The following is a 121989-nucleotide window of genomic DNA, read 5'->3' on the forward strand; positions in this document are numbered from 1 at the left end:
CCAGTCCTGTCCAGTCCAGTCCTTCCACGACAGGAGATATGTGATCTTACACATATCGGTATCGGTTGATATTGATTGAATCGGAAATTGAGAGCATATATCGGCATACTGTTATTGCCAAAAAAGCCAATATCGAACATCCCTAATTATAATATATTTTTGTAGCTGTTCATTGAGGCTTAAGTAAATCAGTTTATATAATAAACATTTTATATCTTGTATTGATATCATGCATGTTTTACATTAGTCATTCATTTTACACAATACACATAATTTGGTAATACTTTAAGATAACAACAAAATCTGAGGAGCCACTTGGGAACCGAAAGATCCGGCCTTTTTTAGTGATTCGAGCCAAAGTACCGGCTCTCTAAAAAGAGCCGACGTTTCCATCATTCATTTAAGCACATACCTGAGGTATAGCACTCCCTGCTGGTCATTTGATTACTGAGGCTCTCTTTTAAGCCATCCAGCCATCTTGATAGTTAATAGCATTCACTGGTTTGTCAAATTAATGTTTTTTTAAATATGTTCTTTACTAACTGGTTGCGGAGAAAACCTGCAGCTTTTTCCCCCAAAAAAGGGAATTCTCCTTTGTTTAAAAACAGCACAAAATGTCATTAGATTATTGAAATGTTCCACTAATCCTTTTAAATAATTTTTCATTACTTTGTCATGTCTTTTGTAATCTGAAGACACACATTCTTGAGAACTGCAATTACAATTCTTTGACATTATCAGCTTTTTACAGGTATTTATAGTACTGCACTCCAGGAGATGTCTGAGTGCTGACCGGTGTCGGCGAGTGACATTAATTACATAAATGAGCTCAACAACCAACCCCCAACCACAGGGTCAACAAGCAGGATCAGAGTCTGCAGGGGTTAAGTAAGACTGTCATCAAATCAGCAAGCAGTAGTCTCGGTCATGCTCGACCTCAAACACGCTTGGGTCTCGGGCCTTGAGTCTGGTATTGGGTTACCACGCAGGTATGTTTAAGTAAGCAAAACTAGTCCCACATTATGCTCGATTTACACGCTGAACGGTGAATGCACAAAGTAAAAGACACTACACAATGATCCTAACTGCTGTGCAAGGTTCACACAATGTTTGATTTACACATCATCACCCATCACATCCCGTACTTAGCTTTGCTGCTTAGTAAGCTTTAAACACAGACCATGAAGAAAAGTAAATAGGACAAGAGAGGAGAAATAGAAAATAAATCACCCATGAAGATACAGATACAGTACTTCATACCAAATGTACTAATTAACGGAGATGCTAATTCACACACAAAAAATAACCATCCTTAATTGCTAGACTTCTACTACTATAGTGCTCTACAAGACGCCTGGAATGATATGAATAAACCCAAAATATGTCACGATTGCCCCACATTAATTTAAGTCCACATTACAACACACAATTACAGTATATTATGTCTGACGGAGATGTGCAACTGTTCAAGCCGTTTCAACATTCATCCAGGAGAGGTCGCCGTTGAACACGTAAATAGCTGTTGCTTTAAAAGCTCACCTTCAAATAATCAAATTTAGTGGCGATGGTGTTGTCATGTGTTTACAGAAGGACGGACTTTTAAGATGCTCCCTCTATTCACAGTGTATGTATAATCAGGAACACTAATATATTTGACCTTGCAATGTGCCTCAATCCTCTTGTTAAAAACGTTGATGTTGACGTAGACTTCGAGTAAAAGTGTGCATGCCATTAATTCAAATGTTCAAAGTAGAGTGAAATACCAATGTCTCATGTGGGATTGAAAGTTTTATTAACTGTCATTAAGGATTCTCAACAATCAATTTGCTACAGAAACCACCAAAACATGTTGCAGAGGGGAAAACAGCAGGCGGGATTGCTGACTGATTTTACATCACAAAACAAGTGACTTTCATTTCTCTGCAAGCAACAAAAAAGCGGCGATGTTTGGGGCTTGTGATGTAAAACAAAGTAACGGCTGATAGACGCGGGGGGGGTAAAAAGGTGGCCATACTACAAATAATGTGGCTTCCTGCAGAGAGGAAAGGGGAAACGTGTGGTAAAAGTGTGAATAAAGTGTGAATGTCTTTATTTGTTATAGAAAACATATCTCCCAGTTTAACCTGACAACCACACGAGTCCAGCACAAGGTTTTTTTGTCAAATGATATTTATTTATTAAAAAAAAAGAAAAAAAAGAATCATGATTTCCTTTTGAGGATAAGCGGCATAGAAGATGGATGGATTTCCTTTTGGTCACATTATGATTTTTCTGTCAGTATTATAATTATTGAATTATATAAAATGTATAGTACACATTCTTATTGTGTGACTTCCTGTGCACTTAAAATGCATTGGTATGGTCCTTGATGGTGTCTGAGTCATTGATTGTGTAGGTGGGGGAGTCACATGATTTTTTTGGGCTCCATAAATGTCACATCCCTATTATAGTCATAACAGTCAGACACACGCGTGTGCGCACACCAGGGAAAATAAGTATTTGATCTCCTGCTGATTTTTGTAAGTTTGCGACCTTACAAAGATAATGGTTTTATTTTAACCACAGATATGAACAGTCCATAACTGTAGGTTTATTTTTTACAGAATTTAAAAACAATCCATAAAAAAACATTACACAATGGTTCTAAATTTGTATTTGTCTGGGGGAAAATCAGTATTTGATCCACTATCAACCAGCAAGCTGGTTGTATGCCCATGAAGCACACAAACGAGTCCTGTTCTTTATTCCTAAACTCAAGTCTTTATGTGCTAAAAAAAACACAAGTCACAGAAATGTATTCCAGTCAAACCTCTCCACCACCACAGGTATGACAAAAGAGCTCTCTAAGGACCTCAGGGACAAAATTGTAGACCTACACAAGACAGGCATCGGCTGCAAGACCATCAGCAAGAAGCTTGGCAAGAAAGAGACCACTCATTACACAATAATTCATAATAGGAAGCAATAAAAGACATTTATTTATTCATTTTAAAATGTAAAAAATACATGATAACATAGATAACAGTACAAGATAAAACCTAAAAGCCCTCCATGCAAGATTTCACCTGGTGGGGTGAGGATGACTGTGAGGAAGCTGAGAGACCAGCCCAGAACAAGGGAGGAACTTGTTAATGAACTCAAGGGAGTTGAGATCGCAGTCAAGAATAAAACCATTAGTAACATACTTCGCTGGAATGGATTGAGATCCTGCAGTGCCAGCAATGTCAACCCTATTCAAGAAAGTACATGTACAGGCTACAGGGGTGTATTTAATCTTTTGGGGCCCAAGGCTAATTCAATCATTGGGGACCTTCACATCTTTGTACTGCACTGACAAAAAAGATAAAGTCCTTAAAATCCTCCTGGGGGATTATTATTACTTACCAAGTGAATCACCTCACTGCTTGCTGTAATTTATAAGAAGATTAAGCAATATGTAATATAGTTTACCGCTTTAATACTCACTCACTCTCACTGCGTCACTCTCAGCTTCATCTTTAAAACTACTGCATTCTCCTCGGCTGTGCTGCTGTCATTAGCGCCTAGATGGACTTGTGTGTCTACGTTTGCTGTGACTGTGAAAAGGTTGACACCTTCGGTAGTTTTGATAGAAACTGTTTTCCTGTCACCTTGTCCTCTTCTCCCCTCCACTCCACTGGGGTAACGTTGCTTCATTTTTCTCCAAACCGCACCAACAAGTTTGTTTTGCTCCCATTTCCGGAATCAATCTACACATGCGCAATAGCATGGAATAGTCCACTGCATGATAAGGGAGGGAGTAATTTTAAGCACGTGAATTAAGACAAAACAGTAATATGTACTTTAAATCGAAGACTAAAGTCAATAATCAATTTTAATGAGTTTGGGAGCCCCTGGAAATTGCCTGTGTTTGCCTAATGGTAAGTCCACCCCTGACAGGCTGATCTGCCAATGAACACCTGAATGACGCAGGCGAGGCTTGGAAGAATGTGATGCGGTCATATGTGACCAAAATTGAGCTCACTGGACTTGACGTGTTTGAAGGCAGACAAATGCTGAAAACCATCCCAGCTGTCAAACATGGAGGTGGAAACATTCTGCTTTGGGACTGTTTCTGTCATCCATCCAACTTCTGTGCTTGCCAACACTGGTATCAAATGCTTATTTCCCTCAACCAAATAAAAATGTATTTATAATCTTGTTTAATGTTATTTTTCCAGACCTTTTTATGGTTCATACGTTTGTAAGGGGGTACAAAATCAGCAGGGGATCAAAGACTTATTTTCTCCATTGTATATATCGACACACATACACACACACACACACATATAAAAACCCGAATAAAAACATAAAAAATCATTTAGGACTCCTGGCTCAGGTCTTGGAGGGCATTGTGCTTTCAACATACGTCTAACAGCAGGTACAAATATTACCTATTAGAATGGAGAACTAACCAGTTAAGTTTTCAATGCGGTAGTGTACCTGATACTACTGTCTTATTGGGAAGCAAAACAGCTCCCCGTCTGTTAAACCTGCACATAAAACCACAAAGGTAGTTTTTATTCCCATTTGTGAGGCCACTAGTTTCACATCAAGAGGAACCGTCACCCTTTGTATGAAGGTAACCGGACAACTGTCTTTTTTGCACCCACCGGTCTTTATGTCAGTAAAAAAAATGGCTGACCAAATCAGTCAAGAGACATACAGTATCTCACAAAAGTGTGTACACCCCTCACATTTCAGAAACCATTTTCATTACAGCGTATCTTCTCACGTTCTATTGTGCGCACTCGGATATATTTTAGAATAGTACAGATCGTAAAGCAGTATAGATTTACTGTACACTGAAAATGGTTCAACACACAGCCGTTATTGTCTAAATAGCTGGCAAAACTACCAAGATATTGTGCCTTGCCTACAGCCAGGCACAGAGGTGGTTGTTGTGTCGTGGACTCGGGTTGTGTGAATGCTGCCGGCACTGCGACTGTGACTACACAACTATCGTTGCGCTTGTGGAAATGTAAGGGGTGTACTAACTTATGTGAGATGTTGTATAATATCATAGTTCGTCACTCATGACATTTTCTTTAGCTGCTTGTTCCATCCACCTTGATGAATAAAAACAAATTTGAGAATAAAGTTTTGCTAGGCGACGTTACCAACACATTCGTGAGTAAAAGACGAAATTGAAATGCATGGATGTGGGCAAGCACAGTGTGTCCGACTTGATATTCTCCAATTGTTTGATAGTGCAAGTACAGTTTACAGTATGCTCCGTATAATACAGTAGATCAGGTGTGAATAATAAAGTCAGTTCAAATGAACATCTTCATTTATGAATCTATGAGGAAAGAATGTCATGACTTCATCAAACATACAAGTAGCATTTTTGCTTCAGTACTGTCAAAACAAACGTCTGCGGTGGACAGACTATGAATCCAACGAACATCACGCGGGTGGGATACATTTTATAATCACAGATGTTAAAAAGCACATTTACTTTGTGTAATTTACTAGTTTTTCCAAGGAAATCTATCTAGATTAGTATTTTATTACAATGATTTTTGTCCTTAGCAATAACACATTCATTCAAACAATGTGTTATCACTATGTTGTTGTTGGTGACCTTACTTCCTGTGCACCTGTGGTAGTATTTCCTGTCACAGTGGGCCTTGGGCCCCGTCAGTGACCCCCGCCCAACTCTCAAACCGCAACCTTCACACTAGCACAAATATACTTGTTAAAAAAAAGATTACGTTACGTTAGACAGGCACAGCAATGTATAGGTGTATATATAGCTGAACGTGACATGCATGTGATATTGGTTGTGCTTTACATGTGTCACTCCTGAATAAGTGAGGATCTCTGGGGGGAAAGAGTGTTTATAGCTGATGTGTTCAGTTCCTGGATGTGTTCATAAGTCTGCGGGTAGTGGCCATTGCTCTGCTGGTAATAGTTCACCAATTTTCTGGCAAACACTGGCTCCACCTAAAATGAAATGATGTCGATGTGTCAACATGTCGGGTACAGTAGTTTGAAATGATGCTTACAGAGGAAGGGACTTTTAAAGAAGTTTGACATGCCGTAATATATATATATATATATATATATATATATATATATATATATATATATATATATATATATATATATAATATACTTCACAGGTAAGGTTGTCAATTTTTAATGGTGTGCAAAAACAAAGGTTGTTTTATGAAGGTAAATAATGGAAGTTTTTCAAGTTTGTAGGTCAGATGGATTAATATGGATGACATTCAGTACACTACAGAGGAAACTTTACTATCAAAGGTCTCATGCTGCTTTCACTTACCTGGATTTGATTTTGTTCCTTTTAAATAGCTATGGACACAAACTCATTTAAAAAAAACAAAACAAATGCAACTACTAATGTAATATTTCCATAAACCACCCATACATAAAAGTGTTTGAGCTAAAGCTCTGTCACATGTGAGTACCTGTGCTGTGATCATTTTTCTTGGACGCTGTGGGTTGGGATACTCATCTCCAAAGCATAGAACCACTTGGTGTTTGGGTAGATGTCGTCCATTGTGGGCAAAATCTTGAAGCTCTGAGTGACAGGACACAAAAGGTTACAATTATTATTATAAATGTAAAGTTTAAAAAAAGCTTACAGTGTCCTACAATAAATATAAAGTTTCCCCTCGTGACATTTTCCTTGTCAAGACATTTTAGCTGGAAGCTGCTGCTGAGCTTGGTGGAAATGTGGGCCGTGAAATGGCACAGAAAACACCATCTAGTCATATTTGTGGTTGACCACAGGAGGTGGGTGGGGGCTCCACACAATGTGGGCCCCCTGATGAGAACGTGTGAGCAGCCTAAACACTGATAGGGACTTACCAAGCTTCGACACCTTTAGTAGGCCTTCACCATTATTATCATCCCCAGTATCTACACTGCCAGTAAGTAGTTCTCGCCACCAAATTACCAGCAGATACACCTTCGAATGACAAACGGCCTACATTCAAATGAAGTGAATTCACTTCACATGAAACAACTCCAGTGCAGTCAAATTATCTTTTGTACAAAAAGAATGGAAGAGTGCAGTATTGATAAATACACTGACTAATAACTGTTAACATGGCGAAACATTTGGCGCCAATTTTTTTAACGAACATTATCGATATAAACAATGGAAAATATTTGGTTTAAAATATAAACAAAAAGTTTGCCGGAGATGGGAAATTCAAACATTTGTAATGTTTGTACACGCCTGCGTCATCACTTTCAAGCCAGCAGTTTTTAAATTCTTCCTAAGGCTGCTCGGGCCTTTATTTTCTTTTTAACTTTTGTTTTTGCTCATGTAGCTTGCATATATTGTACTTAAATGTATCCACGTGTGTATATGCTGTGTGAATATGCTTCCGTGCATCTTTTTCCTTACCAATTAGAAACTGCTGGGTGTCAAACAGTTTACATGGCTGCTCCTTCTCCAGCTTATTGGGTTTATCCATATGGGGAGCAAGGGGTCCCTCCCAGAAAACACGTCCTTGGCAAAGGCGCCGAGCGTACAAGCCGTCTGACGTCATCCACAGAAGCACTCCTCTCTCCAAGATATCAGGAAGCCTCTCTGCACCCTGTCTTTGAGACTCGGGGAATGGGGATGGAAAGAGAACAACATCCTCCCCACTGTGAAACTTGTCTTGCAGGCATGATGGAGAGGAGGAGGGTGAAGGAGGGGTGATCCGACAACCTTCCGGGCTGGTGGTGGTCACCTCCTTGACTAAAGACTCTCTGTAGAATAGGGACACGTGCAGGCTGAAATCTGGAGCAAAGAGACATCATTTTTAAATTATGGCTGCCAATGGCTTGTAGGAGTCACTGTTATGTTTGTGGACCTGTAATGACATTGCTGTGGTCCACAGTATACAAAGGAGGTTGTGCCTCTGACAGATAGGGGTGGAAGGAGAACTGAAAACCTGTGACTTGAAACAGAAAGGCTACATTGACTTTCTACTATTCACTATTACGTATTAATTCACATGGCTGCATCTTACCACTTTCTGACTGAGACTCAGGCCATGGCCGGCTGATTGATGAAGGGTAGTACTGCAGCTCTCCATGTGGTCCACGGTGATGTACAGGAGGAATATGTTGCTGTTCTGGTAGTTTGTAATCCCTCCAGTCCCTTCTCTCCTGGGACACCATATAGGTTTGTACCTGGGGATGGAGGAAAAAATAAAAATAAATAAATTCATATACTGTATATATAGCTGTGTGTGTGCCTGTGTGTGTGTTTGTTTTTTACAATGGTTGTATGAGAATGTTCTTACTTGGCTGTGCAGAGATGAGTACGGAGGAATAAAACCAAAGGAATGTGATGCATCCTCAACACTGCTCATCTTCATTCCTGCTACTGTACCTGTATTAGATCCAATCATACAAATATATCTCACGTTTATTTAAAGTGCTCCTATTTTGCAAAACTGACTTTTTAAATGGATGTTCTAACAGTAATATGTGTCCCTTGAGCCTGTTTATGAGCACCAAATATTAGAAAAACCTATCATCTCCTTCACTTCGTTTGCGCCATCGGTTTCATGTCCTGGGTTTTTATGAAAAAATCTCCTACCTCCTAATACCGCCTCTGGCCCATCCCTAACTGGATGAGACCACCCTGTGTATACAGAGGACAGCTTTGTTAAAAAAAAAAAGAGGCTTCGCTACATGTTGTAAAATAAAGCCTGGAGCTTGGCCAACTATCCATCAGTGACCTAAAGACATGGGAGCTGAAAGGTCATTTTGTTTTACTTCAGCGAGTAGGCTAACCTACCACGATGTCACTGTTAAAACGTGATTGTAACTCACATAGCTATGCTAGTGAGTGTTGCTAACGTTTGTGTCCGTCCTCACGTCCCACTTTTTAATGTTACATTGTTGTATGTGATATGTGACATCTATTACGTTGGACAAGTGCAGTGTTACAGTGTATTGCTGGGTTTCACGTGATGTTACGTCTGGTTGTCGTCGGGCCCGCCTCAAAGAGATGGGGGGCAAACAAGCTTATTCCTACCTCGAAGTCGTATGAAATCAGAGCAAAAATGCATTCAACATTCTCGCATGTGGAAACTGGAAAAAGCAATTACTAAAATAATCCATCATAATGGGAAAAAAGTTCAAGAAACAACCAAAAAAACGCAGAGCTCTTGTGGAGTGATTGGTACTGATTTAGTGTAAGAACACAACATGTTAGAAACATTATTTTCATTATGTCTGACGCTGAAGACAAGCTTTTGCTGCCTTTTGATTGTCTTGTTTTCAACTATTTTGTCGTCATGCATCACACCATGTACACTCACACAATTGGTGCAAATAATTTCAAAGACATGCAATGTTATTCGCTTTAATTTGGTAAATTATTAATTTTAATTATTAAATTAAATTAAATTAAACCTCACGGTGCTCTAGTGGTTAGCATGTTGGCCAACACAGTAACTGTCTGGAGATCGGGAAGACCTGGGTTTGATTCTCCTTTGGGCATTTAATGTGTGGAGTTTGCATGTTCTCTCCGTGCGTGCGTGGGTTTTCTCCGGGTACTCCGGTTTCCTCCCACATTCCAAAAACATGCATGTTAGGTTAATTGGTGACTCTAAATTGTCCATAGGTATGAATGTGAGAGTGAATGATTGTTTGTCTATACTGTATGTGCCCTGCAATTGGCTGGCGACCAGTCCAGGGTGTGCCCCGCCTGTCGCCCAAAGTCAGCTGGGATAGGCTCCAGCATGCCCCCGCGACCCTAAAGAGGAGAAGCGATATAGAAAATGGATGGATGGAAATTAAATTATTAAATTAATTAATGATTATATTAATTATTACGTTATTATTATAACATACTGAGCGTGTATGTGACGTAGCTTATGCTTGTTGCCCATCTGCTCACTGGAAGTGATGCAAACTGCCTCTAGGTCATAAGGTTGAAAACCATCAATGTGTAAAAAGTGGATAAAGTGCACAATAGCGCTTCTTGGAGCCCCACACTGTCAGAGACAGGCGTGGACAAACACAGCTCATTAGCGTTAAAGCTACAGAAGCAAAAAAACGACATGTTCCCAGTAAGGCTTATACAGATTTTGGTTGACACACTTCCACTACACTATCGTGGGACCTCTGAGATGTATTTAAATTTGTTGAAAAATGATAGAATGTGGCACGTTTAACAAATAAGCCACTTCAGTCAGAGCTGTTATATTTTGCCTGTAATGTAGCTATATGTAGCTAAGAACACTCATCATTACGATGCAATGCAATCCTACACCAGTGAAAACTACAACAGTGCACATATTGTTGCACATGACGCTCAGCAAAGGTGTTTTTTTGTTTGTTTGTTTTTTTACCATTGTAACAGAAGAGTGCCTACGACTATACGAGATGGTACAGAATTATTTATGCATGACTGGCGGTGGCCTGCTTGACTGTGCTCTTGGTAAATGAACCGTCTCTCTAAAAAAAAAAAAAAACAGTATGGTTCTTTTTGGTACAGACTTCCTTTCTGCTTCCTGCTTGTTCAGAATTGACTACAGTACTGCATAAACAAAGATGTCCCAATAGCGTTACCTCTTTTGACTCCCTCTGGAATGATCCTGTAGACTTTGTAAGGCTCCGAGATGTCTAGTTGGCTTCTTTCTGTCAGCTCGTCAAAGTCATTACTTTTATTGAGAGCACAGCGTAGTCTTGTTTTCCATGTTGGAGGGTCTGGCTTGTCTACACCTTCCTTGTATTTCCCTTTGAACAGAGCCCACGCCTGAAACAATCATGGAATAAAACCACTCATGTGGCCTTTTTTTTCTTTTTTTCTTTTTACCAAAACGGAAGGTGCAAATAAGATGTATTCAGAGGTCTGACCTTGAAGAGTGCAGCATCCTCCTCTCTGTTGTAGTCCTGCTTGCCTGCATGTTTCCACGGAATCCTGAAGATGGTCTTCTCCATGTTCTCCCAAACTAGACCTGAATATCTCTTGCTGTCAATCTGATCAATTAGCCATTGCCTCAGTTTGCCGTTGCAACATCCAACTGCTTGGCCATTGTCTTCTTCTAAGTTCATGTCTGTGGGAAGGAAAGGCAGGGTGCATTATTATTACCATTAAAAAAGGTCACACGTATGTTTTCATCACATTTTATACAAGGAACAATTAACATTTTGGTGCATATTTAAGATTACTTGCATACGTTTGTTAACCTTGCAAAAATATGTGTAATTTCTCAACAGATAATACAAATATCGATGGCAAAATATTGTACCTGTTGTGAGATCATTCAAACAAGATATGCTGGAGTTGCATGGGTATTTATAATGTGGATAGTTTGGCCTTGATGGAGGTCATTATTAATAAGCCAGACTGGATGTACTATACATTTCTTTTGCTATTTCACTCAATGTAATATGTCCAGTACTAGTCAAAAGTTTGAAGACGTTCAAAAGCATGAAAAAGTGTCTCCAATCTTTTGACTGGTGCTGTCAACAATAGTCATACTTTTATCAGAGGCTGTCATTTCTCTATATGAGAGCACCACACACTACACCATTTATCCTCAAGATACAAAAAAAAGGTACCAATTTCAGTCACAGAATTGAAATGCTTGTTTCAAATAAGACAGTGGCTTACCTTTTGACCAGAGGAGTTCCTTCACTCTGCATGGACTCTCCTCTGTGTCTTATTCTTAAATCTTACCACTTGACTTGCAGGGGGAGGGGCCTGACATCACATTTGCTGCTGAGAACTGTTCATATAAAAGATGCTCAGCAGTCAGGTGCTACGCGAGAGCATACAGTGGGGATTCCCTCCAGTGGACGCTGAAGAACCATCATGCATCTCTAATTTTGCCCCAAAATGAATAATTATATGATTTTTCTACGTTTACTGCCCCCAAGCGGCAAGCCATGTCAATGTTGCTTATTTATAGCCATTTTGAAGATATGTACCGCAGTCTGATGAAAAAACAGTCTTGATGTTTTTGTTGATTGTCATGCATCACCTCCCTTCCACATGAGAAAACAGGAATAAGGGCTACCACTTTATCGGCACACAGCACTTTAGTCTTACCAGTATTAAAACTCACAAACGTTTTTCAATATATCCAAATTTGAATTCAGAGTGCCACAGTATTTAACAACACACACAGTGCACACAATGTATAAGTTAGGCCAACAGTGCACCAGAAATGTCAATCAATTCATTGCAAAAAACCATGAATGCGTCATATGGCTCTTAACATGGATGTGTTCTTGGTCATGACAAAAGTCCAGACTTGATTGGTGGTTTCACAGTGTAGCAAGATGGTGGCAGCCCTTCCAAATGATCTTAGAGGGCTTCCTGTGGGGTTGATTCCTGGTTTTCCGCCTTCTCGTCGATGACTTTCGAGGCTCTGGCAAGCAGCTCCCGTATATCAGCCTCATCGTTAAAAGCGTCCTTATATTCCTTATGAAGCCACTCTCTCAACTGTAAGAAGTGACAACAATCATTAAAAAAAACAATGTAAAGCAATGCAAAAATGAAAATCAAAAGATTTTAAACCATCTGTTGCAAGATTGTTTATATATTAGAAAATGTTTATTAAAAGTTTCGGCCAAGGCTATCCAAATGGCTTATTTTTTATTGGCTCTCTGTCCTCTAAAAATACAATTATGAGACAGAAAACTAAAAAAAAAAAAAAGAACAGCAAAAATGGACAAAAGTGGAAATGTTGATACTAATAATAAAATATGTCGCCTATAACACAAAAGATACAAGCTGTTTTTTCTTTAAATATTCTATATTAGTGCTTCATAAATAGGGCGCGAGACCCCCTTGGGGGGGCGCTGTGAGGTGTTGGGGGGACATGAGAGGGAGTAGTAAACTCATAAAATGTTTTCAAAATTGGCACGTCTGTTAGTGTCTTTATTCATGCTTGAATGATGCTGGTGGCAGCGACTCATACAGTGGTTTGTACAGATAATTAAATACTACAGGTTCACAATAGAATTTCAAATCAGGGGAACGTGAAAACATTTCTGCCCCCTGGGGCGGCATGACAGAAAATAATTGAGAATCACTAGTGTATATAGACGGTACAGTGGAACACGCTGATGTCGTCTTTATGTTGAACATCTCATCAAGTCCCAGTCTACTGTGTTAATATTACGAAAAAGCACACGCTTAAGTCCACATTGCCATACAAGGTCGACCGCTTTTGTCAACATAAAATATGACACCCAAAAGGGTCATTTCTATGAAAATTGTTCTGTTTATGTCGAAATGTATTGAAGTGTAATGAAGTAATGTCAACTTTGTCATTATCTCTAAGCAGCAAGAACCAGCAATGTACTGTAACTACCGTCTCGTTACATTAAAACGTCTTACACAGCATTCAAATCTTTTTTAGATTGTCACCACCGGGAGAGAGATTTGCACATGTATGAAAGCTTTATTGTCGTTGCAGTAACAACATGTAATTGATAAATGTATAAAATATTATACAGTAAAGGCAGAGGTATGACGATGAGGCAGGATGACTGTGCACAAATCAGCCTTTTACAAAACAGTGCGATATACTGTACCTTACAGCAAGACGCATTCTTCACCTCTCATGGTCTCTCATACTCTAACTAGCAGGCAAACGCCACTCCCCCCCGACTCCTCAACCCTTGAATCACAGCTCAGAACCATTCACAATACTTGCTACAATATCATATAAAAATAAAAGCAGCAAAATAAAAAAAATGAGCACAAATGGCGGAAAATGATGACAACAAACTGCCGTAAACCTCTTCACTTTATTGAGTAATAAAGAGCCGTAATAAGTCCAATGTAAGCTCTTTCTTTAAACATTAACTGTCACACAAGTGTAAATAGAAGTAAACCACTGTAATATAATTGTTAAAACAATAAAACACTCCTGAGTCCTAACTCTAATGACAAATGAAAAGGCTGTAATAAGTAATATATATGCACTCCCAGTCAAAAGTTTGGACACACTTACTCCTTCAAACCATAAAACCGTTTAAATGATGATCTAATAAGTCGCAGAATTACCTCATACATCTCATTACATCAACTGTCATAAAGTGTAAAAAGAAGTTAACTAACTTCATCAACTTGAGTTGCCTCAAACTCTTGCAGCTGGTGCTGGAAGCCCAGATTTGGACCAGCAGAGGGACGGACCACCCTCACGGCGGCCAAAGCCTCCTTCCAGCCCAGACTCGTCACTGTCATAATGTAGGCCACCACCAGGGTGACGCTGCGGGACACACCTGCCAGACTGTACCAGGGAAGGGATACACAGTAGGAGGACGCATGATGACATTGCATACAAGAGTTGTTATACTGTATCAAAGTGTTATCGTCTGCTAATGAAGATGACAGGAATATGCAACAGAACTGTCCCACAAACCTATTTTATTAGGTACACTTCCAAATACTCACACTACTTGATCACTGTCCGAGAGCTGTTAATACTGTTTGTTTATCTTGGTTATAGTTGTAGAACAACACTATATATAATATGATATGATATATACGTGAATATATAAATAAAATTGAATATAATAAAATGAAACATTTGTGAGGCCGCACGGTGGTCTAGTGGTTAGCACGTTGGCCAATACAGGAACAGCCTGGAGATCGGGAAGACCTGGGTTCGATTCTCCCCTGGGCATTTCTGTGTGCGCGTGGGTTTTCTCCGGGCACTCCGGCTTCCTCCCACATTCCAAAAACATGCAGGTGAGGTTAATTGGCGACTCTAAATTGTCCATAGGTATGACTGTGAGTGTGAATGGTTGTTTGTCTATATGTGACCAGTCCAGGGTGTACCCCGCCTGTCGCCCGAAGTCAGCTGGGATAGGCTCCAGCATGCCCCCGTGACCCTAATGAGGATGAAGCGGTATAGAAAATGGATGGATGGATGGAAACATTTGTGATTGGTGAGTGTGCACATCGTACTTTCTCTGTATGAAAATGTACAGCATTAGACATACCAGCACTAGTCTTATGCAATACATACAATTATTTTCTTATTTGATTAATCAGAAGATGGCTATTTCAATTAAGTGAGTAATCGGTTAGGCCCTAAACAAACCAAATCAACACAAACCAAACACTTAGTGGTTTGGTCCTCAACATATCAGAAAAGAGGCAAAAATGGTGATCACTGTTTTCTAAAAATAAAGCTGATGTGCGTGAATATGTTTTACCTCAAACACAAAGATAATAGGTCTGCTTTCAAGTATGACTAAGGAAATGAAAAAAAAGCCAATTTGAGAGGCTAAAATCAGTGGATATTTACATTTTTACATAAAAAAAAAACAATTAATGGAATACCAAAATAGTTATCAATTAATTTGATTATTTGCCGCAGCTCTAGAGTGCAAATAACAAATCAAACACCATTAGTGGCAACTTAGACCAGCTTCACTATAAGGCATTAACTCAGTTTAATTACATTTACACAACATCACACTGACAGATGTCTGACACATTTTTCATATTTGTATTACCAACTGTAAATGCTCCTATTATGTCTAGATTCAACTAGTCATTAATTTATAATTAGCGGCATGTCAAAAAACGGTGGCATTAACAGCTGTGTCTGAAAAATATAATGCAAATCCAATTAAAAACCCATTTTATCAATAATAATTAATAATAATTTGAATGGACTGCCCTCTCTGTACATCTCGGACCTCATCCAAATCTACACTCCAGCGTGCACATTGAGGTCCGAAGGCCAGCTCCACCTGGTGGTGCATAAGACCAGACCAGGGGAGACCGGGCCTTTTCTGTAGTTGGTCCAAAGCTGTGGAACACTCTCCCCCCTCATGTAAAAACGGCCCCCACAATTGAAACCTTTAAGACTCGTCTTAAAACCCACTTTTATTCTCTGGCTTTTAACTCAGCGTGAGTCGCGTGGTCCACTGTGTCTTTTATTATTTTTTACTTTTAATTGTTTTACTTATTTTAGTTTTTAAATTTAATTTACTTATTTATTTTTTACCTACTTCTTGGAATTTTTTGCTTTTATTGTTTCTACTTCCTGTTTAAATATTTTACTTTTGTACGTTTCTTTGTTTTTATTTATTGGATTTTTTTAGTTTTTACTGTAGTGATTTTTATTTATTATTTACATTTACATTTACATTACCTTATTTACTTATTATTTGTGGGTTTTGCTAGTCTGTGCAGCACTTTGGAAACAGTGTTTATAAAATGTGCTATATAAATAAAGTGGATTGGATTGGAATTAGAGTTTTACATGCAGAAACCAATGCAAAATACTATGACAAACGAAATGGATAAATTAACATTTATCAGGACTTTTACCTTTACTGAAGACTTGATGGTAAATACAGCAGTGAGTGGAGGAAGGAGGGCAGGGGACAGAAGAACCGCGGGGCCACAGTTTCACTCTAGTCTGTTATAAATGTAACTTTAAAGAGTGGACGGTAAGAGCTGTGTACTACAGCCATACTCAATAACAACACTAACACTTAGAAACATGCAGTGTGCTTGGATGCCTCATGAGCACAGAGTGCACAAAGTTATTCATTGTTCTGTGCGCGTTCTATGAGCAAATAAACCACACACACACACACACACAAACACAATAAAGATGATTTAAGGATTCCCTGGTTGGAATCTGTCTATAGTGCCCCAGCTCTAAAGGGGCTATCCACACTGAAATGTTTTCAGGTCAAAACAGAAAATATTTTATCGTTTCAGCCTGGGATAATTTATCGTTTCAGAGTGGGATAATCTGAAAACACCTTCTTGTCGTTTTCATGTAGACAAGCAACCCTTCAACTTCTTTTTGAAAACAATGACGTCACTGACCCGTTGCCGTCACGTGACCAGAAGTGAGCTCTGCCGACACACCAATATAATAGCTGAATATTTCGATTAGCATGACTCACCCCAGTTGACGGTCTCCTTATATTTTCTTGTCTTAAACGCCATAATGACTCGCAGATGTAATTCCACTTCTCATATGTCTAGATGAGCCTTGGAAAGCGGAAGACAACCGACTTACACGCGTGCGTTCTTTCTCCTTTGATGGTTTGGTGTGTCACGTGGTTCCATCTACGTGTGTGTTCACAGGGCCACACAGAGGTGTGCCTTGTGTATTACATCGTTTTCACTCAGCGATGCGTTCCAGTATGGATACAACTATTTAGTAATCTGGCACAGTGTGGACGCAAATTTTTTTCAACCCGCCAAAAAAAGAATCTCCATAGCAGAACCACTTAATCTATTTTATTTTATACAGCCACCAACACATGGATGATTTGTTTGGGCACTCGATTCCACTGAGTAGTTTGTTAGGTGCATTCTTTGGCTGTATGATAACCAGGACAGTTTACGAAAACCAAGACATATTTTTGGCAATAATTTCCATCCAAAAATATACCAGGGGGTACAAAAACCGAGGTATCGCTGTAAAATGACAAGTTTGGAAATAACAGTCTCTCTCAAATTTCCACCTCCTTCCAATTAACGCCCCGTTTTTTTGTAAATAAACGTATTCGTCCAATGAACAGATGTCTGACAGTGTCATCTTTGTAAAGGCAGACTTTTGTCCAACCTCTTGCAGCTAACAGCTCCCTCATAATAATACCGCATAAGCACAATGCCGTCTACTAGTTACTGTGCTGTTCTGGGAAGTTCAAAAATAGGCTTTTGTTTATCATTTCAATCTTCACTATGCATCACTGGCACATCCTGAGTACTCAGTAGCTGCATTAAATGAAGAACATATTTATATTTGAACATAGTGATAGAGGAAATCCAGTACAGCAGCAGTGTCTATCTTTCTCTTACCAGTGAACCAGGCAGCCTTCTCCTTTCAGTCGGGACTCATGCATGAACATGATACTTTTTTTAAAGTGCTGAGTCCTGTGGAGGATAAGAAAAAAATGTTTTTTAGCTTGTTGGTCACGTTCTGCCGCACTGTTGTGCAAATGTAATAATAATAATACATAACAATAATACATAATGTTCCATAATGAAAATTATTCATCATTTCTGAAACAAATAAACTACCTGTATATAATACCATAGTGTTTTACTGTATGTTGCGGTGGCTGCTGTATATGTTTTGCACCTGACTTTTCAAACCCGGAGGAACTAGGATGAGGGTGTAGTCATATTTCACATTTCAAACACAGCTCTAACTCTGTAGACAAATTGGACAGTAAGGGGTGTGTGTAGATCCATGACCACATGCATGGGTATGTGAAGTGGGTGCATATAAATAGCTCCAACTATTATGCTAAGGTGTGCAGAGACTTTCTTCTTACAGCTGAAAGCCGAATCAAACACCATTGTTGATGCCTTTGCATGCATCATTAAACGCCAAATGCGAAGTGAGCTTGTGGAGGCATATCATTTACACGCTTGCATGAAGAAACAGAACCTCACGCCCACATTGCTGCACGGCACACGGACATGAAGCAGTCCTCTGTCTTTTCTTGTTCTGCTACACAATTCTGTTACTTACAGGTTTTGTGTGGGCAGGTCGGCCGCTGAAATGCAGAGATAGGTCATCTCCTGTGGGACAGAGCCAGAGTTACCTGATTAACGTAATGAGCGGAGCCTGAATTATGATCCAACAGAACATGCTAATGATCCACTGGCCTCAGCTGCAGCCTCCACCTACATGAAAACTCACACTAGCACACACAAGCTATGACAACCATTTTTAGCCTGAAGAATCACATTTAGTCCAATGTCTCTTATGGATAAACTTCCTGAACAACCTGACAGGCTGGTACGTTCACTCGGGTCATGCATGTAGAGTAGAAGGCTCTGCCTAAATAACAATATGGTGGCCAGCAAGGTGACATTACCTGGAGGATGGGTGCTGCACTGTCATGAATGGACAGGATGTGGGTGATGTTGTTCTTGGCTAACTGTTCTCGGTCTCTTGCATCTAGCATAAACAAATCACACTGTAAACCAAAGATAGACTGGAAGAATAAACCTTATCGCCGTACCTCTGAAATTCCCCAAATATAAGTCAGGCAGGACCTACAGGGGGAGAAGAGACTCTGAAGCCATCAATGTTGTGGTCGGGGCTACAACAGCTGAGTGGACAGCTGCCAAATAGCAGATAACTTACTACTTACATAATAGTTCTTTTAATAATTTTTAATAATAACACTTTAAAAAAACACCAAGTTACTATCTTTTTAAAAAAATGATTAAAGTTATGTTATGTATTCAATCAAAAATTATTGTGCTAACAAAACGACATTATTACTTCATTAACTTACCTTATTGATTCCATTGCCCATGTCGACAGATAAAGGCAATAAACCCGGCAGGACACAAATTCGCTTGCGGAAAATGTTTCTTGACGCTTGACGGGGTCTCAAAATTCAACGTAGTTATGTTAGATATTCGCCGTGTGTGTCAAGTGAGCAAGTCGACCAAGAATGCAGCTCTTCTGCTGACGGTGCATCATGGGAGTTGTAGTGTTAAACAGAATTAGGAGCCCATTGAGGGAACAAGAACACTTCCCGATTCATTCTATTTCCACCTATTCCGTTACTCGCGTTACTTTAATTGGGCTTTTAAAAAAATATTTGTACCCTTTTTTTTCTTTACAGTAATGCATTACGTTACATTTACATCATATCCTTCATTGGATAGAAAACTATAGAAAGGAAAATAAATTCAATGGGGTTACAGTACTTCATTAAAGAACACGAGCAAGACACGAGCAAGACTTACAGTACACAGCAGACCAACCTTAAAAGTTACTTTTTTCCTTGTACTTTTTTGTAACTTTTTAGACCTGTATTTTACTAGTGCTTGAGTCAAATTTCAGCAGCGTAAACATTTTAAATTTTTTCTATTTTGCCATACAAGCTTCTATCAGGTACTATTATTAAATATTACAAATACTTTGACACATATATTCACAGTGTCCCTCCCATTTTTAACATTTTTCTATCCTTAATTAAACTAATTATATCCCTTATACATTTTCATGAAAGTTTTTAAATAAAGTGTAATCGTGCATCAAAAGTGTCATGAAATGTGTAATAATAATACCTGAAACTTTTATCATATCAATAGGTGAAGTAAAACTATGGTATGGAGAGAGGAAAAAACTCCAGTAATATCAGCAAGTTTAGGAAACAATACAAACATATGGAAGTGAAGAAACAGAAATAACATTAGCAAACTAAGGCTGTCTCAATTGGCACACTTCCATATTTACAAATAGCATTTGGAATGCATAAGTTAGTTCACAGTATGAAGTACAGTATGTCAAAAAGCAGTTCACTGTCAGGGTCAAGATGTTGCACTCAGAACGCTGAAAATGGGGAGTGTGCAGCGATGGACACTTCCGGCCCTCAGTTGTTGCCATCTTGGCTACGTATAACAGAACGGGGAGGAAATAACTTGAGAGAAAAAATGAGAGAAGAAGAAGAGGAAGTCGGGAAATATTGCGATCATCAGCACTATACGCTGTGTCTCAGGAACTAAGTACACAGTGTACATATAGCATCCTTATTTAAGTGTAATTACAGAAAAGTGCGCAATTTGAAACACAGCATAAATCAGGGGAGTCCAAACTTTTTCCACCAAGGGCCGCATAATGAAAATTCAAAAGATGCAGGCACTACTTGGATATTTTACATTTTGTAAACCAATCCATATAGACCTGTTAAGAAGTTATACTGTACACTGTACACTAAAAAAAAGCCAGCATCTCAGCCTCGTGTTATAGCTGAAAAGTGTTTAGTGTGGAATTGTTCCCCTAAAATTTGTCTTTTTGCTCACTTTTCCAATATTGTGGTATTTTGTTATTTACAAATAATTAAACTTTATTATCATATTTTTTCTTGCAATAGTCAAACTTTCCCATAATTGTAATATTTTTGTAACATTACAATTTTTCCCCAAACTCTTATTCCAAATATTGTAACTTTATTCTTTGTTTTGTTTAGTTCTCAAAATATTATGACTTATAAAAAAAATCTTATAAGATGACAACTTGTTTGTCTTAATATTACAATATTATTCTCCTTATAGTTCAACTTTATTCTGGTGAATTTATTGCTTTTCCCCCATTATTGCTGCTGGTTTTTTGTCTTGATTAATTGTATTTTAGTGCTGAGGGCCAATAAAAAACAGGTAAAAGCCACAAATAGCCCCTGGGTTGCACTTTGCTTATTTATTGTGATCACACTACGACCAATAGAGGGACACATTATCACTTGTAAAATAAAACCCGGAGGAACACAAACTCTGATGGAGGAAGTGCAATGAGAAACCAAACCCTGTCATCATGCTGTTGTGTTTACATGGTAAGGTAGCAAAGTGCATAAATTTGATGATAAGCAAACATAAAAAACATACACACTCATCGCCTGGTCTTGTAAAAACCCTATCTAACAATTGAAAGCATTTGCAGTGAGAAATACCGTTTTATGCAGACGTGCCATCATTCTCTGTCCTGCTCTGTTATCGACTTGTAGGACTGGTTGTAGTTTGTAGCCTCTTTTTTTCTACCTTCAAACGTCATTTCAGCGAATCCAGGAACTAGCTGGAATACAGAAAGCATCGCACAGAAGTTTTGAGCAGCTTTCCCGGTAAGTTTTTCAAGCTACGTTTAAATGTTTATGAGCAAAGGTGGTTGATAAACCTGACAGAAACTAGCTAACAATGATGTTAGCATTGAATCTTACAGTAGAAGCAACTGTTGCTCGTCAACAGCGTTCTGCTACTCCCCCTACCCCCAACCTACTTTGTTAATAATACTGTATTAATCTACTTTAAGGTGTGTTTTTTTTTACGGAGGAACGTCTACTCCGGGTCATGGCCACCGCGCCGCCGTCTTCGCTCCAGCTGAGAGCGAGCGATGTGATCCGAAAAGAGCACCTGGACGACGGAGGTTTCGGAGAGGTTTACTTGTGCTACCACGCCACCCTGGGACATGTAGTGATGAAGACCATGTATACTGGTCCTCTTCGAAATGAGTACGTTTTTTTTGTTTCTACTGGCTGGGTAATCCCCTATCTGGGATTTGGATCATGTGCCATTCAGGGTGTCTCGGGACTTCCACATAAATGTAACCTAATAGGCTTTTTTTTTAACCGTGTTTATTGTGTCGGTGATTGAGGAAGAATGTTATGTCTTCCCTGAAACTTCCCTCTTGCATCCAAATGAAAAACGAAACACATCTACACATCCTTCCTGTCCTAAATACTGTAATTATTAATGCAACTATTTGTCCTTCATATTGCACACATATTGATTCAACAATCAGGAAGTGGTCTAACTTGTGGATTAAGGTGACTTGAAAGTTAATTTTTTTTTTTTTAGTGTGGCACCAATAAGCAGACTAAGCTCTATCTAGTGATTATGAATCAGATGTCAATCGATAACATTTGCCTTCATTAGGGTCACGGATGAGCCTATGCCAGCGGTGTTTGAATTGCAGCCCCCTGCTAGTTTTTTATTGTCCCTCAGCACTTTCTAAAATACATCCATCCATCCATTTTCTATGCCACTTTTCCTCATTAGGGTCGCGGGGTATGCTGGAGCCTATCCCAGCTGACTTCGGGCAACAGGCAGGGTACACCCTGGACTAGTCGCCAGCCAATACACAAACAATCATTCACACTCACATTCATACCTATGGACAATTTAGAGTCTCCAATTAACCTAACATGCATGTTTTTGGAATGTGGGAGGAAACCGGAGTACCCGGAGAAAACCCACGCACGCACGGGGAGAACATGCAAACCGAACCCAGGTCTTCCCAATCTCCTGACTGTGACTGTGTGGCCAACATGCTAACCACTAGCCACTGTGCGGCCCTTTCTAAAATACAATTACACAAGAAAACAGCAAAAAAGAAAAAGTGCAAAATGAATGTAACATGAATAAATTATAACGTTGATACCAGTAACACTGATAATAATATGCTTTGCCATTGATAACAGCAGTCCAGCCCGGCTTGCGTTTCTGCAAACCTCTCGCAAGGCCGGAGTTTGTTTTCCAGCAAAAACATGACAAAAATGTGGTTTAATATGTGTGGATGACTGGCGCAGCATTATTTTTATTTTATTTTATTTTTAACATCCCCAGCAAGAAAGCTTGTTAACGTCATTTGTCTTTTTTTAGGCAACTTTTGGCAGGTAGGAAACGCAATGTGATGTCACAGTAAAATAAGTGTGTTATTTTTCAAAGAAATAGTCTTATTTCCAAAATTGATTTAAATTTGACATAGTACTACAGTCAAACCTGTCTTAGCGGCCACCTTTATAGAACGGCCACCTGCCTATAGCAGCCACTGAAAAATCCCCCGCAGCAAATTTACATGTTATAGACCCTGTGTATAGCAGTCACCTGTCCAACGCGGCCAGCGGCCACCCATTTTGTCTCCCTTGGTCAATATCTGACTGCATATAGCGGCCAAATTACCAACTCAAGTAGAAGCTTCATGCACGAAAAAGTTTAGTTTTTCAATCAATGAAGCCGTCGTGTGTAGACTTTAATTACTGAGTCCTAGCTCAGTCACAATCATTCACAAGATCCACACAAACTATCAGTTGTTCCACATAAAAAAGCCGTCTTCTTTTGAGTTTGCTATTTCCTGGTCAAACATGTAACTTTAAGAGCATTTGCACCAAAACATTACCGCAAATTAGGCTGGGAACAGGGCGTGCTCCCAGCGACGCTACAATAAAAAAAAAAAAAAACATACGCTAGCATGCATGCGGCAGCGGGAGCAAAACTGAGTTCGGTTGTACTTAATTGAAGTATTTTAGAATGTACTCACGTTATTTTTCATCAATCCTCATCCACAAATCCATCAAAGTCCTCATCTTCTGTATTTGACACAAACAAAGCCGTCTTCTTTTCCGTTCGCTACTAGTCTGTTAACTTGTCAGTGTTATTCAGCTCCGAAGCAAAGAAGGAAACTTCCCCCTTTGCTTCTGCCAACTTTATTTATTGAACGCGGCCACCAGACAGCAGCTCAGAACACACACACATCTCTCAGCATCGTCTCTCCTTCCTGCTTGCCCACAAGGCAAAGGTTAAACAAGCCCCACTACATAGCTGTCCAGCCAATGCCTGTAACAAGTGACACCGTTTATTTCCTGGTGTGCACTGGTCAATACTGTAATGCCGCTTGTTGTGGGGAAGGAGAGACTCACATCACCGATGCACTTTAATGGCTTTATTAACAGCGGAGAACACTGCAGGACTTTACATCCACGCCAACATAAACACACTTCCCAACTCTCTCGAAACTCACAGCTAGCACTGAGCCTAGCTCTCCTGCTCGGGACGCCCACCGTCACTTCCCGATGAACTAAAGCTGTAATGAGACTCTGCCGTATAAAAAGTAAAATATTAAAAACAAGCGTAAGACATTACTAGCACAGCTTCGTTCTGTGGGTCGTGGATATATTCTATCAGTTATTATTAAGCCTCGAGCTTCCTTTTAGTAAGTAAAAACCTTGGCTATGATTGCACTACATTGTCATGTAGACCTACAAAGTACACTTGGAAGAACAAGAGGTGAATAAATGTATTGCAACGGATGTGAAACTGATGAGGGGTAGGATTAAATAAGCTTTGCTTCTTCCTACTCCTTTTTGGACATGCAAAATTGTGAATTGTACTATGTGATGTGCTACTGTTTGACTCATGCATGTTCAGGATTAAAACCATGAACCATGATAATAACAAGCCTAGTAGTGCTGTACAACTTTTATCCGCAGTCCGCAGTGCCCTCTACTGGTCAACATGATTATTATTATTATTTTTTCCCCTTTTTTTTCTTTTTTTTCCTCTACTGGTCAACATTCAAACTGGACACCAACCTGTCTATAGAGGCCACCTGTCTATAGCAGCCACTTTTGCAGACTCCCTCTAGTGGCCGCTATAGACAAGTTTGACTGTATTTTTTAAAATGTATTTATATATATATATATACATATACATATACTCTCAACAAAAATATAAACGCAACACTTTTGTTTTTGCTGCCATTTTTTATGAGATGAACTCAAAGATCTAAAAATATTTCCACATACTCAATATCACCATTTCTCTGAAATATTGTTCACAAATTCTGTCTAAATCTGTGATAGTGAGCACCTCACAGGTGTGCCATATCAAGATGCTGATAAGACACAATGGTGTATGTGTATGTATATATATATATATATACAGATATATAACTATATAACTGTATATAACTATATAAATAACTAAAATATCAACATGGAAATGGCACCCACATCCTTTTCAGTATGCAGCCTTCGGTGGAAAAAGTTTGGACACCCCTACCACGGACTAGTTGCCAGTCAGTGACAGGGCACATATAGGAAAACGCTCACATTAACACCGATGGACAATTTTTCAGACGTGGTAGGGAACTGAAGTATCTGGAGAAAACTCACAAGCACGGGGAGAACATCGATCTGTCTTGTCTTGACTTGAGAGTTGACTTGGACTTGCACATCTTTACTGGAAACATGGAATTAATGACTTACTTGAGACTTGCAAAACACTTTGTCCAACCTCCTACCATAACTCCACACAAAAATGCTCCAACAGACATGGCTAGACCCTGCTATCGTAAACCTAAAAAGTCATAAATTAAAACAGAATCACTGAGCACACTACTCAAAGATCCTCTACATAACAGGAGTGCTTTGCTGATTTTAGAAATCAGCTACAAAAACCCTAGTCAAAGATCCTCAATATAACATGACAGTTTTACTGTTTTGAAGGCATTACAGTACTGTAAAATTCTAGTCAAAGATCCTCTATTGTATATGACATGAACACTGCTTTTTTTTTTTTAAAGAATCTACAGCAAAAACATTAGTCAGTGATGTCCACTTTTTTTCTACACAGGGAGAGCAAAAGGTCCCTGCTGGAGGAAGGGAGCATCATGGCGAGCCTGAACCATGAGCGAGTGGTCAGGTTGCTGGGTGTCATCATGGAGGACCGAGGCTGCTCTCTCGTCATGGAGCTGATGCCCCGGGGCAACTTGTTGTCCATGCTGGAGAAGGTCAGTACATCCGGTTGCTTTTTCCATGGAAATAATGGAAAGTGAATTCATCTGTTCCAGTGTCAAACCTTTACTAACGGCACAGGTAATGTTTAAAGTAACATTGTAACATATTTGTAACTGTCATATACTGTAAGTGTTTGACAGAAGTGGAATCAACAATGAATTGGATGGTAGAGCTTCAATGTCAATAGGTAGAGTAAGAATACCATAAATGTTCTAATTCTAGAACTAAGAGGACAGTACGTGAATTGGAAGCAGGCAATAATTGGAGAGACTGGTATGTCCGAAATATAAAACCCCATTATATGTAAAAACTTATTTTTTTACTTTAATGATTTGGAGTGCTTGAGAAAGTCCATCCATCCATCCATACATCATCTTCCGCTTATCCAAGGTCGGGTCGCTGGGGCAGCAGCCAAAGCATTCCTTCATACCGACCGCTGTCAGGCTCTACAACACCTGCACCACCTGAACCATGTTGTAGTCACTATGCATTCTTTACACTGTACTCTTTACATGCGTATCTTGATTGCTTGCTGCTGTAACAAGTAAATTTCCCCGCTGTGGGATAAATAAAGTACATACAATACAATACAATACAAAGCAGGGAAGCCCAGATTTCTCTCTCCCCAGCTACTTCATCCAGCTCCTCCCGGCCCAAGGTGTTCCCAGGCCAGTTGAGAGACATAGTCCCCCCAACGTGTCCTGGGTCTTCCCCGAGGCCTCCTACCGGTTGGACGTGCCCTGAACGCCTCCCCTGACCAGATGCCCAAGCCAGCTCATCTGGCTCCTCTCAGTGCGGAGGAGCAGCAGTTCTACTCCGAGCTTCTCACCTTATCTCTAGGGGAGAGAGAACCCAGCCACCCTAACCCAGCTGCGAACCGATCCAGTGTGAGTTGAAGGTCGTGGCTTGATGAAGCCAGCAGGACCACATCATCTGCAAAAAGCAGAGACCCAATCCTGCAGCCACCAAACCGGAACCCCTCAACACCCTGGCTCCGCCTAGAAATTCTGTCCATAAAACTATTGAACAGAATCGGTGAAAAATGGCAGCCCTGGTGGAGTCCAACACTCACTGGAAATGGGTCCGACCTATTGCCAGCAATGTGAACCAAACTCTGACCACACATCATACAAGGAACGAACCGCCTGAATTAAGTGGTCTGGTACCCCATATTCCCAGTGTACTCCCCACAGAATTCCTCAAGGAACACGATCGAATGCCCTCTCCATGGGCCAAAAAGGCCCGATAGGACTCCTCCTTCAGCTTGATAACATCACTCACCACTGGTGTCTACCAGTGGGTTCTGGGATTACCGCCACGACTGGCACCAACCACCTTACGGCCACAGCTCCGATCAGCCGCCTCGACAATGGAGGCACGGAACATGGCTCACTCGGACTCAATGTCCGCCGTCTCCCTCAATAATGGAAGCTCTCCTGGAGGTGGGAGTTGAAACTCCTTCTGACAGGGGACTCTGCCAGACGATCCTAGCAGACCCTCACAATACGTTTAGGCCTGCCCACCATTGGAGCCAACTCACCACCAGGTGGTGATTGGTTGACAGCTCCGCCCCTCTCTTCACCTGAGTGTACAAAACATGTGGCCGCAAGTTCGACAACACAACCACAAAGTCGATCGAACTGCGGCCCAGGGTGTCTTGGTGCCAGGTGCACATATTAACAAATGCTTGAACATGGTGTTCGTTATGGACAATCAGAAGTCCAATAACAGAACACCGCTCAGGTTCAGATCAGAGGGGCCATTCCTGCCAATCACGCCTCTCCAGGTCTCACTGTCGCAGCCAACGTGAGCGTTGAAGTCCCCCAGCGGAATGAGAGAATCCTTCGCGGGAGCGCTCTCCAGCACTCCCTCTAAGGACTCCAAAAAGGGCGGGTATTCCAAACTGCTGTTTGCTGCATAAGCACAAACAACAGTCAGGACCCATCCCCCCACCCAAAGGGGAAGGGAAACTACCGTCTGGTTCACCAGGTTCACCGGAGACTCCAAATTGTATGACTTGTAGTTTCCTCTGTAGTTTATAGCCTTTTGTATGTACTATATGAAGTTCTTATCCATTCTTTCCCCTATCTAGGTCACTGTGCCCGTATCAATCAAAGGGAGAATTATCGTAGAGATTTTGGAAGGGCTGGTGTACCTCACCAACAGAAAAGTCATCCACAAGGACATCAAGCCAGAAAACATTTTAATTGACAAAGATTTTCACATAAAGGTATTTTGAATTCACATTCAAGTCTTATAATTCAGTATGTAGTGAGATAATGACAGGTTGTTTTCGTGTTTACTAGATTGCGGACCTTGGCCTTGCCACCTGCAAGACATGGAGTAAACTCTCCAAGGAGGAGTCATACAAAAAGAGTCGAATGGGCTTGTCAAGCAGGACTAGGGCCGCAGGTACGCTCAGCTACATGGCCCCTGAGCACCTGGAGAGCATCCACGCCATCTCTACAGAGAAATCGGACGTTTACAGCTTTGCTATTGTGGTTTGGGTCATCATCACAGGCAAAGAGCCGTATGCGAGTGAGTTGTTTGTCATTAAATTAAATTGGTGTTTTATTGTTGTAAGATTTAATATTAGCTGTGGTTGACTTATTTTTTTACTATTACATCAGTTAAAATGTTACCTGTCAGTAAGTAAGTAAATGAAGTTTCTGATTAGTTTTAAGGACAGTTTGTCCCTGTAACTGATTATACTGTTATTTGCAACAACAAAAATTGGTATTCAAGTGTAAATGTTTAAAACCAATAGGAATGATGTGTTTATGTGCAGATGCCAGGAATGAGGATCAAATCAGCCAGTGTGTCCGCAATGGCGACCGTCCGGCAATGGACCTTATTCCTGCCAACACGCCTGCAGAAATCATTCAGCTCATGGAGAGGTGCTGGATTCACAACCCACTGCAAAGACCTACATTTCAAGGTATGATACTACAAAACTACCATATAAGCCTGGAATGTTCATCGTTACAGATCTGTTGCTGTTCAGTATGCGTTTGTCAAAAGTGGTCAATAGAACATGTATTTAGATTTCAGCTGATAAGGACTCAAAACATGCTTTCCTTGCAGAGGGCTACAACCTTTTTCATGTTTTCTACATCGCAAAGCTTAAACCGTACGTGGAGACAGATTTAATTCAACTACGGGTAAATAAATGTTTGCACACATCTGAAGAAACTACGACCTTTAAGTAAAGCACAAGTCTGTGTGTCTGTTGTTTCGATGCAGACTACATATGAAGGCCCGGATGAACTTGTGGACAAGATGAAGTCTTTATCAATAACTGATGAATTGTTTTCAACAGGTAAGCATAATTGATTATCTTGAAAGTCATTTCACATTAAAATGTTACTTTTTCTAGGGAAAAGAGAGGAACCTGAGGCTTGACCTTTAAATGTACATACCGACTGTAACAAAATACATGAACTCCAGCCTGCTCATTCCTGTTGAGAAACATGAAAAAAACCTGCTCTAAAGCTTTTCCCGCCATTCACTTTCCACAATATGTGTTGCAGACACACACAAGTTGTATTTTTTTCTACCTCTAACTATTCGCCCTTCCTGTTCACTTCCTGTTTAAAAGTCTCCAAAAGCTTGTTCAGTCAGCCAATCAGTTGCTCCCCCTGCTGGATGCAGCCAAGTAGTGAACAACATAACCCACATTTTACAGTAAATGATCAAAATCTCAAAATATGAATGAATCATATCTTTCCCTAGACCAGTGGTTCTCAATTATTTCCTGTCATGCCCCAATTGGGGGACAGATATGTTTTCGGACCCCTCCCTCCGATTTAAAATACGACTGAGAATGCAACAAAATGGAGAGCAGTGAAGCATACAAGTGTATGTACTGTAAGAGTGAAGTTGCATGCTGAGTACGGCAAATTCATACTTGTTGGCTAGTCTACACTAATATTGAAAGTCCTCCCTGCCACTCACGCCCCCTGACAGCTCACGCCCCCAGGGGGACCCATCATACTATTTGAGAAGCACTGCCCTAGACTGACACAAGATCAAAAATACTTTTGTCAACCTACAGATTGTCCAGCATTTTTGGAGAGCACAGACAGAAGTGCTTCTGGACCGGTTGAAGCAAGTATTGAGGACATTCATGGTATTCCATCCGAGCCTAATGTGGAGTCTGTGGAGCCTTGCATTGAGACTGATGCAGAGGCGTTTAGAGGTTCCTCCTTGGAGGACAAACTGCAACAGGAGTTAGACTACCACAGACATGGCAGCTACAACTGTGGGAACCATCCAGACTCTGTCAACAGCCAGCAACAACACAACTCTGATAATCTCCTACATCATACTGTCCGCCAGCCGGAACAAAACACACCTTTTGTGTCCTCTGTCCATTCCTGGACAAAAGTGGAACCTGTGCAACCAAGCAGCCAGAATGATGCCCGATATCATCCCGCTCGTCTCAATGAGTCGATGACCGCTTCCACACAGAGGTCATCCCCCTCGCCAATATCTGCCAGCATCCCTTCTCTACCGCAGCTTAATCAGCAACATCCAGATTCCCACTATTTACGACAACAGTCCTGGCCTGCTTCCTCATTGGCCCAAACTACTTACCCGGACTACACTTCTGGGTTCACCAACAACTTTAAGGGTGGTGCTGCTTCAGATTCAGGTACATACAGTAAACTAGTATTTCAAATGATCTTAAAAAAACACTAATGGCTGCCTTATCTTGTAGGACCTCTTTACATTTGCAACGCCAGGGGTATCCAGATCGGCAACTATAACAGCCTCAATATCCACAACCATGACTGCCCTCAAAGTGTTATATCTCTTCCTGGTAACAACATGTGGACCAGTTCTCAGCTCAAAGAAGGAATCCTGAAATATGGTAAAAGTTGCTTTTAATTTTGATTAGTGTCATTCAAGTCACTTAAAAATGAATACAGTCAAGTCTAAGGCGTACTCACACGTTTTGGACTTGGGCTTAATGCAATCACAGCAGTGTTTCTCACAGGACTGCATTGTATTTGTGGCAGTGGAGGACATAATGACATAATCTTTTTTTCCCCCAATGTCACAAAGAAGCCTGTGAGTGCTGTTAGACGGAGAAGCTGGACGCAGCTGGACTTTCGCCTCGTGGAGAAGAGCGATACGTGCTTTCATGTCAGTCTAAAAAAAGGCTCTTCACTAGATTTGTAGTAGGCGCTTTCTTGAAATAGAGTATCTACTGTAGAAAAAGTCGCTAAGTTTGCGAGACTGATCCCTCTTGCTCCGTCGTCTTATTCTCGGTCAGACCAGCTGCGTTATAATGTGTTTATGAGCGAGGGCGAACAAATAGCTCCAAATCCACATTTTTTCACTTCCAGGAAAGATTCAATAATACAGCATTATTGTGTCATGAAGTGATGGCTGACATGGGCTGCAGCCAGAATACTGTATGGCAGTGTGAGTGCGGGTCAGAGGGGTACAGAGGAGGGTCCAGTGTGAGGACACCCATAGACTCTTTGCAGATCCTTAAGAATAAAGCAAATGTTTAAGATTTACATTGTTTTTTTTATTTTGAAGAGGTTATCATGGCTATTGTAAAATCCATAATCAAGTGCCCAGCACAGTATCGCAGACATTTTAAGGACATCACGTGACATCTAGCATTAGATATATCGTTTTGCTGGTATACTGTGGTCACCAATCACTGTTAAGCTGTAATAATTACTGTATTTTCTTGCAGAGGACCACCCCGTGACAGTAGAGCACTTGGATGTACTGAAGAAACACATTGGTGCCAAATGGAAGTGTTACGCACGCCGCCTGGGTTTGAGCGATGTGGAAATAGAGACCATTGAACACGACTTCTTCCTGGATGGCCTGCCCGAGATGGTGCATCAGACACTGCAGCACTGGAAAATGAAGGAAGGGAGTATCGGCTGCACGGTCGGGAAGCTCTGTCGCGCTCTCGAAGGCGTCATCGATGTTCACGTCATTCAGAAAATACTGAACATATGTGGTTCCAGTTGCTAGATTGAATGGAACTCTCTTTCAGTGAAGAACTCGCCTAAGATTTGTCTCTTTTTAATGATTGCTTTTCTGAAATCTAAATGTTTGTCATACTCAACATCAACTCTTATTTGTTTGCAGCGGCGTAGAAAACTGATGGGCCAGTGTCAAAATTAAACATTGAATTTTAGTCAGTCAAATCCATTCAAATTTACATGTGTACATGTAATACTTGCTCGTAAAACTGCATGTATGTATGAAGAAGAAATCATGGCCAGAATTTACAGGGAAAAAAAAAAAAGTTTGCACTACTCCCACCCTTTATACCCATCTTTGTTATTTCAACTGCTGAGTTTTTTTTTAATCATCATGCTGCTTTTTAAATTAAAGTTTTAAATGAAAGTTTATGAAGAATATTATTGCTTCAACACCTTCAAATTTGCATAGATGAATCAGTTATACACGAACTGGAGCCTTGGGTGTGCACAGGTTAATCTTTTGCACACCTACAGTATATCTCTTTCTCCCGCAGATGTGGTGTTCCCCAGGGTCTGGCTCTCAGTACCTTGTAATTCTCAATCTAGATGCTAATATTCAGAGGGGATATACACAATCAAATTGTGTAATTATTATTATAAGGGACCAAGTTTGATCAAATTATGTGAGATATGCTCTAATTGTTTTTAAAACTCTTTTACTGCCATTGACGTCATGACAAACCAATAAAGTCCATATCCTGTATGTAGATTTTAGCACTTATCTGTTGTAAACTTCATCAAACTAAACCAACAAAGGCTTGCTGTGTGTTGAATACATGACAACCCCTTGACAACAGTAATCATTATCATGAAACAACACTGCTGGGAATGCCCGATAAAGCCAAGAGCTTCAATAATAAAATATAAGGCCAAGATTGCATGATTAACAGTAAATGGATAATCCCAGGTCGATAATTAGCGTTTATTATAATGACAGATTAACTCACAACAATAAATTACAGACGACAATTGCTACATTTGTGTGTCTTCTACACGGTACATAGATACAGTACAGTATATAGGTAAATATGATGCTGACGTTGATGATACTAGAAATGACAATCATTTTATACTGTTTTTTAACGACAACTTCTCAACAACTTCGTGATTCCACATGAACTCAACAACTAAGTTGACCTCTGTCACAGCGCCTTCGATGGCTGTATTTGTGTGAGTACGGACAAAGGGCTAAAAGACTGACTTAAATGTCGGCGAGGAAGGGAATGTCAGCACAGGATGTACAAGAGAGACACAAGTGAAGACCCAGTTGCCTCCTGTGGTGCAACTGTGCTATTTACTGGTGGGCTTTAGTTTTAAAGACCTGACTTTGCCAACTACAGGATGTGTTCCACCGATGTTGCTCGAGTGTGGCCAAGTACACCGGAAGCTGTGCTGCTCCGACAATAACGGACAGGATTTTTTTTTTTTCATCAACGTTAAAATATGGCAAACTGTTAAAATGGGAGTGCACCGGTAAAGAGGGCACCGATCAATTTTAGAGCGGACTCTAACCCCACACTGGCTACACAAACGTACTGTTTATATTGAATTGAATATTTAAGTAAAGAGCTTCAGGAGTTTATTGTACATTCCTGAACAATATTGTATGCATCGGTATATACATTATACATCAGCCTGCAAAATCAGTCCATATGTTTTGGTAAACAGACTAAAGAGAAAACTCAAGGCCAAGCCACTTTAGCTTTGCCTGGAACCATCTCTAAATCAATATGAAGACTATCTGCAGTCCTTTTTGCACACATTTGGCACAGCAGGGACCTCATGTGGCTCACGCTTTGGAGTTTTTCTTTGTCTGGTCGGAGAACGTCCCTATCCTTGAACGATTCGCTGTAAGCTGCGGGGTTAGTGACACCGTACACTTGAGGACAGAGCGTGGAGCATTCAAACGCATCCTTGTGACCTTTAAACACTACCATAGGAGGCTGAGTCGAGGAGTCAGGCAAAGACGGTTGGTCTGTCCGTTTTGGGACTAAGCCAAGTCTCACCCTGATTTTCGGCCGGCAGCAGCAGCATGTTCCTGTGCTCCGGGACCAGAAGCAGCTCTTCAGAGCGCCCAGGTCCTTGCATATTACCTTGCGGAAGTTGGGTCTCAGCATGAGGTAGATGATGGGGTTGTAGATGGTAGATGATTTGGCGAACATGGCCGGCATGGCGAATGCCAGAGGAGGAATGTTCTCGATGTTCCCGAACGCAGCCCACATAGACATCAGAGCGTATGGACTCCAGGCCATGAAGAAACCGATGCAGACGGCGACGCTTAGCTTCCAGGACACAGAGCACAGGAGAGTGTAGTTGACGTTAAACTGACTGTTTTGGTTCCCCTTCAGCTCCAGTTCAAATGGGTCTACTCAGAGATCCAGAGCCGTAGCAGCAGGTCCGGCATTTAGGTGCCTTTTCATTTTTCATTGAATCCGGCAAATGCGGGATATTGCTGTAACTGTGTGTAATTTTACACACTTGAGACGGATTCCTACTATTCCAATGTGTATCTGGTGTGATGTATAAGGTACTTACTTACTCGACAGTTACTTTTTCAACACAACAGGGCTGTAGAATTGAGTGTCACTTCACACCCCAGTCCCGCCATCCCTGCGTCACCTTCCATGCCCATGCCTTTTATACAGTGAAAAGGACCCAGTATTTTTAAGATGTGTAGCAAAGCCTTTTTTTTTTTTTGCTGTCCTCCATGAATCAGGAGGCGTATTCATGAGGCGGGCTCATCTAGCTCGGCAGGTCCGAGGCGCTATCTATCATGTCCATGAGGAAAGAGGTTTTTTCTTCATGATGTAATGAAAACCCCAAACTTAAAAAGGGACCTCTTTTCTCAAAAGTGAAGCAAACAAAGGGAGATAAGATTTTTTGATTGAAGGGACACATGTTACAGTTATACGCAACATGTACATTTTGCATAATAGGAGAATTGCATGGTTGTAGACAACCACAATGTATCCCAACCATATTTTTCTCATATATTCTAGTATGCAAGCACACAAATGTGTGCAAAACTAAATAGACTATACTGTATCTCATTCAGATACAATTACAATAGCAATATTTGGAAGTATATGATATATTGACACTACATATGAAGAGGAGTACTTGGTATGTGTACTGTGTGTTCTTCTCATGAATTTATCAGCACAAGAAGCCCGATGACCTTAGCAAACTCTTGCTAAGCTGACGATCTATTGGTTCTCGTCTCTAAGGAGGCACGTTCAGATCACATCACCTGACCTGATTGTTTGGTCACAGAGTGAGACTTTTACCTTGACAATGATGACCTGGATGCTGCTCATGTGCTTCTGTCTGGAGGCGTGCCGCTCCATGGTTTTGTGCGATGCGTGCACTGTGGCCAGAATCCCCATGTAGGACGCCAGGATGACGCAGAACGGGAGGATGTAGCAGAAGAAGAAAAGCGCCACCGTGTAGGAGCGTGCCGCCGGGAGCTGATTGGATAGGCGCCAGTCAATACAGCAGGCCGTACCGTAGGGTTCAGGGCCGTATTCTCCCCAGTGGACCAGCGGGCAGCAGGCAAACAAGAGTGCGAAGAACCAAGCAAAGGCGATGAGAAGGCGACCATGAATTCGGTTGAATCTGTTTCCTATGATTGGGTTCAAATAGCATCAGAGATGACAATATTAATGATGGATTACATTTGTGGCGCCCCCTAATGGTTGTGCTCCAAATGGTTTTAGAGACTTGCTAGCATAGCATGCACTCAAGACAGGCATGCTCGCGACAGCCTCACCTGATCAGGAAATGTGCAAATTCAGTGATTTTTACTTAAGAAAATATTAAAAAATGATTGGACTCGTACAGAAAAATACATTTAGAATACAGTTCAATGGACAAATATTAATATTGATTTTATCCTTATTTGTTTTATTTTAATTTTTCATCATGACTGGCGGCTCTGCCTCACCTGCCTCCCCTGACTGTACGTCAACGCTCCTATTCAATGTCTGTTTCCACATAAGATGAATAATGCTGCACAAGAAAGAACGTTTTTGCTTTTTAGACTGCCGACTAGTTGAAATTAAAACTTGGAAGTCAACCAGCATCACGAAAGGAAGGGATTGTGTTAGTTGTGTCCCTCTATCCCTAAAGTGGCACCTCAGTCCACTAGGTGGTGTAATATCCAGTTTCACTGTTAAACTCCATCCATCCATCTTCTCCCACTTATCCGAGGTTGGGTCGCAGGGTCAGCAGTCTAAGCAGGGAAGCCCAGACTTCCCTCTCCCCGGCCACTTCGTTCAGCTCCTCCCAGCAGATCCCGAGGTGTTCCCTGGTCAGGTAGGAGACAAGTCTCTCCGTGTCCTTCCCTGAGGCCTCCTACCGGTCGGACATGCCCTGAACACCTCCCCAGGCAGGAGTCCTGACCAGATGCCCGAGCCACCCCATCTAACTCCTCTCAATGCGGAGGAGCAACGGTTCTACTCTGAGTTTCTCCCTGATGACAGCACTTCTCACCTTATCTCTAAAGGACAGCCCAGCCACCCTACGGAGAAAACTCATTTCGGCCGCTTGTACCCGCAATCTTTCAGTCTTTTCAGTCACTACTCAAAGCTCATGACCACAGGCGAGGGTAGGAACGTAGATCAACCGGTAAATTGAGAGCTTTGCCTTTCGGCAAACTGTTAAGCTGAACCATTCAACAGGGTTGTTAAAATGGTAAAAAGGCTTCATTTCTACTTTGTGGAATTCAGTACAGTATATTGTTGGCGAGCGTGTAAGGGTGAATAGAGAGTTGGACCAATAGCAACACAGCCTTTCTTCAGATTAGTTTTTGTATTTGTGTAGTCTGCGGACCCATACAAAGCCAAGCCTTGGACACTGAGGTTGATTACATATTAATGGTGCTTCACGTCTACTAAATTAAAACCTCCAGCTGGGAAAACACCATTTCTCAGGGTCAAACAGAGGGCCCCCATCGCACGGCATTAACCAACATCACAAGCCATCGAGTGTACCCGGCGGACTCGCGGGTCATCAAAGAGAGGTTTAATGCACAGCTCTCGGTAGAGGGATTAGGAATAAATCAGCAAATCAGCCCACTTAGATGACGCAGCGGTTAATCTCTCAGTGGCCTTTTTGAAGATTTACCATAGTGGGGATAACACACTTTGACAAAGCACACCATGCTGAGCAGGGTGAGGGTTGTCAGGCTGCAGATGCCAAACAGCATGCCGCAGAAGGCGTAGACGGAGCACGCCGTCCTTCCGTACAGCCACCTGTGTGGGAGGGGCGGGATATGGGAAAGACCAAACAACAGGAAAACAGAGGCGTCAACTGGGAGCGAAGAATCCGCATGACTCACACACAAACTTTCGGGAATCATAGTGAAATCCAGCAATAAAACAGTCAAATATATAAATAAAACACATGTTCAACACAAGCTGTTTTCCCATCGGATATTAAAGAATTTGGCATAATTTGTTTCAGGGTCAAACTGTCAACACCAGAAAATGTTTAACTATACAATACAAGTCGTCACTCGTTTATCGTGGTTAATTAGTTCCAGACGCGACCAATAAGTGAATTTCTGTGAAGTAGGATTCAATATTAATAAACGGAATATTTTCGTAGTTAGAGGATAGAAAACCTGCTCTGACTTTCTAAATAGTTTTTTTTTAACCATTATTAGAGCCCTGTAGACAGGAAATAACACCCCTATAGTCACCTTTACACTCCTATTATTCTTTTGTTTACACCACATTGCACAACACTGATGTGCATGCTATGAGATCACTGCAGGGATATAAGAGATGGCCGCCGCTTTTAGCATATAGCAAGCAAGCCTCCAATTTATTTTTTCTAAACTTAAGACAGTGTTTCAAATGGGGTTGGGAAGAAAGACAAAATAAGAAGCCAAAAACATACCACTTCTACATGGAAAGGGAGGAGAACTTTTTTTCATTGTACAGTTATGGAAAAAATTGTTAGACCACCCTTGTTTCTTCAGTTTATTGATCAATTTTAATGCCTGCTACAACTAAAGGTACATTTGTTTAGACAAATATAATGATGATAACAAATATAGCTCATACAAGTTGAATTTAAGAGCTGATATCTAGCAACTTCCATGGTTTTCTTGATAATAACCAAAATCACTTAAGTTCCTACATGAATAGCTATAGCATTGTACTGCCAAAAAATGTTATTCTTATGAGCTATTTTTGTTGTCATTGTTATATTTGTCCAAACAAAGGTACCTTTAGTTGTAGCAGGCATTAAAATGAATAAGGAACTGAAGAAACAAGGGTGGTCTAATCATTTTTTCCATGACTGTATCATGTCAGACATGCCATGGCTGACTACATTCATTGTTAAGGTAATGTAATCTAAGGTAATGTCTCATCAATGGAGCATTACTGACACCTAGTGACCAGAATACTACATATAACTTGTCTTTCGATATTTTTTGACTAATAATAGACCATAGTCAACCACAAAACAGCGATCATTAATGATCATTAATTAATTTTCTGTAAAACCGCAATAGACCGAAGGAGCGATGTTCGAACTGCGATGTAATGAGGGACGACTGTAGATAAAAATGAGTGAGCGACAAGGAAGGCACCACTGCTGCCTGTGCTTGGGAAGTGTGTCTCATGACACTAAGCAGCTTTTTGCCTTGTACGTTCTTTGTATGTTTTATTATTGGTGTTTAGCCATATTGTGCTGAGCAGCCAGACATGTGCCCCACTTTCCCAAGTTGCAATACATAGCCTACATTTTTGACTACTGGGGTCATCACTGTCACTGTTCTCACAAACAAACCACAAAATAACCAAATAATATGTATAGTATTGCATATTTTTCCCAGAAATCCGGTCCTGATTATGTTAGGCAATAGTACCTGTGGTAGAAGCTGGAAGATATGGCCATCGGGTAGAGAGACAGAGTCAGGCCCAGGTCGCTGACAGCCAAGTTGATGATGAAGTATTCAGCTGGCTTCAGGACCTCCTTTTTCTTGTAAGACACATACAGCAAGGTGCTGTTGCCAAACAGTGAACATACTCCTGCAGAGAAACAAAAGAAGAACCAAATCAGTAATAGGATCCAATACATGAAACACCTCTGATGATGACTACAACTGCAAATGCATGGCTGTAGACAACCACCACGCATGCATTGTAGTTATTCTACCGTAAATCACGGTGTATAAACCGCACCTTTTTTCCACCGGTAAGAAGCAAAAAATGGGGGTGCGGTTTATACACGATGACAGGTCTGTGACCAGACTCGGACTGAAAAATAATATCAGACAACGCTTCTACAACGCTTCAGCGGAAGATCACTCGTACTACAAGCCCGCCTGAACTTTGCTGTGGCGTTCCTGGAGCAGTGAAAAAAATTCATCGCCGCTTGTAACCGTTCACCACCGTTTAACAGAAGTTGCCCCCTGTTAAGGCAACGGGCGTATCCGCTCGGCCACCGCTGATGGTCCCTTCTACCGCTCCGAAAGTTTTGAGCTGCACAAAATGTTGCGGTGAGGAGGGGCCAATTTTCCGCCAAGGCAAAGTTCATCACCGCTCCAACAACGCCCAGTCAAAGTTTGGCGCCGCTAGACACGAGTTCGTAGGCGCTTGGGTCCGCTAGGCCAGAATTTGGCTATAATTAGGGGAGAAATTGACCAGAAGTCCATTTGGGAATAGCCGTCTGTGGGTCACACAGTTGCTTTGACTTTAGCGCCCTCTTCTGTACAGCTGCTGAAAATGCTTGTGTATGCAATTTTATACAGTATATATTAATCTGTGCTTAGCCATAATATTAAAGATCTAGATGCCGAAGTTCGGCATGAGTGTTACGTGTGAGTGTTACTTTGGTGTGTATATGTGTGTGTATGATTGGCAGGTTGTGTCGGAAATAAACTTTTCTTACATGAATTCCATTGCAGATGAATTGATGGACGGCAGATTTCTCCTTTCTTCTTCTTTTTGAAATTGCTTAGTACCTTTACGCATGTTGATTTGAGATGAAAGAGGTAGCAAGCATTTATGAACTACATTCCCCCCCCCCCGCCGTGAGCCTGAAAATGGGGGTGCGGTTAATACACGGGTGCGGTTTATACACCGTGATTTACTGGGGAAATTGGTAGATTACAGTTCGAAAGTTTGAAATATCATCACGTACATCACGTTCGTACCGGGTGTCACAATTGTTTGATTGGGTTAAAGCACTCATGTTCTTCCACACCAAACTCCCCCAAGCATGACTTAATGGACGTTGCTTTGTGCACTGGAATGTGTTTCCTCAATGCACTGTTGTGCTAATTAAAATCCATTATACATGCAGCCCCTGCTGTCTTTATAACCCTTTATAGTAACAACACACATATGAACAGTTTAAGATTATACAATGATGTTGCAAAGATCGAGCATGGACATTCCTTGCAAGGCTCAACAGTAGGATTTGTATTTTTAGATATATTATTTGTTAGGCAAGGATGAGGACACACAGGCGCACAGTATTGGTGCATTTACTCGTATAAACAGCAACCAGACACAAGTGGCACCTACGGTAGTATATCCACATGTATTTTCCCAGAATGTGACAGGAAACATGACAAATAAATAACTTTTTTAAATTGCAGTAGACCTGACTCACCAAAGACTGAATAGACCACAGCCACAGTTATGTCCAAAGGTACAGGGATGCTTGACTGGAATGTAATGTCTTTATCAAACAACCCCATCTGGAAAAAAAACAAAAAACAGAGGAGATATGCTGTCTCATTAGATGTTGTATTGGATGTAGTATCGTCCTTTCTTTTCTTTGTTTTCATTCCGCTTCGGTGGGCAAAGTCAGGAGGAAAGCGGCACAGACAATATTCTGTATGTGGATCAATATATGATATAAGGGGGGATAAACAGGGCGGGGGGGTCAATGGCTGGCAATAGAGAGATGCATGAGATTTCAAGTCTAATTTTCACTGAAAAACAAATGGACTTTTCAACATTTCTTGATAAATAAACATAATATATGCATGTATAGAGTTCTCAGAAACATCTACAGCAGCGCTTCTCAAATAGTGGGGCTGGCCCTGAGGTGTGTGGTTTGGGGGGGGGGGCATCAGAGGCAGGTGGGACTAAAATGTCTTCCAAGGTTGGCAGGGCTGTTAGTGCCTTTAGTCATGCTTCAACGATGCTGGTGCCAGCAACTGATACAGTGGTTTGTACAGATGAATATATACTATTACAGGTTTTCAATGGCATTTCAAATCGGGGCGTGAAAATTTTTTTAAGTTGAATGATTTAACCAAGATACATATTGAAACTTGCAAGAATCAAAGTAACAGTACAGTTTTCTTACTTCCTACAGTTTCATGAAAATAGGTCGCCAAAAATGTACTTTTCAACATTTTTATCGCGACAACATAGCTGTTTTTTTTTTTTTTTTTTTGCACGGCAGCGTCTAAACAGTAGAAGTGGGGCTCTTATGATTTCTCCAAACAGCTTAAATGCATGTATGGAGTTTTTGCAACATCATTTTTTACATTTAAATAAAGTAAACAAGATACATATGGAAATTGGTATAATTATGTTTACCGTCCTTGCCTTCGTTATAATTACTAAGCATTAATAATGTGACATGGGAGTCATATCGAGGACATGCTGCTCAGTTTAGAACATTATGTCACAATAAGGTAGAATTTAGAACCTCGAAGTCAAGTGTAAAGTCATCCAACTACATATACGTGTATTTAAATGGTGGTGCTAGCAATGACGAGGCTTACCTTACCTTATCACGAGCTAAGCACGCCTCCCTCTAATTGGATCCAATTAAGTGAAGAGTTAACGTTCCAAGATTTTTTTTTTGTCCCGCTAGGTTACGTTTCGGTGCTAAAAGATGCTGTGAAACATCACTTGTGGCTGTGATGAAGGTGTCTTGCCACTCTGGAGGTTGGTCTCTGTCCTGACTGAGCTCCTCATTTTACTCCCTACAAGCTGATGACGTCACCGGCAGCCTTCATTCTTTCACACCGGACTTCAAAACATTTGATTTTAAAGCCAGTTGAGCTTTTTCATAATTGAAGTACATTTAATTAAAATCAATTTTGTAATAAAAAGTAATTTATTGGAAATATTATTTAAAATATAAAAAATAACAATGTAATGTCAGTACAAATACATAAAGAACACACTAGAGAGGCCCAGTACAGTTGCAGTGCTAACAAAATCAATAAGTCTTCAGAATCGGTGACAAAGGGAAGCGCTGGCGGAGTCCAACCCTAACTGGAAACGGGTCCGACTTATTGCCGGCCATGTGAACCAAACTCTGACACTGATCATACAGGGAACAAACAGCCTGAATTAGATGGTCCGATACCCAATACCCCCGGAGTACTTCCCACAGAATTCCTCGAGGAAAACAGTCGAATGCCTTCTCCAAGTCCACAAAACTCATGCTGGGCAAACTCCCATGCAGCCTCAAGGACCCTGCCGAGACTGTAGAGTTGGTCCACAGTTCCACGACCAGGGCGAAAACACGCTGCTCGTCCTGAATCCGAGATTCAACTATCTGGCAGATCCTCCTCTCCAGAACCCCTGAATAGACCTTACCAGGAAACCTAAGGAGTGTGATCCGACGATTGTTGGAACAAACCCTCTGGTCCCCCTCTTAAAAAGGGCCCCCCCCCGTCTGCCAATCTAGAGGCATGTCCACCATGTCCAATGTCCACACGATGCTACAGAGTCGTGTCAAACAAGACACGTTCACAGCATCCAGGGCCTTAAGGAACTCCAGGCGGGTCTCATTCACCCCCGGAGCTTTTTGACAACCTCACCAACCTCAGCCCCAGAGATAGGAGATCCCACCACGGAGTCCCCAGGCACTGCTCCATCGTTGGAAGACGTGTCAGTGGGACTGAGGAGGTCTTCGAAGTATTCCTTCCACCGATCCACAACATCTCGAGTCGAGGTCAGCAACATACCATCCCCACCATACACGGTATTGACTGGGCACTGTTTCCTATGGTCATGAGTAGTGACTGAAAGGACAAGATCGCGGGTACAAGCGGCCAAAATGAGTTTTCTCCGTAGGGTGGCTGGGCTGTCCCTTAGAGATAAGGTGAGAAGCACTGTCATCTGGGAGAAACTCGGAGTACCGCTGCTCCTTGGCATTGAAAGGAGCCAGATGAGGTGGCTCAGGCATCTGGTCAAGATGCCTCCTGGACGCCTACCTTGGGAGGCGTTCATGACATGTCCGACCCGTATGATACCTCAGGGAAGACCCAGGACACCTTGAGGAGACTATGTCTCTCAACTGGCCTGGGAACACCTCAGAATCCGCCGGGAGGAGCTGGATGAAGTAGAGGGAAGTCTGGGCTTCCCTGCTTCGGCTGCTGCCCCCGCAACCCAACCTCAAATAAGCGGAAGATGATGGATGGATGGATGGTATTTTGTCTTTTAGATCACATAGTGTATGTAATTGCTTTTTTTAGATCACATCTGTAACATTTTTTTTTAAATTTCAGGTCAGTGCTGTAACTATTTTTCAAACATGTTCTGTATTTACTTTATTTTTCAGATCACACATGTAGTTGCTCCTTTTAGATCACATCTCTAAAGCCTTTTTTAATTTAATTTTACAGCCATATCATTTGTTGTTTTGTTTTACAATTTCCAGATTACATCTCCAAGTTTTTTTGTTTTTTTTTACAGTTTAGGTCAAATTTGTGTTTGTGTGTATTTTTATTTCTTAGGTAACAGTCGCATCTTTTTCTCCCCAAGATGTAAGAACTAATAGTGCATAGATGACGACGGCTAACCATATACAGTACATAGCATTCATTGAGGGCTGGTAACATGGCGTAGTCAAGAAGATGGCTGATATATCCGTCATGTGTCAGTGATACAGTGGGATCCCACAGTTCCAACACGCTTGTGGCTAACATGCTGCTGGCATGAAACAAGGGCGAAACAAGAACAACAAGCAGTTAAGAAACAAACATCCAAATCGCTCATCTCTCCACACGAAAGAATAATTGAATCAGGCCTCCGAAGAAGAGGCACAGAGATCATCTTTAATCTATATGTAAATGAGCAGTACATTCGTGTAGTCTCATGAAGGAAACACGAAGGAGTGTGTTATAAACATGTTGAAGATGTGATGTGAAGGAAATCCCATTAGCATTCATCGCACACTTCCGTGTAAACACAATCGTGTGTGTGCAAAATATTAACAATGACATTAAGTATGGCAAAGTCGTGCAAAGTAAAATCGAACAGTGACCATGACCTCCAAGCTAACTGACTTAAGGCCACCAAGGCATGAGGTCACATCAGATTTGGCGCAGATCCTTGAAGGTCTAACACAAGATAGCCAGGTTAGCGGAGGTCAGATGTCAAATCGTGGTCATTGTCAGGTTTCCAGCCATCTTCTTTTCATTTTAAAGAAGCTAAGGTCAAAGGTTAGATTGCTATGTGCATGTTTTAAAGCAGTGGTCCCCAACCCCCGGGCTGTGGGCCGCACAGAAAGAAAAAATAATTTCCATTATTTCATTTTTTTGTTTTATTTTGAAAAGTGGCCGGATTCTCTCTGTTACATCCGTCTCACTTGACGCATGTCCATTGTGCATGTGCTAACTTTATCTCATGCCGCACAGATATAAAGGTAAGTTTGGATGACTTATTGAGTGCTAATGTGCACAAGCTAATGTGTCTCAAGTTAATTCATGCTAGCATACTGCCTTTTACCACACACGTCAAACAGCGACGTAATAAATAATCTCTCCGGAAACACTTGGCTGGAACTTGAACTGGTGGATGGTGGGTCGGCATTCATTTTGTGCTTTTAATTTCATGTTATTCATGTCTTAGTTTTACACAATACATAATAAATAACATAAATTAGATCGCTATAATGTACGACCCCCCCCGGTCCGCAGGAGATTTGTGGGAACACAAGCCGGTCCGTGGGTCAAAAAAGGTTGGGGACCACTGTTCTAAAATGTTAAGGTGTTCTTATCATTCATATAAGCCAATGGACACTTTCTACTCGCAGCTCATTTTTCATTGGTGATTGGCAAAGTCTAAAAATGAAATTAATGAATTATTTATGAGATATATTATTAGATATACTCCTGACCAAAATTTTAAAAAATCGCAAGAACTTACATTTTGCACTGTTGGATCTCAAGGAGGTTCTAAGAAGAGCTTCAAAATACCAAAAGAAGAAGTGGGAGTCTGACAAAAACATTTTTGAATAAGAAATTTATTCCAAACAACCATTAAACTGAAATAGTCTGTTCATCAGCTTATCAAAAATTTAAGATCATCGCTCGAATAAACCCGAAAATGCACTGAAATAGAAATAAAATGTCCTAAACGGTCCCATTAAGTAATTAGTAGCTAATCACCTCAAAAATTGGTCTGGGCATGCTTGATGCCAGTGTTTCCAGGAAGCTACTGGGAATGTTGCTCCAGGTGGTGAAGATGACTTCACGGAGGGCATCCATCCACTGTCTGGAACTGATGTCCATTTTTCTAATCTTCTCTTGACATCCATTCTCAATTGGATTTAGATCAGGGGAACCTGCTGGATGGTCAAAAAGAGTGACGTTATTCCTCTTGAAGAGTCTTTTGTCAGGCAGGCATACAAAGATGCCCATGTCTCTTTGACAGATGCCGTCTCTTTTCGTACAAAGACCCCGCTCATTACTGCACGTAATGGGACACACCTATGCCGCCTACAAAGATCGCTATTAAACCACCTCCAAAAACCTCCAACAAGGTTTTATGGTTTTATATACATGCTGTGACCATGCCATAGCAGGTACATTCATGACAACATGTAATACTTGCCGTATTTTGGTGCTTTTAAGCATTACTGCTGCTGCGCTGTGGGTGAGTGTGTGGAGAAGCAGGTAGCTAGCCGGTGTGGTGTGCCAAGGTATCAAAACGCCAGTAGCGTATCTCGATCGGCAGAACAATGTTAAAAATAATAATGTCGCTGTAGCTTGGTTAATACGCACGTCACATCATACTGTATCGAAATGGAGCCTTGTCGGTGGTTTTTGGAGGATTTTTTTCCACAAGGCTTTATAGGTTGGATAAGTGTTTTTCATTACTTCAGTAATGCGCTGTCTCTTCTTATCTGATTTTCTATCTTTAGAACGCACAGAAAAGAGTAAGACGATGACGATGTCTCACATATGGATTGTGGATGATGAGCAAAACTCCAAAAAAAAGTGCAGATCTTTAAGCCTTTTACTATTTTTAAACCTTTATAATGGTCTTTGAAACAGTTCTCTGGCATAAGTAGGCCAAAGCAAGTGCAAACAATCAAACTTCATATTCATGCAGGCATTGAGGTGGTTGTTTTTACGTTGCTGATGACTTATTGATACTTGGGGTACTCTGCTTTATATCACTTAAATCTGAAGTTGGGCGGAGTTAATGGACCTGAAATGATGAGGTTCCTTTGGTGTGGTGTCCTACGTGCTCTGTGAGCTATTTCTTATACAGACATTCTTTCTCATTCGTCTGCATACAAATTCAAGCAAATCAACATCTTTACAGTGTCAATCTTGTGTCAGTGTGAAAAGAGAACGCATAGAAAAACCGCTGATGGAAAACAAATAGACGTGACATGAATTGGGGCCTATTTCCAGGAAGTATGCTCAAATTGTCCACTAATTTTGGTCCACCGACTACCATTATAACCACCTATTTCTGATATGCAGAAATCCCTTGTTTATCACCGTTAATTGGTTCCCAACCTGACCATGATAAGTAATAAATAAATAATAATAAATAAATCTCAGCTAAGTACGATGCCTTATTTATAAATAGAATATTTCCGTAGTTAGAGCATAAAAAACCTGTTGAAAACCTTCTAAATACAATTTTTAACGTTATTAGAGCCCTCTATACATGAAATAACACCCCTTTACCCTCATATTACCCAATATAATAGACATAATCAGAGTTCAGTTTTAGCTTGGCATGGTTTACAGTAGCCCGTGTTATAATGATTATTATTATTATTGTGCCTACTGAGAGTATGACTTTGGACTCGACCTCACAATTTCATCAACGACTTACAACTCAACTTGGACTTTGACATCAGCGACTTGGGACTTGGCTCGGACTATAGTGTGATGACTTGAGAATATTTTCAGTGAGAGTGTTGAGTAAAATGTGTCCCCATTCAAGGGACTCAACTAATGTCGTCGTCATTATATAATTTCCAGTTAGACAACAAATTCTTCCCACAGAATCTGTCTCACTGAATGCCTCTATTAACGTCCAATCAGGTTTAAGAACAAAAAACAAATGTGTTGATTGCATTTCTGCGTACTGAATAAATCCTAAATCTCGCACTCTTTTTCTGTGACTGTCTTGTTGCACTGGTGTCATTAAAAAATAAAAATAAAAATGCACTCACTGTATTTGTCACATTTAATGGATTGTTACATTGTTAAAATTGCATTTTATTTGCTGAAGACTAAAGAGTGCTTATGACTTGGGACTTGACTCGACCTGTCTTGTCTTCCCTTGAGACTTCACTTGGCCTTGCACATCTTTATTTGAGACTTCACTTGAGATTAAAGACTTGAGACTTGCACAACATTGACATTCTCCCACCTCAGCTACATTTGCAATTTGGATGCATCTTCTTAATGCCTTGCATTTGTATTGCAGTTCATTTTGCATTTTTTTATGCTTGAAAATGATTCATTTTAACAAAACAATGTATAAAATTTGCATAAACATGTATTTTTTGTGTATATTAAACCACAAAAGGGAAATTATTTATCAATTTATTTTCGAAAAACTGTGATAAAGTGATGCCGCAAAATGGCGAAGGACGACTGTACAGTAATCCTGACATTTTGATCAGGAGAGTGCCCTCTTCTATAGATGCATGGGATGGCATGTTTATGCACGTGCATGTCAAAGCTGTGCAAGAATAGTTTGTGCTTGCAGTTTACATAAAAAAGTAATTAAATTAATTAATGACATTTAAGACACTTTTATTTGAAAGATGCAGAGAAAGTGAAGAAAAAAGTAAACATTTTTGCATTAGACTTAGGAGTGTAACCCGCAGGAAACGCACACACGAGAGAACACGCAAAATCCACACAGAGATTCGAACCCTCGATCTCCTGACTGTGTGGCCAGCATGCTAACCACTAATCAACCGTGCGACTCTACAAAAAGACCATAAATACATAAAAATATTTAAAAAATAAAAATAAATCATGACTACGGTTCAAAGTGTGTGTGTGTGTGTGTGTAAGCGACAAAAATGTAGGCTGCATATGGTTATTAGACTTTTATGGGGGACTGTTTTGGGACCTAAGGGTAAAAACATCAAGGGTTAAGCCGCAAACCATTACCACCCTATTGAAAAAAAATAACACAAACTCTGTCCCAGACACTTCTAGCATCTTGCCGGGATAGCATTTTTCCTGGAAAAGACAAAAAAATAACTATAAGCCTGATCTACTAATGTAGGTGGATAAAAGCACTTGCAAAATTGACAGCGCACGCAAAGCTGATCGACTATAAGGGTGCACTGAGGATTGTCAAATGAGCAAAACAGCACACGCCTTCCATTTTGTGTGCTGGCCTTCATGACTATACAGAATAAATACAGATTATCAGAACGTGCAAAATACTGGGAGGAGGAGATGCAAATGTGATCATTTAGCACTTACAATGTCATTCATCAAACCTGAAACTGTTTGAGGTTGGTACAAACTAATGTGTAGATAACGCGATATAAATATATATTTTCCGCATGTTCACATGAATATCATATCAAAATACACTGCAAATTTTGTTGTTTAATGGTTTACAGCCACTGTTCTCTCCCAAACGCTCCTTGGTGACTGACGGTAGCACACGCAAAATCCTCATTTAGGTACCACTTTTGCACCTGTTAAAAATTGCACATGCAATCATAGTACATCACCCGCAAAACACCCACAAATAGCAGATTCTACTTTTTTAGTGTGCAATTCAGCGATCTTAGTAGATCAGGCCCTATGTATTCTAAAAATATATTGTTCGTAGAATAACCCGTGGGATGATAAAAAACAAACTGCGGGCCAATACTGGCTCCCCGGGCCATGCTTTGGGACACCCCGAGACTACATGTTTTGTTTTGCTTGTAATGAATCTGTGCCGTCTTTCAAGTGAAGCCTTTTAAAATGAGCCCTCTGATGTGTTCAAATCTGTGATGGCCGCCACAGGATGTGTAAAGATGCATCAGCAGATAGATAGCAGAGAACTGAAAACAAGATTGTTGTATCAAGTGTGACCCCTTTGACACACCATGTCAATGATTCACTTCTTGAGTGTGTGTCATTAAAATACCAGCATGCGCCTGGCTGTAAATAACATGCTTTTCACCTGCAGCATCACTAACACAAGTGCTTTTTCATGTTGGACATGGCAGAGAGATCTCTGCGTCTTCTGGCGCTTTACCTGTTGTGTGGCACCACACTGTGCATGGTGAGACAGGAGCTTGTCTATCTATATCATTTGGAATTCAATGTAAAAAAAAATGTGTTTGTCTTGAAATGCTTCTTCTCTTTGGTTTAGCCCACAGACATACTACAAGGTAGGTAGGTGAGAGCCATGTGATGCTATAAAGTACATGCTGACTTTTATTCAAAGAGTTTTCATTTGGCAGACTTTGACGTCGACGATGGACGAGATCGGGACATTTTTGAGATCAATGAAGGCATGCAGGAAAATAAATTATTAATCTTGAATTGTGCTGGATTTTTAATGATTCGTTATTCTTGGTCCCTACAGAGGCAGGGTTAAATCTGGTGGAAGGCGACATTGTGCTCGACGAGGCAAGTTGTGCTCTTTTAATCTAAATATTATGTGTTATTTACAGTATGTACATTTTTGCCATTATTTTAATGCACAGAAACAATCTAGAAACTCCATCATTGGTGATGAGTACAGGTGGCCTACAACCATTCCGTACTACATGGAGGACGACCTCGGTGAGAAAAAGACGCATGCACATTAGGTACATCTGCATCAATCTACCAAAACATATACTTTTACTAATGTAATAATGCTCAGTTTGATAAGTATTAATTTAACAAGATGTTTATTATGGTGGTGCACATCCACAACACTCATTATTCACACTCCTACCGTCAGGCAGACGCTACAGGAGTTTGAAGTCCAGGACCACAAGGCTGGCAAACAGCTTTTACCCACAGGCCATCAGGCTCCTCAACGAAGCACTCGCACATGCCGCACGCAACACACGCACACACTCATAGCACTTTATTTATTTATTTATTTGTATTATTTACTTGTATTAATGTCTCTTCTGTTGTTGTTGCTTAATTTATTGGTATATATGTTTATGTGTTTATGTTTCTTATGTTCTTATTCTTTCATTTGTTTTCTTTCTTTTCTTGGGAGAATGAACAGAATAAGATTTTCATTGCATAGTAGAACTGCTGTTTTACTGTGCACATGACAATAAAACTCTCTTGATTTGTTAATGTTGGTTTATCATCTAGCTCAAAATAAGATAACCCTAACTTTAGAAACAGCTCTCGGTATAATGCACCACAGTTAAAATAATAGTGTCAAAACAGAGCATTATATCTTTATAAAGACCGCATTTTTGATACAGTTCTTATAATGCACGGTGCAGGTGTACCTAATGTATACATGATGTACTATAATGAATTCAACTTTCATGTAGTTTTACACTTTTTTCTCCATTATTATCATTTTTCTCTGCAGAGATTAATGCAAAAGGTGTAATCCTGAAGGCCTTTGAGCAGTACCGCCTCAAGACCTGCATTGACTTCAAGCCTTGGACAGGCGAATCAAACTACATCTCCATCTTTAAAGGCAGCGGGTAAACCTATACACTTGTAATACTCTAGTATGTACTGTAACACTAATACTCCGTCCAATATAAAAGGTGCTTCTCCTCTGTGGGCAACCGGCGAGTCGGCAAGCAGCGATTGTCAATAGGCAAAAACTGTGACCGCATCGCTACCATTGAACATGAGTTTCTCCATGCTTTGGGTTTCTGGCACGAGCAGTCCAGGGCGGACCGAGACGACTACGTCATCATTATGTGGGACCGCATCTCAGAGGGTATTTTATGAGCAGCTGAGGATAATTACATGCATACATGCATAATCATCATTGCAGTATATTGTGATTTCAATACAAATATGCTTTTACACAAATAATAATGCTTACTTTTGAGTGACACTGCGAGAGAGTACTAATTTAACAATGTTTGCTTTTTTGGCCGCACAAAGAAGGACACTAAAAATAACAAAATGTATTCAAAATGTATTCAAATATTTATATCTCAGTGTGACATACAGTCAACAAAGAAATATTAATTTACCAATGTCTTACTTTGTTGTGCTTCAATTAGGAGTGCACAGCTTCATATTGAGATATGTTACTCTACAAAAACCCCTAAAATACCTTTAAAAATGAATATTTACAAAGATATATTTATAAAAATATAGATAAAATGCTGTCAGTATAATGCAATGGGGCCATAGTGATTAATTGAACAATAATCCAACAATGTTTATTTTGTTGTTTTGAATGGCAAGTGCAATGTATGATAGTGAAAAAACTAAACCAAAAATATACATTTCAAACTATGCCAATACATGTACATATAAGCCTGTTTGTCTATCTTATCTGTATGTATAATCAGTGCAGTCTTTCTTACTCTTAAAATACTAAAATTATTGGACAAATATGGAACACACCTCTGTGTTAGTGCTTAGGTGATAAAAGTGTTGTTCTGTGATAAGCATTATCAGTGTGTCATATCTGCACCGGCCCATCCTCATCCAATCATCAATAGCTGCCATTAAAGTGCAGCAGAAACTTTGATATGTCATTAATTGTGCTAACCAGCTATAAAAGTCAGCATGATAGTCTATTATTGTATATAAAAAATGACCTTTGGTGTTAATTTGTCATATCAAGGCAGAGATCACAACTTTAAGACGTACAACGACACCACTTCGAGCTCGCTGGGTGTCCCTTACGACTACGGCTCCATGATGCACTACAGCAAGACGGCCTTCAGCAATGGTTCCGAGCCCACCATCGTCACCAAGATCGCTGCCTTCAGCGACGTCATTGGCCAGAGGATGGAGTTCAGCGACAACGACTTGCTTAAGCTCAGCCGCCTTTACAACTGCAGTGAGAAACTGTTTTATTGCCATGTTATTCAGCTGTTATTACTAGAAAATGGCACCATAAGCATAAACACTCACCATGCTGCATATAAAAAAACACTTTATAGCCGTTTAAAGGTTGCATGTCTTCCAGCTCAAGGATCCACTTTTCTGGACTCATGTGATTTTGAACGTGAGAACATCTGCGGGATGATCCAAGGACCAGGGGACTCGGCCGACTGGAACAGGGTGGCCACAGCGGCAGGCGGGCCCGACACAGATTACTCTAACATGGGCAAATGCACTGGTGAGAGGCAAGATCAGTGATTATAAACACACTGGACACTTGAATGGGTACACATGCACAGTCAAATGAGGGCTAATACAAGACCAGTTTCAACTATTCTGCCTTTACAAAGATGACAATGCAATTAATATAAGGTATAAATGTAACTATGTGCAGTGTTTCCCACAGGACTGCAACCTATTTGTGGTGCTTTGCATAATTGGCATGTGCGTGTGAGACAAATAGTGACCAAAAGACATGAAAACAAAACAAATGTGTACAAAAATAGAAAACAAGCAAGATGGAGCAACCTGTGAGTGCTTTGAGAGGGAGGGGAGCGGCACAAAAGAGCGATACGCGGCCGAGTAAAACCAGAGAAAGTTGCTACATTTGCCAAATACACTAAGTCCCCAACTAACGAACACAATTGGTTCCAGACAACCGTTCTTAAGTCGGATCGTTCTTAAGTAGGGGAAAAGGTAATATTACCAATGATATAGGTACTACATGTACGTGTATACATATACATATATGCGTATGTATGTAAATATGAGTTTGGATGCAGTAGTAATATTAAACGAGGATAATTAATGAAAAAAACAATAATAAAAATGATATAATAATATGTAATGATAAATGTTATTTACCTTTGAAGAGCAGTGGTCGAGCATACATCGTTGGTGGTAGTGGTGGAGCGGGAGGAGGAATTATTGAAGAAAGGACAAATCTTCATCGTCGTTAGACTCCTCTTTGTAATGATAGTGGATGCCATTGGTACAGAAGTCTTCACATGTTCCATAATTCGAACCTTGCCTTTGTAAATTGTTCCTATGGTTGAGCGATTCACTTCATAAGCACGCGCTACATTAGCCAGTTTCTCGCCACCGTCCAACTTCCTGATGATGGCCACCTTCGTTTCCATAGAAATTGCTTGACGTTTCCTGCCAATGTTTCCTACAAACGGCGTGCTCCAAGATGTTATCAGCGACAAGTGCAGACGAACTGAGAAAGATTGCGCGAGAGGGATGCTGCCACCCACCATTCGTAGCGGCGGAATGGTGCGCAATACAAAAATAGCGCCTTTGTATTTCAAAAAAATGTAAATGACAAAATATGGCAATTTTAGAAAAAAATCATGAAAAAAATAGACCAGTCTTCTTGTGTTCGTATCTACGAGTGTTCGCACTTCGGATGTTCGTTAGTAGGGGACTTAGTGTATAGCAATAAATATTGGTAGAAGTTGGTAACACTGATCCCTCGTGTGACGTTTTGTTATTCTCTGGCGGACCAGGTGCGTATGAGGTGTGTCGAGAAGCAGAGTAACAATGCCAACTACTGTACGAAGTTGGAACAACAAGCTCCACTAACATATCCATCCATCCATTCATCCATTTTCTATGCCGCTTCCCCTCATTAGGGTTGTGGGGGTACGCTGGAGCCTATCCCAGCTGACTTTGGGCTGGTCGCCAGCCAATCGCAGGGCACATATAGACAAACAACCATTCACACTGACATTCACACCTATGGACAATTTTAGAGTCGCCAATTAACCTAACATGCATGTTTTTGGAATGTGGGAGGAAAACAGTGGGATAAAACCCACACACGCACGGGGAGAACATGCAAACTTGTAGCAGTCCAAATTTATTTGTGGCGAGTTTCCACAAATAAATTTGAATTTATGGGAACCACTTATGTTTGTTATTGTGGTTATAGTAATATGTGAAATGTTTATAGTATTTTGGTTACAAAAAATGCATTTCGTAATAAGCAAAGGTGGGACCAAGTCAGTGCTTTGCATGTCTAAAGTCTCGAGTCAAGTCTCAAGTCAAGACAAGAAAGGTCGAATCAAGTCCAAAGTCATAGACTTGACATTTTCACGTCCTTACAAGAAATAAGCACTGTTTAGTGCCTCCAAAATAAAATGCCATTTTACCAATGTAACAATCTATTAAATTTGACAAATACAATGAATGCATTTTGAATTGTTTTGAAGTCTTTTAGTCACAGAAAAAAAATGAGTCCTGACATAGCATTCAGGATTTAGTCAGTGCACAGAAATGTAATCTGCACAATCGTTGTTTGTTCTTAAACAAACGATTGGATGTTAAAAGATGCATTCAATGAGGCAGATTCAAAGGGAAAATGACAAGGAACGATCAACGATTCAACTATCACGTTAGCTGAATACACTGAATGGGGACACATTTTACTTAACACATTCACTTAAAACCTCAAGTATTTTCAAGTCCCAATTGATTGATGTCAAAGTCTGAGTCGTCAAGTCAAAGTCCACACCTGTGGTAACGAGGATGTACAGTTCCAAACAACCACAATAACAAACGTTAAAATTAGCTCTTTATTGGAGAAGGAAGCATTATTGGTTATGTGACAGTAAAAAGCGTGTGTTTTTAGGCTCCGGCTATTTCATGCACTTCAACACAAGCGCATCTAACATTGGAGACACGGCCCACCTTGAGAGCAGAATGCTGTACCCCAAAAGAGGTTACCAATGTCTGCAGTTCTTCTTCTACAACAGTGGCGGCCCCGAGGACAAGCTGAACATCTCTGTTCGAGAGTATGATAGCGCCAACCCTGCCGGGAAACTGCGCTTCATCACCACCATTGATGGTCGGTATCACTCAGTGTTACATGTGCATAACATGTGTCCACATGCTTAGCAACAAAGTGTGTTATGTGATGGAACAGGACCCCCTCAGAACCTGTGGCAGCTGCACCACATCAGCCTGGACGTCACAAAGAAATTCCGTGTAGTCTTTCAGGGCACCAAAGAAGGCACAGGCCCATCATCAGGTGGACTCTCTCTGGATGACATCAACATCTCAGAGACAAAATGTCCAGAGTTCGTATGGCGCGTAAAGAACTTCAGCCACGTCATGGACAACACCCCCATTAACAAGGCCATCTTCAGCCCGCCTTTCACCTCCAAGGAGGGCTACACCTTCCAGATGAAACTCTATCCCAGCGGTAAAACCGACTACACGGGGCAGCTGTCAGCCTACGCTAATCTGGTGGCCCGGGCAGGGGACATCGGGCAGACCTGGCCTTGCCCCTGGAAACAAATCACCATGATGCTCATGGACCAGCACCCGCACATCCAGAAGCGCATGTCCAACCAGCGCAGCGTCACCACAGATCCCAAGAAGACCACAGGTTCCCATTGCTTACATATTGAACCAATCTATTGGTTCTATATTGGTGACTTCATTCATTCACCCTGTCCATCAGGCTCCAACAAGCTCTTCTGGGACGACCCTCGCAAGGTGGGCGTTGAGGTGACAGATACAGATGGGTCCAAGTATTTCCGTGGACCCGGCTCTGGTACTGCGGTGTACCTCACCCACCTGAGAGCAAAGAGCAGGGATTTTATCAAGGGAGGGGACGCCATCTTTCTCCTCAGCATGGAGGGTAAAAGCACCAATTTACACAGTTATAGTAATATACACTGTATGGACACAGTATTGGGACAACTGGGCCTGGGAACTGGGAACAAAAAAAAGAGCCTTCCCCAAACCGTTCCCACAAAGTTGGAAAGTAATATACACTGTATGGACACAGTATTGGGACAACTGGGCCTGGGAACTGGGAACAAAAAAAAGAGCCTTCCCCAAACCGTTCCCACAAAGTTGGAAGAATACAGGTGCTCCTCGATTTACGCTGTTAAGATAATAATATTCGACTTGCATTGTAGGATCGTAGGAATGGAACTTCGTAACCCGATGACCAGCTGTAGTTGGACATTTGCCGGGGAATATGTATACCGGAATTAATTATTGCCTATAGGGGTATACATATTATTTATTCTGAATTTATTACTATGTTATTATAATAAAGCTTAACACAAAAAATATGCTAACATATTGTGTATAAAATGTAAATATTATAATACTATATCCTATATCAGGAGTCACCAACGTGGTGCCCGCGGGCACCAGCTAGCCCCCCACGACCACATGAGGTGCCTGCAAGCCTGCTTTTCATTCAGGTTTTCAGTTAATAATGAAAAAACAGTAGAAAGAAATGCATTCTGAAATACAAAATGTGAGTTGTGGACACCAGCATTTTGTTAATGTTCTGGTAAAACAAGCATATTCGCTTAGTTTAGGTTTAAAATAAGCTCTGAAAATAAATGTTACAAAAATGAGTAGCTCTTGGCCATTTTCATTTTGTAAAAGTAGCTCTCACAAGGAAAAACGTTGGTGACCCCTGTCCTATATTATTATAATACTATGCTATATAGCACACATCAATTTGTTAACTTAAGATAGCTTGGCAGGTTTTAAAAATATGCTTTACTTACATTTTTCTCAAGATGCTGTGCCTCCTAGGAGAGCCCCGCTTTACGGTCGTAAGATGAAGAATAACAGCCCACGGCCAACTGATTGAGAATTGATTAAAAATGTGCATCTCAGTATGTTTATCCATACAGTTTAAGGCCATTATCGACTCATATGAGTACTAGTATCATTCCATATTAGTATTCCTCCAGCCTCTCACTTATAGATGTTTGCCTCATCCACACCAATGATTCATCAATCTTTCATCACATGACATCTGACATCTTTTTATGAAATTATTTCTTCATTTGAATCCCATTGAAAAACATCCTCTTTCTCTTTAGATGTGTCTCATCTGACAGTCAGCCAACCTCTGCCAACTGCAATCCCAACCCCTTCATCCACAACCACCACCACCGATGTGTGTACAGATGTGACGTGTCTGAATGACGGTTTGTGCGTGCTGGACCAAGGAAAAGCTGTTTGCAGGTGAGGGAATTAAGCCTAATTTGATAACTCAGACAAGTGACAAATGACTTGACCCCATCCATGCACAGTAGGCCTCATCTTCGAAATTGTGCTAAAGCAATAATTAACAAACATTCCTAGCCATATAACAGGTAATTTTGACAACTCAAATAACTCAAATAAAAGTATTGTTAATTGATTGATTTAACAATACTTTGATTTGCATTCACTAGAGGTGAAATGCTATCATTGTATGCCATGTGGATAATCTCCAACCTTCATTCTTGTGTGTTCACTCATCTCAGGTGTGCTGTGGGGGCTGACTGGTGGTTCTATGGGGACAGCTGCGAGCACAAAGGTTCTCTCAAGGACAACAGCACCCTGGCTCTGGCCTCCTCTCTGTCTGTACTGGCCGCCATGCTGGTCATTACCACAGTCACTGCCGTGTGTCTGAAGAAGAAGTACAAGAAGCGCAGTAATCAGAATAGTGTCATCATGGCGAACATGAACACGACGGGCAAACCCTGAACTTGACTTTGTCAAAAATGTAATCATCCTGAAGCTATTCCAGTAACAGCAGATTTCCCCCTCCTGGTCGTTCAATGTAAATACACACACGCATGTGAGTATTAAAATTGGTATGGAAAAAAAAAGTCATATATTTAAAATTATATTCACAAATTTAAAATTTATTATACCAAAGACAGGAACATCTGTGTTGTCTCTTTTCCATGTGGATATATTTTTGTTTGTATTACTGAACTCGACACAGTCATGCCGGTGGTAACTGTCGGAGGGCTCTGGGATGATATCATGTGTTCATGTATGTGTGTGTGCAAAAATCAGTCTATTAATGTTCATAAGATACAGTGATGACTACAGGGCATCAAAATCAATCAAAGAGGGGATTAAAAATCAGTGTTTCTGTATGTTGATTGTATGTGTTGTGAGTCTAAAGGGTATAAAAGAGGATGGAGGGAAGTGGGGGGCATGTTCAACCACCATAACAGCAAACTCCTAGTTAAAACCTTCACCGGCATGTTGGTACGCAGTTCCTTTAAAAGCATCAGTATACAACATTTGTCTTATTTACAATCATTGGAAAAAATCACCATTTCTCTCAGAGAAGATTAGTAAAAGTGACTGAGTCACCATATAGAGTATGCAACTCCTAGGAGTTAGTATTCAGAGTTTCTACAAAAAAAAAAAGTCTATGCCATTTTACAGGCTAAGAGCCACAACTTACTGAAGAAATACAGTATCTTTAAGTGCCCAATCTACAACGGTTACGTGTGGTATTACTGGTGCACCATTCCACATAGTAAAAAGATTATGTGTGTCGCTTTTAAAAAGGTTCTGTCAGCAACTGCTTTCACATTAAAAGATATGGTGAGTTCTTAGAAAACAAACAAAGCGTAGGATGGTATTAACACATGTGATGCTATTGCAAAGAGACTAGTATCGGTTACACATTTGAGGGTGTCTACGGAAAGAAAAAAAAATCAATGTTCTGTGGGTCCAGTTTCTTTAAAGGGCTCATCTGCGTGTTTTTCCAGTGCAGAGCTGCAGGAAAAACACGCACAGGAACAAGAAGGCAGTTTGGGGAAAAAAAACAAGTCTGGAGATTTTTCTTCGTCAGTGGTGCATGTAGTCAGGGTGATGGGGGCAACAGGGGAAGGGGGGTTCTGTGCATGCTGCAGCAGGATGAGAGATGAGACTGTAGCTGGTCTTCTAGAGCGGGGTGTCAAAGTAGTCAGCAGGCTGATCTGGCCCAGGCGGCTTCTGTTGTTTCTGCTGATGTTGCTTCATGATTTCCTTCACCTCCTCCTCCAGCTCCGGGGGGATGATGAACTGGTCATCAGGATCAGGCTGGGCCGGAGCGGTGAAATACCCGCCAGACTTCTTAGAGGGTGCCTCAGCAGCCACTTCGATGAGGTTGTGACTCTTCTCCTGGCGGGCCACAGAACCGTTAACCCTCCTCTTTCCAGATCCCGCCTTTGATGTGTCACCTGCCCCTTGCCAAGACTCATCCCTCTCCAGCCCGTTCTCAACGCCCCCGATGCTCATGTCCACCCCTTCTTCCAGGGGCTCAGGGGTGCATGGCGGCGGAGGTGGTGGTGGCAGAGAACGAAGGCCGCGCTCCTGACTGGCTTGTGGCATTAGGGAGCACTCTTGCTTGAGGCAATGAACATCCGCCTCCACCTCTACACGGCTACCGTTGGAGAAAACGCCTGCGATGGGCTCCTCGTCCTCGCTGTCCAGCCCGTTGTCTGAGAGGGCGCTGGAGAAGGTGGCGCTCGACAGCTGGCGTTGGAAGGAGCTTGCCAAGCAGGCCGGGTGGAGCGTGCAGCAGTTGCGTGCTGAAGGCAGGTCGGGGCCAGTGAACAGATACTGACAGGGCTGTGCGACGGTATGGGCCTGCTGCTGGTGCTGCAGGGTCATAGGGTGGGCCTGATGGTGCATGTGAAGGTGAGGATGGTGGGGCTGGTCGTGCAGCAGCACCAGGGAGCTCTGTGGGGGCTCATCAGACGAGGCGGTGGAGCCCACCTCGCTGCTCATCTCGCTGGTGCTGATCTCACTGCTGATTTCACTGCAGGACGATGGTGGTACAGGAAGGGAGCCGTCCGACGGCCTTTCTTTGATCCCGGAGGATGACGATGGAGGGTAAGGGCCCAGGCTGGGGCTGGGCGGTGGCTGAGGTGGCTCTGAACAGCAACAGGAACAGCAGTCTTCGCTCACGCTGAGCTGGACCACCACGGCGCTGAGGCTGTCGGTGCAGCCATAACCTTGTGCCAGTGTGCACAGCTTTTTTGCGGCGGCCAGGGCGTCAGGTACATTACGGACTGCTTCCACGGCCTCGGTAGGAGACACTGCATCCCACAAACCACGGCTACCCAGGATGAAGAACTCATCTTGGGGCGTGAGCGTGACTGTCTGCACGTACGGAGATGGGATGACGGATGGATAGAGAAAAGAGTAGCCCATGATGCGTGTTGAATCTGTTACGCCGTTGACCTTGTTGTCCTGTGGAGGAAAATACAAGAGTCAAGAAAGTGCTCAGACTGTGACGGTCACAGGTTCTTTATGATAATCTCCACCTCTGTGATGATAGCTCTGTGCTGCCTGATCCTTCGGTATTCCTCGTCCAGGCTGACGTTGTGAAGCAGCGACAGGGACAAGGGCTTGCCGTTCCGACAGAGGATGGCCTGACACTTGCCCACGTTGGCAGCTGTCAGGACGAAGCAGCCGCTGGGGTCAGTAGGGTCATGTCGGATGTGACACAGAGCAGCCGAGCCGCCGAGCTTCTGGCCTGCGGTTCCCAGCTTCCTGCAGTGGCAAAGTTGAAGAACTTTTGTTGATAATGTGAAATTTCGAATCTATGATACATGTCCCACTGGTGGTACAGAGGCTTCATCTACTGGTACTTTGTGAAGATTTATTTTTTAATAAAAATACTAATATCATAGAGACTTATACAACCATCCATCTATCCATTTTTTAATTTGGGCCACGGTTGGGCTCGAGCCCATCCCATTTCACTTGAGGAGAGAGGCGAGGTACATCCTGGACTGGTCTCTGATGAGACGTATCACATAAGAAATGTTCATACAAAGACAAATTTATTAAACTTAGATTTGCTAAAATTGAATACAAATTAGATTTGTCTTTCTTTTATTCTTCCTCTTTTGAGTAGCAGCTGGAGAAAAATACAGAAAGCCAGGTAAGTTAACTTGAGTTATGTCAAATGTCAAATACAATGATTTTTAGTTACTGCAGTGAATGAATAAACGGAGTCTGGGGTGAAAATCAATTTTTCAGGGCCTAGGGGGGTCTGCTGTAAAAATGAAAACCATAAAAGCTGAAAAACACAAATCTACCTTTGCATGACAAGGAACGTGTTGGTCATGTAGTCCTCCTCGCTTTTGGTCTTGTGGAGCTCCTCCGCCAGGATGTCGTTCATGGTGCATTGCAGAAGGCAGGGCACTTCCACGTTCCTGTCGCCGTCAAACACGCCGTACAGAGCCTCGCGGCTCCCGCAGAACCTGTTCACTGAAAGCGCGGCGACACACAGTCTGAAATGAGACAAAAAAGGAGGTTGACGTTATTGAAGGATGAACAATAAAGGCTTTAATCACAAGTCATTTTATAGATTACAGGGCACAGTGATAACTATGGTAACAGCAGCACTCAAAGCAGGCTATTGAGAAACAATAGCTTACATCGGGAAAGCAATGTCTGCAATTGCTTTCCTCTCTTCTTCATCATGGCAACTACTGACTTCACTCTTGAGTCCGTGCAAAGATGTTTTAGCTTGTTTTCAATAAGCACCCTCGGTAAAATGAGTGAGGCTTCACTGGACATGTTGGTTTTTTTTGTCACCCTCAAAATTGACTGATGTTGTTTTTTTTTGTCACCCTCAAAATTGACTGATTGAACCCACTTGTTCTTGACGCCCGAGGCCTCCGTGTAACCATGACTCCACACAGCGGGCCCACCAGGTGCTTCGTTCGATGAAAAGGTCAGGGGCGGATCAATACGAAAGCAGCGGATATTACTGCAAAAGAAACAACAAGTAGATTAAATTGTTACTTTCCACGTAGAGGCAAGATTATAAAATAAATACAGTGAGCTAGCTGCAGATAAAATATAAACACACTTGAGTTGCTCCAGGGTCTTGTGGTCCAGGTTGAGACGCGGGTTTCCAGTAAGGTCCAGTTCTTGGAGCTTGGGAGGCAGATTCTCAGGCAGCGTGATCTCGCTCAACTCGTTGCAGCTCAGATCCACACACTGAGGCCACAGAAAATACATACGTAAATACTTGCAGAGAACAGACACTTCATTAGGTCTGCCACTTCATTAGGTACACCTGCACAATCTAATCAGATCCTGTCAGGATTATTATATTCTTGTGCTCTTCTGTGCAGGAGGACCTAATGTTTTTGCCACACATGCTACCCTGATGACCTTACTTTCATTTCCAATAACTGCATGACCTCAGGGAAGACCTCAATGGCGTTGGAGTGGGCGATTAGTGTGTGCATACGTCTGCAGTTCATGATGGTGGTGGGCACGGTTTTCAGCGTGTTCCCGCTCAGGTCCACTTCCTCCAGTTCTTCCAGCTTGGCCATTTTGCTAGAGAGGTGAGAACATCTTCGGTGAACGAGACAATACACTGATGATTTCAGTGAAGCAATGGCGTAGATCCTTTCATCATGGCCAGAAGACAACGTTGTTTCTCGTGGTGAGCGTGTTTACCTGGCAGGGAAGGTCTGGAGGTGGTTGTAAGCCATGTGCAAAACCCGAAGGTGCGAATGGCCCGTCAGCATGGGGACGCACTTGTCTGTCAGCCGGTTATTGGTCAGGTAGAGCTCCTGCAGGATGCTGTGGCTCTCCTCCGACAGGGTGGAGGGGGGCAGATGCTCCAGCTTGTTGGCTGAAGCATTTACACATCGTAAGCTGACGGGAAAAAACAAATTTAGTCTCAGCTCAAAAACTGATAAAAATGTCACACCTCCACAGAAACGACTTAATCTAAAAAAATACACAATAGGAAGAAGTCTAACTACATAACTATGCATCCTACTATAACATTCCAATGATAAGAAATTAAGCAGTATTATTTTGAAAATAATGCATGGTTAGGTTGCAGTGCTGTCTATGTCATTCTAAAATAATTTACATTTGCAAAATTTACTTGACAAAAATTGCTTTAAAAAATTTAACTAACTTTAAAAAGTATCATAACATTCAAAAAATAATATATTTGCAGAGTTTTACAGTAAATATGCCACATTTAACGAGTGAAAGTGAAAAAAAATCTTTAAAAACATTAATACAGCAGTTTGCGCAAAGCAGTTAGTTAGTAGTTACTACAAACTTTAAAAAGTATCATTGAATCAACAGGTGCTATCAAGTATTTGCTGCAAAACACAACATAAACATGACCAACAACAGGAATGCTATTTATAAATCATATGTTGTTTATTTGCAAAGTATTGAGAAAAAATACAATAAAGACAATTTACCACTTCTTTCCTAACTTCCTCAGCTGAAATACTCCTAATATTGTACATTTGTCAAGTATGATTTTAAAGAATATTACAAAAACATATATTTCCTCTACTTCATATTGCAGCTACCTGACAGATTTGAGGAACAGGTTGCAGGGAAGCTCCACCAGTTGATTATGATGCACGTCGAGAACCTCCAGCAGAGGGCGCTCCACCCTTTCAGGCAGCTTCTGCAACTGGTTGTGTCCCACACTCAGCTTCCTCAGACTGCTGCTGCATAATAACCTGCAGAGCGTGGAAGCATGCAGTTGGCTGGGTCAGAACCAGCAGACATACATTAATATATGTATACAGAAAGACAGGACAGACAGAGAAAGAGAGATATGTGCTGCATACAATGTGACCTTCTGGAGGGGCCTATGGAGGGGGAGTCTCTTGTGTGATTTATGAGACTCTGCAGGAGACTGATGACAGGCTGGGACAGGGCAGGCCAAATAAGACAGTGCATTGCACTCCATTTAGAGGATGCAGACACATCACTGAGGGACACTCACCGCGCCGGGAGCTCGCTGATGAGGTTGTGGCTGGCATCCAGAACTTCCAGTTTCTTTGCTTCACACAGCCAGTCTGGCAAAGACTCCATGTGGTTCCTTTGGGGGGGGTGGGACAAAATGGGGTGATGATGATGATAAATGGTGTGCAGTTTGTGAAGTGCACAGGCTAATATTTCTTCTGTGTGTATGTAATTCCCAGCAGTGCCAAGAGGAAGCATTTCAAGGCCGAAATATATTTTAAATAACTGGTAAAGTGCATTGAAACATAAATTTTCTGCAAAGATTACTGTCTTTTGCTTTGTAACCTGCTTCCACATTTCACATTAAAGGTCATATAAAATGTTCAAGCAATGACAACCTCTTTAAGTTCATATTTCATGCGGAGTGATTCATCTTTATATGCATGCATCTGCCATTTTTCTCACCGTGAGATGTCCATGTAACTAAGATTGGAGGGCATGGGGCTGACATCCAGGCTTTGCAGCTCTGTAGGGAGAAATCCAAACTCATTAACCTACAGCAAGGACGTACATATACGTGGTTGTCTACAAAAACACAGGGGGGGTAGGCTTCGGGAGACAGAATGGCACCGCTACATGTCATGTTACACATTCACATCAGCAACCAATCGAGGGCACAGCTTTACTTAATGGCAAGGGGAAAAAAAAGACAAGAGACCCACCATTGTTGGAGGCATAGATGCCTTTCAGCAGGCAGCCCTTGACCTTGAGGCTTGTGATTTGGTTCCGCTCGCAGTGAAGCACCTCCAGTCTGGGGAACACCGAGGCATCCAAATGCGTCAGCCGATTGTCCCTCACGTCCAGCTGGGTCACGTGCCTCAGTAGGTCGGGTTCATCCGGAATCATGTTGGAGATCTTATTCAGCCTGGTGGACAAAAGTAAGGGGACCATGCTCTGCTTCAGAATGTCACAGCACATGCTGGAATTTCTCTGAATCAGTCCTAGCAGCTCTCGTGCAGCCCCTTGACTATGACGCTATTTCCCTAACGGCGTAGAAGCTTGTGGGATCAATAAAGTATCTACAGTATCTATGTGCTCCTAACACCCATCTTGACTGTACGCAAAATACGATTATGTTGCCAGCTATTTAGACAATAAAGGCTGTGTGTTTTCAGTGAATTTGTACTGCAGTACACATAGTATACAGACTACTCTATCATATATCCAAGTTTCATTCCAACAGTATTGCCCCTTGAGAAGACCTACTAAAAAAAATTGGTGTTTTAGCCAAAACAAGACATTCACACATACGAGCTTTGACTTTGGAAAACACTGATGATCATTTTTGCCTCTTTTCTGATATGTTGCGGACCCAACTACAGTTGGTGTTTCATTCATATTAATTTGGTCCATCTATGGCCTAACAGATTATTCCATTAATTAAAACAAGCTTCAGATTAATCAAGTAAGAAAATGAGCATTATTGTATTTTTGTGTAAATGTATGTTTTACTGAAACTACTGGACAAACATTTAGATTTTTTATTATTTAACATTATTTTAAAAGAATATTCAAGTGGCAACCTGGTGTTTGTGCACTTCTTTGCTATGTCAGTTGAAATCCTCTATTTCTGAATAAAGAGGCCTTTTTTAATCCGATTCATCGATTATTCAAAAATATCAGCCGATTAATTGGTTATTTGAATAATCGTTGGTTGCAGCCCTAGAGGAGCAAACAACAAATATTAAGTCACCAGCCCATGAAATGTACAAAGAAGCATTAAGACCAAAATGAAAAATACTATGATAATGAAGTCAAATGAAGTCATAGAAATGAGACAATGAAGTTAAACCTCGAGGGAAAGAGCCTTTTCCATTGCAGATCATCCCCCTTTAAAACGTTCTTCCAAAAAACATCCCTGACTGGTCTTCATAGCAATTACTATGAAAATAATGTACTGTACTTGCGTATAAGGATCATTTATAGTCATTCTACAAACTGCTTTCATCAAATAAAATGTAAACTAACTTGAGGAGTACTGTATATCATTAGAATTTAGCAACCTCAGTGACCTGCAGAAGATCACTGTCAAGTGACATGTGAGCATGTAAATATTTTTCTTTACTGACTGAGCAAAGTTACAAGGAGTGAGGTATTAACCAGCAAATAGTGCAAGTCACTCCAGCTTGAATATAGGGAGACACCTGATGGCGTCGCAAAAAGCAAATGATTTCCTGATTCTGTGCAGTCTGGCTGACTCCTCTCCGTGCTTTAGTTTCCATAATTAAAGGGACAAACGTGTCGTCAAAGTTCAACCGACATGTGTTCATTACGTCCGCCCCCCGCCCCCCCAAACCCTCACCCGACTACCAACACCACCACCACTTGGCTACCTGAGATCCACGTGTTTGACGCGGAGCAGCCGGAAGTTCTGCAAGGTGAGCGTTTCCAGGTTATTGCCGGCCATGCACAGCTTCTCCATGGAAACCAGCCGCTCCAGCACCTGTGGTATGAGGATGAACTGGTTGAAGGAGAGTCCCAAGTAAGACAGCCTCTGCAGGGAACCCAGCTCGTCGGGAAGCTCGCTCAGGCTGTTGCCGTCTAGCAGGAATGTCTGCAAACTGGGTGAAGGACGACAAATAGAAAATTAAATGAAAGAAAAATCCCAATTATCCTCCCACAAATGTCTTTGTGCATGTTACACATAATGGCCAGCAGGTGGCAGCAGGAGCCCAAGTGCCCCTACTGGCCACTTCTGGAATGTGCGAGCATACCAGATCATTCCATCAGATTAATTTCTCATTTCACTCTGTTTGCAGCCCACATGCCTTTACATTCAGCGGCGAAATGAGTTTGAGGCGCATGTTAAATCAAAGCTGTCCAACTAACACTACTAAATCACTCTTTTGAAATGAAGTGCTTCTCAGAGCTGTCTAAAAACAATAGTGTGCTCCAGATTTGTGTGGCCTTCCCTCATCGTGTTGTTGCACAGTAGAAGACATCCCCTATCAACTGCAGAATCACATATTTGAATTGCAACATTTTTTTTCAACAGTTTTATGAGATTAGGACTTTTGTTTTTGCATCTTTTAGAATAATTTAGTACCTTCAGTCCACACTTCCAGGTTCAGATGGGCTTTAATCCTACAGTTATAACGGACAATCTAATGTCATGCTAATTTAAATATGATTCTTCCCTAATCTGCTGACAATCCTTTGACAACTTCCTTTCAATGGAAGTTCCTCATCAAAAGGTCACGAAAAGTAAGACATGCAGTCTGTAATCAGTTTGTAGAATTCGGTCACATTGTCACCTTGTAGAACCTAAAATAATGTTGTTCCTACCAATACAATGACATAACCGCGTTGTTAAGACACGGCGGCAAAAGCAAAGAGAGAAGTGTGCAAAAAAACACAAAAGAAGTGTAAACATTTGATTGTACACATTAAATGAGCCAAAGAATAAGAATGCATTGTGCAGAACAGCAACCATGACGAGGGACAGGGCATGACAGAGACCGTATTTGAATGGCAATTGTCACAAAGGGGTTAGTGCTTGTTGAAACTAGTAAAGTACACTGTGGCGGTTGCAATGCCAGGTGCGTGTTCGTAGGTCACCGCCACATTAGCCTATGTAAACTTTGGCATTCAGGTCGGACAAAAGGTTTGACTGCTTTGAAGAAAGCAATGGCCTCCAGTGAGTAACCTGTAGCAGAAAAAAAAAAGTGTTTCGTACAATAGAGGAACAAAAGTATTGGGATACATGCTGAGTACTTAAAAAGGTTCTGTATTCTATTATTTTTCAACAGTTTCAAGCCTCAGAGGTCACATATTGTGTCTTGGAAGCATGTTGCCCAAAATCTAGCCATAAAATACAAATATAATGTATTCAGAAGACGCATTCAAAGACTGTGATTGATATGTAGTATTCTACACTGGTCACTAGGTGTCAGCAATGTTACTGTAATGTTCGCTGAGACACAAACGCCAGACTTGATCGCCAGAAAAAATAGGCCTTTATTACAGGTTTGAATGATCTCACAACAGGAATAATCATTCCTATAAATATCCCAAATAAAAACATGGGCTACTTCCTGTCCACTTGTCACTCAACTCCTCTAGGGAACAAATTTATAGTAACACACACGATAATGAGTCTTATTTATGTCAATGGCTCATTTACTCTTATTGTGTCTATTACAGAGCCGAGTGGTTAGCATGTTGGCCACACAGTCAGGAGATCGGACAGACCTGGGTTAGAATCTCCACTTGGGCATCTCTGTGTGGAGTTGTTGTCTCCGGGTACTCCGGTTTACTCCCACATTCCAAAAACATGCATGTTAGGTTAATTGGCGACTCAAAATAGGTGCGAGTGTGAATGATGGTTTGTCTATATGTGCCCTGCGATTGGCTGGCGACCAGTCCAGGATGTAGCCCGCCTCTCGCCCGAAGTCAGCTGGGATAGGCTCCAACAAATACGGAATCCCACTTTGCGTAAATTCACTTATGGTCGGGTCTGAAACCAATTAACCGCGATTACTGTACCCTGTAACTGCACTTGTCCAATGTAACATGCAATGTAATTGTTAGCAAGACTAGCATAGTTATGTGAGCCACAGTGCTAACATTCCGCTCACATTTTAATAGCAACATCAGGCTACGTTAGCCTATTGGCTAAAGAAAAACAAAATGATCAAACAGCTTCCACCTAACTGACTGATAGTTGGCAGAGCTCCAGGCATTGTGTTAAACTGGTTAATGAAGCCTGACGTTTTACAAAACTGTCCTACGTGAAGTTGTAAGAGAAAAAATGGGGCAGGCTCATCTAGCTACGCTCAGGTATCACGTCGATGAGGAAGAAGGGCTTTCGGAACTTCAAAAGCAACTGTTTAAGCGCATCTTCTCTCAAAAGTGGAGCAAACAAGTGAGGAAGATGATAGATTGGATCACATATGGTGGCCATAAACAAACTATAGAAACAAAATTGAAACCTAGCACACAATTCTGATACCTTCTGCCTGACTGTTACCTACTTGGTCATGGCTCCAACAGCGATGGGGACACAGGGCAAGTAATTACAGCTGAGGTTGACCTCCGTTAGCGTGGGGATGTCACAGATGGCCAGTGGGAACTGGCCGAGGTGGTTGTTGGACAGGTTGAGGCTCCGCAGACGAGAGAACCTACACATTAAAAGAGAAAACTACACATTCTTAATGGAGACTTTTCACACTTGCAGGGTATGCGTTGAGTTTTGCAAACAGTATCAAACCCTGACGTCTGTGTTGTGCATTCAAACACTAGTCACCACTGGCATTTAGAGAGGTGACCTCCACATGGGTTAACTCTTGCCCAGTGTTGCTGTTTTCACTGTTTCATCTGTGCACTCACATACCTGCATATAAGCAATGCGATAAGAGCTGTTGAAACTGGTCACACTGGATTTTTACCACAACTATTTGCACGCTTTACACGCACACACACGGACTCACAAGGTGACCCAAAAACGGTAGCTTTTAAGAGTGATTGATCAACATGGGCAAGTGATTCCTGCAGGCAACGTGTGTGTTTGTGCATGTCATTCATCCATTAAATCACCCTGTGCAATCTGCTGAGTAATGCTCATATCACTCCCCTGCTCCACTAGTCTGTCCTATCATGCCATCTTCTGGGGGGATCCTGCCTGAAACTGCGCCCAAGATTCTATCTCAGCCGCTGATTAGTTTATGATCTTAAAAGTCTTTTTGTCTGTGAGCAGGATTAGAGTTTGACAGAATTCAATGGGAAATGGGAAAGCATTGAAATGCAATAGACGGAAAACACGCTGCATTGAACGGAATAAGACATGCTAACAAACGGCAATGGACAACAACAAATGTCTCCTGTATTTGCTTTTGGGCATGTGGAGCACAATACTGCAACGTCCAAAGCTAAGGCACAACAACAGGGTGAGCAAATCTTTTATTTTTGTCAATACAAGCCTTGTGTCCTCAGACGTTACAATGATCCGTCCATGACAAATCTGCTTTGCCAATGAGGAACCAACATGTGTGCATGTTGCACATATGGTATCAGCTAGCTATGCTTGATCAGGTGCAGCAGAACCTCGGTTAACAAATGGCACTGTTACGGTTTACGTAAAAAATGTACGCAAAAATATTGCCTCAGTTCACGTACATGTTCCAGTTTGCATATAATAGGGCGTGCGTCTTGTGTTATTATTACACTGTGTGAGTTCAACTATGTAATGTATTTTATTCGCAAAATTCCCTGTTAGCAGCCTGCTGTTAGCATGTAAAGTGGAAACAAAGGTCATTGTCCCCCAGCTCTGTCACCCATCTATTAGGTCATCAGTGGTTGACTCTGTTCTTTGTCAACTAACACAGTTACACCGCAAGTCTCTGTTTTTCTTATTAACCACGGCTGTAAAATACATTGTTTACGGGGAATTCATACTCCAGTTTTTATAGTTGTGTGTGGTTTTTCTTGGAGCGCCATTTTTGAGTCCGTTTTATTTTCATTGTTTTTTTTGTCTGTTTGTTTAATGTATTATGTTGCTTGTTTAATTTCTTTTATTAAAAATCTCTTACAATGTTAAATACTCTGGAGAAATTAAAGTGTAATGCTTTTGATACGATGTACTCACATTATTATGCCATATATTATCATTAAATTCATGAAAAAATGGGCTCATGTGTCACATCAACAACAAATGTTGACAATGGTATCATCTATCAGCAGTAATTTGTAGGACAATTATCGTCCAGCAAAATTTGTTATCATGACAGGCCTGGTATTGGGTTAGAGTACACTTCATTAGAGTCTGATCTTCTGGAACAGATTTACGATGCTAACAGATGTACCACTGTACTAGAAATAGTAGAAAGTGAAGCCATGCCAAGCCGAGTAGCTACCATGCAGTGGAAATTGGTAATACAGTGGAACCACGGTTAGTGTACGCCCCAAGTAGCGTGGTTTTCAGTTATCGTTGAAAATGTACATCAAAAGTTTGCCTCTGTTTGCGTACATTCTCCAGTTAGCGTTCAATATGGCACGCGTCTTGTTGTGTTGTTAATACACTGCGTGAGTCCAATGGTGTTCTTAATCTATTTTTACCACAAAACGTCACATCACATTAGCTTGCTACAACATTGGAACAGGAAGTCCTGCTATGATGTCGTCAGCTAAACTAAAAAACGTTAACACAAATTATTATATTTATTATTTATTATATTTTTACAATTACAGTTCCACATGCAGAAAACAATTCTAAATGCATAACTGATGAATGAACATTTACAGTTACTTTTACCTTCCCTGAAGACATGACTATTCCCTATGACACAATGTGGCAGCGAGATCAATACGGACACCACCTTCCTGTTTTGTCATGAGTTATTTCTTGAATTTAAGAGCAATTCTCACTTTCTTAATCAAAATGCTGGCACTTGCAACTTTCTTTGGCTCCATTGAGGGTTATGTAGGTGAGAAACACTATTGAATTCAAGAAATAAATCACAGCAAACACGGAGGTGGTGTCCATAGATCTCACTGCCACATCGTATCTTGGGGAACATGTCATGCCAAGAATCATGTCTTCAATTCATCCCTTCCATGCATTTCAAAATGTTTTCTGCGTCTAAAACTGTAATTGTAAAACTAAAAAAAGTGTTTTGGGTTAACATTTATGGCTTTCTAGAATGGTTTAATTGGATTATTCCTTATAGGAAAAATGTATTCGGTTAGTGTCAGTTTAGGTTACAGTCAGACCTCCTCAACGGATTACTGACGTTAACCAACGTTCCACTGTATAAGTACTGTGCTCCTCTGTGACTTTGGCGAGTTATCCTCTTTTCTTTGGTGGACCAGGCTCGGACTCAGAAGAACTCTCTTCAGAAGCCAAATAAAGAAAAAAAGCTGTCTCAAAGGCTCCAGTCAGACCAAGCAACAAAAGAGGAAGTCGCCCGTAGCTGGGCTGCCCCGCGACTGAACACCACATAATTCCCAAAGGAGGAGCAGAAGTTCAACTTGAGAAGAAGCACGACAATGAAGATAGAAAGTTTAAAGTCTCCTCAAAGGGGCATTATCGCACTGGGCTAGTTTGGTGGTGATTTACGCTCTCAAAGTGCTGTCTCGTTATATCATGAATATTGGGCTTACAGTGGTTGAGTGGCCGGAGACACAAGCCCGCTTGAATGCTAATGTTGTCACTGTTTAACAATAGAGGCATCTCACTGAATTCCTAGTCTATTAACAATAGACACCCTCCTTCATGTCAAATATTGTATCAGAAGCTACCTCACAACATGCTAAAGCATCCCCAAATATGTAAATAAACAGGCCAAACACATTTGCATGGAACTTCAGCCAGTGAGGGATGACCTCGGTCTCAGAGAGTGTGAGAGAGACAGAGAGATGCATGCTGGGAAGGCTGTTTCATGCCAGAGGAAACAGCTAGTCTCCCAGACAACTGATTATGCATATCTGATCCACCGGTAAGTATTTGGCCATAGAGCAAAGATGACATGTGGCAGGTCCACGCATCGCTCATCTCTTGGGAGAAATAACAAAAGCACTGTGACTCCATGTTAAATGTCACATGCACACTGCCTTTATTTATACTCCAAGCAAACAAGAGACCTTCACAACGTTATCCAAACACATTCACAGAGGGCCAGAAAGTAGTACATTCTGATGATGGTTCCTTTAGCTGAGACTTTCTACCCTCTGCTATATCTCTCTTTCTGATTACTGACATCCTTTTGTGTCACACTGAGTCAAATGAGGATGAGCCTACTCCCATTTTGACAAAGCTAAAGGGATGTGTCAATGTTTCGCCACCAGGGGATCTCACTCGGATTTTAAAACACATTCATCCATTCCTCACCATGCTGCAGATTTAAATAAATGGTCATGAAGGAGCACATTGTCATTGCAACTCACAATTTTATCTCAAGGAGACTCACAGGCAGGATGTATGAAAGATTATACAAGCACAACCACACATTCCTGTCTTTGCATTTTAACTATATGTAGCCTGCAGATACTTTTTATGTAGGATACAAGTGAGAGCTCTCACACACAAACACACAATGCCTTTGTGTAAATGTGAATGCAACAAATGCTTGTGCACACAAACAGGCACACATACTGTATATACAGTATGTCTTTGGCTGTGGCGCTTTAATCTAGATCCACAATATGCATGAAGCAGATGGTGCCCACGGAGAGAGCAAGCTAGAAGGGCCAGGCACATTAAAAGCTTCCCTGCAGATGAATCTGGCCTTCTGGGCTCATTTGGCCATGTCTGGTACAGCATGGCCCTGGCTGGCCTCTTTGGTCTCTATGTGACCCCTCTTATTTCTGGTGTGCAAACTGCAGGGGGACACTTAAGTGATTCAGACTGGTCAGTAATGGCCTGCCGGGTACAGTGATGCCTTGTTGGTTGTCACCTCATACAATGGCCCAACTCACTGTATCTAGGAGTGTAAACAACCATGACTTTATGTCTGGCTGGATGTTAGCTAAGGCGTCGTACCTTTGCAGCTGCTGCAGCCACTGGTCAGCGGGCAGAAAGTTGTGTTTGAGGTTCAGATGGGTGAGGTCGTGGCTGTAGAAGAGGTTGGGGGGAAGCTGCTCCAAGCTGCAGCAGGACAGATCGACCGAGTTGATCCTCTGCGACACCATCTATGGATGTAATGCGCACACACACACAGTCCGTAAGAAACAAGCAGTTAAACAAGATTACCGCAAGCACGCTAAGAGTGTTTTGCTGCTTTGTGTTTGTGTGTGGCTTACGGCTAAGGGGTCAAATGTCACTTAGTTGCCAATCTTCTTAGAACTACCACAGTAGCAAGGGAAAGCCCAGCACATTACATCGCAATGTTATCTAGCTTGGATCAGTTGTTTGTAGGCTGGTAAATAATATACATCCATACATTTTCTATGCTGCCTATCCTCATTGGGGTCGTGGGGGTATGCTGGAGTCTATCCCAGCTGACTTTGGGCGAGGGCGGGGTACACCCTGGACTGCCAAGCCAAGCGCAGGGCACATATAGACAAAAAACCTCACATTCAGAATTTAGAGTCGCCAATTAACCTAACATGCATGTTTTTGGAATGTGGGAGGAAACCAGAATACCTGGAGGAAACCCACACACGCACGGGGAGAACATGCAAACTCTACACAGAGCTGCCCAAGCGGAGATTCGAACTCTCTTGACTGTGTGGCCAACATGCTAACCCACTTGTGGCCAAAATAAAATACAGTATCTCAAAATAATGAGTACACAGTCAAGTGGACAATACTATAGAAATTAAACTTGGATATACTTGCTAGATTAGTCAGTGTACAGCAATGAAAATAAGTAAATGCACAGCCATTACTGTCCAAATAGTTGGCAACACAAGCGAGTACACCCCACAGTGAACATGTCCAAATTGTGTCCAAAATATCAGTATTTAGTGTGAGCACCATGGTTATCTGGCGCTGCCTTAATCCTCTTGGGCATGGAATTCACCAGACCTGCGCACGTTGACATGATGACATCATGGGCCTAGTGGATGTTAAGACACCTTGCACACCTTCCTGCTGCTGGAGGAACTTGGCCACTCTATCATCATCACCTTAGTCTCCCTCAGCAAGCCACTTGTCATCTATGAAGGGTGCTGGGCTCGTTATTAAGTTGTTATACAGCCCAGTTGCACAGTTGATGTTGGAATTCCTTACTCTCAATGAACCTCAGCTCCCCAGTGCCGGCACCACTCATACAGCCCCAGATGACGCGACCACCACCGTACTTGACTGTCGACAAGACAGTTATCTTGGCACTCACTTTTGTTGGCAGCTATTTAGACAATGACTGTCTGTTGACTCATTTTCAGTGCATAGTAAATCGGCACTACTATACGAGTTGTACACTGACTACTTTTAAGTTACAATTCGGTAGCATCGTCCCCTGAGAGGATGTAATGTGACATAAATGGTTGTTGAAATGTGAGTGGACTGCTCACTTTTGTGAGGTACTTCCAGTCAATCTCCTCAGCCTGAACAAGTGCAAAATCACAGAAGAACTTGACAGTATTTACATCACATACAACTGATTTATTTTACTCATCCCAAAGGAGAAAATATCCCTGACGATGTGCCAGTTGGGGGTTTGGTGCCTAACTGAAGGCAGTGCTTATAGGCAAACTGGCCCCTCGCCTGTAAACCCAATTCCATATTTTTTCATCCTCAGTGGGTCTCCTTTCGCCAGGCAGTTGCAATGCTTAAGACAGCATCCACGTCCTGACTGAAGGTGAAAAGACAAGCACTTGGGCAGCGCAGAGCAGTGTTTGTGCGGTCTAGGCTAGGGCATGTGCCGCCTCTATGCAGGCTTCTATTCTGAGTGGCCCTGTGGGTGTTGGTGACATGCACGCCCCGTTAATATTTAGAAAAGAGGTTTTCTGGCTATGACCTACTTCAGTTCAAATGAGAGAAAGGAGAGAGAGCGAGACAACAGAGAATAAGGAGGGGTGGCCGTTGAGTTCCACACCTAAGTGTGGACCAACGAGAAACATGTTCACGTTGCTGTGCTTGCATATGCAGTGATCATGGCTGATGTTCCTTTTTTTTCATTTGCGGTCACATGTGCTTGTGATACAGCTGACCCGTAAATAAAGCCAGGCAATATATGCACACATTGTCTCGCTCTGTCTCTCTCTTGCACCCTTTTTGCTTGTGACACCTTAGCAGCGTGTCTGTGCCAGCGGAGGTGCTCCGTGAAGCTGTCGAAGCTGACATAATAGGTCTGACTCTGAGGCCCGGCAGAGCTGAAGGCCAAGCAGTGATTGTGCTTCTTCACTTCCTCCACCTGCAGATATATAAGACACATACAGTTAGAAGGATGTAAGAATACTGAAATCCTTGCCCTCCCTCTCAATATTAAAGTCCCCTCAGACGAAAAATTGTCATTTTAATCATGTTGTAACTGTAACAACTGTCCCTATGGCCTATTTATGAGCACTAAACCTGAGAAAAATCTATCATCTACCTTACTACAGTACTTGACTTTACTTGACTTTACTTGACTTTTGACAGTCGCTTTTGAAGTTGCGGGTTTTCATGACGTCCTGATGGAAAAACCTCCTTGATTGTGGACATGATACCACCTCTGATCCGCCCCTTGCTCCGTGTATACGCTTACCACATCACAGAAGACAGCTTTATAAAAAAAATTTAAGTAATAAAATTAAAAAAAACTGGCTTTGTTAAACATCTTAAAATTAAGCCTGGACGTCTTTTTCTTCAGTGAATAGGCTAACCTAGCATGATGTTGCGGTTAAAATGTTACCACAATAGCTAGCACTTACAATGCCCTGTCATGACATGTCTGAGATCTCTCAATTAATATTGCTGAAAAATAGCATAATATGGGACCTTTAACAATAATCATGCACAAAAGTACAAATTACTGTAGATATTCAGGCCTTAATGCATGTGACGATATATACAATATATACCAAAATATATAATAAGCTTGTTGTTAAAACGAATACTTTGTTGAAGGATTTTTTACTAACATGTGTGCTTCTTGTACAGGTTCTAATACACAAACACATCATCATCCGCAGTCAAATGCAGGTGGTTGACGAGAGGTTGCGAAATTTGAGTAGTAATATAGTTTCATAAGGAGCTCTGAGAGCTAATCCTGCAGATCTATTAAGCAATACAGACAAATAGATAAACAGATATTTCAAAAGGAGTTGCTTTGGCGAAACGATAAGTGAACATTATGGCTTTAACATCAGTGTGGCGCGGTCATGACGTACTTTCCCTCCTATGAGTGGCAGGATGTGCATCTTCCCTGTCTGGCTCTCTTTGACAGAGGAGACGATGAGGCAGGTGCCGCAAAGGATAACCTGCCGTCTGGTCCAGCGGTTGACTGGCAGCTGAAGCTTCCCTTTGCGGACATTGTACGTCCCTGACAGCTGGACCCGCTCCAAGCTCTCAATGTTTTGGGGCTTCCCTGGAGGAAGAGAGGAAGAAGAGGAGGAGGGGCGGTATTATATGGTTAGAACAGGCATGATGCAGCTCTTTTGGGTAAATATTCATCCTCTAGGGAGAATGAGTGCACTGAATAAGAATTATGTAGCACATTTCATACATGAGCTATGCAAGGAATAAAAGAAAGATGATTAAACATAAAAAGATCTCAAATTTAATTAAATCCTGTTCAAAACAACATGAAAAGGGAAATAAATGTAGCAATTTTTGCAGCACAACATCTACAGTATTTGATGCATCACTCTGCTGGGTTTTGGCCATATTGGCTGACCTGAGTCAACGGAACAAAAAGTCACACAAAAGAATAATAACTAGAAATTGCAATCCCTTCAGAAAGTGGCAGCGAATGCCAGGGGATGCTGTCAAGAACCAAACCCAAATGCCAAAGCAAGAAATGAATAGATGGCTGTAATTCTGCTTTTTTTTTTTTTTTTTTTTTTTTTACACTTTATTAGGCAAGGAAGGAACCACACTGGTCATTTGAGTGGGAGTTAAAATGGACTCCTCATGGATCATAAAGAAGATTGTGAATTATAATCAGTATACAGTAAATGACATAAAATTAAAAAAAAAAAAAAGTAAAACTGTAACACTGTGATTCCCCACTGCCAATCATTGAAGTAAAAGATACATTTTAAAAACTCTATACATGTAGACATTAAAATGTTAAATTAGTATTGGTATAATTAATTTTGAACATGCATACAAGTTACATTGGAATACATCACATTGCAAGATTCACCGTTCCACATGTCCCAAAAAACAGTAGGAAGAAGCAAAGCTTATAAATAGAACAGAATATAAAAATTATAACAATAATATATTTAAAAAAAAATTATCTAAAAATATAAATATATTTTGTAATAAGAGATTAAAACATGACAATATTTCTTGTTTAGAGGAAAGCTGTGGGAAGAAGGCAGCCAGAAGTCTGTCAGACTGAACTGTGGCATTGCTGCTGTGAGTGATAGCGGCCTTACACTCTACGCATCATGGGAGCTGTAGTTCTTTTAGCGTAAACATAAAACTAATCAACTGCCATCGGCAAACTGTTTTACGTGGCTTATGTGTCTTTACATAACTACACATCAATAAAAAAAGATTGGTAGTAGCAGCTACAACTTCATCTATCTTTTTGAATTTTTAGTTTTCGTTTCAAAAAAGGGCTGTCTGTCCAGTCCTGCATTTTCTTATTGTTGTTTTCTTAAAAGTAATGTTAAAATATGTGTTGTTGTTGTTGTTTTTAGTCAGTTGAAGTCATTTTTAGAAAACAATAGATAAGTTTCAGTCTGGTTCCTGTTACAATATCACCACAAAGTAGGGTTAGCATCTGAGATAAATTCATTCACCGCAACTGTAAGCCTCACATGTCCTACTTTGCACATTGGAATTGAATAGTCAGGATTTGCCTTCAGTGAGTATAATCTCCAATTCAATGCCAGGTGCACTTCTGCTGAATTATGCTCTTACAGTTGGTGAGCTGCCGTCACTCGCCTCCCATGTTCTCTCTCTCTCGCCTCGCCAAGCAGGCTGCCAAACCTGACAGACAGGCTCCTTATCAGGCGTTCTGTCAGCCAGGGCCGCCTTATCAGTGTGTCAAAACCTCCACCTGCCTTCTGTCTACCTCCACCTCCATAAAAAGCTGCCCCCTGGGCTGTCATGTGTCATCCACCTCCGACTCCCCCTACTCCTTGTCGATTCTTTCGTATTTGGTTTCCCCATTTTAGCCTTTGTATTTTTGCCTGGTGATTAAAAAAAAAAAAGTAGCTTCCTGAGTCCTGAGCAAAAGGACTCCGAAAATGTGGCACATCCCTTGACCTCTCGTTCACACATACTTCACCTCAGTGCGAACACAAACAGCGGGGGAGGAAGAGTCTAGAATAATCATGTGTGGACTTGTGCACGCTCTTGTACTATTCAATAATTCAGGTGTCAACCGTAAAGCTGAACTCTGGAACTTGGGCATCCACATGTTGCTTAATACTCCTAAGATCAGGCCGGTTTTGTAAACTTGTGGATCCAAATTTGCGGCCATCAGCGCTCATGCGACCTTTCATCAGTTAATCTTTGTGTTTGCAACAGAATCAATAGCTCAGTTTGCAGGAGGGATACTTGCTTTGACCAAATGCTGAGTGGCGAACATGAGATGTTGATTATGTATCGGTGAGTGGTGTTATTGTGCTTGAACAGCGGACGTGGAGCCATTGTTTGTGTGCAACAATATCTATCTTGTCGGATAAAAGACACTTTTAGCAGCTCTTTCTATTGTTTGAGATTGACTAAAATAATTGCTGTAAAAAAAATGCATTGTCAATAGTCAGGTGTTGAGTTGCAGTGTACTAAAACTATTTCCTGCTCGCCACTGCTGGTTTGCGCAACTATCTAGTTGCACTCCTAAAACAAGTGGAGTGTGCAGGAAGCAAATTAACTTCAGCTTCTATATGCCTTTTTAAAGGGCCATCACAAGTGCCCACTTCCCAGCTTGCTCTACACACAATAGCACATTTATGTAATTGTGAGGTGTTTTAGAAAAAATAGTAGTTGTGCACACTTTTGATAGAACAAACAGAAGCAGCAGCTACAGAGTAGGGTTTTCACTTCAAAATAACTACTTTCTTAAACACCAAAAACCGACCAGAACTCGGCCCACGGGATGAAGTGGGGGGAAAAGCCACTGTTGATGCACTGAACTGCTGATGGGAATGTCATACAACTCCATGTCTAAAATACGGAACCATCCCTTTAAGCATTTTCAAGCATAACAATGGTTAAATGAACTGAAATACAAATATAAGGCATTCTGAAGAAACATTCAAAGATGTAATATGTCGTATTCTACACTGGTCACTAGGTGTCAGTAATGTTACTGTTAATGTTCCGTGAGACACACAAGCACCAGACAATTACTGGAACAACAGGCTTTTATTTGTATTTGTATTTGTATTTGTACTTTATTTATCCCACAGCGGGGAAATTCACTTGTTACAGCAGCAAGCAAAAGAAAAAGTAAGAAGAAGACTAAAATACTATAAAAACACTAAAAGGTGGAAGAAAAGTACAGAGCTGCTGTATTGCAGGTTTGAATTATCTCACAACAGGCACAACAATCCCTGATGAAAATTCCTAATAAAAACACGAGCATGAGTCTTATTTATGTCTTACATGGCTTATTTATTACTCTAGGTCTACTATATTGGGTAATACGAGTGTACAGGTCATTCATTATATGGGTGTTATTTCATGTCTAGAGGGCTCTAATAATATTAAAAAACAGGTTTTACTAAAAACCTAACTAACTAAAAAAGCACTCTTGAGAGCGCAGACCTCTGCCAAGCACCATAGTCCCCCCCCCTCATTGTGATTTACACCAACACAATAATCCTGCATTTTTTGGATCAGTTTTTGATATTTTGCAGAACCTGTTGGAAACTTGTCCTAGATTTTTTTTCTCAAGTGCTCTGACCATTTTGTTGTGGAGTTATATGCACAAATGCCGAAAATGGTCCTATTTTGCAATGTTACAGAATCCAATGTTACAGAAAATTCTTGGATCCGGATCACACCGAAAATATAATCAGTTCTTCCATATCCCATTTCCGACAATTCCTGAAAATTTCATCCAAATCCATTCAGAGATTTTCAAGTTATTTTGAACACAAACAGACAAACAGTTAAACACCGGCAAAAATATAACCTCTGTGCTGCGCTTGGCGGAGGTAACTATGAAAATATTCAATTTATAAACAAGTAATCCTACTTTATGGAATTTCACTTATCATGGTTGGGTCAGGAACCAATTAATCACGATGTGGAATCCAAGAAAGGACTTTTTTTTAGTCAGAATATAGATCAGCAACGATATAACATGATGCTACAAAAGCAGTGTTTGGAAAAGCGTATGACTTTACTCATATATCATCGCGTTTGTTTTCAAATCCTTTCAATCTCTAAGAGCTTTCCACTGCTAAAAAGCAGCACCGTTATTTATTCTTGTATGTATATTATAAAATATTTACTTCTTGCATGGTGTTTTTTCTTGGCTGCTTTGTCTTGTATGTTTTTTTCTCGGCATCTCCATGTGTACCGGTAGAGTAGGGTGCAAGTTCTCAGCCATGACTGCTAATTTCTGATAGCTTCTCTAAGACTTTGCTTGTGTATGTGCACGCACTTTAAGGACATTTACGTGTTCACGAGACACTCGTGACGGCCATCAACGCCACTTCTCCTTTTCGGGCTGAACGACAAATCTCATTCAGTTAACTCTTGAGGATTTTTTTTGTACAATCTGTTTTATGAAACCACTTACGGTAACTCACGCTAGGCAGTGGTGGTGTATTTTTTGGCGTGACAAAAGTGTACGGACTGTACGGAGCCGAACATGGACAGCACTTTTAAGAATTATGCCAGCTAGTCAAGTCGCCTTCAGCAAAGGGGGGAACAGAATTGAGGGCAGACAGGAAGTGATCTTGGGGGTTCAGAATTGAGTTTTAGCTTGTTGTGGGCTACTGCCGCAACAGTATTATGTTATTATTGTGGTGAGATAGTTTAAACATGCAATAAAAGCCAAGTCTGGTGCTTCGGTGGTGGTCTCAGCGAAGAATTACTGACAACTAGTGACCAATGTCAAATACAAGTTGGTGGTCTTAAATGAATATACTGTATTTGTATTTTAGTTCATTTATGGTAATGGTTTAATTTATTTAGAACATACATCCAAGTTATATTGGAATACATCACATAGTACAATTCACAGTTCCACACGTCCAAAAAGGAGTAGGAAGAAGCAAAACGTATTTAATCCTACCTCCCATACTTTTCGCATCAATTACAATACATTTCTACACTTCCTGTGTTTTAAATGTACTCTTTGCAAACTTAATACATAGGAAAATGATAAGGCAGTATAACAATGTCGTAAAACAGGATTCAAGGTTTGTAGTCACTGTAAATAATAACATAAAAATAGTAATATATAATATCTAATAATAATAATAATAATAATAATAACTGGTGAAAGGGTTAATAGTTGACAGAACATTGGTTGACGACTGATTACAGACAACGTTCTCATGAAAAATAAAGCATTGTACTGTATGTACACAGTGGTTCAGGACTCTTCTTCCTTGTACTTTGTAAACATCAACTGCTTGTACTGTCTCTTGAAATGTTGCCATTTTTACGTTTAAAAACGTTTAATTTGGGGAACAAATACACACAATTTGCTTAAAAATGCATATTTAATAATAATAATAGGGCGTAATCAACTACAAAAGAGCAATAATTTTATTAACTAATTAATGTCTGAAAACCCCCTATATAGTGAGGGAGCGATGACTGAACCACAATGTAGTGAGTGAAGACTGTACTTCTTTATAAAGCAAACTAGTTGAGACTGAACCAACTGCACCTATGGTGGTTGCAGCCACGTTGTGCACTCCATTTTGCCTCAATGGCTTCAGGAATTATTCACCAATCAATTTCACATAATCAACCTAACAATCAATCAAGTGATTATTATTCCTACTCGATCCTATACACTGCTTTGTTGTGCTATACAGTGCTTAGCTTCTGTTGCACATAAATGTTACTTTAAATATTGTAAAATTTCAATAGAATTATAGTGGTTGTAGTTTGTAGGTGGTGTTGAATTGCTCTGAATTAGTTACTGAATGTGTACCTAAAGTTATGGCCGATCCAGACCCAATCTAATTAAACATTTGAGTCCACCAATATCCATAGAGATATGTCTAACATCTTAATACTAGGTGCATAGTGAGCAGCCTGGTTAAGCTCCTTCTTACGTCGCTGGAAGGCAGAAGTAACCACCATGCGGGGGGGGGGGGGGGGGGGGGTACATGTGAGGCATTAGACAAATTATTCAAAAGCTTTTAGCCTCAATGTGTCACATGGGCATATTTGTACTATTTTTAGGCCCTTTTGTTGGAACGTGCTCTTTCCTACGCGAGCATAATATGCAACAAACGCAGGCACCGTGCTCCTCCTACTCCTCATCTTCCTGTTCCACAAACACGCACTGACAATAATAGTTGTGTCCATTTAATCTTCCCTCCCTAAATTGATGGACCATGAAAGCCAAACTCTGCTGCTCGTGTGAGGGAGAAACTTTGTAAAAGTTGTCCTTCTCTTGATGCATCATCTCGCATTTATGGAGGAGGCTGGAAGGTCCAGCCATGGAAATATACACAGTTGGAGGAAGCGGAGAGACGGGAGGGACTCCCACGTGAGCATCCTGTTTACAGGGCTGGGGCCCCAAGAGCAACGGCATTTGCTGGATAACCCTGGGAGGAAGTTATATGAGGCTCTTGTTCTTCGTCAAACTATAGTCCATTTGTGACACCTACACCGGGAATATTTTAAGGAGTGATGATGTTAGTCATGGTGGGCATCCCATTATCTGGGGAGGATGCAGAAGTAGGCATTGCAACATAAGAGAAAGACCTCACGAGGTGGGTGTGTACGGAACAAATCTATTTCTAGACCTACTATGACAGGAGTGTGTGTGTGTGTGCGTTACTGGAGATAGCTTCCTTCCTTTTCCACAGGTTGAGGAAGAGAATGTTTTGCCTCCACACACACAACGACCACGTGAGGACATTTACTCCTACTACTGGTCAGCTGTGTCTGGGGTGAGAGAAGCACTGTAAATAGAGGAAAGTTTTGGCCTGGAATAAGGCACACCTGATATGGCAGGCCAAAGTTCTAATGCTGCCTGGAGGAGTTGTGCCATAGCAGAGGTTTGCATGGATGCAGCTCAACTTCTCATAGCAGACGTCATCATCTTTAGACAGCAAACTAGTTGAGACTAAGCAACAATCACTTCCACACAGATAGGTCCAGTTTTACACAACTAAAACCATGATAATAAACATAATGCTCAATGTATACAATTTCAGTCAATAGCAATAACATGGACATTGGGCCTAGCTGATGTTTCTTCTACACACATATCCCCCTAAGACATGGCCTTGCCTTGTTATCCATCATTGTTAGCAATCAGCATCCGAGGCCAACCTCCCTCTATCCATCTTTGCATTTAATCCCACTTTTTTTTTTTTTAAAGTCCGGGAGCTTCCCAGGAATAACAAGGACATGTCTTCACTTAATCATGCTAGTCCCCGCTAAATGCAAACTGACATCGGCACACCTCGGCTATACAAGGGGGCACGCTGTACCATAGGGCATCAGTGACCCACATAAGTCACAGAAAAGCATGTCCAGACACACATATTTGCTGCTTCTACGAGGGCCGACAGATGTGATATACTGGAAGGCAAGACTCAGGGACTTCAATAATCCCTCAGTCTCAGTCTTACTGGTATTTGTATCGATTACACTGTCATATAAATAACAATAGTGTATTGGAAGTGTGTTGGCAAAAATGTAGCTAATCTTGATGTTGGAGTTTTGACAGTTTAAAAGTGTTCATAATAGGGGTGAACGATAATTAATGGACCGATAATTATCAGGCCAATATGAGGAATTATGACGTCATATCATAACGATAACATTAACGATAACATTCGCTAATATCAAGAAAAATTCCTCAGATAAACGATTAAAAAAAAAAAAGGCTCAGATGAGGCGAGATTATTTGTTCAGTAGGTGGGTTAGTGTGAGCAAATCAAGCGCTCCTTTTCTGTGACGTGCTGCAAACGGCCTGTCATAACGTCTTCTGTAAACAAACATGGCGTCGATCGTGTTTCACTGTTTCAGAGGAAAACATTTCTCCTAATGTCCTGCAAACATTTTGTAATGAGGGGAAAAAACATCAGTCACCTGACACGCCTGCATTGCTACAACGCCCGGTGCTTGTTCCTATTGTTTAAAAATTGCAAAAAAAGTTTGCTAAAGCAATCTGTGATTTAATCCTGGAAATGATGGTGCTGGATGACCAGCCCTTTATCATCATTGAATATACCGTCTTTTGTCGGCCACAGTTTGCACTTCTGAGCCGCCACTGCTTTTTTATGTTTTGTTATGTTGTATTTGTTATGATATTTGGTAAGGACAAATCTACAGGTACAGTTTGTCAAATCCAACTATGAGTTTTTCTTACTTCCAGGTGTGCTCAAACTAAAGTTAAATCTATCCATCCATATATATATGCCGCTTCTCCTCATTAGGGTCGTGGAGGCAAGCTGGAGCCTACCCCAGCTGACTTTGGGCGACAGGCGGGGTACACCCTGGACTGGTCGCCAGCCAATCGCAGGGCACATATAGACAAACAATCATTCACACTCACATTCATACCTATGGACAATTTAGAGTCGCCAATTAACCTAACATGCATGTTTTTAGATGTGGGAAGAAAACCATGCACACACGGGGAGAACATGCAAACTCCACACAGAAATGTTACTGTGTTGGCCAACATGCTAACCACTAGACCACCGTGCGGCCCCTAAAGTTAAATCTAAAATTAAAAAAAAAAAGAGATACAAAAAAATCGGTATGGGCTTGAAAAAAAAATTGTGCATCATTTTCAATCTCGTTGTGCCTTGTATAACGACCACAAAGGTATTCTATTCTCTTCTAGTCTATGTTATTGTTCGTAAACCCTACTGGGAACACAGCATTTTGTGTCTGTAGCTTTAATGCTAATGAGCTGTGTTTGTCTACAGCTGTTTCTGATGAAGCGCTATTGCACACTGCCATTAGGGAGGAGGTTTTTGATTCATGATGTAAACCCTCAACTTCAAAGGCCTCGTCTCAAAAGTGGAGCAAACAATGAGGGAAATGATAAGATTTTTCCTCACGTTTAGTGCTCATAAATAGGCTCTAGGGACACATAATTAAAAAGTCGGTCTTGCATAATAGGGGACCCTTAACAATGTCCAAATTCACTCAGCGGAGCTGAGCTTTTACTTTCACTCTCTTTATTGCTGAAAAATCTGAAGCTACATACTTTGACAAGGGAAAACTCAAAGAGGAAAAAAAAACGGTGGTGAAGTGACATAGATAAGACAGAGCGAGACCAGCTGTTACCCTCTGACACAAATAGTTGCACTTGCCTTCTGTTACAAATCACTCACATACACACATTGTGAAAATACATCTACAGTACCTAGGGGTGTGTGTTTGCGGACAAAGGGAAGGATTTACTTCCCACACATAATCATGATGCTGCTTCACCTCAGTCGTTTCACTCCTTCATATCATCACATCCACCGAGAGACAACAGTGATGCGAAATGACAGACCGTGGTCGGCAAACTCTCCACTCAGGCGGCGGATGGCGATCCTTGCTGCAAGGTGGCAAAGGCCATCGCAGGTGACAGGCTGCTTGCTACAATGTGCTTCTCGTTCTTGCCTCACATCACCTTTCGATCGAGGCGTTTTCTAAATGTGACATTATGCACAATCAATGAGGACTGTTAATGCCATGGATTTACAATAAATGATCTTTAATAAGCATCCTCTTTTCTAAGATCCAGATGTCCTCACAGTGTGAATGGTGGGGGAGGATAAGGAGACAGTGATGTGAGAATGTGCCAAGCTGACCTTTAGTGTAATAGTGATAAGATGATGGGCTATGTGTTTGCATGAGAAAGGAGGAAGATGGTCATGCACTGGCTCCAGGTGACAGCGTGCTCACATGCCTGTGCAGTTCTCCTATCAACAAGTTCAAAACCAGACTGACAATAATATCTTTGCTTTTTAGTCCTGTTACTATTTCTGTCAGATAAAAAAAAAAAACATAAGGTAGAAAACAAAGTGGAACAGTTTTAGCAGTGACAGCAGGAAGAAGCTTGTCATATTAGCAAGATAACATCATTTTGGAGAAAATGATGTTGAGGCCTAAGGAAGAAATATATGCTTAACCCTTCTGCCATCCTTTGGCATTTTTGTGAATTTTTTTGATTGGTGTTCATTTTTACTGTTCCAGCTTGGGGCATGTATATTTGTAAGAACTTTTTAGTTTATTTCTGCAACCCCTGGACACCTTGGTGGCAAAAATGTACATGGATAAAATGAATTGAACATACATTAATATTTGTTGTGCTTTTAGACCCACTTAAAGATCTTGAGCCTTATTCAAACCTACTTCCTACTTACTAAAACATTCAATCAGGGCCATTTTCTTTTTGACAACTACTTTATGCAACAGCCTGCAGCGGGAAAATGGCTGAATCTGTGCAGTCATCCCTCATTTATCGTAGTTAGTTGGTTCCAGACCACACAGTGATAAGTGATTTTCCACTAAGTAGGATTTCTTATTGATAATACTTTCGTAGATAAAGCATACAAAACCTATTTACGTCCTTTTTTTTTAAACATTATTAGAGCCCTCTAGACATGAAATAACACCCCAATAGTCACCTTTTCACTCATATTAACCAATATAGTAGACATAATAATAGAACATAGGAAATAATATAGAGTCTCACGTTAGCATTGGCAGAGTTCCTTGTTGCTTTGTCACTACCAGTTCTTCCTACGGTGACTATTGTCTCATCAATATAACATTGCTGACACCTATTTACCAGTGTAGCATACTAGATGCCACAAAATGTCTTTCAATACGTTTTCTGAATGTCTTATATTTGTATTTATTTCATAGTCACCTTTCCGCTTGAAAATGCTTAATTTAGGCCAAAGAAATGTCACATTTGCTTAAACATGCATATTTGACTAATAATAGACCATAGTCAACCATGAAATGTATTACTTAATCATTACTTATTAATTAATTACTTATTAATGATTACTTATTAGACTTATGAATTAATACAGTTTGCAAAACGGTGCTAGAGTGAAGATGTGAAATTCCAATTGTGATGTAGCAAGGGCCAACTGTACAGTAATAATAATAACACGCTGACAATGCAGAATGCATGGTTTTGTACAGTAATGGGATTAAAACAAATTTTTAAGAAGTTTTTTTATAGAAGGAAAGTCAATTATGAATTTTTGGCCACGAAGGTGTCCAGCAGGAGTAACCAATATCCAAGACGTATAATAGGCAAAGTAATTACTTTTTTGTGCTCTTTGCAATAAAAGACTGAAAGACTCAAAGTGGCATTTAAAGGGTTAAAATCCTTAAAATGAAAGTAAAAGTTGTTTTCCGATCCATCTCTCATATTGGATCATACGGCGAGCACATGTACGGGAGTCTGCACAAGGTTACTGACCGGATGCTGCATGCGGTTGCTTGCATCTGCCCAGCTCCATCTGCTGTGTGTAGCTTCACGCGACTTGCATCAAAAATAGGTTATGTGCATATTTATAGCAGAGCAGCAGATCGCTGCTTGTGAAACATTCTGCAACATGAAATCACGCATATTGTCTGGAGTGCACACTGAGTGTGCTGAGGCTGGCCTACCCTGGAATGCCAGTATAGATCTGCTTTTTTAAGGCCGTCTCTTGACTCGAGCTTCAGTCTGTTTTGAGAGTAACAGAAAGTCACCTTTTTCTGCTTAGGAATTTGACCAATTTTCAAGAGAGATATGACATTAACAGTTGTTAACGTCTTTTTACACTCGTAAGACTATCATTACTGTTATGCCTTTGTCTTTGCTGTCTTAAAGTAAAAGTGTTTTGTCGTACTAACATGCTAATATCACAGTGGTTGACTTATTTTTACACGTGTATGTCTGTTAAAAAGTTACTTAAAACATTTCCTGCAATAAACATTTATCGCGGTGACAGTTTGACCCTGAAACTAATCAAGTACAGTGGTGCAAAAAGTGTTTGCTCCCATCCTGATTTCTTTTTTTTTTTGCATGTTTGTCAAACCAAAAATGTTTCAAATCACCAAACAAATTTAAAAATTAGTCAATGACAACACAACTGAACACAAAATGCAGTTTTTAAAGTGTTAAAGTGTTTATTATTAAGGGGAGAAAATAAATCCAAACCTACATGGCCCCGTGTGAAAAAATGATTGCCCCCTAAACCTAATAGTTTGTTGGGCCACCCTTAGCAGCAACAACTGCAATCAAGCGTTTGTGATAACTTGCAATGAGTCCCTTACAGCGCTGTGGAGGAATTTTGGCCCACCTTTCTTTTGCATCTTTGTTGTTATTCAGCCATATTGGAGAGTTTTCCCAGCATGAACTGCCTTTCTAAGGTCATGTCACAGCATCTCAATAGGATTCAGGTCAGGACTTTGACTAGGCCACTCCACAGTCTTCATTTTGATTTTTTTCAGCCATTCAGAGGTGGACTTGCTGGTGCGTTTTGGATCATTGTCCTGCTGCAGAACCCAAGTTGGTTTCAGCTTGAGGTCACAAATGGCCGGACATTCTCCTTCAAGATTTTTTGGTAGACACCAAATTTCATGGTTCCATTTATCACAACAAGTCTTCAAGGTCCTGAAGCAGCAAAACAGCCCCAGACCATCATACTACCACCACCATATTTTAATGTTGGTATGATGTTCTTTTTCTGAAATGGGCGTTACTTTTACACCAAATGTAATGGGACACACACTTCCAAAAAGTTAAACTTTTGTCTCGTCAGACCACAGAGTATTTTCCCAAAGGTCTGGGGCATAATCAAGTTGTTTTCTGGCAAAATTGATATGAGCCTTAATGTTCTTTTTGTTCAGCAGTGTTTTTTTGTCTTGGAACTTTGTCATGCAGGCTGTTTTTACTCAGTGACCTTAACTCTACAAGAAGGGCCAGAGTCGCCTCCATCTGCTGAGGAGACTGACGTCCTTGCGTGTGTGCAGGACTCTTTTACGGACCTTTTATGACTCTGTGGTGGCCTTAGCCATCTTCTATGCTGTGGGCTGCTGGAGAGGGGGCAGCACGGACAGGGACAGGAGCAGGATCAATAGACTGATCAGGAGAGCGAGCTCTGTCCTGGACGGTCCTCTGGACTCCGTGGAGGAAGTGGGGGAGAGAAGGATGTTGGCTAAGCTGACATCCATCATGGACAACACCTCTCACCCGCTACATGACACTGTTGTTTCCCTTAGCAGCTCCTTCAGCAGCAGACTGTTACACCCACGGTGTAAGGAGGAGAGGTTCCGCAGGTCCTTCATACCGACCGCTGTCAGGCTCTACAACACCTGCACCACCTGAACCATGTTGTAGTCAATATGTATTCTTTACACTGTATTCTTTACTTGTGTATCTTGCTTGCTGCTGTAACAAGTGAATTTCCCTGCTGTGGGATAAATAAAGTACAAATACAAATACAATACAATACAATACAACTGAGGCGAGAGAGGCCTGCAGTTCTTTGGATGATGATGATGTGGGGATCTTTTGTGAACTCTTTGATGAGTCGTCGCTGCGCTCTTGGAGTAATTTTGGTTGCCCGGCCACTACTGTGAAGGTTCACCACTCCGTTCCGTGTTTTCATCATTTGTGGGTAATAGCTCTCACTGTGGTTCTCTGGAGTCCCAAGGCTTTAGAAATGCCTTCAGAAGCTTTTCCAGGCTGATAGATCTCAATTAATCTCACCTAAGTTATGTTTTAACAGGGGGATAATCACTTCTTTACACAGAGCCAGGTAAGTTTGAATTGTTTTCTCCCTTAATAATAAAAAGTTTCATTTAAAAACTGCATTTTGTGTTCAGTTGTGTTGTCATTGACAAATATTTAAATTAGTTTGATAATCTGAAACATTTATGTGTGACAAACATGCAAAAAAAAAAAAAAAAGGAGGTGGGTAAACACACTTCACACCACTGTACCTGTATATTTCCAATGGGAAACATTATTTTGAAATCCCAACAAGGTGAACCAGCCTCCCGAGGTTCCACTGTATAACATTGACTTGACGGCACTGAGTTGACATGAGCAGTTGGACTAATGCAATTTCAACTCAAAAGTGCATCACACACACACACGCACGCGCACGCACGCACGCACGCACGCACGCACGCACGCACGCACGCACGCACGCACGCACGCACGCACGCACGCACGCACGCACGCACGCACGCACGCACGCACACACACACACACACACACACACACACACACACACACACACACACACACACACACACACACACACACACACACAGTTGCGGTGAAATTATAATCAAATGTAAATCCTTCTTTGTTTAAACAAGCACCACGAGCAGTTGATTAGTTCGCTGAGCTCTTGTTACAGCTTGCTTTCATTATCTACGCCATTAATAGAGCAAACAGGATTAAAATTGTTATGCATTTTGGACGTGCATTTTTGAATGTGTGCGCAAGGGCATGAAGAGATGGTTACACGGCAGAATTTAAATGATCTCAACAATAAAATAAATTTGCAATAATAATAATACTCATACTGTACTATCTTTCTCATTTCATTAGCGAAAACAGCAAACAATGCCAGGTTTCATGTTGAGAAAGACATGCACACCACAGCAAGCAGCTGTCTTGACTGAGAGCGTCCTCAACATGATTGTTTCTGACATGAGGCCTCTGTCGATGGTTGAAAACGAAGGCTTCACTACAGTGATCTGCACCTTTAATCCAGGTTACACTCTTCTCTCAAGGACACATTTTACAAAGCTCATGGAGAGAAAATATTAAGACTTTCAACAAAGTGAATACTGCAATTAACAAAACAACATCAACTTGCTCTCACTGCTGATGTATGGACACATGTACAGTAATACACAAATGTTGAAACAAATCCTGTTACTGGGTTTTCTGATTTGCATTTCTTCATTTATCATTGATTTATTGTTGCAAGAGATCAGGTCCCGTAAACAACAAAAATGCCTCTAATTTTGCACATTATATAAAAAAGTAGCCTATGTATTTTTCTGTACATTTATTGTTTTACTGAAGCTATTTCATAAATATTTCCATTTTTTATTATTTAACATTATTTTAACAGAATATTCAAGAGTCAACCTTGTGTACTCTCCTGCTGTATTTCTTTTTTTTTTAATTGACCCACTTACATACAACTGAACTTCTGCAATTGCAATACACTTATAATTAAACCAGGGGTATCTAAATGTGGCCCGGGGGCCATTTGCGGCCTGCAGTTGTTTTTTTGTTGTTTTTTTACTGGCCTGCGGCACATTCTAAAAATAGAATTTAACAAACAAACAAACAAAAACACAGCAAAAACGGAAAAATCAGCAGTAATTTTACAAGAATAAAAACATATTAAGAAAAAAGTTGTAATTATACAAGAATAATGTAGTAATATTATGAGAAAAAATATCAGTTAAGTAGTATAAAGTTGAAATGTTAAAGAAAAAAAAAAATTCATATTATGAAAAAAAAAACAAAGAAGACAGTTGAAATAGTTGTAAAATAAACAACAGCAATTTTACGAGAATAAAGTCAAAATACTAAGAGGAAAAAAAGTTGCATTCTATCCAGAAGGAAAGTCACAATTTTATGAGAATAAACTTTTAAGAGGAAAAATAAATTCATAATATTATGAGAAACAAATAAAACAAAATCAAGTTTTAATTTTTGGAAAATTAGGTTGGGGAAAAAGTTATGATATTATGGAAATAAAGCCAAAATAATAGAGGAATAATGCCATAATATTAAGAGAACAACGTTTACAAAGATTATTTAAGAAGAATGTTGAAATATTTGGAAAAAAATAAAAAAAAAACAGCAAAAATGGGCCTTTAAAAGTCTTTATTTTTAAATTAACTAATAGGCTTTTTCATCTATGCCGAAATTTACCGTGTATAACTTCTTAGCATACCAATGTGTCAGTTCTACACAAATATCAAAGTGGACCTTGCATCCTTTCAGTTTTCAGGATGTGGCCCTCGATGGAAAAAGTTTGGACAGCCCTGAATTAACCGCTCACATACCAAGTTAACCTGACGCTAATTCGTATTAAAAAGCAGAAGATGCAATCATATCTCACGTGCCGAAATAAGACAACAACATTGGAAAAACAACCTACAAGAGGTTTAGAAATCAATATTGTGCAGTGACAAATTTTTAAAGAAAATACTTTTGCTATATGGTGAAACCAATGGTGGCAATTATATCAGCGGCCCTGTCCTTCACACCCCCATGCTCCATCGTGTGCATGCTTTATCATGTAATGCGATGAATAGCTGCTAAAAATAGACCCAGATGCAGCGCACAGGGACACACATGTGTTATGGACATACCGAATCACAGGTGTTCGCAACATTAAGATGATTTCTTTTTTTTCTCCTCAGCGATTCCCACAGTTGGTTGTGAGGGCGGATGCTGACATACATGAATGTGTGCACGGCACACACACACTCCCCTCCCCTTTTCCCCAAACTCTACTCCTGCCGCTGTTATGTAATGTGTGCATGTTACGAAACCTTACACTGGAAAACACGAGCCCACTGATCAGCCACTCAGAGAGAAAGAGAGAAACACTCATATAAGAGCGGTGGGAGATTGCTTTTATCCCCCACCCCGCTTTTGTTCCAAGACTGAGTGAAAAGCCGATGTTGTCACCCTGGTGGACAAAAGCGTGTATGTGTGTGTGTGTGTGTCTGTGAGTTGCCTCTTACACCCACAGAATATTCAGGCATGTGATGCACGAGTGTAAATCCCTGTATGACTGTGAGGTTGTGGAAGTGTGCAGAGCTCAGCAATGAATAATTGAGTGCGTTTGTGGGAAAATGTGTGCGCATACTGTAAGTATCAAGGGGAAATATAACAAGGGTTCATCAGGGTACGTTGCAGTTACTTTAGTGATTACAAACATATTGGAACAGGAGGAAGAATGAGGCTGGACCCTCACTGTGAGAGTCCTGCTGTATGCAGCTCAGCTTTGGGAGGCACATTCTGCAGTTAAAATGTTCATTCTTGTGCCATCAATAATTCAGTCTGGTAAACGTAGCTTTCCAGATTTGAGTAGCTTGTGGGAACTCAAAAGCCGACAGCGATTACACTATTTTGACCTTTGAGGCCACATATTTTAAACAGACAAACATTTTTGTTGCCATCTAAATTCAAGCATTGTATTAGATTCCGATATCTAACATTTGTGAGGAAATGCGGATAAGAATCAATTAATGGTCTCTGGTTTTGCAAAATTGACCTTTTAAAATTAAAACAGTTTGTTTGACCTGCCGCTGGTAGATGAGCTTCACAGAGGACAGATTTGTAAAAACTAGGCTTCACTACACATCTTAAAATATATCAGTCAGTAAGCTACAAACGTGGGAGCTATAAATTTGATCATTTTGTTTTTCTTCAGTGAACAGATTAATCTAGTATGATTATGCTGTTAAAATATTCCAGAAACTGCAATTTCAGTGCAAATGCAAATAAATACTTCTAAATGATGAATGAAAAGAATAAATGAACATTTAAAAGTTGCTTTCATCTTCACTGAAGAAGTAATTCTTCTAAAGAAGGTGAGAAACTGAATTCAAGAATTAACTCATGGCAAAACATGAAGGTGATGTGTGTGCTGATCTTGCTGCCACATCATGTCTTTGGGAACAGTGACGTCTTCGATGAAGGTAAAAGTAACCTTAAATGTTCATTTATCACTTTCATTCGTCATTTATATGCATTTAGAGTTGTTTCATGCATGTAAAACTGTGTGTGTTTTGTCAACATTTTTGAGTCAATCGCTGATGACATCATAGACAGGACGGGGTTCCTGTTTCCATGTACTGACGTTTTATGATAAAAATACATAAAAACACAGCTGGACTCGTGTTGTGAATTAACCACACGGCAAGACTGTCTAAATTCCAGCATTAAGGCTAGAATTTGGGCAACACACTTCAAATACACGATCGTGGGGCCTCTGGGACTTACTTAAAATTGTTGAAAAATAGTATAATAAGGGATCTGTATTCTGCTCACTACAACACTGAGCAGAATAGGCGTTCAGAACATTAACACGTTGCCCCGCCTCATTTAATATAATAATAATATATCTTTTTAAAACAAAGGAAGAAATGTTCAATGAAGGAAACCTTTCTCATACATTAATTTATGACCCTACAGAACAAAAGCTTTATTCATTATGTGTGTATGGTGGTTTTTACCTGGAAGACATCACAAAAGCGTTTCACTTTCTTTCTATTCTCACTTGGGTTGGGTCTTATGTGAGTTTAGTCGTAGAAGTAACACATTATAATTAACATGGAATGAACATACTTTTATATACAGTGGAACCTTGGTTAGTGTCAATAATCGGTTCTAGAAGGTCTGAGTCCAACTAAAACAGACACTAATCGAATCATTTCGTTCCATAAGAAATAATGTAAATCCAATTATCCAATAATCCATTCCAGAAAGTCATGCAAAGAACAGAAATGCATATAAATACATAGAAATGATGAATAAAAGGCATAAATTAAAGGTTACTTTTATCCTCATTGAAGACATGATTCTTGACCTGACTACTCCCAAAGACACAATGTGGCAGTGAGATCAACACAGACACCACCTGCCTGTTTTGCCATGAGTTATTACTTGAATTCAATAGTATTTCTCACCTCAGGAAACCAAAATGGAGCCAAAGAAAGTTTCAAATAAGAGACAGCATTTAGATATGTTTTATGTATGTAAAACTAAAATTCTAAAACTATTAAAACTCTTTTGTGTTAACATTTCTGGGAGTCAACGGCTGATGACATCATAGATTGGTTCCGGTTCATGTTGCCATTTTATTCGCTAGCCAATAGAATGCTAACAAGGACGGATGTTTTCTGAACTTTTCTAAAAAAAAATATATACATTTATTAAGAATACAGATAGACTCACGCAGTGTATTCATAACACAACAAGGGGTGCGCTATAGTGTACACTAACAGCAAAATTGTGGTGAAATCTTTTTCAGTTAACCAAAAAAAAAACCCGCTAACCACGGCAGATGCTAACCGCTGGTTCCACTGTACTTTAAAAAGCTCTTCTAATGAATTGTATGAGAACAAACTGCCAAATATGAGAACTAACTGCCAAATATGGGAATATATTGCGTTCCTGTGGTGAAATATGATACTGAAAATAGTCCAGGTGAAACATCATTTGGCGTTTAACTTTTTCTGTCCGACTTCCTGCTAAAATCTAGTGACTGATGGAAAATCCTGCTGTCTCACTCACATTGTGGAAGTAACTAATATCATGCTGGCAAAAGGGCGGGTGTATTCACTGTCGTACCCTGCAAGTGTTTATGTAATGCTGTGTCACGTAAAATCAGCTCAAATGTTAAAACTTGTCAGTGTGCAAAGAGACAACTCTGGAGTACTTGTGAAAGATGAATTAGAGGCACTTGCACGTGAATTGATTTACTGTTGTGTGATTGTAAGGAGAGTCAGGGTGGCATGTTATGTAACTCTTTCTCCCTTACAAACATGGGAAAAGGCTCGATGTCAAGGACTCATTACTAATGCCTTAAAATTTTAAATCTGAGTATGCGGAGATGCTTTCCACTGTCCATGCACTCTCCTCCCCCACTTTTTCTCTGTTCACATTTAAAGCATGAGTAGTTACAGTACATGTTTCAGCCCTTACAGAGAGTCACCATTTCTAAAGCAGGATAGTCACGACCCAACCTGACCTCATTCTTCTTCTTATTCTCACAAAAGGCCCTGTTTTCAGAATATGTCAGTATTAATCTGTCGTGCTTAGATGCACAATCAGTGTCTAACAACACTGGCTGACCTTCCTAGAATAGGAAGAGAAGAAAAAAAGAACAAGAAAAAAACAGGTGATGTACGACACTATTGTTAGTGTGTCCTCTCAAGCATGCAGAATGGTGTACCTATCCAAAAGCTCCGCCCCCAGCCCTGCCACATGCCAGCCCCTGGTTCAAAGCACAGTCTGTACTATGGCGCTAAAGGGGTCCACCGTTGACAGCTACGGGTCAGCGCCATCCAGGCACAGGGTGGCACACACTCATGAATGATGCAGTGCTCGCCCTTGGTCTTCCTGCTCTCTGGCTTAACACATGAGGACACATAACCAGCCGGCGGCACAGAGGTTGCCGAGCGCAAGGCTAGAGCGAATCCCAGAAGCCCACACTGTGATGGGTTCTATTCCTCGAGTGGCTGTCAAAGCAAGCTCGAATCACACGTCACAACAGGTCACCAATGTAGGAATCGTAATAGTATTTATTTCTCTATTCAATTAACTGCAAGCCCCTATAGTCCAAAAGCAAATAATCGCTGGGATCTTCAATTAGTTCCGGGTTAAAAAATATTGGTTGCGGCTGCAGGCAACCTCCTGATAGTAGTGTCCTGATCGGATATAGATATTGAATGTCTATAAAGCATACGGCCGTTGATCGATCGGTGCAGAAAAAAGTTTGTATTGTTTCATGGTATTGTTGTTTGTTTAACAAAATAACATAGGAACATTTAATGTGTATGCTGTCAGTTATTTAAAAATAAATCGATATTTGCCAGAATCAGAATCGGCAGGTCAGGCTTTTTAAAAATCGGTGATCAGCAAAGTAGTGAGTGGATGTTTTGTTAACCTGCTATTAGCTATATTAGCTATACGGTAACCTGCAAAACAGTTGCATGTGCTACGTAATGCGCTGTTAATGAAATGATTGCATGCGTAAGTAAATACGTGCAAACAGGATCGTATCAGTGGCTGCACAGTGTTCGTCACTGTGTCATATGTTGTTATCGCTTGTTGCCTGTCACTCATTGTGTTGCACTGCAAAATGATACAGAATAAATTCTTGTTCTTGTGTTTCATTCCTTTACAATTCAGGTTGGATGCTGCACGATTGCGCACGCGTGCAGCTTAGAGGTAACATTGGTGATCGGTGATTGGCCAGAAAATTGTTTGTGCACCCCTAATCGGATTATATAAGTCTGCATAAGCACTCCAATACAAGCAGTCTATTCCAGCACTTCTATCCAGCAGCACCCAGATAGAGTCCATGTGTTCACAACAACAGTGTGTGCTAAGGTTTTAATAGCAAAGAGTAGGGGTGATATCGGCCGTGTGGCAGTATTTTTCGCTAAAAGTAAAAAAAAAAAAAAAAAAAAAGACGTGGCAGCTGAGTTCAAAACTTGTCATGCACAAGTTTCTTGTGGTGGCACAGACCCAAGGAAGTTTAATACAACCAATCTCAACAAACATTTGATCAACATCACAAAAAAGAACATGAAGATTTTTGGAAGACCACAGAGACGAGGAAACGAACCTCCTGGCTCCTTCAAACAACCAGCGCTGTTCAAAACATTTGCAAAGCATGAGAAACTCCCACGGGAGGGCAAAAAGTCATTAGCTATACAGTAGTCCCTCGCTATATCACGATTTGAACATCACGCCCTCACTCTATTGTACTCTATTGTGATTGTAGCAGATTAGCAGCGTAGAAAGTGGCTGACAGCAGCCCCTGTGTGAATGTTTACTGCAGGGTTTCTCTGCTTGTTAAGAAAACAATTGAAGTGCATCATGAGTCTCTCCTTAACCATAAACAGCGGCAGAAGTAGACATCTAGACACCAGTCTAGATGTCAGTAACATTACATTGATGAGACAATAACGTGCGAGTCTCTTATTTATGTCTAAGATGGCTTATTTTCTAATATTATGTCTACTATATTGGGTAATACAAGTGTAAAGGTGACTATTGTTATTATTTCATGTCTAGAGGGCTGTAAGGATGGTAAAAATTGTAGGTTATAAACAGGTTTTCTATGCTCCAACTACCAAAATATTCCATTTATTAATATTGAATCCTACTTCGCGGAAATTCACTTACCACTCACCACTTACCAATTAACCGTGATAAACAGGGGATGACTATAACAGAAAAGAGATGCCAATTAATTCTGCTTAATGGCCTGACGGTGGTGAGTAACGTTGAGTTTAAATATCTACTGTTGCTGACTATTGTTCTCTGTTTTTAGTAATATTACTCCGCCAAGCCTTTTCTAGCATTCCACACTACAAAATAAGTAATAAAAGTATGTATGATTCATGCTAATATTAGATCAATATCAGTATCGGCTGATACTCAAGGCAGCAAATCGCATCGGAAATGGAAAAACTGTATCGGGACACTGATAAAGTTTTTGTTCACTCTACAAGTTGGCATTAACTGCATTTCGGGTCAGTAGCAAAGGGATAGTTCCGATTTTTTTGACACAAAGTTGTATGACATCCCCATCAGCAGTGTAGTGCATCAACAATGACTTACTCCCCACTTTGACCCAAGAGCGGAGTTCTGGTCGGATTTCGGTGAGAAGGAACATAGTTCCGGTTAGTTCCTGGGGTCACTTAAGTAAAGAGTTTGGCTTCTCAAAACAATATGCATTCAAAAGAGTAAATATATTTGCATGACAAAACTGTTCACCGCTCACAAAAAAAGTCAGTCCTCTCAGTCGCTCGCCGTTATTTCCTCCCCGTTCGTATCACTACGCACTCTCGCCTGTCCATTGCTGTGTTTCTTCATGCGCGGATAGAGACTGCTCGTGCATGTAAACACTGTGGAACACGCACACAACAATGGACAGGCAAGAGCGCGTAGTGATACAATGAAATAGTGTTATAACTTTTCAAATCTCTCTGACCCATCTAACAAGCCAGCCTCTCTGCGGTTCAATGAAAAAATGCCTCCGCATTACAGCATTTATGGTAATCACAATTTCATAGTTGATGCATTGACATTCACTGCTAAAACATTAGCTTTCTTTCATGTATATTCTTGACTGACAATTAATGGACAACTAATGGAATTTCTGCACATTAACAGCACAAGAAAGCAGTGACCTATGCCAAGGCTTTAACACTTTCATTGCAAAATCAATGAGAGAAAAACTCTGGTCAGGAACTGGGTCTACTTTCAGCCATAAAGATCCATTACAAGCACAACAAATTACAAGCAGAAGTGAAGAGATCTAAAGGACATTTGATCACTTATCATGTCATGTTCAATTCTGTCCTGGCTGCTCAGAACAATATGGCTAAGATGATAATCATTATAATAATAGAAGAATTATTTCTACACTGGGAAGTCCACTGCATTATGTCACTATTACAAATGAGGTTAGCAGTTCAACTGTATAGTAGAGTGACAACAATTAATCGATTATCCAATTAATCAACAACTATTTTGGTATTCGATTAACAGTTTTTAATTAAAAAATGTAAATATTCTCAACCTCACTTTTTTAATGTCCTTAGCCATCCATGAAAGCAGACCTGTTATCTTTGTGTTTAGACAGAACAAGATATTCACAAACTTCAGCTTTGACTTTGGAAAACAGTGATCAACGTGTTTCCTCTTTTCTGATACAGTATTTTACAGACCAAACCACTAACTGTTCATATTCATTTGGTCAGTCGAGGGCCTAACCTATTACTCAATTAATCAAAACAACAAGCTTTATTTATAATAACTGACCTAGAAAATAATCGTTGGTTGCAGTCCTACAATACAGTATATCAAAACCTTTAGCAAGGAAGTGTCACACAAAGAAAGGGACCAGCCCACACCAATGAAAAGGAAATGTAATATGTTCATCTACTGCAATAACGAGGCCAATCACAAGTAGTAGAATGATATGCACTTTCTCAAATGCACACATTATCTCATCATGCAGGACACCAGTTGCTCATCACTCATCACTGTGTCACCTCAGCCTCCGCGTTCTCTGAAGTATCATGGAACTGAAAGGCCTCTCTTTACAGCACATTATTCCCCCATTACAATGTAGCAGCTTCTACTTCTTAATGGTTTAAGACAGCATGAGGTAGAACCAAAAAGAAAAAGGTACTGTCGTCTTAAGATCTAGTACCATTGACATGGAGGTTCAGGCTTAGCAACCCACAGCATTCAAAGGCCCCCCCCCGGGAAAAGCACCAGTGGGGGGGGTTTGACATGTGAGCACCTGGGATGCATAGCGATATATGAGAGCGGGCTGACAATACCTCCTTCTGATACCCGGGCTAAAGAGGCAAGATGAGAACGCTAATTGGGAAGCCAGTGAGCGTTTGATGTTAAGCGCAAAAAAAGGTGAGAGCCGATTGTGGCGGACAGAAGCAAACACACACACACACAGGCACACACCATGTGGTTCGCGTGCAACTGTGTTTATGTGAATTTCAATCACCAATTATCTTGCAGGGACTCCCAACTGTTTTGTGGCCCTGGGTTTTCCTGTTCATTTGTACCACCGCCTGAATAATGCCAGCTGGAAATGAAGGGGGATATTTCACATTCAGAGCTCGACTCTCGCTTTCCTTTACACTCTCATCGTGCTCGCACAACACCACAGTCATGATAGAGCAATGATAGAGCCTGTACTCTACACTATTTAAAAAAAAATATATATATATATATAATATAAAAATAAAAAAATATACACATACTGCAAATGCTGTTATCAGCCTGGCCGTTTATTTACTTAAACCCCAAATTGATGGAACATTAATTACAAGCATGGGATAAGTGACATGAGGCTGTCATTTCCAAATGTAAAAAGTAAAACAACTTTATTTTATCAACTTTAATCATGACTTTGGACTGCATGAGAGAGTAAAAAGGTAAACATAACTCTCTCTGAGCACATGGTCATTATATTATTTATTTTATTCTCAAGTACCGTATTTTCCAGACTATAAGTCACTAAAGAGTAAAAGTGGCACCAGCCAAAAATGCACAATAAAGAAGAAAACATATAAGTCGCACTAGACTCTAAATTGCATTTTTGGGGGAAATATATTTTATAAAATCAGATACCAAGGACAGACATTTCATCTTTAAACGCAAGGCTAAATAGGTGTATGTTAACGTAACGTGAATAGGTGTTATGTTAACGTAGCATATTAACAGTTTTCCAGATAACTATAGCCTAAAACAACATAACATAACTAGTGTATTTGCAGCTTGTAATCTGCAGAATATCATTTTCCTTTTGGGAGCATTTGTGCTCCATCCTTCTCAGTTGTCTTTATAACATTTTCAGTGGTACAGGAGTGATAGGAGAAGAAAATACTGGCACAAAAGCCTAAAGTGCCCTCGTGTGGCTGACAGTATTAAAAAAACATATATAAGTGGCTCCGGAGTATAAGTCGCGGGACCAGCCAAATCATTAAAAAAATGTAGAGACCGGAAAATACGGTATACTGCACTGCACAGCAGCAACAAAACCAATGTTGTAATTGCAGCAAGAACCAAATTGCGCAGCCAGCATTATCACTGAGTTCATTGTAAACAACAGTATGGCAAGTATAACACCCATAAGTTACACACCAACAGCTGAGTTGTGGTAGCAACACTTTCAAAGTGCATGCAGAGGTAGACAAAGCTAATTATAGACTGCTGCAGTTATTAGCATTTGTAGACCACGCACGCAGTGACTATAGGAAACTGCGGTTAATTAAATAGAGGCATTAATTGGACCAATTGCCATATTACTAACTAAGCTAATTAATAATTAATTAACTGATTCTGAATGTCTTTCTGTGCCATGCTAGTATCGTATTGGGCAGATAAACGCTGCTTCAAACTACTTTAGTTGAGAGTGAATCAAATCGAATGAAAGATTTCAATAAAATTAACAATAAATTGACGAAAAGGATTTGGAATTGGAAAAAAAATGTGTTAAAAGTCACACAAAAAACCCTGTTGTATCATCATCATACATGTTGTCACGTGATCTGCTTTTGTGCTTCAGGCTTTTTTGCAAGCGGTGTTAATAGAACAAGATTGACTTCACTAGGAAATGGCATTCTGTTTATTTTCGGGACAAAAAAAGTGTCTCGCTCAGACAAACGTTCATTAGCTGTGCCCATTGTAAAAGGTCACAAATGATAACAAGTGGATGGCATTTCTCATTGAATTACGTGAGATGGGATTCTATAATTGCTTATTTAAACCATGATATTTATGCCTCAACTTTTACTAGTAGCCTTTACATGAGATAGCAGCAGTACTGTACGTAAAGAAGCCAACTTATTGAGCTGCTGCCCTGCCGCTACTAAAAAGCCTCTGCTACCTCATGACGTACATCATGATATGACAGAAAGATGGACATATACAGTTTAACGTTTATATACCTGATATACCTTGTTTATTGTGGTAAGTGAATTTCCACGAAGTAGGATTCCTTTCCTTTTTTTACAGGTAAGCAAAGTAGTCGATATCATTCAGTAATTCACAATTCAATTCATCCATCCATCCACTAGGGTCGCGGGCAATTCAATTCAATACGGCAATAAAGATCATTTACACATAATTCCTCAAGAGTTGTGTACATTACCTGAGTACCGGTAATACAGTATGTCAGTCAAAGTAGCTACATAGTGTTCGTCAGACACCTAGTTCATGTATTAGCATTTGCCATCAAACATTACAAATATACAAGAAATTTAAATGATGATGCAAAAGACAATGCAGCCCAAGGCAAGACAACATATTAAAAAGGTTTCAGCAATGCACACATTTTCCAATTGATCATGAAAAAGTAGTTTCACAACCAAAAGTGCAGAAAACACGCGTTTCTATATTGGATTTCAGTTCGCTGAGTTAGTTTATCCGTAACCGGAATAATAAGGATGAGCGTTGCATCTCCGTGTGTAGCTTGTGACGTCTGTTCACCACTTCATCTTTGCCAATAGCGAATCAGGAGGGGAGCTTAAAGTCAGCTGACTGATGTCATGTGATATCTACAAAGTGACGTTTTAAGTAATGGGCACCGCTGGTCTAACCACTACTACACTTATTACTAACTCATTATTTTTCTTAGTACATTGCCTGTACTCACTCATTATCCAACTATGTTTCTGTCGACCGTTAACCCTTTCATCAGTTACTATTTTATATTTATTATTATTTATTATGACTGTTATTTAATATATTTATGGTGACAACAACCTTGATCTATGTTACCACATTGTTATATTACCTTATCATTTTTCTATGTATTTTGAAAAGTGGCAAAGAGTACATTTGGAATACAGGAAGTGAACAAATGTATTGCAACTGATGTGAAACGGACAGGGGGTAGGATTAAATAAGTTTGCTTCTTCCTACCCCTTTTTGGGCATGTACAACTGTGAACTGTATGTGATTGTATTCCAATGTAACTTGTATGCATGTTCAAAATAAATTAAAACCATTACTGCTGCTGTTGGGTTGAATTATGAACTGCACGGACCAAAACACACCACAACAGGCTCCTGTCTCAACCTGTTTCATAATTATAAAAAAAAAAAAAAATTGATGTTATTTGATGTCAGCAACATGCCCCACCCGGGCGGGCAGCACTTCTTTAAAAACTGTTTAATCCTGACTCAGATGCAATCTTTTCTCTGCGAGTACAAGTAAGGAGAAAACAAACTTGGATGCCCTGCTGATTTTGCCCTGCATCTTAATAATGCAGGAGAGGCCTTGATGCAGCTGATCTCCATTCCACTTGTTTCCTCATGGCACAGTATACCAGAAACAGATAAGCATATGGTTATCATTTGTACTTACAATATCAGACACTAAACTACAGTAAACCTGGTAGGTATGATGCTGCCATCCAAGTTGCTCTGAGAATCTTTAGATTAAATGGTGCCATGCTGCAGCAATAAGGTCGATATTGTTGCTTTAATACAACGGGGCAATAACAGAGCTACGCAATATTTCTTATTAGCTCCAGTGCAGCAGCTGTATACTCTGGTGTCATAACCGTGTTGGCATGCATCGGAGAGAAGGCAATCTGGTAACTGCAGCTACAGAATGAGTTGTTCTTTAATCCCACAGACGGACAGGGCGCTGAGTAATCAGACCCCATATCTGCGGTTAAAGCTACAATCAGTCCGGTGTAGAGCGGAGAGAAAAATCTCTCACACAAGACGAGTGAAGGAGGGGATATTTAAAGGGCTACGCTCTCCCAATGATGCACAGGGAACACAAGAAGTGAATGAATGCCAGAGATGCTGCAATGTTGCCGCACATTCCCGTGGCCCCTCATGCTCGCTCTGCCCCCCGTTCCCTCCCTCCATCCCTCCGGCGGCCCTCCTCCTTTCCTTTTGTTTCGTTTAAAATTTAACAAGGCCTCTAACAGTGGAGAGCCGAAGTGGGCATCCGGGGTGTTTTGGCTCAGCTTCATGTCACATGCAGGGGCCATGTGAACGCTGTGCCATGGGTGGGGGGGATATTTGGGAAGAAGTGGACCACAACTGATTGGTAGCTGATGTAAAGTTAACACAACAAGCAAACAATTGGATCTGTTACGTTGTAACTACTAAAATTTACAAAGATAATACAATTTTAGAATAGGGATGCCCCGATCCATATTTTTTGGCTTATAATCAGTTAGTTATATTTTTTGGATAATAAAGTGTTGTTACAAACATGAATTTGTGGAATTGAACATGTTTATGAAAATAGCTCTTCAAAGCATTAAAAATGCAAACAAATTATTGTTGAATTTACTTTTTTGTTACACAGCATGACCAACAATATTGTTGGCTTTTGTAAGAAACCTCTGCGAGTCAGGTCCCTAATCCAATAAAAGATACATCCAATAAAAAAAAGACCATCCAATAAAGCATAAAATTGGGAAAAAATGGGCATGCAAAATACTTTCAGGGTAGGACTAATCATTTGACATGGTTATAGCTCAATTTGTGATGTGATTCAGAATACATGACATTTTTTTGAAACAAACTCTCTTCAGCGCAATAGTAATTTATTGACTGTCCCGAGTGTAAACAACCAGCGGTTAGAGCAGCATTTCCCGTGCGAGCAGTGGCGGAGTCAGAAATGTTACATTGGTGTGGCCAAGATGAAACCATTACTCACTTAGTGGTGGCAATAAGTCGATACCTGAAATGTCTAGATGGCCAGTGGGGTGGCTGGAGAGTGACCTAGGGTGGCCACAGCCACCAATGGCCACCACGTAGCTCCGCCACTGCATGCAAGCTCACTGCACAATGACACAGCAGTCCGGGCACAGTGAGGGGGAACTACCGCTGTAGCTACGGAGCCGAAAGTCCAACGTGACACTAACTTCACCACGGTACATCACGGACAGGTCTGCATGGTGGTGTTGCGTTTTCTTCTTCTTGCGGATGGAGTCGAGTGGCAACCAGCTTTGAGGCGCATTATTGCACCTACCATGTTGGAGTATGGCTCAGCGTTATGGACGTGATACGGCAACCGGATCGGCCCATCTCATGGTGGAAGCAGATATTATCCGATCTTCAAAATACAGCGGATCGGCAGCCAAACCCGATCCTGAAGATCGGATCGAGACATCCCTATTTTAGAATGCTGTGTGGAGATATACAGATTCTGTGCATTGTGCTGAAGTGCCCTTTAGCAAGAAACAGACTGCCACAGAGGGTGTAAATGGGCTATTTCCTTCCACAGCGTGCTAAATGCAAAAGCTGTACAAGTGCTGTGTAAAGTGCTCAAACCACTATACCTGAGAGGGCACAAAAGTCTCCTTGGAGCTCTGCTATAAATGTATAAATGTAACCGATCACTGTAAAAGGTCCCCTACTATGCAAAATTGACTTTTTAACGATGTTGTAACAGTAATGCATCTCTAGAGCCTGTTTATGAGCACAAAATGGAAACAAAATCTATCATCACACACACTTGTTTGCACCACTTTTGAGAAAAGGTGTGCAAATGGTCGCTTTTGAAGTTCCGGGTTTCATGGCCTCATCTTCCTCAGTGTTTCCCCTAAATTTATGGTGGAGTGGCGGGCCTACAGGGGCATCGACACAAACACGCACACGTAATAAAATAAAATAAAATTAACTTAAATTTTTTGGAGGGGAAGGGGAAATGCTGTTCCTCAGGGACATGATACCAACAGTGACCCACCCCTAGCTACATGAGGACACCCAGTGCATTCGCCCACCAATTCATTGAGGAAAAGAAAAGAAAACCAACAATAACCTTAAAAAACAGGCTTCGCTACAAATCTTTAAATAAATCCTGGTGCCCTGCCTACTTTTGGTTGTAGGTTTGATCATTTTGTTTGTCCTCAGCAAACGAGCTAATCTAGCATGATGCTTGCTGTTAAAATGTGACTACAATTTTTTTGGAGGTGCACGTCATCCTGGATTTGGAGGGAAAGGAGCAAGCCGGCCTACGCGGGCGCTGTGATGCTGTAGCATAATGAAGCCTTTACACTGGTTACAGCACATTCCAGCATCAAGGGTAGATTTTAGCCAATACACACACTACAACTATTGTGGGACCTCTGGGACTTATCTAAATTGTTGAAAAATACTATTATAGACAACCTTTTACTGTATATGTTGTACCTCAAATAGTGCCTCCAATCAAATCTTGATCCGTTTTTTTCCCCCCCGAAGAACAATAATATCAGGTGGCAGTAATTACCTTTATCATGACTCGGGGTGTCCCGATACAACTTTTTCACTTCTGATATTGCAGACTTGAGTATGGGCTGATACTGATATGCGCAATGAGGTTGGCCATATTAAACTTCCCCGGTTGTGTATCAACACAGGAAATTTGTGGAAGTTTTGCACTCAGCTGCAGCATCTTTTTTGGAGATTAAGAAAAAATACTGCCCCACCTGCTGTTAACACGTTAGCACCCACCATTGTTGTGATCACATGGGCTCTATCCGAGCGCTGCTGGATAGAAGAGCTGGAGAGAAGTCTGGAATAGAATGCTTGTATTGGAGTGCCAATATCAGAGATTTTAGATGCAGGACGATATAATCCGATACTCGTTTTTTTTGCTGATATCGTACAGACATCCAATATCAATATCGGATTGGGAAACCCTTAATCATGACTGTTTCCACTCTATGCTGTGGTACACATTATCACAGCAGTCACATGGGTATGGCATTTGTAATGCTGAAGTTTACAGTTTTAATTGTGTAAATTATTCTTATGATGGAAATTTTTGACCTAGTAGATTACTAAGAATAAATTTCATATCGAATGGCTTTGTGATATTGTTGAAATAATCTATATATGCTATCTTAATGACGCTGTATAAGTGGACAAAAAAAAAAGTAGGTCATTTTTTATAATGCACAATTTATAAGGCAAACAACTTGCGTACATTTGTCCACACTAATTCCCAATCATTCAAGTCACACTGGCCAATGAGGAAGTGTCATTCCGGTATTTCAGCATTCTTCAAAAGGGGATGACCTTTGAACCAGGAGATTTCAGATCAGCAACCCTGCCCCCATTTGTGTCAGAGCAGAGTCCATAGAGACATGACAAGCTCTTGCTGTACAAACGTTATCTATCTGTGTGCAGATGACACACACAAAGATTCTGTGACAGTTTGGTCACACCCAGAATTCAGTTCAGAGCAGCTTATTTTCGAATCATTGATTTTTGGGCTTTTGTTCCTGCCAGCCAACAACCCTCTGACAATTATTTTATGTGTGAAGAAAACATAATTCTAAAGTTAAAGAGCATCACAGGCGTGATTTATATAAAAGAGCAGCACCGAAGTACGTCTTTAAAACAATTTTTTTTTTTAACTCCCATCAAGCAATTGACAGACTTGTGGAAACAGGCCGCATGCAGCCTAATCGGAATTTTTGGGCCCCCTTTAATGCCAAGCGCTGCAGATGTTGTGTGGTATTAGGCTGTGCTGCTGCTGATCAAAGCGGTGGCGAAAAAAGAGCCCCCTGCTGACCCGCCTCTAATCCACCCCCCTCTCGCGAGTATCAGGGGCCTGTGCTCAGCTCGGGGACGATGTGTGATACTCCATGACCCCGCGGGAAGGGTAACCTTTTCGGAGCGGTTGCGCACAAGCGCCATCCACCCTTGTTTGACAGACAGATGAGAGGCAGGACAGAATTTTCCACGGGACATAGACTAAAAATCACAGTTGGATGGATTGGCCTTTTATCAATGTTCTTAAGGCACAGTGGTGACCACTCATTGTTCAGAGGAATAGCAAGGAGTGATAAAGAGAGATACAGGAAGATAAATGCAAACTGTCAGATGGTGTGCGGGAGGAGGAGAGCTGAGTAGCGATAGCGAGCGGAGAGGAAGGGGGATCGATCATGGGAGAAATTGAGAACAGGAGCAAGAAGAGAGAAGTGGCGGGTGGTAGGATGTCAGCCAAGGAGGCAATCTCTGTTTGACAGAAAATAGGCCCCCTGGCTCTCGCATCCCGTCCTCACGGCCTCAGTAGCCATTCATGGAGAGAGATACACACTTTTCATTTAAAAGGGATAGATTTGATTTTTTGACATAAAGTTGTATGACATCCCATCAGCATTGTAGTCCATTAACAGCGACTTACCCTCCACTTGGCCTCCTAAGTCCAGTTCTGGTCAGATTTCTGTGGTGAAGAATGCAGTTCCACTTAGTTGCTGGGGACAATTAAAGTAAAGGGTTTGGCTTCTCAAAACAATATGCGTTCAAAAGATTAATACATTTGCGTCACAAAAATGCCTTCTCAAAAAAATCAAACCTCACAAAACGCTCGCCATTATATTTGTCTCCCGCCGTATAGCAGCGCACCGTCGCCTGTGCATTCATGTGTATGTGGCGAAGACACTCGTATCTTCTTCTGCTGTGGAACACGCACACGGCGCTCTGTCGTTCTGTGAGGTCTGATTTTTTTGACAAGGCATTTTTGTGATGCAGATGTATTACTCTTTTGAACGCATATTGTTTTGAGAAGCCAAACTCTTTACTTAATTGTCCCCAGCAACTAAGCAGAACTACGTTCTTTATCACAGAAATCTGACCAGAACTGGACTTAGGAGACCAAGTGGGGGGTAAGTCACTGTTAATGGACTACAATGCTGATGGGGATGTCATACAACTTTATGTAAAAAAATCCAAACTGTCCCTTTAAGAGCACTTCCGCCGCACGTGAGGCCGCCACGTGAAGGGACATGCATAATTCCATTCTTTGATTGCACATGTGCTCACTTTGATCTCAGGCACGCACACTTAAAAATAAATAAAATAAAAATAAAAGCGGATAGGGACACACAGGCATATTGAATTTGAGCTGTGGAACGTGTGAAATCTGATTACACAATTACATAACGACTCAGCGACGGGCCCTTTAGAAAGACCATTAGATGTTGATGTCAGGTGAGGACATGGATGGGAGGATGTGTGATGGTGTCTTGCTTGGTAAACTCCATCAGCTCATAAAAGCAAATGCTGATATACAGACTCACAGAAAAAAAAAATGCCTGAAAAGTTGTAGTATTATGCATAACTTCAGCCTAGTGCCTTTGGTTTCGCTTTTTCTTCAGCTTTTCCGTACATCACCACAGAAGGGCATGTTTACCGCAAAATAGCAATAGTCGTACGCGCGTCTCTGTCCTTGCTAAGTGCAATGTACAGTTGCAAACACTGATTGCGAGTGTAGCTATATCGACAATATCTTTGTATCGATAATAACAAGACAACACGCACAAAAAAAAAAACGTACATGAAGAGAATTGCCCCCCCAGACACACACAGTAATCTTCCCTCTCCGCGCATCAAGCATCCTTTATTCATTAACAGATACGGTAACAAAAAAAAAAAACATACTATTGCTTTGATGTTTACTTCATAGCAGTTAACTCCTCTTTACACTTGCATGACAGGAATATTAAAAAATGTGACGCAAGTCAGCCGGCATGCTTCCGTTTTCATTTACATACCAAAATGCACCATTAATATTATACAGTGATTAACTTCTTCATGACAGTTAAGTTAAATGTTACTTAAAACATTTCCTCCACAGTAATTAAAGCGTTTATGATGCAGACAGTTTGACTATCCAAATGTAGGTTGTTTGGGAGAAATATGCAACAGTTTGGATTATGGTCAGCATTTAAGGTCCCACTGTACGACTAAAGTGATGTAAAGGGATCCTTCCTAGTGGCCATTCATAAAAAGTAAAACAGTGCTGTGATATTCATAGTCCTGGTCAGGGAGATGCAAGTGCGAGTACAATTTCCTCTTGAGGGCTGCACAAATAAAGACACACAAGAAGGCTCAAAGATGACAGACTGAGTGGTTTTCTCCACTTTAACAGATACCAATGAGCCAGGCCGGGGAGAAAGCTGGGAGCTTCATTAAGCCTTTAAAACCCTGCAAGAGTCCTTTAAGTCATCACGTCAGCAGCACTGCCTCCTTGGAGAAGGCCCGAGAAAAGAGTGGAGGGATGTGGTCAAGCTTTTACAGTAATTGAACCATCGTTGTCTTTTTAACATGTCTTGTGTCTACAAGGAATAAAGACGTTAGTAGCAGACTCACTTTCCTCGCCACCTAATTAATATGAGTGAGACGGCAGCAATTGAAAAGCAGAGTCGCAGCTATCCAATTACCACAATGCAACATTACTTTTCCATGATGCCATTTTGGCTATATTGATTTTGTGTTCATTCCAATTTTGACTGCATTGAATGTCTTAAGGAGACCTATTATGTGCATCTATTACATGTGGCCAAATGCAAGCACAGGCTGCACAAGGCAATAAAGCAGAGACTTATTGTGTGCAAATATGCATCACAACAACAGCAAGCCAATAGCAATGAAACTGAAATATGTTTGGAGAAAAGCAAATCACGGTGCAATAAAAAGAATATAAATTTTAACAGCTGTAACAAGCAGGTAAAATTAGTACAGGGCCATGTTTCATCAGATAGCTCTGCTTTTATTAGTTTTCGCATTAACCATTTCCTCGTGCCAAGTACTGCAAACATGGGAATTACCTGAAAACCTTTTTAAAACTCTCATCTAGTCAGACTTCACAGAAGCAGAGCTATAAAACCAGTGTGGCACTGAACAGGAATTAATAACTGGATGGTTTCTAGGCCAGTTTTCGCCAGTGGTCATTAATTCTCCTCATAAAAACAGGAGGCCAAACGTTACAAGAAAGTGCAATTAAAGAGCAAAAGAATCAGCTTTAATAAGTGTGAGTAGAGAGCATAATGCAGTGGCTGCGAAGTGGTGGCGTGCCCGGATGAGATGTGTTTGCAAAGCAGAGTAGGCTAATGAATCTAAATTATTTAGCATGCCGCTTTGGCTTGGTAAGGAACTCAAGGTCCTCGCCCCCTTGGGAAACCTGGTGCCAATGTGTGTTAAGGTTCAGTATGCCATTTCCTTTTCTTGCAAATCTACACACACACGCGCACACACACACACACGCACGCACACACACAATTACTGCTATGTTTGGGAACCATATAAGCAGTGGACTCCGGTGTTGAATCTCATTAGTATGTGACACTGCCATGTATACTATTCTTTTCACTGCATAGGAGATTAAACCACAATTTAGGAAAATCCAGTTGGATCTAAGGATCAACAGGTTGGTCTATAAATTTTGTTTGCCGTGCACAGTAGAGAATAAAACAGAGCTACTAAATACAACATGGAGCAAAACTGGCCTTTGTTTCTGGACTATCAGGTGACACCCATCCATCCGTTTTCTGTTGTGCTTGTCCTCATTAGGGTCACAACTGAGCTGGAGCCTATCCCAGCTAACTTTGGCAAGAGGTAGGGTACACCGTGGACTGACCGCCATAACGACAAACAACCATTCACATTCACACCTAGTCTCCACTTAGCCTAACATGCATGTTTTTTTTAATGTGGGAGTACCCGGAGAAAAGCAACGCAAGCACAGGTGAAAACATGCACTATTCATAGCTTGTGAGGCTAACATGCAGTCCAACAACAAATAGTCCGTTTTAAGGAGGTGTTGCAGGCCAATTATCATCCTTTGTGCAGTATACCAACATGCTAACCACATATATGCTAGGGATGTCCCAATCTGATCTTCAGGATCGGAATCAACTGCCGATCCGCTGTATTTTGAAGATTGCATAACATCCACCATGCAGACATGTCCGTGGTGTGCAGTGATGACATTAGTTTCACGTTGGACATTGGTCTTTCGGCTCCATAGCTACAGCAGTAGTTTCCCCTCATTGTGCCCGGACTCCTGCGTGATTGTGCGGGGAGCTCACACGCAGTGGCGTAGCTACGCGGTGGCAAATGGTGGCCATGGCCACCCTTGATCACTCTCCGGCCACCCCACTGGCCATCTTAGAGCGGTATCAGGTATCGACTTATTGCCACCCCTTTGTGAGTAATGGTCTCACCTTGGCCATGCCAACGAAACATTTCTGGCTGAAGATAGTTTGTTTTTAAAAAATGTCAAATATTCTAAATCACACCGCAAATTGATCTATAACCATGTCAAATGATTAGTCCTTCCCTAAAAGTATTTTGCATGCCTATTTTTCCTTTTTTTTATCTTTTATTGGATCACAAAAGTCGAACAATATTGTTGGTCATGCTGTGTCACAAAAAAGTAAATTCAGCAATACTTTGGTTGCATTATTTTTAATGCTTTGAAGAGCTATTTTCATAACCATATTCAATTCCACAAATTCATGTTTGTAACAAAAGCTTATTATACAAAAAAAAAAAAAGATGAAAGATCGGTACTGGACCGGATCGGATCGGGTTGGCAAAACTATTAAAAAATCGAATCAGAACGAAAGCCAAAAAATGTGGATCGGGACATCCCTAATACATGCTAAAGCAAAGGTTTCATCAGTTAACTAGCTGCAATCCAGTCATGCCTCGCTTGTTCAGAACCGTACGAGGACATAAAGCACCCCAACTTCTTAAGAGGAATTGAGCAACCAAGTATGCATGTATTAATTTGATCCAAGTGTGCGCTATTGTCCCCTGCACTGAGACTCTAATAATGCTGGTTGAGGCACTACAACAGGCTCCTGTGTGGGCAAGCACTGAGAGGAGCACTCGTCAGCCTGCCAAAGAGGACAGCGCCCCTTTGATCGGGGCGGTACTCTGTACATGTGTGCGTTTTACTGTTTTTGTGTGTGTCTATGCGGAGCGAAAGTGAGTTCTTTCATCTGGGCACAGCAAAAAAAAAATATGACCTCAACACCCCTCCACCTTCCTTTCAAAACGCAAAGTCAACCTGCCCTTTGTAGAGACCAATGCATGCACGTCCTGACCTAAAAAGTGAAGCACAAAAACAAAAGCTGCACAGTGCTCTTATTGAACAGCATAACAACAATACAATAGATACTGGACTTCCTGTATCAAAGGTCTCTGAAGACAAGGAGGCCCTCAGTGTGGCCGAGGGCTACAGTTGCAGCAGCTGCGCCTCAAGAGTCAGCCAGAAAGTCAGCTAAGGCTGACTGTCTCCCCTATCTGGCCTGGTCAACCATTCAAAGGAGGCTCAACATGTGTAAGAACCCTCCCTCCATCTCGCTGTACTTCCTCCGCAGTAAACATGCTTGACATTCTAAAAGGAGCCAGTGTACATTCCACGCATGCTTTCAACAGGGGCCAGCGACATGCGAAAGAGCACGCCGCATGTCACGAGGGCGACTGTGAACATATGAAAGTGCAATTCAATGTCCCTGTGTGCAGGGCTGAATAAGCATTAAGGCCTTGTGTGCAGAGTGGAGACGCCTTGGCGTTGAGTAGAGAGGAGGGAGGGAGGGTTGCTTTAGTGAGCACTCAGGTGACCAGAGTTAAGCCATCTCACATGGGACGTGAAGGCGTCGCCCTCAGAGGTGCGTCAGGGTTTTTATTTGTCGGCTGTTATGGCACGGCTGACTGTGCAGGCTCCGCCTCCCGCCTACATGCACCTCAATCCACATTGGATGCACTATGCATGAACCTGCCATAATACACCACCTACAGTGGATCCCCATGCCCCCTTGCATGCATTTCAAACAGGTTACATGGTGAAATATAGCAGCACTATGGGCTGTAAATACTGTGACAATGCATTGTTTCTTCAAGGTTTACAGATCTGGAGTGACAAAGCAGCATAATCATGGGTGACTAACGAATGTAAGCACAAACATTTTGTAACACAGGCAAGCGTGCAGTGTAGCCGACTGTATTGCAATCACTCCCTCAACAGTTTGACCAACAACTTTCGTGATAAACAATAGAAAGGCTACAGACTCATTCCCTTGAGTAGATTCACATGTCATAAAGGCGTGTGATGTAATTAATGCAATAGCTCCAGCACACACACAGTGGGGAACTGTAAACAACAAAAATGACATGCTGTAGATAAGTATAGATAAGGCTATGTATAGGCCTGTCCTATATGAAAGGTATGCTTAAATAACTTTTGGTGTGAGCTAGCACTATATAGAAAATAAAATTAAAGATCTTGACTTGAGTTTGTGGGGGTGGGGTTCCCCCTAATATGCATGCAGTTATACACCAGTAAGTTAGAGGATGACATGGTGCGCTTCTGTGCACTGACATCATCTGTAAACAAGACAAACAGCTATGATTCATATCTCTGGATGGACTCCAAAAAGTGTTACAGCCCAGAATACTCATTATGGTGCCCTTGACAACTTTGGGCAATGGAAATTAGGGGTGTAACAATTCATCTACTACATCGGTGTATCGATTTCATCCATTCTGGACGACATATATCGATCTAACATCGTTTAAAAGGTAATCAATCGATTGCATCAATACTAGGAAATAAAGCATTGGATTTAAGCATGGCAGGCTTCATATGGATGCGTTTTTGTTTTGTTTTTTTAGCACTTTTAATTATAAAGATGTTCAACGTTACTCGATTCAGTCTGCCTGTCTGTTACGCCATTGCCACACACCAACAGACAACAAAACGTAGCATGGCGGATAGTAGCAGACAAGCCAGTGAGCGAGAAATAATTAAGCCACCATTGTGGTCCAGCGTGTGGAAACACTTTGGCTTTTGCAAAAAGGGAGATGTTCTAAATAAGTCGCTCGCTGTTTGTAGAACACAGAAAGGTAAAAAAAAAAAAGCAACATGACAAATCTCTCCAACCACCTACTACGGCACCATGGGATTTCATACAGCGCTGACCGTCCAGGCACCACTCGTTCCCGCTAGGGCAGCAGTGCAAGGTAAGGTCAGCTCTTACTGCACTGAAAATGAGAGCAGAAAAGATTAGCCTCCTGTTAATTCTGCCTGAAGTGTTAGTTGCACTTTATTCAAATAAAATGTGAATACATTTGTAATTAATTGTTGTTTACTTGTTTATTTATATCCATAATTAATTTATCTAGGAAACTTCACCTGCACTGTCTAGTATCCAGGTTATTTCACAGTCACATTGGTTGAATTTTTGACTAAAAAGTTACTGAATTGATTTAAAGTTACTGAATTGTTTCGGACTGTATCTTTCTAAATTAACCAATATTGTCCTTGAATCGTAATGGCAACCACGAATCATGATACGAATCGTTACACTCGGAGTGTAACGATGGAAATCACATTGTTACTTATGGCCTGTCCATACGAAAACAATTTCTGTTCAAAACCGTATTTTATCATCTTTCATGTAATTTATGAGTAGTTTAGCTTGTGATGGAGCCGATTCAATTCGGTATCAGGATCCAGTTTCCATACCAGCGTAAGGCACTATGGATGCTCCGTTCAGGGTTTTATGCTGCCGATTCCGATCATCCATAAGTGAAATCGTCTGATACCAATCACATGGATTAACTGTAAATTTCTTTATGTATCTATGATGGGTGGTGTACAGGGGGGAAAAGTTAGGACAATTCCAAGGTGCCCTGACTGCCAAAAAATAGGATTACTCAAAAATACACGGGGGCAACATAATTTGTTTTTCCCATGGGGCCCAGAATTCCTGGCTGCACCCCTGCTATTGGCGATATGGTATAAAAAAGGAACATAAAATCACCTTAACAATCACGTTCTAAGAGATGCTTTTGAGTCTAGGAACGCCATCTCTTCTGGAGATATTTTTCTATTTGTTTGGTAAAATAAACATGTTTTAGGCAGTTAAATGAAGGTCAAGGGGACCTCTTATACTAATTTTTGGGCCTTTGGATTGAGTTCTGGACTTCGTATTGGCCCATGTTCACAAAACAGTCCCGTGTGAAATGCCTTTGACAGATGAGCATATTTTTCTCTTGCTGGCCGGGAATCAGCAACTCCAAACACTTCTGCCTGATGCTTGCCTCTTTAGGCACACCCGAACAAACATTTCCTGGGATCCAAAACACAATAAACAGAGCAGAGCGAAGCAGAGCGGGGGGAAGCCTGGGCATGCCCATATAAGGAAGTCCGGGTTGCATTGACGTCAATGGAACTCGGTGTTAAAAAAAAACACGCTGTAAAACAGTGTGCAGAGCCATCATTATCTCATTATCTGACGTGTTGGCGTCGTTTAACATGAGAATACAAGATTGTAACAACAATTATAGGTCAGAAAAGAGGGAAACCATAATAGGTCGCCTTTAAGTGTTTGTATTATTCAACATTTTTATGCCAATTTTTACACTTTTACTGCAAATGTATATCGGCTTCAAATATCGGTTATCGGCCTTCTTAACTACTAATAAGCAGTATCGGTCCTGAAAAACCCATGTCGGTCGATCTCCAATTGTCATATCATTTTCTTAATCAAATTGCCTTGATTAAAATTCTGAAAAATGTTGACTTGGGCTTGGCCACTTGATGGCGCCCCGGGGAAATGAAACACCATGAAGCTTTGTACCATGAGCAAACCAACTGGCCGGAATGCTTCAATGCTTTGAAGCACTGATTCTTCATTTCACCATCACTACAATCGCTCCGCCTGACACATGGCCGCACAAAACAAGTCCGTCATCTACACAACACAAATCTTTCAGGTCGCTACAATATCATACTTGCCTTTACAGAGGAGTTTATTACAGACTCATACAAAATCAAAAGCGATGTTAAGAGTTCTGCGTTGTCAAACTGCCTGAAGCTGAGAACGCATCAGGCTGAGCACGTGTGTGTGTGTTGCACCGCATGTGTGGAGGCATTTACGTTTGCTGACACTCTTCTATCTACATTTGCTGATATTCTTTTGGTGTGGTAATTGTGTCAGTATTGGCATATGTCGAAATTCAGGTATGAGGATCGGATCGGAAGTGAAAAAATGTGGTTTGGTGCATCCCTAAGTTTGCCCTGAGTGCAACTCGAAAAATTCCCTCCAGGCGCTCCTGAGACATTGCGGTCATAACACATGAGGAGTATGCGTGCACAGAAAGCATCAATGACAGTGAGGCATGATTAAGGAATTTTGACAGCACTTGCTTCCAGCAATGAAAGCTATTTTTTAACATTTAAAAAAAAAAAAAAAAAAAACAGGACAGCTCAGGTCACATGTGTGTGACTGTATGCATGGGCAGGCATGCATGTGATTATCTTCCGTAACCTCAAGTTCAGGACAGAAAGCAAAAAGAGAGCACCACCCCGTCACCTCCTTCTCACGTCCCTAAGCAAGTGGACACATTCGAAAGAGCAAATCTTCTCGAGCTGTGCAACCCAGCTTGGCAGGAAGTTAGTTATTCTGACAGTATTGGTGCTGCAGGCCAGTTGGACAGGCCCTGCACAGCATCTCAATGACCACAGAGGTCCGACTGAGGGAATTTCAAACCCTCCCGGCCATGCTGCCCCCACTCCTACTCTCCATCCAACCACAAGGCATTCAGCCTTTTTATGGGGGATGATAATGGAGCGAAAGCTGGACAGGGCCCCCGTGTCGGAGCGCCATAAGTTGTGGCGGAGGCTTTGTGGTGATGTCATGCGTGTCCATGGGAGCGCAGTGAGGCGATCGGGGTCGGAAGAAATAACACAAACAGTAAAGTCATTTTAAGGAATACCCTGCGTCTGAGTCTTACCACTGCAAGCTGAGCAGAACATTCCGTTTGCACTAGACTGTACACTTGCTAACAACCTGTTACAAGCGCTACAGGAAATGATCTGCAGTCAAACCTAGTGTAAAAAAATGTCAAAGTACATGAAAAATCATACCTGCATAGAAACGTAACAGGGAGCCCATTTCTGTGTTAAGCCCTTCCTCTTGAACTCTCCAAGGGTCCTTAAATCCAAGCTTAAAGAGAAAGTCATTCTGGATCTGCAGGGGCCTCTCATCTGGGCTAAGCCTCCTGACTGCTACGCCATGCAGCTGAACATACAGTGTGGGGATGGACTCGTCGCAGGAACTTCCATCCCGGTCAGAGGTCAGCGCTGACTTGTCAATACCGCAGTCTGGATCCTGGATGTCAGGTGTATTACATCTAGCACTATCCCTCGACAAAGAGCCTGCACTGCTGCTCGTCGGAAGGCCGTTTGTCACATCATTTCGACAGACTGTGCCACACTGCTTGTAGCTGGCACCATTGCTGTGGAGCTGGTTGATGGGATCCAGGCTCGTACTCGACGCAGGGCAGTCCAGCTCCAGCTCGTCTGAAGAACTGCCGTACATATCGTTGCCCTCTGTGGCACTGTCGAACGAAGGGCTGAGGATGGACGCATCCGTCCCCAGGATCATGTCATCACTGAGGGAGTCCCTGTGCTCGCTGAGTCGGGCCCCTGAGCTCAGGTCATCAAACGTGCTGCTCTCCACATCTGAGCCAGAATTGAGCCCGTAGCTGTCCACTCCATTCCTGTGCTCGGATTCATCATTAGGGGTATCCATGTTGGAGTTTAAATTTAAATCAGACAGTGAGCAAGTTATGTTGTCTTGGGACTCTGACTCTGGGGTGAAAAGTTTTCCATCCTGTTGCTTTTGCCTCTCATCTGCATTCGTCATGAGCAGCAGTCTCATCTTGTCACTCGCGTGACTTCCTAAATCTGTGGCTACAAGGCCGGACAAGTGGTCGTATTTCATAGTGGGGTCTTCGTTGACCTTGCACAGATTGTAACTGTACTCATACTTGACGCTGCAGTTGCCATTTTGGTCCAGCTTGGGGCTGTCTTTGCTAAAAATGCGCATAACAGAGCTCGACTTGCCGCAGAGTTTGTTCAGGCGAAGGGCGACCTCGCCGGCTGTGGTGTCCACGGTGCAGAGGACCGGCCTCGGATACGAGGACGTCAGTCTGTCGTAGACGTGGATGGCGCCTCGGTGGAGATCGGCTCGAACCCACTCGCGATCAGCCAGTTGTAGCTGCATGTTCTGCCGGTGCTTGAGGAGAGTCTTGCGGTCCAGACTCCGTGTGTGCAGAGACGCAGAGGACAGGGCCGAGCTCATCTTGGCACCACAGCAGGCGGTGGCCGTGACAGCCGAGGAGGAGGCGGCGCTGCTGGACGCAGCTGTAGCGGCGCTGAGGTTCCTCTTCAAGCGCCTGCGTCTTAGCAGCAGGGAGCCGGAGTTGCCGGATAATCCTCGACCGTTAAGCACCGCGATTCTGGTTGAGGGGGCGGCGTGGGAAAGACCGTTCCCATTCTTCGCATCTACGGGGGAGGGAGCTAGATGTCCTCCGCCGTCGTCGGCTGGAGTCCGGCGGCGACTGGACACTCCGCTGGGCTTCTTCGTTAACTTGTCGCCATCGTCAGCTGTAGCCTGCACACTTTCCATCTCTGCCAATGAAAAGTGCCCCTCCTGGAATAAATAACGGTGCGCACTTGGTTCCACCGACCGCGTCTACATTTAAAACCCGGAGTAGATTCCCATCAAAGGGGCGGTTTTGCTCACTTGTTCCGCTGGTAGTCATTCAACCCTCGCCTTCCTCCGTCGCTCCGAGGGAACATTTTTAACCGATTAAAGTCGCTGGGAAAGGAGGAGGCAGGGCGCGTAGGGACATATCAGGGCGGAGACGTGACTGTGCCTCCCGCTTGGTCAGAAATACACTGCTCGAATATGCAATGAACGTCGACCGACCTCCTACGCAAACGTTGGCTTGATATATAATTCATGAGGAGGAGTCAAGATGGCTTGCCTCACAACAACGCGGTGCATTGTTGGAAATGTATTGCAGCAACTGAGTGCAGTCAAGCTGTGTGGAAGGCGTGTAAACTACAACTCCCATGATGACAATTTATCCTTTATCAGTTTAGGTCAGGAGAAGCGGTTTGCGGAAGGGAATCTTCAAAGAGCTTTTATTTTAAAACCTGTGGACGCCGTTCAACGCAATCAAATTCACCTCTAATGTTGTGTTTTAAACCGTTTTGTCAGATACCTTTATCTAAGGACTACCCGCTCTTCTGTTGCATATAAGTCAAGCCCCAAGTTTGCAAACTGCTACTGTGTGGTATCCGTAACAAAAGTATTACGGTCCACAGTTCTCGGCAAAGCAAAGTTTGGTGGTGTTTCTTTAAGATGCATCAAAGCAAATGCAGTTGGACGCCATTTCGCAGTAGTGATGGGTCGTTCGCGAACGATCACGCTCTTCGAAGTATTACGACTGGAGTTGACTCTTTGAAGTGAACAAGCCTTTTTTGTCTTGTTTTTTTCCAGTTAAAGCAGCACGTGACTGCACAACGTGTGTGGCACCTTTGAAGGGTCTTTGAAGGCTTAGTTTTTTTGTCATAAATGAGTAATTTATTAAATTATATTCAATTATAACATTAAATAACACAAATAAATGACAATTAAAGATGATTGATAGAGCGATAGATCCTGGTCGTCAGGCTAGCGCTACAATTGTTCTTTTGTCTGCTGTGGATCCACATCCATCTCCCGCTAGTGGTGATACGGGGCTCCGCTGCTCCACATCCCGCTGCGTCTCCTAGCCATCTGTTGGAGAAGCTTCTCCGAGCTGCGTCTACATAATCAACACTGCTTGCCTGTTGTAATTCCAGTAACAGTTTACGATAATTTATTAACTTGCGTTCCCCTTGCTACAAGTTGGAAGAAAGTTGACTGTGGAAGCGTCCCTAGCCACAGGGGATGCCGCCATATTGCGCTGAGGCCACATCATTACATGTACATGTATTCTGTATAATGCTGTACTTTTTATGCTTTATTATCACAAGTTATTACCGACTTAAGTTGACTGAGATGTGCTTTCTGTGGGAAAAATTGTTTTTTGACCAGAAATACACAAACTTGCAGGGATTCACTGCAAACCTGAGTTCACGTGAATGCAGCATGCTGTGGACAACTCAAAATCGGAGATGTCATTAATAATTAATCGTTCAACTGAAGGCAGAGTTGACAACGCAGACTCATAGGGCATACAGGTGGTGACAAATGAAGGCAGCATGGAAAATATTTAGGACAGGTGAAAATCAGTCCTCATCGTTCCCTTTCAAGAGATGTTCAAACGACTCGTTCGCGAACATTGACCAAAAGGGGGAGAGAGGGATTACACACACTGCACAGCCGTGGGCACACGAACGTGTGGGAGAGTGAGTCTAAGAGAGTGTAAGAAGGCTGCCTCATAATTTGAGACTACATGCTGGGAAGGTGATGAAAAAGAAGAGAAGGAACCAAAAGCTGAGGCACTTTGTGTTTCTGAATGTCAATCTTCACTGAAGACTGGCAAAAACTGTT

The 121989-nt window shown here is 41.3% G+C and overlaps 6 protein-coding genes across 13 annotated transcripts; 2 read left to right on the forward strand and 4 right to left on the reverse strand.

The window, feature by feature from the left end:
* Positions 1–1794: 1794 nt before the first annotated feature.
* On the reverse strand, positions 1795–11755 carry irf4a (interferon regulatory factor 4a). 3 transcript variants are annotated; one of them, XM_054768233.1, is made up of 9 exons: positions 11621–11755; positions 10861–11060; positions 10573–10759; positions 8292–8380; positions 8016–8178; positions 7857–7943; positions 7403–7783; positions 6456–6568; positions 1795–5967 (listed from the first exon to the last, which is right to left on the reverse strand). In XM_054768233.1, exons 2-9 carry the CDS (start codon positions 11056–11058, stop codon positions 5821–5823), a joined length of 1365 nt encoding a protein of 454 aa, XP_054624208.1. In that variant the 5' UTR covers positions 11059–11060; positions 11621–11755; the 3' UTR covers positions 1795–5820. The 3 variants fall into 3 exon arrangements, with proteins under 3 accessions (XP_054624208.1, XP_054624211.1, XP_054624209.1); XM_054768236.1 differs by lacking the exon at positions 7857–7943; XM_054768234.1 differs by lacking the exon at positions 11621–11755 and having other exon boundaries at positions 10861–11221.
* dusp22b (dual specificity phosphatase 22b) lies at positions 11420–23980 on the reverse strand. 2 transcript variants are annotated; one of them, XM_054768237.1, is made up of 9 exons: positions 23784–23980; positions 21421–21542; positions 19258–20394; positions 18979–19012; positions 18832–18914; positions 18483–18532; positions 17804–17878; positions 14081–14252; positions 11420–12454 (listed from the first exon to the last, which is right to left on the reverse strand). In XM_054768237.1, the coding sequence occupies exons 3-9, from the start codon at positions 19276–19278 to the stop codon at positions 12317–12319; spliced, it is 573 nt and encodes a 190-aa protein (XP_054624212.1). In that variant the 5' UTR covers positions 19279–20394; positions 21421–21542; positions 23784–23980; the 3' UTR covers positions 11420–12316. The 2 variants fall into 2 exon arrangements, with proteins under 2 accessions (XP_054624212.1, XP_054624213.1); XM_054768238.1 differs by lacking the exons at positions 21421–21542; positions 23784–23980 and having other exon boundaries at positions 19258–20513.
* Positions 21463–33002, forward strand: ripk1l (receptor (TNFRSF)-interacting serine-threonine kinase 1, like). Of its 2 annotated transcripts, none has more exons than XM_054768229.1 (11): positions 21463–21588; positions 21777–21975; positions 25877–26033; positions 28133–28270; positions 28347–28578; positions 28829–28978; positions 29125–29201; positions 29284–29359; positions 30095–30694; positions 30761–30913; positions 31754–33001. In XM_054768229.1, the coding sequence occupies exons 2-11, from the start codon at positions 21815–21817 to the stop codon at positions 32041–32043; spliced, it is 2034 nt and encodes a 677-aa protein (XP_054624204.1). In that variant the 5' UTR covers positions 21463–21588; positions 21777–21814; the 3' UTR covers positions 32044–33001. The 2 variants fall into 2 exon arrangements, with proteins under 2 accessions (XP_054624204.1, XP_054624205.1); XM_054768230.1 differs by having other exon boundaries at positions 21517–21588; positions 21797–21975; positions 31754–33002.
* opn7a (opsin 7, group member a) lies at positions 32849–51934 on the reverse strand. Of its 2 annotated transcripts, none has more exons than XM_054768231.1 (6): positions 45442–51934; positions 40689–40776; positions 38938–39100; positions 37182–37309; positions 35345–35679; positions 32849–34339 (listed from the first exon to the last, which is right to left on the reverse strand). In XM_054768231.1, exons 1-6 carry the CDS (start codon positions 45691–45693, stop codon positions 33740–33742), a joined length of 1566 nt encoding a protein of 521 aa, XP_054624206.1. In that variant the 5' UTR covers positions 45694–51934; the 3' UTR covers positions 32849–33739. The 2 variants fall into 2 exon arrangements, with proteins under 2 accessions (XP_054624206.1, XP_054624207.1); XM_054768232.1 differs by lacking the exon at positions 45442–51934 and adding an exon at positions 41823–42010.
* mep1bb (meprin A subunit beta b) lies at positions 49484–57816 on the forward strand. The gene is made up of 13 exons (XM_054768575.1): positions 49484–49546; positions 49637–49655; positions 49728–49778; positions 49853–49896; positions 49974–50052; positions 50816–50933; positions 51000–51178; positions 52043–52261; positions 52391–52543; positions 54938–55153; positions 55232–55951; positions 57165–57309; positions 57594–57816. The coding sequence occupies exons 1-13, from the start codon at positions 49484–49486 to the stop codon at positions 57814–57816; spliced, it is 2229 nt and encodes a 742-aa protein (XP_054624550.1).
* phlpp1 (PH domain and leucine rich repeat protein phosphatase 1) lies at positions 52112–120435 on the reverse strand. 3 transcript variants are annotated; one of them, XM_054768226.1, is made up of 18 exons: positions 118527–120435; positions 76624–76820; positions 75540–75665; positions 73349–73497; positions 68847–68993; positions 66207–66434; positions 64536–64738; positions 64279–64339; positions 63854–63949; positions 63429–63584; positions 62545–62745; positions 62259–62421; positions 61946–62076; positions 61730–61843; positions 61167–61361; positions 60387–60615; positions 52336–60312; positions 52112–52256 (listed from the first exon to the last, which is right to left on the reverse strand). In XM_054768226.1, the coding sequence occupies exons 1-17, from the start codon at positions 120070–120072 to the stop codon at positions 59020–59022; spliced, it is 5235 nt and encodes a 1744-aa protein (XP_054624201.1). In that variant the 5' UTR covers positions 120073–120435; the 3' UTR covers positions 52112–52256; positions 52336–59019. The 3 variants fall into 3 exon arrangements, with proteins under 3 accessions (XP_054624201.1, XP_054624203.1, XP_054624202.1); XM_054768228.1 differs by lacking the exon at positions 52112–52256 and having other exon boundaries at positions 52375–52522; positions 57565–60312; XM_054768227.1 differs by lacking the exon at positions 52112–52256 and having other exon boundaries at positions 52411–52540; positions 57565–60312.
* Positions 120436–121989: the final 1554 nt, after the last annotated feature.

This window comes from Dunckerocampus dactyliophorus, chromosome 2, assembly GCF_027744805.1.
Source record: "Dunckerocampus dactyliophorus isolate RoL2022-P2 chromosome 2, RoL_Ddac_1.1, whole genome shotgun sequence".
Lineage (NCBI taxonomy): Eukaryota > Metazoa > Chordata > Actinopteri > Syngnathiformes > Syngnathidae > Dunckerocampus > Dunckerocampus dactyliophorus.

Excerpts from the sequence above, each read along its gene's own strand:
- irf4a (XM_054768233.1), bottom strand. The coding sequence starts at position 11,058 with ATGAACTTAGAAGAAGACAATGGCCAAGCAGTTGGATGTTGCAACGGC. Across the intron at positions 8,179-8,291 it reads ACTCATCTCTGCACAGCCAA|GTACAAACCTATATGGTGTC; the intron begins GTAAGAACATTC and ends CTCCATCCCCAG. Across the intron at positions 5,968-6,455 it reads GAAAAATGATCACAGCACAG|GTGGAGCCAGTGTTTGCCAG; the intron begins GTACTCACATGT and ends ATTTCATTTTAG.
- dusp22b (XM_054768237.1), bottom strand. The coding sequence starts at position 19,278 with ATGGGCAATGGAATCAATAAG. Across the intron at positions 19,013-19,257 it reads TGGGCAATGGAATCAATAAG|GTCCTGCCTGACTTATATTT; the intron begins GTAAGTTAATGA and ends CTCCCCCTGTAG. Across the intron at positions 18,915-18,978 it reads ATATTTGGGGAATTTCAGAG|ATGCAAGAGACCGAGAACAG; the intron begins GTACGGCGATAA and ends TGTTTATGCTAG.
- ripk1l (XM_054768229.1), top strand. The coding sequence starts at position 21,815 with ATGGCCACCGCGCCGCCGTCTTCGCTCCAGCTGAGAGCGAGCGATGTG. Across the intron at positions 28,579-28,828 it reads AGGCAAAGAGCCGTATGCGA|ATGCCAGGAATGAGGATCAA; the intron begins GTGAGTTGTTTG and ends GTTTATGTGCAG. Across the intron at positions 29,202-29,283 it reads CAGATTTAATTCAACTACGG|ACTACATATGAAGGCCCGGA; the intron begins GTAAATAAATGT and ends GTTTCGATGCAG.
- opn7a (XM_054768231.1), bottom strand. The coding sequence starts at position 45,693 with ATGGGCATCTTTGTATGCCTGCCTGACAAAAGACTCTTCAAGAGGAAT. Across the intron at positions 35,680-37,181 it reads AGTGTGTTATCCCCACTATG|GAAACAGATTCAACCGAATT; the intron begins GTAAATCTTCAA and ends ACCCAATCATAG. Across the intron at positions 34,340-35,344 it reads TCCAGGTCATCATTGTCAAG|CTAAGCGTCGCCGTCTGCAT; the intron begins GTAAAAGTCTCA and ends GTGTCCTGGAAG.
- mep1bb (XM_054768575.1), top strand. The coding sequence starts at position 49,484 with ATGGCAGAGAGATCTCTGCGTCTTCTGGCGCTTTACCTGTTGTGTGGC. Across the intron at positions 50,053-50,815 it reads CTACATGGAGGACGACCTCG|AGATTAATGCAAAAGGTGTA; the intron begins GTGAGAAAAAGA and ends TTTTCTCTGCAG. Across the intron at positions 50,934-50,999 it reads TCCATCTTTAAAGGCAGCGG|GTGCTTCTCCTCTGTGGGCA; the intron begins GTAAACCTATAC and ends CCAATATAAAAG.
- phlpp1 (XM_054768226.1), bottom strand. The coding sequence starts at position 120,072 with ATGGAAAGTGTGCAGGCTACAGCTGACGATGGCGACAAGTTAACGAAG. Across the intron at positions 61,844-61,945 it reads AAGACCCTGGAGCAACTCAA|TAATATCCGCTGCTTTCGTA; the intron begins GTGTGTTTATAT and ends TTTCTTTTGCAG. Across the intron at positions 60,616-61,166 it reads ACGTTCCTTGTCATGCAAAG|GAAGCTGGGAACCGCAGGCC; the intron begins GTAGATTTGTGT and ends TTGCCACTGCAG.